Source organism: Xenopus tropicalis, chromosome 4 (genome assembly GCF_000004195.4).
Source record: "Xenopus tropicalis strain Nigerian chromosome 4, UCB_Xtro_10.0, whole genome shotgun sequence".
NCBI classification, from domain to species: Eukaryota; Metazoa; Chordata; class Amphibia; order Anura; family Pipidae; genus Xenopus; species Xenopus tropicalis.
Genome location: NC_030680.2, coordinates 97138050 through 97241409, shown reverse-complemented (window position 1 = coordinate 97241409; position 103360 = coordinate 97138050). Strand labels below are relative to the sequence as shown.

Genomic DNA, 103360 nt, shown 5'->3' with positions numbered 1-103360 from the left:
GCTATTCGGATATCTACTGGGAGCTGCTATCTTGATCCCTTCCCATTGTTCTGCTGATTGGCTGCTGGGAGGGGGTGATATCACTCCAACTTGCAGCTCAGCAGTAAAGTATGACTGAAGTTTATCAGAGCACAGGTCACATGGCTGTGGCACCCTGGGAAATGAAGAATATGACTAGCCCTATGTAAAATTTCAAAATTAAATATAAAAAAAATGTTTTTGCACTTTAAAAAATGGATTTCATTGCAGGATTCTGCTGAAGAAGCTCTATTAACTGATGCGTTAAAAAAAAAACAAAAACGTTTTCCCATGACAGTATTCCTTTAATATTATTTCTGTACAGTGGCATAACGATACACCACCAGGTCTTCGCACATCTGCTAGCGCCAGGCACATGATCTTTTGGTGGCTAAAGAGGAAGCAGACCCCGCAGTCTGGGTCCCCCATGACAGGGGTCTGCTTCCTGTAAAGTTACGCAACAGTTTCAGTATAGTTTGACCCCTAAAAATATCCTCTTTTGACATGACAAAAAACAGGCATTTTCTTAACTCACTAATACTCTTGTGCATAAAATTTTTTGCCATTAATACGGGACCGTATTACTGTTTCCTCATTAAAGGAGACATATTGTGTAAAAAACAAGAATGCACCAGTGCATTATAGAAGGAATGTGCTTAAAAAAAGCTGCGTTTCTGTGTTTTTTTTGCAGAAAAATGTGTGAATCTGAGGGAGAATTCTCAAAACTAATGTAAAATCATTGAACACATTAAAGTCAATGGACAATTTTTCTCACCAACTTTTTACACAGCACTGTCCACTGTGGAAAGATAAGATTCATGTTAACTGCCAAGTTTTTTTTACCCACAATGCATTGTTTAGCATTAAAGGAGCTAAAGCTTCTAAAACTAAAGCTTAACTAAAGAAGTAGGCTAGAAATGTTGTACATTATGTTTTTGGTTCTGTACCAGCCCAAGGCAACCACAGCCTCCAAAGATGCCCCAGTAGCTCCCTATCTTGTTTCCTGCTGATTCACTGCACATGCTTCGTGCTGCTGTCAGTTATTGAGTTTAGGGGCCGCCGCACAATATACTGTATATATAGAATATAAATGTGATTAGTAATTAATACAGATAATTACTACATTGCAGCTCTGAAATAGAGCAATTACCATCAGAAATTAATAATTAGCTCTGAAGCATCAGCTTATATGACAGGCCAGTCTAATTTTTTGCTTTATAATTTGAACAACCCCTAAACTTAGCTTCTCAACAGCACCTCAGTGCACACTGAGCATGTGAGTGTCGCAGTCACTTTCCATGATGGTGACCCTCTATGACAAGTTTGAAATCCTGGATCATTGCTGCTATTGAAATGCAGAAACTATAGTCTGGTATAGTCAGTATATAAAATATTGTATCTTATATCATATTCCTTTTTAGGATTTAGTTCTCCTTTAACTCCCAAAAGAAGGCTTACGTGCAATTGTGCCATATGGACACAATACTATCTGACTGAACATCCTGACCTAAATTCTCTCCTTGTACAACCCAGTAAATGTCATATTTAAAAATATCCAGCTTGAACAGTGGTGAGTCTGATGTCTAAGCAGTATGTCACTATAAAAATAGCACAAGCTAAGCAGTTCTAGCTGATCTAAATCAAATTTGTAAAATGATGTGAATAATCTATAATCTTTGTACAATGCTGCAAGGCTATATAATGTAATAAATAATAATACAAATAATACGCGACACAAAACTTAAGAAATTAGAATATGGCCTGTGACCATGAGATTTGGGCCATGTTGTCTGCCGCCATGGAGAAAGATATTGAATGAATATACTGCTTCTCTCACTAACACACACAGCTATGAAGCCATAACTTTTTATACCAACACTCAGAATATTTGCAAAGTTTTCATCTCCTCTCGAACATCTTGAAAGATGTTAAAACATTCATCCATTTTGATCTGACTAAATCTGCCTTTAATTATGGAGTCTATAAAATGTTGAAGCGATTTCAAACCAAAATGCTTTGGGCCAAACAATAAATCTTATTGTTAACCCAGCAATAGCATTCAAATGAGAATAATTGAGTCAATAATTAAAAGTAACGTTAAAATGAAATAAAAGCATGCTAGTTATACAGATGGATCTCATTATAGAGAGACTAAGTAAAGCTTCTTTTTCACATGCAAAGAGTTGGTACGTGCAATATATTTAGAGCTTTCATAGAATGTTTTTCATCTACAAATTATCATCTTATCTATGGTCTTTGGTTTTAATCCAAAATATATTGTCAAAAGCTATAATTATAGCTGGGTTCACAATCATTTACCTTTTAGTGAAGGCCATTTTACAAGAAAACTACAGGCCAAATAAAGTTGTTCTTTATCTTATCATCTCTGCAGGCTGAGAAAAGCAGGTCTGCTCTCTTCTGCAGCTCTGTTTATCTGTACTGAAACTTATAGCTCCCGCCTGATTGCGGGTACACAGAGCAGAGGTTGGCCTGAAAAAGCATTTTCAGGCAGAAAAAACAGGCTGAAAGAAGTGGAGCAAACTCTGTGTGCCCATGGCCTTAGGGTGCTATGGGCTGATAAGCTAGTTAGGAAAATAAGAGCTGGCAATGGAAATGATGATTACTCTAACTGTATTGAGCAGATACAGACATGTCAACTCACAAAGTTTATGTGAGTCACCATACTTTGCCCACCCCTCACATGCAGTAACAGCCCACTGTCCCATTCCCGATAATTTGCATACAATAACTTCTAAAAAACATACGCTGAATCATATTGCAGTTTGCTTAGCATTTCAGCTTCACAATAACAGTAGTGTTTCATCCTAGGAGGCTAGAAACTACTGCAAGCAAAGTGTGTTTTCCCTAAAAATATATACAGGTATGGGATCCTCAACTTGTACAACAGAAGTAACTAACAGTGGGCTGCTGGGAAGCAAGTTGTTTTACTACATTAAATAATACCATGAAACTTTTTACAGTTATACTGATGCGTTGCTATAAAAGTGCGGATAGTCAGTACCACTTCACTTAGCTAATCCAGTGCAGGACCTTTCGCTAACTAGGCATCAGCTGTTACATGTAAAGTTTATGTATTTCTCTCAATTACATTTAGATAATGCAAATCATGTTTTGAAGTCTAAATTATAGCCATAATTAATTATCATAAATTTAACCTATATTTTAAATACAAGGAAACACTTAAGAAGAAACGCTTCTGCTTGTAATTCCTTTCAGCATCATTTAAACTGTCATAATATAAAGTTAGGCCTTAATTGCTTTGGTAATCCCCTGCATAACTGCCAGACTATAACAAACCTACCGGTACATATCCCAGCAACAAGGAAGGTGAGATTCTTTGGGCCTCCATTTCTTACACCACACAATGTACAGAGGCCGAACACTGGAGCAATTCATCATTGTTTACCCACAATCCTTTCTTTTTTCCCAGAATTCCAGGATCTTTGCAACGGCTAATTAGCATCACTAATTAGAATGGCATTTTAATAGCACGAAATAGCACCTGTTTTGATCAACTAGTCATTAAAAGGGTGTGTGATAAATTAGGCTTTTTATATCAGTCTACCCTATGCTACACAAGTCTGATTTGCCAGAATCTCAGTAGTATTATTTCAAGATACATTTTTTAAGATATCCTATACTGGAGCAATGAATTAAATGTATTTTCTTAATGTCACATGGTGTGTGACATCTGCTTATTGGGCTGTGTTGATATCATACTGAACATAAATTACCTGAGACAGCATGTATGTTTTTTTTGTGTATTATGCATGCATTCTAAGCAGTTTTAAATGGGGAAGCAGTACTCCCACTGTGTTATGCCTCTTGCCTCTTTTTTAGTTGTTGTGCCTCTTTTAGTTGCCTGCTTAGGTAGCCATGATCTGCAACCCAAGCATACTCACTGTAAGCTGACCGCTTGAGCTACATGGGCATTGAGCCAGGAGTATGCACAAGATCCCCAGAATGAAGGGAAACCACCTCAGGCAGTCAAAAGTAACCCACAGGCAGGGGCTGAAAACAATGTTTATGCACTATTACCCATGATAAAAAGGAGGAGTAATTAAAGTTTTTCTCAGTAATGCGGTTCTGGGATCCAATGTAATAAGGTTAAATGAAGAGAAACAAACGGGGCATTTTCTTTAACTATACCATGTAACTAATTTCTTCAAACTATTGCAATTTTCTATTTAGATTTACCCGTTGGCACATACTACTACAAAATTATATTTTTATAAACATGGTTTATTTAGATGAAGCAGGGTTTTACATATGAGCTGTTTTATGCAATATATTTTTATAGAGACCTACATTGTTCGAGGGTATCGTTTCCTATTAAAAAGTTATTTAAACAGTATATTCAATATAACTACTATGCCTATTACATTGCAACCTATATACTGTAAATTATTCTCTTTATAAACCTTTCAGTCTATAAATTATTTACTTTTGATTCATTGAAAGTATCCCTACGAGAGATTGCCTAATAATTACTTTTATTGCCTTTTTCAAGTTATCGTTGCTAAATTAAACAGCAGTGGGCAACATTTGGCTATAAAGAGAGAATTAAAGAAATCTACTACATAGTGGGCACCACATTCAAAATACCAAATGTTTTGGGGCAAAATGATATTCAAATGATGTAATACAAACAGTTTATAAAGCCATTTAGTTAGTCTTGAGACCCATAAAAATCCTTCTGGGTCCCATATTTGTTGTAGTTTCTATAAAATAATGTTTATTTAGCTTTATGGTGCAGATTAGTTGCAATTAGAAGGTCACATGATTTACTGTAATGTAACTAAATTACTGAATTACACAGATACTTGTATATGCAAAGTATTGGTAAACAGATATCCCAAAGAATAAAATACCCCTCGCCAGTTGAGATTACACTGGAAGGACAACAATTCCTAAACTGCCAATCTTTTCAGTTACAGCAAAACATAAAGCAAACAATTTCTCCAAAAAAAAACAAAAAGATTTTCCAGAAAACTGGAAACGGCTGTTTCAGCACTTTAATTAGAGAGCGAATGCATGGTTCCTTGATTAAAGTACAGTAAACATGGCTTATGTCATCAGATATGTGTAGATGGTGACATTTTAGGTTTTATGGCTATGTTGATAATTGTAAGAAAAACATGAGACTGCATGTAACTGTTAAAAAACAAATGATATTATATATCAAGAAGAACCCATACCAGGCCTTTTTTCCAATAGTTCCTTATTTTCCAAAATAATTATTGTCACAATGCAATATTTGCTAATCTGTTTTTTTTTGTAATTAAGGATGTAAATCTTACCATTCATACACTGGAACAGTTTTTCTTCCTTTCCTCTTATCTACTTTAATTGATACAAGAGAACTGGAAGTCCATTACATCATGCAGACTCCATAAAAGATACAGGAAACAAACGTGTGTAATCATTCTGTTACATATGGAAGCCATTCCTTTTAACAATCAATACAACAGTTTATCTAGAAACCCTTTTAAAATATATTTCCAGGATTTGCCTAAATGCGGCTTTGTGCAAAAACAAGGTGTACATTTTTTAGAACTTTTTTTAGAACTTTTTTACCTGTTAGCTAACGCTTGTTTTTTTAAGTCCTGCCTTTTTTACATTAAAGGGACAGTAACACCAAAAAATGAAAGTGTATAAAAGTAATTACTATATAATGTAATGCTGCCCTGTACTGGTACAACTGGTGTGTTTTCCTTAGAAAGATAACTATAGTTTATATAATAAAGCTGCTGTGTAGCCACAGGGGCAGCCATTTACAGGAGAAAAGGCACAGGTTACTTAGCAGATAACAGATAAAACCCCATTAAATTCTACAAAGCTTATCTGTTATCTGCTATGTGCCTGTGCCTTTTCTCCTTTTTCCCAGCTTCAATGGCTGCCCCCGTGTTGACATAGCAGCTCATTTATATAAACTATAGTAGCGTTTCTGTTGCAAACTTACCAGTTTTACCAGCACAGGGCAACTGTACATTATATTTTAATTACTTTAAAACACTTTCATTTTTTGGTGTTACTGTTCCTTTAAAACTGAATTTGTCGAGATAAAAAGCAAAATTTTGTCCCGATTTATTATGCAACAAAACTGCAGCAAATCTGAATGTCAAATATGCCAAAACCTGTTGAGATCATGTAGAAGTCAATGGCAGATGTCCCTTTAACAACTGGAAGATTGTTAGAGGTTTTCAGGTTTTTGACACTGGATTTTGTGAAACAATACACATAAGTCACAGTTTTATGCGACAAAATGAAAAAGTTTTGGTTTTTGTGTTGTTTCTGCGTCTTTTTATAAAACCATTAAACACATGGTAAGGCCAGGTCTAGATCAGTCATTTTCATGTGGCTGCTCATAAACAATATTTACATATCTTAAAGTGCCCTGAAGTATTCCCATATGGCTCAAGACTTTCTGTGTCTCACCAGTCAAAAGCCATAACTATACACTGCCTAGCTGGTCACCAGGCAAATACCTGAGCTCATTTACTAACATTTAGCATATCTGCATCTGAGTGGAAAACCATATCAACCAATAAGTAATTAGTTTTATTCAGACAGCTGCAGGAAGAATATTAAAAGCAAAGATTTGATTGGTTGTCATGGATTACTGCAATAGGGCAAATTGACCCAGAATTAGTAAATGAGCCCTTCAGTGTCTTCATGTACTGTACAGTTCCAGGCTATTGTCAGCACCTTACATCAGTCACACTGAAAGTTATCAGATTTGAGTAGGTCAATGCAATTGGCTTTTCACTGTGATACTATGATGTACACTCAACTGGACATGATCCTTCCTGGAGTAAAAACCATTCTGTGCAAAATACTTTGTGCTTTGTATCAAGATTTCCTCCATTGATTTATTTTAAACAATGTCTGGATTTTCATTTATTTTTAGCTACACTCACAGATTTACTGATACACTTCAATTTTTTTTAGCAACTTTTATTGTTGGCAAAACAGATAAAAAGAAATGTTATCCAAAAGAACAGCAAAATACATTACTTTCTGAACCAGAATCTGATATATGTGTGAAGAAGGAATCAAATAAAATTGGTGTGAGAACACATCCATTCAAAACAGCACAATCTTATTTAAAAATAAAACATATTAATCTAAAAGTTGATTAACATTTCAGTACTTTCTAATTTAACAGATGAAAAGTACTATTTCAACTTTTGATGCTTTTCCCCATTATGTATGCAAGACTTGCTGTCTGTGCACTAGTGCTCCCTACAGATCATCTTGGTGTAATACAGTTACCACAGGGAGTAGGAATTCATTAAGTTTCTTTTTACATTCAATAAATATTGCATTTCTGTATTAGATAAAACACACAGCTCATCTAAGTTTTAAATAATAAAATATGTTGGTATAGATAGTAAACAGTTAATACACAAGAGGAAAATACGTTTACTTAGAGATTATTCTGTGCAATATTTCTCAAAATAAAACTTAACAACTCAATTAACTTCTACACAACATTAAAACCCTCCCTTGTTAAATTTATTGTGAATTATCTGGTAAATATGCCCCACAAAGTATGGTCAGCTAAAAAGAAATCTAGTAAGTTAGAACTCTGAATAAAATTCATGCCTGTTCAACTAATTGGCACTGCATACAACAATATCACAGTCTGAAAACACTTATATTATGTTAAAATACACTTTTATAGACATTCTAAGACCCAAGCAAGGTTCAACTCTCTAAGTGCCAGGGTCCTCTGATTTTGCTGCCGCATGTTGCCAGTAAACAAGTTTAAAAGCTACAGCACCAGAACAATGGCCCTTTTATATAGGAATATAGATATAGATTTTATATTTGCTGTCACTAAAAAGGTTAAGCCTGCACTTTTAGTTTCAGCTTAGACATACAACATCCTAGATGCTTGGCTCTTTGTTCTCTCCCTGACTTTTCTCTGGAATCATCATGAAGCTCTGGCTGTTAACAGTGCTCATGCCTAGAAAAAATATATTCAGAAATCATATTTTCAATGGTTTAGCAAATAAAGAAAGAATAGAAGACAGTCAATGTATTTTATATAGTACTCTCCCAGAAAATATCCCCTCTGCTGACATGTGCAACAACAATATATACTATATGTGTGGAACATATTTTTTATAAGGTGTGGGTGCTAAATAATTTGTTGTGGGTTCCTAAAACTTTTGGTTATGACACATTATACACTTGTGTATTTATGCCCCTCTACATTCACAGTTATAATTTGTGTGACACCTGGCAAATTGACCCAAACTAATCCCAAAACAGTGAGCATGAGGGTTCATTATACGCAGTTAAACATGTTGTACAAGGCAGTGACATATATAGCTCACCTTTAAGCAACCAAACATTATTATTCTTCCTAAATAGGGGCAAAAACTCTTTATTCATAGTTATATGAATGCTTTTTATTATTGCAAAAGCTTGTGTAATGTATGCTGTTAATTTGCCAGGAAGCACATATTTTCATAAAAAGTCAAAACTGCTCTGCTGAAAAACCACATTATGACATCATGTGATTCAAGAATTAAAAATCTCCACCTACCTGACACTTCTCTGCTAAACTCTGCCATTCCAACAGCACTCATAGGCACAGGATGGTACTGAGTTCCATGAAGGAAGCCAGGTGGCATAAACTGAGGTACAGAAGGGAAATACCCATGTTGGAAATCTCTTCTTGCATCTGGAATCTGCAAACAATATATTTGAGAGTTTTCATAGAAACAAAGTTTGTTTTTTCTAGTGGCTATTAGAACACTAATCTAACTTGACCACCTGCTCGTTAGGTTGTAGCTAACTTTTAAAACTGGTAGTAGTTCCCCTTTAACTTTTAGAATGCCATAAAATACCATAGGCTATATAATGCCCTATTCTTGACAGCTTTTCAATCTATCTGTATTTTTTATTGGTTATAGTTTTAGAATTATTTGGTCTCCTCTTCTGCCTCAGCTTTCAAATTGGGGGGACTGAGTCCAGCAAATTTTTCTGTGTGGCTATCATTTTATTGCTATTTTATATTCCTTATCTTTCTCTATAGGCCCTTTCCTATTCATATTGAAGGCTTTCATCCAAACCACTACCTGACCATTAGGGTAAATTAGACCCTAGCAACCAGATAGCAACTGAGATTCTAGAGAGCTGCTGAACAAAATGCTAAATGATCTCAGAATGTCTACTTTAAGTTCACTACCCCTATAATGTCTTCTTTTTATGTTCTTACACTAAATACAGCTATTGTGGACTGTTGCCACAGTAATAAATTTTGTTTTACAAAGATCATATTCATGGAAACGGACTAAAACATTTTGCAGCCAACTTAACTCCTAAAATCAAAATTTTTATTAATAATTTAGGGTTTTCCAGTTATTAACTGTAATTATTAATTTAACCCCATTTCCAGAACACAAGAGAGAAGTACATTTGTTCTGTGCATTGGGAAAAACTCACTGGGTGGCACTGTCGAATGCCTGGGAATGGAATGCCCATTGGTGGAATGGCTCCCCCATACCCAGGTGGAGCAACCTTTAACCCCATAGAAAATGGTGGATAGGTACACATTGGTGGATATGCTGGATAAATCCTGCTGGTCTCCCTTTCAAAGTACTCCATGTTAGGCATGCACTCAAGGTGATGTGGTGGGGGACCTGCACAGAAAAATGTGGAACTTGTATTAGTAAAGAGTTATATGTTTTTGAGAACACTGTTCTTTTAAATCACATGTATACATATAAATGTGATATAAAAGTGCATTTATGTTGGTAAGGCTATGGCACCTTGGACTGTAAGCAGCTTTCTAAACGCTGCTAAAAAAACATTTGCAGAGTTACAGGTTTCCTGTTTCTGTTTCATATGAAGTTTCTAAAAAAGAAATACAGGTATTAACAATAGATAAGCTGCAGCTGCTGCGGTACTGTAAAAAACTGTTAGGGCTCTGGTACACGGGGAGATTAGTCGCCCGCGGCAAAACTCCCTGCTCGCGGGCGACTAATGTCCCCGAGTTGCCTTCCCTCTGCCATCCCACCGGCGAACATGTAAGTCGCCGGCGGGATGGCAGACGCGGCGGCGCGATTTTGCGAAATCGCCGAAAAAGACTCGCGAGTCTTTTTCGGCGATTTGCGCAAAATCGCGCCGCCGCGTCTGCCATCCCGCCGGCGACTTACATGTTCGCCGGTGGGATGGCAGAGGGAAGGCAACTCGGGGAGATTAGTCGCCCGCGAGCAGGGAGTTTTGCCGCGGGCGACTAATCTCCCCGTGTACCAGAGCCCTTAGGGTGAAGACACATGGGGCTACTAGTAGCAGCTACTTGTCGTGGCTACTAAAATAGACAATGCTGATCATTTACTGATAATTGGCTCTACATGTGTTTTAGCAGAGGCAAGTCTCAGTATTGTCTATGGCAAAGTATTTTCTGGAGTTTGGGCACCATTCCTTATGGCTATTAAAAAACATAATTGCCATCAATACAAACTACTGTTTTATAATGTAATATAATGTAATGAAAAAATAAAACTTGTTTGATACAATAGAATGCTATGGAATGTAGCATTCATGTATTGTGGAGCTTTCTAGATAATGTGTTTCCAGATAATAGATCCCATTCTAATTCTTCATAAGTTAAAGGTTGACAAAGTCTCATGTGAATAAAAAATTTGGCCTCACTAAAAATGAAACCCTTAGTTTAAGGGTAGTGGCACACAAAGCCCACTACTGTCATCTGCACACTTCTTTATGGTTGTGATCAGTGGCAATTAGTCTTTCCTGCCTTTGGTTCTAAGGTTCCCTCAGCGCCCTGCATCAATAGAGGCAGCACACTAGTGGCTAAAGAATCCGGTGCAGATTTAATTTGCACACAGAACAATGGAACTGATTTGAGTAAACACTGGAACTGATGCCAGGCAGATTCCAAACATATTCAGCACAACTGTGTCTGCTTTACAGCAAAACACACGCACAGTTGTGTCCATTTCACAAATCAGACGCAAATGAGTCATGTTATGTTCAATAGCAAATACTAGTGGTAACATGCAAAGGGGGGGTATTTATCTGCCGTTTTCCACGAGATGGCAACAGTGGACAAAATGCCTAGTGTCTCACTGTCATACAGGGATACTACCAGGGCCACCATGGGGGGAGGGGGATGGCGGGACACTTGTCCCAGGTCTGGTGTGTTTTGGGTCTTAACGGGGGCCTGGTTATCAGGGCCACCAACGGGGGGAGGGGCAGGTGGGACACTTGTCCCAAGCCCGATGTGTTTTGGGTCTTAATGGGGGGCCTGGTCATGCTGTTCTCACTCTGGGGCCAAAAAATAATTATTAAGAAGAGGTTCATGTTTAACATAAATAAAATGCATATGGGCTACTTAGCATAGTGAGAACTTTTTTGATTTGTTATGGCAGCTCTGCTTACTATCATTTAATTGTTACCCCAAGAGAATGTAATTTTGAGCACTGCTGTTTTCAGATGGCAGCAGTCAAAATGACCTCATGACATTTGCCTACAAAACAGGGCAGTATATACTACTGAACCATTTATTTTGATCTGGATTTGTTTTGTGGTGCAGTAGCCACTATATTACCCACTGCTACTATATACTACTACTACTACACTGCAACTATATCTAAAATCCATAAAAGAGGCAGGGGTTTTGTTGGCTGTTGCTTGTCAAAAATTACATTAATATTTAGAAAATTGTAAAGACTTTGCTTTTAACAGTAACCCTTTAAACATGGAAATGTTGCCAGATTCTCACTAAAATTAAGAAAGTAGGTTTAACTTTCTATTGCTATACCAAGCTTTTATTGGGCACAAGTGGTGAACAATTCCCATTTTGTCAGGTGTGTCTACAATCTTTATTTTGTTGGAAATAACTAGTTTGGGGTGTGACTGAAGGCAAGGTGCTGGGACTACCATTTATTGTGCTAGTTTCTCATCTACTTATGGCAATTTGTACTACTGGTAACAAACCATAGGAATCTAGCTGAACATGTCTCTGGAACAGCACTATGTAACTACAGTTAATACATGACAGATGCAGTTGAAGGCATTAGTACCCTGGTAGGCCTGGCCCATTAGGGCACCTGAAATCCCCCCCAGATGTCCAGTTCATTCAATTGCCTTTAGAATAGCAAAGGGGAGAAAGTAGAGGTATTAGTTAAGAGAAATACAAAACGGGGCCGTAATAATGGGTAAAAGGAAAGGAAGAAAATGAAAAACAAAGCAAGAAAGAGCGAATGTTACACTTACAAAGTTAAGCAAAAGATAGGTGCTCAAGATACACAATGACGTTAGCAGACTGTTCACTACGTACCAATATCAGAATATTTCACGACCGCCTGGCCTATCTCTTTATGGCTTCCTGCCCCTGTAGCTGCCTTACTGTTGCCCCCTTCACCTCCCTCTGGGGCGGCTGATTCTGCCTGCGGAGCCGATTTGCGCAGTTGTTTGTGAGCTGCCAGGATCTTGGCCCTTTCACTGATCAATGAGCATTTTGGGCAAGTGCAAAACTTCCGAGCGCAGCGCCCAGAGTGACCCCGAACCGGTACCAATAGGCCGTGATTTCGGCACCTAGAACATTTGGGGGTTCTGGCTACCTTGGGTGGTACCAAAGAGGCTGGCTCGGCTGAAGCATCTGCCATGATGGCCAATATACCCGAGCAAACGGAACGCAGTCACAAACAATAGCAAGTTCAAGATCAAGTGGATATCAGGAGTTTAGTGGACGCTAACGGATTGGGTGTGTCCAGCAAGTGGCGGGGTGTCCCACATCGTGCCACATTAATAACCTGCCGCCTAGAGCTGGGAGTCATCTGTCCCTTCGCTCACCTTCAGCCAAAGGCTACAGAAGCCAATTGCTGTAGAAAAATGCTGTGAGTAATAACTGCACATTGGGGTGCAACTGGATTGATTTGTTGCTCCCCCCCTGAAACCAACATTTGTTCTTTCCAAGATATTGTGATCTTTTCAGCTGCCAAAGTGGCAACGTTTAATTGAAATCGTATTTAGTCAGTTTCCTTCTGGCATAGCAATAAAATTAGTTTTTATTCCATCGGTTTGTTTTATGAAAGTAAATAATTGGTGTTCGATTAAACTATTTATTTCTGCAAGCAAATATACCTGTTTTACGATATGATTAAATAGATCTTTATATTTATTATATTATTGTTGAAAGAGATTCTACTGGTGTCTCCTGTGACTATATTTGTTGATAGCATTACAGTCAGAAATTTTGGTATAATATCACTTTTTATTTTTATTTTACCTGCTTCTCTGCAGCAAATGCAGTTTGTCTGCTATCTTCAATGAAGACTGTCTACCCAAAATATGTGCTTTTTTTGCACAAGAGTGAAGCTGAGAGTTCATTTTTCTCCCACTTCGGAATACATAAATAATTCCCACAAAGTTACATTTCCCCAACTCTTATAATTGGTAAGTAAGTAAAAATAGATTTGTAAAAATATTCATGCCTGAAGGGAGATATTTTTGCTGTACCAGATTTGAAATGAGGTATAACTTACTGCATGAGTTGGTGAGTAAAGGCAGCAGTCAGATATAGGCATCTGTTTACATACACCTGTCTGTGCTATGAATGGATTGTTAATCATATTTTTTGGTCATGATGCAATTTTTTTATTGTGAAAAAGCCAAACATAATATATTGGCTTTATGTTAAAAGGTTATATAATTTCTACTGCAGAAATGCATTCTATTTTTTGGTTCCTTTTCTCAGGCAACTAAATATCTCCTCAGCAGTGAAATCCCCCATAACTATGTTTGACAAGTTTCATAGAAGCCCCCAACTTTTGCAAAAGCTACATGGTTACATGGTGACTCAAACAACTTTTAAACCCACACAAATCCTGCCCCTAATAACATTTACTCTTGCTGCAACCTCTATTAAAATCCATTACAACTACAAGAAAACTGCAGCAGGTAAATTAACATATCTCATTAAGTGGTGGGCCAAAAATTGCAGAAAAACACATATATATATATATATATATATATATATATATATATATATATATATATATATAGCATGAAATAATCCATGGCCGGCACACCCTTAAAATTCAAAAAAAATTTTTTTTATTGAAAACTCATTGTTTAAAAACCAACGTTTCGGTCCTCATTAGGACCTTTATCAAGGATCCTTCATAAAGGTCCTAATGAGGACCGAAACGTTGGTTTTTAAACAATGAGTTTTCAATAAAATTTTTTTTTTTGAATTTTAAGGGTGTGCCGGCCATGGATTATTTCATGCTAAATACTCAGATTTTGGCTGTGCACCCCACAGAATACTAAAGCCTTGGAGTGCAGACACCATCAGGACTGATATATATATATATATACAAAATGCAGGATGAAGAGCACACAAAGTTTAAATGCAATACCTGGGTGCCAGAGCAGCAGGCACAGAATAGAAGTAAAAATTGTCAGCACTCACAGGATTTCCACAATGAAGTTCATAAAGAATGAGTCAATGAGGGAACCCTGACGAAGGTTCCAGTAGGGAACTGAAACGTTGGATCAATAAACCACACGTAATTGCATCGTATATTTGACTCATTCTTTATGAACTTCATTGTGGAAATCCTGTGAGTGCTGACAATTTTTACTTCTATATATATATATATATATATATATATATATATATATAAATGCAAAAAATGGACAGCACACACATTAAACTGCAAAATATGTATTAAAACGTCAAGTTCATACTGTACACAACAAGCAACGTTTCGAGCCCCTAAGTTGCTCCAAAGAGCACAATTATTGCACAATGAATAAAAAAATGTCACCAGGGGCTAGAAAATAAATATGTTTGCCTGACGTGCTATGCAATAAGTTGTCCAGCGTTTGTTTTTTTAATACCACTACTCTTTTCCTTTAAAATACCATATGGAACAATATGCAGTAATCACACGTAGCTGTCACAGCAGCTCAAGGTTGAGCTGCCCCTGTGTAATGGTGTGACATGTGTAATTAGTATTGCAAAAGGAGTGCACACCTCATCAAAACAACAATAATAGTAGAGGTGCAGAACACTGGAGGAAACCCATTTAGCAACTCCAAAAATAATCACAGAAGCAAAAAAGTATCTGCACATTCAAAAGAAATACAAAATATTTTTTTTTATTGAATGCATCTGTTTTATTACTTTTCTAGTTTGCACACATTGTTCTGTGTCTCTATCCATATAGCACTTAAACTATGTATATTTATACTTATATACTATATATTAAGTTTGTCCCTGTGAGTACTTTTTAACATTGTAAAATGATGCTGTGCTGCGTGTTCCAGTATAGCTATAGAAATATAGTTATACATACATTTTTACAATGCAATCTATTATTTTTAAAATCACCATGAGGAGGGAGTACTATGGCAACAGAACAGCAGGTGGCAGTAAGGGCCAGGATTTCAGCTTTGCATACATGCACAGTTTTTGCAGCATGCTTTTAATAAAGTTGTTTGCTCTAGTAAAATGTAAATGAAGTACAAAAAATATATAAGCTTGTGGAGGAATCAGGGTAGTAGGGAGCAATATACAGAGTTACGTTTCATTCAGTTAATCCTTGGGCAACTAGTACAGCAGTTTTGAGATACCATAGAGCTGCTGAGCCGTAGGTCCCATTTAGCAGTATAAAAAACAACTAAAATCTTTAGACCCTACGAAAAACTCAATCTCACCTGACATACCTCTTTGGCACAATACCCTCCTTAACAACTTTGCAACCTTTGAAAATGGCACTATATGGACAAAATCAGGGGTCAAACAACTTCATCACTTACTACATGCAGGGTCCCTAAAAACCTGCAAGCAACTCCAGCAACTTCCTGCCCTGGCAGACCTGTCGGTGTTCAGCTAAATGCAAATACAACATCTCTTCCATGTACAGTTTTAGAGCGATATCCATCTCATACAGTACACGGCAGTAGATAGCATAATCTCTGTCCCAGATAAGTTTAAAACCCTCTCCAAAACATATTCAGCAATCACAACTCACAAATATGACCCCAGACCCAAAGTCAAACTCAAGTGGGAAACAAGTGATCGCCACCTGGACCTGGACGACTGGGAAGAGGTGGAAGATAATCTCTACTCCCAATTAATAAGTACAAGAGACAAACTAATTCAATTCAAAATTATACACCAAACCTATTTAACGCCTAAGAAATTACACCAGATGGGTCGCTTGGAACACTCCAGATGCCTTCGCTGCAATGAACCTGATGCTGATTTCATTCACCTACTTTGGATCTGCCCAGACATCCAGAGATTTTGGCAACAAGTCATGCGCTTCCTAGCAGACGAACTCGCCTTACCTCAATTTCTAAACCCAATCACATGAATGTTGGGCCTGGTGAACTCCCTACTACCTAAGACAGCCTCCAGATCACTTATGAGGGACCTTTTGTTTTATGTAAAAAAAAAACTGTGGTCTACTTTGGATGGGTCCCCTACCTCCTACTTTAAATAAATGGATAAAGTTGATAAACTCCCAACTGGAACTCTACAGGTTAACATATTTAGCCAGAGTATGCCCACTAAAGTTTGAGAAGATTTGGAACCCATAGCTGGAGTCTCCAGCAACTGCTGTCTAAAACACCACGATACACTCTCCATTCCCTATTCCCCCCTCCTTTTCTTCCCTTTCCCACCTTCTATCATACCCCTTGTTTATAATAAAATCAATAAAAGTTGACTATTAAAAAAAGAATCTTTAGACCCTTAAAAACTGAGAATTAAAAAATACAAAAGTGCTCAGAAGAGCACCCTGAGCAAGTTTAATTTGAATCCTATTTTAGACTATAGATTAGAGTTTGATGCATATGTGAAATGAGTGAATTGCCATACATTTTGCTGCAAATTTGTACTTGTGTTGGTAAATTAGCCCATATGTGTTTAAACATGTAATCATTTAAAGGAGACATATCAAATAAAGAATATAACATATTAGTGCTGTGTGTGTCAGGCTAGGAAACAATATTAGTGCTGTGTATGTGATTGTAAGCTCTTTTGGGCAGGGCTCTCTTCACCTCTTGTATCGGTTATTGATTGCTTTATATGTTACTCTGTATGTCCAATGTATGAAACCCACTTATTGTACAGCGCTACAGAATATGTTGGTGCTTTATAAATAAATGTTAATAATAATAATAATATTATGGACTAGGAAACCATATTAGTGCTGTGTGTATGCCATCAAGCCCTTATAATTCTGTGTGTGTTTGTCTGACTAGGGAGACATATCAGACTACTGTGTAAGGAATTTTAAGTGGAGCTTCTAGGAGGTACTCATAAATCTCTTTCAAAAGGAGGTGGTTTGTGTCATAAGTTAAAAGCAGGGGGAGTAGGTGTATGACTAATATGAGAGGCAGTTTGTGCTCATGTTGCAGCATCACATTAACATAGCTGATAGAGGGACACAACTATTGCTGTACATATAGCAGCACATTTTTTGGCCACACCCAATTTGTGGCTATGGTTCCCCCCCCCCAAATACCATGCCAATATTAGAAAAACACACTTTTTTCAATTCCATTCAAGTTAAAGCAGCACTGGCTAGGGGCCACAGTCACTGCTTAATTAACAGTCACTAACCATAACCCTTTAGCTCAGTGCTGTCCAATTTATTCCATGTAGTTGGCCAATTATTTATCATATAGCATATTCAAGGGCTATATTAAATTGAAATGATGATGTCATACAGTGAACTGTATTGAGCCTTTGGAGGGCCACATCTGGTCCGTGAGCCTCCAGTTCAGAGGCCTGCATAGCCCTAGAGGCACTGCACCCTTTTCTTTTCTTGGGATTCCTGAAGCTGTTTGATGAGGCATTGCCCTTCTAGTGGTAATAAATCAGCAGTAAAAGAAAAATTATAAATTAGGAAATCAAGACAGGACTGAATAAATGACATGGTGATCAGCTAGTCACCGATTGCAGTCTCGTAGCCCCACCACTGACCCACCCCAAAACATCACCACCCACACCATAACATTACAGGCCTGCCCTCTAAAATTTCCTACTGTTGGCTGATCACACTCAGTTGGAAGCTGCACAGCCAGAGGAATCTACAGAGCACATTCATTTGTAAGCTGCACAGCCAGAGAAACCCCCTGATCACACTCATCTGGGGGCTGCAGATCTGTCAAATTACATGACAGGCAAACTGGGGATGTCAAGGTGCCAGCGAGCCTCCACAAATTTTGAAAAAACAGAATTGACGTCACTGGTAGTAATGTCACTGCACATGTGCACAAATGCTTCTGAAGCCGCTGGACACCCATTGTGCGTGCACACATTGCTCCCAACCCGTTTCTGCACATGCACACACTGAATTTTTTTGCCAGAAAACCAAGAAATTTTATTTGATATTTACATGATTTTTGCCCATATATTGGTCAGGCAGGTCCCTAGATGGGCCCTATAGACTGACTAGTAAGGTTTTATTGGCCCGTGTATAACCACCTTTACATGCCATTTGATCTGCTGCAAAGATGTGCTATAATAAAAAAAAGGGTTTGCAACCCTTTATTTTTCTAAACAAACGCCTTCCTTCCAATTTGGTCAGTTGGTTAAATTATGCTATGTGTAGTAGCTTAGCCACAGGTTCCCAAACTGAGGGGAGCCAAATAGGAGAATCAAGGCCCAGACTGAACAAGATAAAATTACAGTAAGTGTGAATGCTATTTTCTTTCCTAGAAATTCTTATTATGGGAGAAGGAGGGCTTCTTGGATGGTGGCCTGAAATAGAGGAGGGTAGGATGAATTCAAAAAGTCTGAATTTGATAGATTTGATAAATGACTGATGACTTTGCCTACAGGCAATGTTGATGTTACACATTTCTGAACAAGCAGAAGCATATTTGGGTGCATATGTATTAAAGAATGAAACTAGAGTTCAACATAATTCGCCAGAAGGAAATTTTCCAACTCTCTATTCATATGTATAAGGTTAAAGGGTAAAAATAGATTGCACTCTATTTTCACCTTCCGATAAATATTCATCTAAAATCTTATACAAATGAATATAAATGATGGAAATTTCCCCACTTTCTATTTATATGTGTAAATATGCCCATTAGTGAGAAAAAAACATACATAGTTCTGTTGGCAAAATAATAATAAGTCACGGTTATCCTTTGTATGTACATATGAATTAGTGAAGTGACTAAGATGTGCACTTAGAATGTAGGCATAAGAAGACAGTTTAACTGGAGTTGTGTTTCCACCAATTTGTCTCAGGATGCAGTCAAATGCATAGGCCCTGTCTGTCGCTTCCTCCCAATCTTCACTGTCCAGCTGCGGTATGTCTTGGTGCCAACCTTTTTGAGCTGTGAGAAAGGGAGATTGGAGGGTGTCACAATGACTGGGTGATTGGTTTGGATAACTGATAATTTACAAAATGGGATATAATTCAGTGACTCCATTGAGCTAGCTAGGGTTGCCTGTAAAGGAATATTGGGGTTGGTAAGATCAGGAGAGAACCACCATTGGACCTCTCCAGGCGAGCGGATCTTTACGTGTATGGCCACCTTTACTGTACAATAATGCTCTCACATACACACACACAATCTCACAAACATACAATCAGATTCCCCCCCCCCTGAAACTGAGGCCTCACACACACAGCATCATGTAACCACTGAGGAGGGGATGCGATAAGCGCCCCCTTTTGCTGTAGATGGCTATGGCCAAAACGATTGCTTACTGATGACGCTGACCTTGGTGTGTGAACATAAAAAGGGAAGTTAGACTGTAAGTTTAATTGGGAAAGGGACTAAATAATGGGCAATATTTGTAAAAGCACACATGTTGGCGTTTGCTAAAGAGTTAATTTCACTCATAGGAGTAGCACATAATAAACGTGCAGAAGATTAGTCAGAGAGGTTGCAAAAATACCAGTCTAAAGTAAAGATGAATAGAAAATCACAGTACACTGACTACTGCTATTGTATGAGATTTTAATGCTGGTTTCAAGTCATTTTGTCATACAGAGATTTAAGCAGGAATTAAGGGAAATTATTTAAATCCTCAAATAATACGAAATCCGGTTTCCACAAACTAAAGAACAGTAAAACACAGGCTCATTGTGTACTCTGCATTAATTGTTAACATTAAACAGTTTAAAATCTTAGTGACAGACTTACTGTTTGTTTCATTTCATACCCTTATAGAAAAGATGGTTCACCTTTTTCAGCTTTGTTCAGCTTTCAGATAGCAATGTAACTATGCTAAATTAATTTATTATTATAGTATTATATGCATTATGTGCTTTAAATGCACAAATAAATTAATTGCAGCTTGTCTGATAGGACCCATAAATATGAGAATTGAAATGCAGCGTTTAATGAACAAAGTCTGCTTTTGCTTATGCTACTTCAAAACCAATTAATACAGATAGTGACACCTTTACAGGACCAAAGCCCTGTAAGAGTGTTATAAATACATTTAAAATGGGTTTGGTTTTGCTTTAAGTAGCAAAAAGGCATAATGCACCCACTTCTAGAAAAAAAGAGCTCACTTTCACATCATGGATAAACAGGCCTGGATTTGTGGAGAGGCCACAAAGGCCCGGGCCTAGGGTGGCAGAAATTTAGGGGCCCACATACCGAGCAATGGGGAGAGTAGCGCGTCCTCTACCCAATGCTCCGTATAAAGTTAAGTGGTGCGCATGCGCGCGCAGGGGGGGGAGGTGGGGTGTTGGGGGTGCGCGCATACGTGTTTGAAGTGGGCGGCCATAGGGGGCGGCCTCGGGGCGCCCCAATCAGAAATCTGGCCCTGTGGCTAAATCATCCTAATGTTCATCAATATTTTACTAAAAAGGTGCCCTTTAACTACTGACCCATGGTAAGCACTGTCTGTTTAAATGGTTATGATGTACATTCTGGGCAAGTATTCAGTGGCAACCAACTAGCTAAACTATTTTTCTTCTGGGTTGGTTCCTCATGAATATAATCATGAATTCGCAAGGAAGAGAATTTGGCAGTGGCTAATCTCTTGGTCACAGAACCTTACTGTGCAGATTCTCAGTTTTCTTTAATGACCATGATCAAGAGTTTAAATGGTGTTAAAACTGGCTGTCATGCTGGTTGTGCTAGTAGGTGTTTCTACAATGAAAAGTAATACTTAGGGGCACATTTACTAACCCACGAACGGGCCGAATGTGTCCGATTGCGTTTTTTTCGTAATGATCGGTAATTTTGCGATTTTTTCGTATTTTTTGCGATTTTTTCGGCGTCTTTACGATTTTTGCGTAAAAATGCGAGTTTTTCGTAGCCATTACGAAAGTTGCGCAAAGTCGCGATTTTTTCGAAAGTTGCGCAAAGTCGCGATTTTTTCGTAGCGTTAACACTTGCACGAAACGTCGCGCCTTTTAAGTTTTAACGCTACGAAAAAGGCGCGACTTTGCGCGCAAGTGTTAACGCTACGAAAAAATCGAGACTTTGCGCAACTTTCGTAATGGCTACGAAAAACTCGCGTTTTTACGCAAAAATCGCAAAGACGCCGAAAAAAATCGCAAAAAATACGAAAAAGTCGCAAAATGTTCGTTTCCAATCGGAATTTTTCCAATTCGGATTCGAAATCGTGTCTTAGTAAATCAGCCCCTTAGAATTCCTTTGATCACTACCACCACATTTGTGATCTGGTAGCAGAATAAATGATGTTTTAAAAGAGACATAACAGGACAAACCCTTGATAGAAATGCAAATACTTCTGCTTGCCAGAGCTTTGTGAATCTATATGTTTTATACACAGTAGAACTCCCATTTTATGTTTTTCAGAGGGCCAGAAAAAAATCCGGGAAAATGTAAAATCAGTGAATTATGCATTATATATTGGTGGGACTAAAAGTAAACAGTGTAAAATGAGGAAAAACTTAAAATCAGGGAATGTAAAATTGAGGTTTCACTTTAGTTCCCCAAAGGAAGAAATATGGTAACAATAATAATTAAACATGTTATTCACTTTGTATGTCCACATAGTTACTTCCCTCCCTTTCACTTCTTAACCCAGTGTTTGTTCAAAATCATACTTTTTTCTTTTTCCTTAAGCGTCACTAACTTATCACAAATAAACACATGGTAATAAAAGAGGCTTTGTAGACCCTTTGCCGTATCTGCACCTTATTATCATTGTACCTGCTAATGCAAATTTTGCGTGACATTGTTGAATATTTGGAATGATGTGTATTGTTGTGGTGGTGGTGGAGCAGTAATGAATTGGTTATAATTCATCCACTAGCCCTTTTGAATAAACAAAAAGTAGAATATTAAGTATAAATACTGATTCCACCAGACGTCAAAACAAGGAACCTATGGGTGTTAATGCAGGTCAAAAGTAGTCTGGTTGTCATGGTTAGCTTCATATGGTTAGATTCATATTTTTCTTTAAAGGAGACATATTGGATAAATGGAAAAACCCTAATTTTGTAAGCAATTATAAATAATATATGGTGCTGGTTTCACTTTGGGCTAAACATAAATCCTATCTGTAAAAATGGCCCCTTTATTGGAGCTCCCTATAGATCCTATCAGTTCTCTGTCTGTGTTTCAAATAAAGGGTGAGTGTGTCCTAACAGTCCCTGCCAGAAGCACAGTATGAGGGAGAAAGCCAATCACAGCCTTGCACTCGCACGAGCAAAGACAGGCTTCAATTCCCTATCAGGTTAGCCTAGCTGCTGATTGGTTCCTATCCTACATTGCAGTGTACTAAGCGGCTCCCCTGCACATCCAGAGAATTCAGCCAGCAGAAAGTGGAACAACAGTTCGAAACACAACTTTTTTAAGCACAATCCTTCTATATTTAGAGGAGTATAATTCTCTGGTACATTCTTAATTGTTATATGATATGTCTCCTTTAATGTAATTTTTTTTTTTTAAGTTTGGTTATTTGAAGTATGTTTTTAACAGAAAATTTGAATTAGCTCTTACATTCCTGAAAGCTTCCTTTATGAGCCCACCCAAAATATTATTCATAGTTGCCTGGTGGTGTAAGGGTTAACTTAGTCCTTTGTTAGCCCAGAATGTGTATAACTTACTTAACTAGTACTTGTAAAGGTCACAATATCTTTTGCAGGATGTTTGCTTTTATTATATGATGTGTAACTGAACCATCTGTGCTCTGCATGACTTCCCTCAGATTTCTACATACGCATAAAACTCGCAGAAGTAGCCTGAAAAAAGTAGTTGATAAAACTGTTGCTCTATGAAGCTAGAAAATTATTGTTGTTGTTACATATTATTACCTATTTGTCTGTTTAGGCCCTCTCCTAGTCATCTTCCAGTCCCTTATTCAAACCACTGCCTGGTGTCTAGGGTAATTGTACCTTAGTAACCAGATAGCCAGATAACTGCTAAAATTCCAAACTGGAGAGCTGCTTAACAAAACGAAAAAAAGAAAACTTATTTTAGAATTATTTTAGAATATTACATCATACAACTAAAAGGTGAATTACTCTTTAATACAGAGAAAGGTGGAAAAAACATCTTGCTGTTGCCATTGCTTGCTAAGTTTAGTATTTCTTGACCCTTACAAAGTTTTTGTCTGCCTTAAGGTGGCCATACACGAGCAGATCCGCTCGCTTGGCGATGTCGCCAAGCGAGCGGATCTTCCCCCGATATCCCCACCTACGGGTGGGCGATATCGGGGACCATTTAGGTAAAAAAAATAATAATCCGATCGTTTGGCCCTGGGGCCAGACGATCGGATTATGTGGGCGGCAATGGGGCAGTATTTATGCCAATAGTTACTGTTGCTGAGCTTTTTTTCTCTCACCATATTGACGATATTAGCAGGATTTATCCAGTTATCACAGTTTCTTTTGGACTATCTGGGTGACATTTTCTTCTTATCATTAATATTTTAAACTGTTTCCTAATGAAACCTGAATTTCATAGAACAATGCTGTTCAACTTATTACATGTAGTGGGCCAATTACATCTCATATAGCATGCTGGAGAGCTAGAATAAATTAAAAAGATTTGGGACCTCTTAGCAGGCTGGAGGCCATTAAAATCCTTTGGAAGGCCACATCCAGCCCCTGGGCCCAGATAGACAGCCCTGTAATATGTAATGCTTTACTAATAATAATATTTGATATTAATGCACAGTAAGCTTTATCCACAAGCTAAAGTATATGAACAGTATTTTAATATTGTCTAGTCTATATTCCAGTTTGCAAATGGATATTACTGACACAAAGAGCAGCACATGGAAAGCAAACATTTGGGCAAAGTCTGCAATAAGCTTTGTTTAGACCACTGCAGGGAGAAATACCAATTAATTATTTGATTTGTGGCCATGGGTAAACAAACTGAATATGTGCCCAGTGTTAATGCCAGTATGTGGCATTTTCTTAAAATTAAGGTGAATTATGTGAACGCCAATTCCACATTGTGTTTTTTTAGAACAAATCCACGTCAGACCTTCATAGTAATTTATTAACGCTAATCTTTTAGAAAGACATCGTCCTATGGGACAGCTGAGCTAAGATATATGGTAAAGACGCTAATAGGCATTCAGCTATAATAAAGTCACAGCAGTATCTGAAGCACTGGCCCCGCCCACTCTAGTGGCATTCTACTACTAACAGAAATGGATAGCCTTGGCCAATGAATGCCCGTGTTGTTATTCCTTCACTGTAGCGGCGCTCTACCTTCCAGCCCCTCATGACAGTCTGCCTCTCTCCCCGATGAAAGCAAGTAATCGTTCCTACTACTGCTGGTTTGAGATTCGACTCCGCCCGCACTAGGTGCGACTGAAAGGGGCGGGACACGAAGGATGACAGCAGCTCCACCTCTTGGGAGTGTAACTTCCTTATCAATCTTTACGTGTACAAGCCAGGGACTGCACGCAAGTACCGCCCACTCGTAAGCCGCACCCACTGGGAAGAGCCTTCTCGGTTTAGTGCATGGGATGCCGGCTCCATGAGCTCCGGTACCCAGCGGCGGAGGCACCATGAGGATAGGTTGCTGCTGCGGGGCAATGCCCGGCCTCCTCTTATTGCTAGTGTTGGGGACGCGAGGTGGCAGAGGTGAGTGTGGGGCGCAGTAACGTGCTTTTAAGGCCGCGAACGCGTGTATCAATGAAAGGGCTCTGTAACGTAAGGGTACTTCAACCTGCATTTATACGGCGAGATGCTGCCTGTATCACCTGATTTGCGCAGGCAGGCCTACCGTAGTATTTATAGGGCTCGCATTTAGTTGGTCGTCCGTGGTCCGTCGGCGCTTGCGTTGCAGGAATCCAGCCCATTCCAGTCACCCCTTCTGGTATGAATGCAGCTGTCAGAGGGGAACCGGGTGTTTATCGCTATAGGAGAACAATCTTCCTTGTGCCCTGAAATGCAATTTGTTGTGTCACTATGGGGCTTCACATTTCAAATGTATTATGTGCTAGAGGGCTATGTGGTGTTTTTTAGCCACATTCACTTCCAGGCAGAAGTGCAGATTGTAGAGGGGGTTATAATCTTTGTCCTTCGTTTTATATTTTTTTGTACATGTATAAAGTATATTTATATTTGAATAACTCAGCGCGTGATAGGGAATGCTGGGAATTGTAGTTTGACAACAGTCCGTAAATGTCTCATTCATTGGCATCTCTGTCAACTTTCTGCACAATTTGTGCCAAATGATACTGGTTGCCCTTTCTAGTGCTGTATATTATTACTTCTTTGTAGTACTATCCCTTAAAGTGCAGCTCACAAGTGATATGCAGTAACAATAGCTTCTATTAAGTATAAACTGAGGGAATAAGGTTACCTTCTTACTGCCTTTTCTTTGTCCCCTGTACCCAGTTTGACATTACTGGTGGGGTGCCAGTTTGGCTCAGATTTCCCATTTCTACTTAGTTCTTGTTCTTTTTTTATAATACCCAGTTTTTACATTTTTTTTCTCATCTCAAAGGGCCAACAACCTCAGACTGTGAGGAGGGCCAGTTTCAGTGCAGGAACCAGCGATGTATACCCAGCGTGTGGAGATGTGATGAAGATGATGACTGTGCTGATAACAGCGATGAAGATGACTGCCGTGAGTGTTCTGCTTATATGTTGAAGTGTTGAGAGAGTCTACAGTGTTTAGAAGCGCCCTATTATGGAATCTGTATTAACTATATATGTCCAGATTGTAGCTGTCAAACCACAGCCTTTCTATAACAAAAGGGTACTGCAATTTGTAGTTGAAAAGTGGCAGGAAGTGCACCATTCATTAAATATGTTTTTTAAAGGGTGGCACATGGGTCCAAAAGCTTGGCAGTAGCAATAATAATGTGCACCAGTATAAATTCTAGTATTTCAGTTGTAGCTTAAAGTAGGGTGACCAGATTACTTGAAAATTCAGGCTTATGTCTAAAAAAATCCAGCTAGGAGGGCTGAACAGATTGCAGTTTATTTTAAATGCAATCAGTGCTGCCCTGCAACAGGTATTTATTAGACATGTCCCTGAATTTTCAAGTGATCCAGTCACCCTAACTTCAAGGGCACCTATCACTAAAAATAGTTTTCCCCACCAGAGGTGTAGGCTAATAGAGCCCACACTGAAGTACTGAGAAACAATATGTTTTTTCACTAAGGGGCAGATTTATTAAAATGTGAGTTTAGAGGTTAATACATAAAAACTCACCCATGTCCTATTCGTTCCTATGGGATTTTTACAACCATATTTATCAATGGATGAAAGTTAGAACTCACCATTTGATAAATGGTTGTAAAAATCCCATAGGAATGAATAGAACGTGGGTGAGTTTTTATGTATTAAGCTCTAAACTGGCATTTTGATAAATCTGCCCATAAGTGTGCCCCTCACCAGCACTAAGCTGCCTGCACTGTGAGGGAGCGCTTGGTGTGGGAGGCCATGTTGAGGCACATGCATGCGCAGAATGAGTGAGTGGCACAATTTATGTACAGGCATTTGATGTTTTCTTAGGCGGAACATCAACCACTTTTACGTCAGTTCATGTGCATAATAAGCAACCTGGGAGACTCACTCATTATACGCATGCACCTCAGCTCCTTTCCGGTGCAGGCGAGCTGGGTGGGGGGGGCTTATTTAGTGATAAAAACTATTGTTTCCCCCAGCCGGAGTTTCGGGCTCTATTTGCCTGCACTACTGGTGGGGGAAAAAAAATTTCAGTGATAGGTGCCCTTTAACAACAGCTGGAGGGCTGCAATATGGATATCTCTTTAGTAGCCAAATATGCATTTAAAATTCATTTACTGTTTTTTAAAATAGCACCATTTCATTTCACTGTTGGAAGGAAGTGGGGCACCTTCATTTATACTTGCCCATATACCTATTTTTACATTGCTCTGTGAATTGTTTGCTACCCTTCTCCCTGGCGTATTGCAATGCTTGTTTTGTACCTCTCTCCCAGAGGTGGTGGTGTCTTTTTACAATGACAGCGATAATTATACGGTGCAATTTATAGAAGGAAGTCTGCTGTATCTGTAAAATGCTTCTTGTTTTTCTTCAGAAATCTTGTTTAGCACTAGCACGCTACAGATTTCTCTTGGGATAAAGGTGCTATTAGGAGAATGATACTTTTAAGAGACAGTCAGTAATATGTATACGGTTTTGTGTACTGTGAGACAATACATAGTCTTGTTTTGTGTCTCCAGGTAATTACTTTCTTACCATATCAGAAAAAATGTTATGATCTGTGCTATAGCTTTTTCATTGCTAGCCTGGTTCTTATGTTGCTTGCAAATCTCATCTACCTTCACTCCGTCTTTCCATTGTCAGTTCCCCAGTTTTAGCTACACTTTATGAATGAAATGTACAAAGCTTCCATTTGAGGTGGTGGAGCATAAAATGTGATCACATGATACAGAAGTGACCAGTAGCAGCTTAGTTTACTTACACACCCCCAACCTTCTGCTGAAGGGTGGAACCAAAATGAACATTGTCAGTGCTGCAGTCACAGACATAACCATGATATGTACTGTACAAGACTGCTGTTGTGTCTGTCACAATATATACACTGTTAATATCTGCCTGTAATATTGAGTTCAGGCTTTTTTTGTGAATAGGCTACGGATGCCTATGTGGATGTTAATACTAAATTTGTTTATGCAAAATTAATTCATTGGAACTCTTCTGTTTATGGTTACATGGGAATTTCATGACTTGCTTTGTCATGCTGTTGTAAGCATTGTAGCTGCCACTCCCCCTCTTATGACATTATGGTTACTCCCTATATTAAGAGTTGTTCATATTTTAAACAGTGTATGCTGTGGATACAACTTGTTGCTTAATAGGGGTTTTATACACATGAGAATATTTAAACTGCAGTATAAATTTATCCTGTTCTGAGCAATGTGTTATTGCATGTGCAGTTTTCCAACCTTTAGTGTGAGATTCTGTAAGTGAGCAGCATACTATTAGTATGTCAGGGTTTGGTGGTATAAGACTTAGTAATTAACAAATCGTAGCGACGCGTATGCCATGCGCTATGTTTTGGCGAAGTCGCCCGAAGTTTTGTCTCAAGGCCACTTCGGCAAATCGTAGCGATGCATATGCCATCCCACCAGTGATTTACATTCTTGCCGGTGGGATGGCATTGTGGGGAGTCGCCCGCAACAACAAAAAATCTCCCAGTCTGCCACTGCCCTTAGCTATTAGCTTAGCTATTAGCTCTATATAAGGGTGAAGACACACTGAGCTATTTAGTAGCAGCTACTTGCCATGGCTTCTAAACACCAGAAAATACCCTGCTATAGGCAATACTGAGAATTGCCTCTGCTAAAACACATGTAGAGACAATTATCCGTAAGGGCTCTGGTACACGGGGAGATTAGTCGCCCGCGGCAAAACTCCCTGCTCGCGGGCGACTAATCTCCCCGAGTTGCCTTCCCTCTGCCATCCCACCGGCGAACATGTAAGTCGCCGGCGGGATGGCAGACGCGGCGGCGCGATTTCGCGCAAATCGCCGAAAAAGCCTCGCGAGTCTTTTTCGGCGATTTGCCGAAATCGCGCCGCCGCGTCTGCCATCCCGCCGGCGACTTACATGTTCGCCGGTGGGATGGCAGAGGGAAGGCAACTCGGGGAGATTAGTCGCCCGCGAGCAGGGAGTTTTGCCGCGGGCGACTAATCTCCCCGTGTACCAGAGCCCTAAATGATTAACATTGTCTATTTCTGTAGCCACGACAAGTAGCTGCTACTAGTTGCTCTATGTGTCTTCACCCTTAGGGCTGTGGTACACGAAGATTTGTCACGAGCAACTAATCTCCCTGCAGAGCCATCCCACCAGCTATAATGTAAATCGCCGGTGGTATGGCATACGCGTCGCTGCGATGTCCTGCAGTCGCCCCAAGTAGCTGCTACTAATAGCTCTGTGTGTCTAAGGGCAGTGGCACACGGGGAGATTAGTCACCCGCGATAAATCTTCACTATTGCAGGCGACTAATCTCCTCTACATGCCATCCCACCACCAAGAATGTAAATCGCCGGTAAGATGGTATACGCATGGCTTTGGTCACCCAAAGTTGCCTAGCAAAGATCTCTATTAGCCTACAGATCTGCTGGGGGAACAATTGTTTTTTAGTGATAGATGCCCTTTAAGGGGGGCCCTGCAGTTCTGTACTTACTTGGATTGCCGGGCCTCCCTGCTGTCAGTGAGCTGCAGACTTGGGAAGGGAGGGCAGGAGCTGCAGAGCTTGCATGTTTTTCCCTACACAGCCTTCTGTACTGCAGGTTTGTCACAGAATTTTAAGTTCCGGTAGAGCCACACTCGTATTGGATGGCTAAAGTTTGAACATTCCCTCCAGCCCCATCCAATCCCCATGTAGATTAACTGGGTCCAGGGTTTTGAGGTAGTCTGTAAGTGCCTTAGCAAGTGCCAAGGATCTAGTGAAATACAGAAAGTAAATAAAAGCAGTTTGTGTGCATGTTTGGGCTGAAATCTGCTCATTGTGCACAATGACAGGTGCACAGGACAGAGTTTTTTTTTGTTATTGGAGAGATTCTTATCAGATAACAAATGGAAAAGTGAAATATCAAACTGGTGGCACTCTGTGTGGGCGCTCTAAATTGTATGTTTACTATGTTGTAACATTACTATTATTTGGTTAAAAATAATTATCTACCAATTTGCCATGTTTTTTGAGCTTGCATCTACCTTGCAAGGCAGATGAATTGCTGCAGGACTCCAAAACAGGAGAGACCTGTGTTCTTCCATTGAATACATCTCTGACTATGTTTGGCAGTGCTGAATTCATGGGGGGGGGGGCATTACTATTACTGTCTCCTAACGTGCCCAGGGGGCGCCTGGTGCTGAATTCTTTCATCCAGGCACTGGACAGAAGTGCTGTTGTGTCCAGTCTTCTTTTGGGAACATGCATACAATATTTTCACTTTCAAATTAAGTTTGCCACATGCTTTATGTCATTTAGACTCAGTATACAAAGTGGTAGCCACTTGAGGTTGATGGGTTATTTTGTGCAATTCTCCTTGTGGGTGGTAGTCAAAGGGTTAAAACCGGAGTTGTTATTCATTAGTCTGCCCCTGATGGTTAGCAGTATGTTGTGTATACCCGTATGTATACAAAATTGAAAACATATGCACCTTCTTGATTTTGTGTTCTAACTGAAATACATCTGAGGGAACAATTGATTTAATTACATCCCAGAGTGACTATTTAAGGTACATACATACACACAAGCGAGCATTTTAAGTAGAAATCTTAAATGATGAATACGTATGGTTTAGTCGCAGAAAGGAGGTCTAGATTTCTAAGGGGTAAGTATTTGAAGAGAACTAGTCAGCAGGGATGGGTGAGAGATCCACTGAGAGGTAATAACAGCTCTCACATATATCATCCGAAGAACCGGGAACCACCTATTGTGTTAAATAGGAAATACAGAAAATTGGCTCAGCAGGTATAAAAGCATATTACAAACAGCAGAGGAGAATGTGTTGTACGTTGACATGCTTTGTTGTTTGTCTGTCATTGGCTAGATTGAGATGTATGAATGCTGTGCCTACTCCTTTAATGACAGCAGCACACAGAGTATTTTGATTTTCACTAATTGTAGCAGTGTTCAGATTTTTCACTGCTAATAGCTTATTGACATATTTTTTGCTTTTTGCCAATTTTTAATACTTGTATCTTTTTGTACAAATTCAAAATTATCACTGCTTATTGATAGATCCTATGAAGTGTACTCTGTGCAGAAAGGGTGTGCAGCTTTCAGTTCAAAGTACGTTTGGTAACACGTCCTTTAATTTATATTGCTAGTATCGCAATTTGCATATCCAAATTCAATTTTTGTTTTTAACATATTCATTTCTGATGGAACTGTTTATCTCTGAAGATGCTTGCTGCTATGGCTGTAATTTGTGGCTTTGTCTCTGACCAGCTGGTGCAGTGGAAGTATGGAGCAGTCTCCCAGCATCTTAATTACCAATAAGAATAATGATTGACACCTGTGAAACAGCTGTGATTTTTTATTTTTCTATCTGGATTTATCTACTCTGGCTGCTTAGGCTGATGCCACACCAGGCGTAGGGCTGATTTTTTCGGCAAGCGGAAAAACGCTTGCCGAAAATTCAGCCCTACGCCTGCTACTTGTGCCTGCACCCGAATGAATGGAATACGCTCGGGTGCAGGCACATGTAGCCGATATACGCATGAAAACGCGAGAGAATGCAAAGTCTCGCGTTTTCTTGCGTATATCGGCTACATGTGCCTGCACTCGAGCGTATCCCATTCATTCGGGTGCAGGCACAAGTAGCAGGCGTAGGGCTGAATTTTCGCCAAGCGTTTTTCCGCTTGCCGAAAAAATCAGCCCTACGCCTGGTGTGGCATCAGCCTTAGGCTAAGGCTGATGCCACACCAGGGGTATGGCACATATTTTGCTGAAAAACGCTTGCCGAAAATATGCGCCATATGCACAATATGTCCCCTACCTGTACCAGAATGAATTAGATATGCTCGGGTGCAGGCACATGTAGCCGATATTTGCATAAAAACACAAGAGAATGCAAAGTCTTTTTATGTGTATTTCGGCTACATGTGCCTGCACCTGAGCATATCTCATTCATTTGGGTGCAGGCACAGGTAATGTATGGCGATATTTTCGGCAAGGGAATATATGCCATATGATATGTGTGGCATCAGCCTAATGCCAGACGTAGCGTTTGGCGTATATTTTCGGCAAGCCATACGCTCCATGCGCCTCCTACCTGTGCCCGCACCCGAATGAATGAAATTTGCTCGGATGCAGGCACATGTAGCCGATATCTGCCAAAAAACGTGAGATTTCACATCTTTGGCGGATATCGGCTACATGTGCCTGCACCCGAGCGTATTCCATTCATTCAGGTGCAGGCACAGGTAGGAGCGTAAGGCGGTATTTTTGGCAAACGATTTTCAGGTTGCCGAAAATATACGCCATACGCTGTGTGTGGCATCAGCTTTAGGGTTTGTACACAAACATGTTTTTTTTTATGAGTTTACAAATGTATGCTGAGCGCAAAAAAATACATCATATGCGTTTATATGCATATTTTTTTTAAAAATGCAGCTAAATGCATTTTTGTCAGTTCCAAATGCATCCCTCTATTCTACTGAATTATTCAGGAACGTCAAGTGCATGAAAATGCAGCATGTTGCATATAAAAAAACCACGATGAAACATGTATGCAGTGAAACGCAACTCTGAACGCTCATGAGTATTCAATTGGCCAGAATATAGTGGAATCAATTTGCGAATGCGTTTAGGTGAAACTGTGTTTCAAACACATGTGAGTACTACAGGGCCGGGCCAAACATGATGCGCACCTGAGGCACATCCCCTGCCCTGGATCACCCCCCTGCAGTGAGGTGAGGAGTGGAAAGAAGGGGGGCTGAAGAGTGGCAGGGGGGATGCGATGCACGATTGTTACAAGTGGGGAGCGCATCGCATTGCTGGCCGGAGCTAGGGGTAGGCAGAGAGCTGAGGAGGAGGAGAGCTGGCGCCCCTTACTCTGTTGCGCCCTAGGCAGGTGCCTACTCTGCCTACCCCTAGTTCCGGCCCTCGAGTACTAACCCTAAAGCTGTTTTATCTGTTACCTGAGAAGTACCTTTAATTGCACCCACAAATACCACATAGACCTTCTGTGTAGAATTGATTGGCCTATTCTTAGCAACTTTTCAGTTGGTCTTTTTTTTTTTATTTGTTATAGGTATTAAATTATTAGCCTTCCTTTTCTGACTCTGACCCCAACAGCCAAAAAATCTATTGCTCTGTGAGGCCACATTGTTAATGTTACTTTTTCTTATTTATCTTTCTATTTAGGCTCTCCTTTAGTACTGATACTGGATTGCACTGTATGCCTTAAAAATTTTTTTAGGGCTAGTCAGACAGACCAATAGCCCTAATATAGCAGAGATTTTGAATACCAGTTTATAGCTTTAAGGTGGCCATACATGGGCTGATTTTAGCTGCTTATCTGCCCGTGTATTGGCATGAACAACGAGCCTCCCCAAATGGGCCAGATCTAGATTGGGCAGGTTTGGAAGAAGATTGCCCTTTTGATCCAGCCTATATCCATTTGTAAAATCCACATAAGGCTCTTGCACACAGGCGTTTCTTTTTGCATCCCCTCTATGTCGGAACGCATGAAGAATCAACTGCAGGGGAACGCAAGAGGTAGCGGCTATGCGTAAGAGCACATGTGATACAATGTAAAAAGGTGTAACGTTTGGTACAAATCTACTCAGCAGCCAATCAGATGATAAAATTTACAGGTCAGCTGTATAACAGCTATTGCTATGGGTTAGTGTACCTGGGCAAAATGTGTGTGGCCTAACCACGTTCCCATACATCCCTGGGATCTAGAGGACCACCTGCAAAAAAAAAAAAAAACAAGCCAATAGCAGACACAAGACAAAGAAAGACAACTTTAAAACAATTTACAGTTTGATGATAGCATGTCACAGATGCTTAGAGTTACATAATAATTCTGTCACTTGGTTATCCTCCAGCTAATTTGATTATCCCTCCCTAAATACTACAGTGCTCCTTCATTGTCTTTTGCCAGACATTGCATTACTGCTTTATTATTCTGCAGCAGACTATGCTCTTTGATTTTCTTTTAGCAGGCTTTGCACTTCCTCTTGATTATGCTGCATCAGAAACTACACATCTGCTTTATTATCCTGCACCAGACACTGCACCGCTGCCTCATTATGCTTCGCCAGCAATTGCATGGCTGCCTTATTGTCTTGTGCTGGGCATTGCACTGCTGCTTGATTGCCCTGTACCATTCCCTGCAACAGAGCTTAATACTTTTTTTTCCCAAAACACTGTTCTTCATGCCCATTGTTGTGCTGATTATATCTTATCTCACTTCCAATTAATTTAGTAATGCCTCTTGTTAACCCATTTCCAGCAAACTATCTCTACTCTACACTCCAGTATAGAATCAATGGTCTGTTATTTCTAAATTTGCATTTTGTGTAATACTGTAGTGTGAATACTTAAACCAGCACAAAATCATGGCAGCTCTCCACAGAATACCATCTGTGTGTCCCCATCCCCAATATTAAACTGCTGTTCCGGGTTATCTTCCCCCACCATAGCTGTGCTGCCTTATTACCATTCCTAGCACAGCATCACTTTGATTTATTTTCTTCAGCTTTTCTCTTTCACTTTGTTTCATTTAGAGCTTTCCCTTTGTGAATGTATGTTACTTGGTTGTTGTATAGTGTAAGTATTGTAATAGTATCGTAGTGTAAGTATTGCTGGGCATATCTACCAGTGAGCTGTTATAGCTTTCATTACTGAATATTTGGCAGAGCAAAAAGATCTTTGTGTTTTTTTTCTACCCTAGGAGAATATATACATTTTTGCCGAAGAGTGTTTGTTGTCCTTCTTGTGTATACTGTCTTGCCCTAAGGTATTTGATCTGGAGACTGCTTATGGGCTTGGATGAGGGTTTCATGCTCTCATATAACTTGTATTTGAGATGCCAGGCAGGGCAAGGGGAGGACAAAGCATGGAAAGGTTTAAGCAGCTTCTGAACGCGATCGGACTGCAGAGTATAAGCTAAAAACAGTAGGCATTGTGCTCAAGGGGCATCTTGTCAAATACCCTCCCTAGGAGAAATGGGGAAAGAAAGCAGGGGCTGGGGGATATTGCAATGGGGACATTATTGTAGGGTTTGATAAAGGAAAGAGAGAACAGGGATATGTTAAGAGGTAGGAGCTATCACTTTGCAGGAAAAGATGATATACAATGATAGTCTGTTTAAAAGAAGGTCTTTCTTCTCTCGAATAGACAGCATTTAAGTTTTCAGATTATCGTGTGCATTGGACATTTCCTTTGTGTATTTGCATTTATGTATATGAGTGAGAGCTGCCATATTCCTTGCTTTGGTATTCTGACAGTGATGGAAGAGAATGAGGTGTGGGAGGAGATGAGGAGACTGAGATGAACAGCCAAGGAATTCAAAGAAAAGAAGGAATTGTGAGCATGAAAGGAACCCTACAAAAGATAGAAGTAAATAGGGAAATTTGAAAAGAAAGAACACATTCACAGGGATGAGCTATTTAGTGAGATGATTAACGGAGAGTTAGTGACTGCTGATTAGTAACCACGTTTCTTTTTCCGATAATGGACAAAAATTAGTGTGACGAGCGTATCTCATTGCTTATCACACGAAAACCCTATTGAAGTCTATAAAAAAACTGTATTTGGTATATAGTGTTTTCTCACTGAATTGAAAATGGCTCAGTATGTTCTAATTTGTCACAGGCCATTACAGTGTTTTATTTTTAAAATAATTTGCAACTGATGATAAGGCAAATGGCACATAAGATGGTTTGATCACACTTATTTGTACGGATCACAACTAACGTGACAGGCAATGGTTGCTCACCATTGACACAAAGAAAAGCAGGGAGAGAGTGATGCTCCAGACTCACAATTATCTTTTGAAAACATGCTGTAGTAATGAGATTTTTGGCAGTAATCCCTGGTCTTCATCTATTTACATTGCTTCCAATTGCCTTGAATGGGAAATTGATCAACTCTTTGTATACTGTTATATTGTCAATAGGTATTTTTGCTTAGGACCGGGAATTTTCGACATAAGGGCCCTTAAATTTGCTAAAAATCATTTAAACATTATGTTAACACAGTAAACCCAAAACCCATATTGTACCAATATGAATTTATGCAGCTTAGTTAGGAGCATGTGCACTGCACCTATTGATATAGACATCTGTGGGAATAGCATCACACTTAACTTTTTTTTTTTATAACTTCTGACAACTTTATTTGTGCTTACAAATGATTAGCAGTCATAAAGCATTTTATTCAGTTAATGTCAAACCAATGGGTGCACATGTAGAAAATGATACCACATTCCACCCACCAGATCATTTTTGGCAATATTTTGTAATAATTTCATGGTGCAGATGTATAAAAAGATGGTGTAAAACATTCCAATATTTTGGATCTAGAACATTTCTTGCTTTAGTATAAAACTTTGGAAAATAACTGTTTTCTGCAAATGTGATAATGGGCAAAAACATATTTTTATGGCAGGAAATACTGATAAGTATTACAGTTGCAATTTTACATGGTGGCTTTTTTGTGCTTTCACCACATGAGAATACAGGGGTTAACTGACCCCATTTTTCTCTGTGGGGACTGTACTGGTGATATAGCACTGAAAAGCTGAACCCAGATGAAATGCTTCTTGTTTGGTTTCATCTGTCTTTGGTGTTTTAATGTGCTTACAATTTTTCTCTTCTCTTTCACATTTTTTTTATTTGTCCTATTATTCTTGTTTGTCTTCCTTCTATTCAGCTAATCTTCTTTCCCAAGTTATGTAAGCTGTTGGTATATTTGCCCTGTTACCTTTTATTTTCTGCTCCCTTTTTGTCCCCCTTAACAGTTTTGTTCAGTGTTATGTTGTTTTGCTTTCTTTTGTTCTCCCTTTTGGCTGCTTTCTATTTTGATCCTTTCCTCTTCCATCCTATTTCTTTCTTTGGTTCACATCATTCACAAACGTCTTCTATTCTTCCATCAGAGACATTGTCACAAATAAGCTACCATAGTTATTTTTTTGGCATGTTTGTGTGACAGTGTGGATGGAGAGGCATGTCCTGTGTTGTGGCATTAGTGGGAAAGAAGTGTAATGAGTGTCCATGGCCAGAACAGACTATAGGACTGAACTTTTACATTTGCAGTAATTTTTCCATTTTTAACTTATCAGTTCTGGGCACATTTCCTACATGAAATTAAATATGTTGTTGCACAGCTGTTCTCATTAGTAAACAGACACATACAGAATAATTTATACAGGTTTGGGATCCCTTATCTGGAAACCCGTTATCCAGAAAGTTCCGAATTACAGATAGGCCATCTCCCATTAAAACCAAATAATTCACATTTTTAAAAATGATTTCCTTTTTCCCTGTAATTAGAAAACAGTACCTTGTACTTGATCCTAACTAAGATATAATTCATCCTTACTGAAGCAAAACAAGCCTATTGGGTTTATTCAGTATTTAAATGATTTTTGCAAGTTATGGAGATCCAAATTACAGAAAGATCCCTTATCCAGAAAACCCCAGGTCCCAAGCATTCCGGATAACAGGTCCCATACCTGTAAAAATGTAGTTTAGTGAGACTTAATAGAAAAATATAGTAGACATATACCCTACTAATAATTACAGGTATACTGTCTACTATCCGGGATTTTTTACATAAGGGCTCCTTGTGTAATTTGGATACCTTCAAATTTGCTAAAAAATAATTTAAACATTTTATTAACCCAGTAACCCCAAAACCCATATTGCACCAATATGGTTTTATGCAGCTTAGTTAGGATACTACAGGTGCTATAGGTACAGGTGCACTACTAAGGTGCTAGCAATATAATTGTAAAATTTCAAGTAATACAAAATATTGGCACAATCTTCATATCGTAACCTCTTGCTAGCAGGGCCCACCAATATCAAATTTTTATTCTGTAACCCTTGTTTGTTAAAATGCCTGTAAATCAATTACAGGCATGGAATCTGTTATTTGAAAACCTGTTATCCAGACATTTTCAAATTATGGGAAGGCCATCTCCCATTATAAGCAAAAAAAAAAAGTGATTTTTTTTTTCTCTGTTATAATAAAACAGTACCTTGTACTTAAACCTAGCTGAGATATAATAAACACTAGAGGCAAATCAATTCTGTTGCGTTTAATTAATGTCTCAATTATGTTTTAGTAGGCTTAAGGTATGGAGATCCAAATTATGGAAAGATCCTTTTATCCGGAAAACCCCAGGTCCTGAGCATTGTGAATAACAGATGTCATACCTGTACTGTAAATCGCTGGATAACTTGCTGGTGCTATATACATGAATATAGATAATTATAATGTTTTTTACCAAGTGTGGACTTAAAACCCTTTTAAGTGCATGTGATTTTAATGGCATAAAATCTAGCATTTCTGTGTTGTTGTTCAAGGCAGCTATTAGATTTAGCACTGAGAGCTCTGAGCGTTGCACCTTATGTAAACACCTAGCATTGTGCCAGTAAATAGTAAATGAGCCCTTCTGTCTTTTGTTGTTAAGGCTTCTCATTACTATTAAATAATTTATATGATATCAGATTTTCAGTGATGTAAAAGGATCACAGAACAACGGTTTCTGTATCCAGTTTGGATGCACACACACACATGTTTAGAAGGGTAGATCATAAAGTAAGCAGCTGCCACAGTCACCCAGTGATGGTCAACGGCTTATTTTGCATTCTAAATAAAAAGATTTTTTGATTGTGTAGAAATATTATGTAACCCCTTTTTGGCTATAATTAGGCAAACCATGACTATATATAGAGCATGGGGTACATTGGGACTCTCTTTCTTAGGAATGGGCCTTCGCTATGTGGAAGGAAATAACTGGATGATGTTGTTGTAATATAACTCCCACTGCCACTGTGTAGTGTGTTAACTCAGATTAAGTAAGATGGATGCCAGGAGCTCTTGCAATCAAACTGTTAACTCTTTATTGTCCAAGACAGATGTTATAAGTACAGGGATGAATCAATACTCACAGAGACATGCAGATATAGCAGAACCCACTGAGGATAACAACGGAGGATGCCACCGGTTTGTCCCACCTCTTTTGGAGTATGGGCAGGGTAAAGCACCTGTCAGCTGAGCACCCCTTTGGAAGTTGTCTGGTTGTTGTTTCAATCCCCAGGTTGATAACCTTTAACTCTTGTGGGTCCTACGGCTGGGCAAAGATCAGGGTTTATACTAACCTTTATCCTGTCACTAATCCATGGCCCTGAGCTAAGGCAACATTGCCTAGTGGAAGAAATACAGCTGTCTTCTAGTTGGGGCCTTAGCTGCCCTTGCTATCTTGATCTTAATACACTAACTCTTCCTAGAGCAGTGGTCCCCAACCAGTGGCTCGTGAGCAACATGTTGCTCACCAACACCTTGGATGGTGCTCTCAGTGGCCTCAAAGTAGGTGCATATTTTTTCATTCTTGACTTGTAGGCATGTTTTGGTTGTATAAAAACCAGATATACTGCCAAACAGAACATCCTGTGGGCTTCCAGTTCATATAGGGACTGCCAAATAGGCAGTAACAGTCCTTATTTGGCACTCCAGGAACTTGTTTCATGCTTGTGATGCTCTGCAACTCGTTTTACATTTGAATGTGGCTCACGGGTAAAAAAGGTTGGAGACCCCTGTCCTAGAGGGTGCTATAACAAGAACTGCTATTCTGTCTAAGCCTCGTTCACGGGGCCCTGTCCCCGACTTCTCCAGACAAGATAGTAATATCTGGTGTGATATTTGCTGTACTGGGGCCTGTTGCTGCACCCAGGCTCAGTGGAGCTGTTCTCAGGTAGCAGACAGGCAGCCAAAGAGGAAGCCACACCTCCTTGCTAGACACTTGTTATATGAGGCTGCAAGGGGTGTGGACAACCATATGGGCCAATAAAGGATGAGGTAAAACTATAAAGTGTTACAGAGGCTTCTGCCCAGTAACAAGGAATATGTGAAGAGGTAGGGATATAACACAATAGGGCAGTTTAACCCTATGGGTCCCTACAATTATTTTTTGTTCCACACAATGTAATTACAGTAGTTAAACCAAGCTAGCTGACTAGATCTGAGCATGTTCAGTTACCACATAATTATTCTCATTATCTAGCCTGGAAGGTTACAGGCTTAGTGCACATTGCTGTCGTGACTTTCTTGAGTGACATTGTAGCTTCTAAATGCCTGCAGTGACCTCCAATCAAAAGGCATATTGTTGCCCAAACAGGCAGTTGCTTCAACAAATCTGCATGTTTGCATGAAGCCACAAAATACTAGATTGTAATCTTCTTATAATATGTTAAAATATTACTTTCCCTAAATACCTAAATAACATTACCTAAATAATAATTATCAAATAATTACCCACATATGCATAGGATATGGCACCACATTCAAAATTTGTGTCATATCCAAGTGAAACAAGATGTGTGACAAATTATTTTTTGTGATAGTGTGGGACATTTGCCAGGTACAATATGTTGCGCAAGTTATTGTAGGGACCCATAGGGTTCAGCTCCCCTATGGCTAAACCCTACCGCTTCCTGATTGTACTGTTACTGGGCAAAGACCCATGTATCTAGTTTACAGTTATTGCACTATACCTTATTGGTTTATTTGGTTGACCACACCCCTTGCCCACTCATATAGTGTCTAGCAAGGAGGTGTGGCTTCCTCTTTGGCTGCCTCTGAGTCTCAAGGAACAGCTCCACTGAGCCTGGGATCAGAAATAGGCCCCAGTAAAGCCAAGCCATTTCCCCAGAGTTAACATCCACTCTGGTGAAGTCAGGGACAGGGCCCCGTGAATGAGGACTAACTAGAATAGCAGAATACTGTAATAGCACTCTCTAGGAGATTGAGGTAGTTAGATCTACATAGTAAGAGCAGTTCAGGCTCCATCCAGAAGTTCAGCTGGAAGTACCCTTCCATACAGGCAATGTTACCTCAGTTTAGGGCCATGGTTTTAGACACAGGATACAGGTAAGTGTAAATCCCTGGTCCATAGTTGACTGTAGGACCCATACAAGCTAGAGGTTATCAACCTGAGGATTGGAGTAACTATCCAGACTGTTCTTCCTAGTGGTGTCGTGCTGACAGGTGCTTTACCCTGTCCAGTCTCCTGAAGAGGTGGGATAAACCAGTGTCATCCTCTCTTACTATCACCAAGGTGTCGGCTATATCTGGGCATTTGTGAGTATTTACTTATCCCTGCATATTACATCTTGTCTTGGACAATAAAGTGTTAAAGTTTGATTGCAAGAGCTCCTGGCAGCCATCTTTTGATCTAAGCAATTACACTACACAGCGGCAGTGGGAGGTGTAGTTCAAAAACACCATTCAGCAGTTCCTTCCACATAGTGAAGGCCCATTCCAGAGAGAGAGAGAGAGAGTCGCAATGTACCCCATGCTCTACCAATAGCTGGTGTTTAATTGGTTTACAGCCAAATAGGGGTTACATTATTAATGTAATTAAAAAAGGATTAATAGTAAAGGAGCTGAACACCCCAGTATAATCCTGCCTCTGTTCTATTATTTCTTGGTGATCGGCTACTCACACCTCAGTATGAATGCTTTAGTGAATTAAATTTATTGGCAGTGTAAAGACCCTGTTGCGAAGCTTGTATGAAGGAGTGAAAAAGAGGATTTCCGAAACATGTTCTCATAGAATGGCAAGGAATGTTATTATCGTGTAATGAATAATGTAGTAAGGGGTGTGTCACAAGTGGTGTTTTTACACCACCAATGTAGATTTTTATTCAGGTCAAAGACCAGGCAACTTTTAGGGCCTTCTCTTGCTCTTGAGAGATTTAACACATTGTCACACTGGACCTTTTGGTTGCCACCCTAGACTGAGAAAAATTGACTGTGCAAGTAGGCCAGTGTCGCTTCTCACTGACTAATCTAAGCACTATACATAACATTGGCTGCTCCCAAGAAATTATATATGAAAAAGAGTTTGTATATATATATAAGATATTGAAAAGAAAACAAAACCCCCACTTTGAGTTTGTAATTGATCATATCTGCCTCCATCTGAACTTCACTGTTGCGTACCCTGAATAGCCCCTTAGCTGCCACACTGGCACTGTAACTGCACTGTAACAGCAACACCATCTTCGTACACAAAGTAAGTTTAATAAGTCCTCAGGGTCCCTCAGGGTCCCTTATCCGGTTCATGTGAAGCAGCAAAAAAGTTTAAAAGATGGACCAGCGCTTTGAATAGCTCTGCAGTAAAACAGTGCAAAAATAATATTAAAAATTAATATTTTTATTTCTTATAATACACCCCTTGGACAGTGATTCTTATGTAAAGCCTTCACATTAGTTCAGAATTTTGGTTGCTATGTTACTAGGTTTACATCTTACACAGCGGTGCATATACAAGTAGTGCTTTATAAATACAAAAATATATTAACATATTTTTCACAAGTTTAGTTACTCAATCAAAATTTTTCTAATGAAAATGAAAATCTTCAGATTTTTACACATAAATAATATTCTGTCATTTTAGCTTCTACAAAAAACCCATGCAATCCTCTTATTCTGCCTGATTAGACCCTGACTTTTACCATCCATCTGATGTTTGGCATTTTCTACTTTTACTTTGAGATTTAAGGTTTTTAGAAACAAAGGGTTTCCCATTTTGCAGTCAAATTCCTGCCTTTTTGCCCTGGATCTCCAAGGGTTTCTTTTGAATATTAAACAAACAGCTCTTAATGTCCTGTCTAGACTCTTACAAGAGTGTCATGAGAGGGGCTTGTTTTGGGGTTTGTCAGAACCAGGACTCGGGCGGAAGCAGGACATCCGTCTTGAGGGAACAAAAGTCCAGCTTTATCTGCTACAGATTGCTGGGCAGGATCAACTCATTATAACTATAAGAAGCACAGAAACACTTGAGAACAGTGTGAGAAAGGGAGAGAGGAGATTATATACATTGAATTCTAGACAAATTTCAAGTGTTAAATTGTTTTGATTGATAAGTGATTATGTTTAGAAAGTAAGGCACCTGTTTTAAATGAATGTATAGCTTGCATACTTGGGGTATAGTTATCAAATGGCTAACCACAGTTCTCCAGACAGAAATGTCATAGCTTTTTATTCAGCTGAATAGGATTTGTAGAGAGATAGGTGAAAATGGAACAAATGTCACCCTAATGAATATGCCCCTAAAATCCTATACAACTGAAAAGGGGCTGTGTGGTTCCCTCTGCTCAACTGTGGTGAACTTCTACCCTTTGACAGATATGCCTTTCAGTGTTGTACACACTTGCTGGAGATAAATAGAATGATAAACGAATAATTGTATTGCTAAGGGCAGATTTCTTAACATTTTTATTGCTGAATCTTGTTTGTGAGAACTTTCATAGAAGGTTTTTTGTCTTTTTCCTTCTTGGGTATCTAAGATTTGGTGCTGGATTTTACTAAAGTTTGAAAATACCTTATTTCATAAAGTGAACTTGTATATGTTGGTATCCTGATTTGTTTGAATGGATCATAGTGGGTGTAAAAAACAGAAACCGATAAATATCTAAAAATTCAATTTTTTAAGAGAAAAAGCATTTTTTCCAATTGAGATTTAGTTGAAATTTTGGAATATTTCTCAACCTTAGATAAATTTGCTCCTAAGTATTAAAATACTGAAATCTGGGTGGATTCAGGCATATTTGTCTGCTAAAGTTTGAATAAAACAGCTATTATGATTAAAGTTCTTCCTGTGTACAAGTGTATGCTTAGGGGCTGATTTACTTACCCACGAACGGGTCGAATGGAGTCCGATTGCGTTTTTTTCGTAATGATCGGAAAAAGTTGCGCATTTTTCGTAGCGTTAAGTTTTAACGCTACGAAAAATGCGCAACTTTTCGCGTAAGTTTTAACGCTACGCAAAATGCGCAACTTTTTATGCAACTTTCGTAATGGATACGAAAAACTCGCGTTTTTACGCAAAAATCGTATTGGTAACGAAAAATTCGTACAGAATCCGAAAAAATCGCAAAACATACAAAAAAGTCACAAAATGTTCGTTTTCAAGTCGGAACTTTTCCAATTCGGGTCGGATTCGTGGGTTAGTAAATCAGCCCCTATATATCAGTTCTATGTAGTAAATGTGAACTACCTCCTTAACACACTGTGGGAATTTAAGAGAACTGTTGGAACATAGAGATGGTGGACTTGATTCTCTATCAGGGAATGGGATATGATTAACGAACATAAGTGGTAAATTGCATAAGTTCAGTTCAAAATAGAAACACATTAGCAGTTTGTTTTGAAATGTCTAATTCAAGTTGTAGAATGAAAGCAAAGTTCAAATTGGTTGCTACTGGCAACTGCACTGTACATTTGACCACCTATGTTTGTATTAGTAATTTAGCCTGTGTTGTAGAAGCCATGAGGGCAGTGGTAAGCTGACCATGCACACATCGATGTTTATGTTTTTACATGGTTAATTTCCAACTAAACATTAGATAATATGATGCCCCCAAAATACAGTGCTGCAAGGTTCACAAGATAAAGGTCTGGATTTTTATAAATGTTTCACTGACCGACACTGACAGGTGTGTGTTAACCCTTGTAGCGCCTTTGACTTATAATTTAATAGTCTTTAGTCTTGCACACTCTGGTACTATAAAGTAGAATCTGAAGAGATTATAATATTACAGTGGAATTCAAATGAATTATCCATATAATCTTAAAAATTACCCAGAGAATCATGCCAAGTATTAAGAAAAGGATAATGTTTCTAAATGAAATGCTTTGTCCTCAGGGTATGGGGAAAAATGTGGATGGTATTAGTGACTAGAGTAGGAGAGCATCCTCACTTTTACCTTAAGGACAAGGAAAGTCAAAATCTATTAAGCACACTATTAAATAGTACTACTATTGCTATGTAAAAATGCTATATTTCTGGCTTGCCTAATGAAAGATTTACAGAGATACACCTGCTACATTCTACATACTTCAATGAACGGCGCCGCCATCTTTAACAAGGGATGCCCACTCCCTTTCCCTCACTGTCTCTACTGCGCATGCGCCCCCAAAATCCACCCCGCGCCCCCCCGCATCCTTCTGTGTCTCCCCCCCAGCAGCTGCGTCCTTATGTGTATCCACTTATGTGTATCCAACTCGTCAGCACCAACCCCCCCCCGCTGCGTCCTCGTGTCACACACCACCCGTTCAGGTCCGCTCTGCTCACTTCCTTTTGTCACCACCCCCTGCTCCGCTCGCACCTCTAGTCTGCACCCCCCCGCACTGCGTCCTCTTATCAGCATCCCCCACTCCCCGCTTGCCTCTTCCCCCACCAGCACCTGCCTGCCTGCTGTCTCATCTTGTTCTGTCTCAAGCTGCCACTGCATACACTGTTTATAAGGGCGGCGGTCGCCATGGCAACCGGACGCTAGGGGGAGCGCTCCTGCCTACAGTTATGGTGGCATGGTCTGTGCAGGAGTGAGGCATTATGGGAATCTTCTCTACCCAGCTCAGCATTTTTTCTTCCTGTTTGGCTTCAGATCTTCTGAATGGGAGAAATATGGGGAGACTTAAGGGCACTATTGAGAAAACTGAAGGTATGCCTGCATTTTGAGATTAACTCTTTACTAGCCTTTCCTTCTCCTTTAAGGTGTGTGTGTGTGTGTGTGTGTGTGTGTGTGTGTGTGTGTGTGTGTGTGTGTGTGTGTAAACCAGGTGTACTGGTCTGACAGTGTTTTCCTTGTTAGTGCAACAAAAACATATCACTTTAGTTAAAGTACAGTTGCAGTGCCTAGTACTGTTATACATTCACAAAATAACCAAGCAAGTCTTGTTTTAAATCTGCTATTTAAACATGAAAAAAATCCTAGTTGTAATTTGGGTGGTCAGAAATTGTTAGAAATTATAAGATCCTTACTTAGCTTTACTGAGCTATTTCTCAGACATGGGTACATTTGTCTTTTACTCTCATTAATGCATGGATGTTTTAAAATCCAAAAATGCTCTGTATAATATTCCATTAATGTTATTTACTAGGAATGCACTAAATCAAGGATTCACCTCGGGATTCTTAGGGGCAGACTTCTTGGTGTGAGATTTATCAATGGGTCATATTGTTTTTTTCTGTTATTAGTTTTTTTATTTTGTGCTAATAATCCTGATGTTTTTATTAAAAAAAACAAAACAAAACAATGCAAATTTATTGCTCTATGTGTCAAAACCACATAGGACACAAATGTAAAAGTACACCATCTGAAAGCTTGAGAGGTCATGTAGAAGTCAGTGGGAGCTGCCCTAGGAATTTTTTTAGGCATTACTTCAAGGTATTCAATTTTTTCAATTTGGCGGAGGAGTGGAGGTTGTTAATTAAGCTCATGATTTGAGGTGTTCCTGTTTTTTTTTTTAGATTTTTAAATAAATAAGGAGACATTCATGCTTTTTAAAAATGTGCGTTTAGTAGAGGTTGAAAAAATCTCTAAAATTACATACATTTTAATAAATCTGCCGCATAGTGGAACCCTAAAAGTAATTTGGCTTTAAAGAACTGAACAGTTATAAGTGACTTTTTGTTTTTGGTATGATAACATGTTTGGAGAATTTTGAATATGTAACAGATTTGGTTTCACTTTCAGCCAAATCTTTTGTGGAAGATTCGGTACAGGTATAGGACCCATTATCCAGAATGCTCGGGACCAAGGGTATTCCGGATAAGGGATCTTTCCATAATTTGGATCTCCATACCTGAAGCCTACTAAAAAATCAACAAAACATTAATTAAACCCCATAGGATTGTTTTGCATCCAATAAGGATTATTTATATCTTAGTTGGGATCAATTACAAGTTACTGTTTTATTACTACAGAGAAAAAGGAAATCAGTTTTAAAATTCTATATTATTTGATTAAAATGGAGTCTATGGGAAACGGGCTTTCCGTAATTCGGAGCTTTCTGGATAATGGGTTTCCGGATAAGGGATCCGATACCTGTATATGGCCAAATCCAAAAATGATGTATCTGGTGCATCCCTACTCATTACATTCTATGGCTTCAGAATACTCTGTATTCTTCCAGCAGTACAATTATTGTGTAAAAAATATACTCTTTTAAATGTTGATGGCACTTGGGGCAAATGACTGGTGAAAACCAAGTGCCAAACTTTATTTCAGTGCTAATGGGTCTGTATTTAATATTATGCCTTTATTTATTTATTTTCAAATTTTAAAACTTAGTAGGGTTGATTCACTAAAGTGGGTTAATTTTTATCGCATGCTTTTTTTGCGTTAAAATAGACGCATGCGGTAAATTTTGCGCTACCGCATGCGTTAATTTTAACGGATGCGTTAATTTGCGCGCAGAAATGAATACTAACGCATGATTCACAAACACTTAGACGCGCTAAATATCGCATTAGTCTGTGCGAAAATTAACACCTACTTGGGGCAGGCGGTAATTACAGAAAAGTACAGTTAATGAGCTTTTGGCAACACAATATGGACTTTGCAGTGGGATTTATTCAAGTATGTGTTGGCCCTAGTGTGATGCAGCCGCCAGTTTGCAGGGAAATGGTCATTTTCAGTACAGTCATTTTCCGTAAATATTGGCATGTATGTCTAACATGGCGTGTGTTTTTTCACACACGGCAATTTATACGCGGTGCGTTGATTAGCACTCGTTCCGTCAAATACCGCATGAAAATAGTCTTCGCGACTAAAATAACACAAGCAGTATCGCGTAAATTAACGTAGTATGCTTTTAGTGAATCGTGCGTTAAGATGCGAAAAATTAGATGCGATAAAAATTTTAACGCATGCTATAAATAACGCACGTTTTAACGCACTTTAGTAAATCAGCCCTATTGAGATTTGTCAGACCAAAAACTTGGGTCAGTATGATCAGGAGCCATTTAACCTGGTTGTTTTTTATAATGTGAGGAACTAAGCACCAGACATGCAAGGAACATACAAATTACTTGCAGATAATAATGCCAAAGACATGAAAATTAGGGATGCACCGAATCCAGGATTCATTTTGGGATTTTGCCAAGATTCTGCCTTTTAATATGACTTTTGGTCACTTGAACACGGAAGAAAAAAACATTTTTTACTTTTTAATCAACCCTTCCGTAGCCGAATTTGCATATGCAATTCAGTTCTGTGTTCGCCCAAATCTTTTACAAAGGATTCAGGGTTCGGTCAAACCCAAAAACAGTGGATTCAGTGCAAATATAAACATGAAATCTGAAAAGAGAGAAGGCCAAACTCCTTTTAAAGTGCATCACTGATAATAGCCTACATTTCTGGGTTAAGCTGTGCTACAAAGATTATCATGGAAACTGTTTATGGGGGGGGTAAGTACCAAACTATGTAGAATACCCTCCAGGGTGTAGGTATGTTTAAATATCAGTGAGGTGAATGTGACTTCATGGGATGACTCCTCTAGTCTTGATGATCAGAAGGATGCAAATGGCTCACAATTTGGTAGGAATCCATACTTTTCCTGCAAGATGAAATCAAAGGGAATGCATAACAAGGAGGAGACTTGATGTCTGTCACATAGATAATACACACTCTTGGGTTTTGCATTGTCACATTCACTTCTCCCAGATGAAAAAAAGAAACAACTCAAAGCAGTAACACCTTAAATCTGAATCTTATGAATAATCAGCGCCATGGGCCATTTCTCAAACCCTCTTCATTTTTTATTTTTTTTTAAGTTAAGTCTAGTTTTTTTTTAAGTTAAATCTCTTTTAGTGTCTTGTGAGAAACAAGCAGTACTGCCACAATTTTGCATCATGAAAAAAATAATGTAGGTGGTTTTTGCTTCATTTTATTCTCAAAGTAATTTGGTCAATCATGTGAGTATGTATGCAGAAACAAATGTTTGATTGTTGTGTGCTAATCCCAGATCATCTTCTGTTAGTCAAATATCCAGCAGATAAGTACATTGTCCCTCCCTCTGGGTTCTGGCTCCTTAAACAGATGGTGGCAAGTTTCAATAGCCTACCAGCTCCTGTCAGGCTGTTCTGATTTTGCTATGCCTAGGTCTATACTGGCACAGAAGAAACACTACAAATGTCTCTTGTCAGTTATGGGTTTCAGAAGTATCTATTTACATATTCATAAATATTTTTAATAACATGTTGTCATTTATACATTTTATGACTTTGTGGTATATTAATTCATATTTGTGCAATGAACATATTTTGTCATATGTTTTTACCAAATGGCCAGGTAGCAGCCTAGATTGTATATGTATATTAGGATTAAAATAACCATTGTTTTAAGATTAATTTATTCTTTTACAATGCCCAATATAATACCAGTAAAGCACCATAGGTAATTCTTAAGAAAAATATGTTTCATGTATAAAACTTGTAGGTAATGCAAATATACTGTAAGGGAAATGTGGAGTTTTGGTCTTATGGCATAACAAGCAATGTATTTTCCTTTGTAACTTGTTTTTTAAAATTTACCCGATAAATAGGTGTTACATTCAAACTAAATTTGGAGCTTTACTAGTAGCAGCTACTTTTTCATGGCTACTAAACTCCAGAAAATACCTTGCCATAGACATTCCTGAGAATTGCCTCTGCTAAGACACACGTAGAGACCAATATCAGTAAATAATCAGCATTGTCTATTTTAATAGCCACGACAAGTAGCTGCTACTGGTTGTTCCATGTGTCTTCTCCCTAAGGGTGAAGAAACACTGAGCTAATAGTAGCAGCTACTTTTTCATGGCTACTAAACTCCAAAAAATACCCTGCCATAGACAATACTAAGAATTGCCTCTTCTAAAACAGACGTGGGGACAGTTATCAGTAAATAAACAGCATTGTCTATTTTAGTAGCCATGACAAGTAGCTACTACTAGTAGCTCTGTGTGTCTTCACCCTAAGAGTTGACTCATTAAGGTCACACAAATGCTGGAGTAGTAACATGTATTGTAAATTGCATAACTTGTATTAATGATGTATTTTGATGCAGTTTAAAGTGTACTGTCCTTCCTATCTATGTTATCTTATTAGGTATCATTTTTAGCAACTGGAACAATAAAATGCTATCATCCTGGCAACCATAGTCGCAAGTAAAAATAGCAGAGGCTAGGTACTTAACACCACTGAAATTAAATTAAATCTACAACTCGGACCCCACTTGTTATAGAGGATGCAGAGAAGTAGGTGATGAACTACATACTTGGTGGATGAGCCCCCAAATATAGGGACTTTGGAAGGGCATCTTCAGACTTATCATAAGCCAACTAATAGAAAAGGATATTCAACCAGACCCTCAGCTTGCACTACTATTCTATAAACCAGAATGCTTAACTAAAACAGAATTCAAACTCTGCGCCCAAATCTGCTTAGCAACCAGATGTGGAATAGCCAAAAAATGGAAGGCGGCTCCACCACAAACTTCTGAAATAATAGCCAAAATCTGGTGGATATCTACAATGGAAAAACTGACTGCACTCATTCGCCACAAAATGGAGACATATGAAAAGACATGGTCCCCATGAACCACAGGAAACAAAGAAAATGTATATTTGCAATAACAAACAGGCGAAAGTCCAACCACACCCTTTTCCCCCCCCTCCCCTCTCCTCTCTGTGATACCTTCTGACAACTCTATTTTTCTCTCTCTCTACTTTCCCCCCTATATGATTTGTATGTAAATGATTCTGTTACAGAACAATTAACAACCTCAACGTTTAAAAAAAAAAAAGAGCAGAGGTTTTTTGCAACTAATGGCTTGGCCTTCACAAGTAGCCATGCCAGGAAGTTGTCTAGAACTTTTTCATCTTGCTGAGAGTAATAGGAAGCATATTATCAGCAATAACGAGTGTTACCAGTTTTGTTGCCTTCAGTTTGTTCATGTTCTAGGTCTAGGCTCTAAGCAGTAACTGGTGTTTCACAGCTGTGGATCAGGGTATGGATTGTGACCTCACCCATTTATTGTCCTTTAAGTGGAAGGTTTTCAACTGGGATTAGTAAATTCCAATTTGATGCATTATGACTTATTACAAAATAATAACAGCATCATGCATTTTGACAGGAATTACAATTCCAGAAATTATAGTGACACTTTAGGTGAGCCATTCATTATGCACATTAGGGAGCAAGTTATGTACAGTGTATCCTGAATACCAATTTTTGCTTCTTAGTGTCTTTGTCATGCATAATAATGGGAGGTATTCCATGCAGCTTGGTAGGGTCCCTGTGGTGCAATTATGAATTAACTGTAATGTGTTTCAGTATGAATTTCATGATATTCTATATGTAGGTCATGTTCTTCTGACAATTGTTAAATAAATCTTAGATCTGGTATATAACTTATAGGTTGAACAGATTTGGTAAATAGAGTATGTCCCATTTTAGACTGAATTTATTTTATAGTAAAACGATATGAAGACTGGGAAGATCCATTGCTTTAGACTTCTGTATTAATATGCAATTATCATTTTTTGGCAGAGTATTGTTGAGGTGCATATTGTTTGAATATTGCATTCATTTTGTATGCTAAACCTGACTATTTATGAGGAGAACTGAATTAATGGCCTTGTGGTATAAGTATAATAATTGCAAAGTTGCAAAGAAGTCACCAAATATTTAGATCACATTTAAGAGTGATCTAAATGATGTAATAGAAATGTAGATGATATAATGTGTGACATTATAATGTATCCCGATACATTTTTAAACTGGAGCCATATGCGTATATTTGCAGATGAATTATACACAGTTGTTGGTTGAGCCCTGGGTTGAATGCCTGAGTATGACCATGGTCAGTCTGGGACATTGGACACTAGAGAAAAACCTGGTGGGCCCCTAGCCTACATGGTCGACCCATGCCCTTACCTAGGGTGCTGCAGACAATATCCTAGTCCAGGGATGCACCCTCTTGTCCAATAGCTGCAAGTTAAGGAGAAAGAATGTGGTAAGCGGTAAACTACATATGTGAATGGAGGTGGACACTGGGAGGATGTGGCCTTAAGGTGGCAAAAAAGGCTCTTGGGGTCACAGCACCTTGGACACTCCAGTCTGACTTTGAGTATGACTACATTTTAAACACTACATTTTAGACCCACTAACTGTTCAGGTCTCTCATCAAGAAAAAAAAAACACTGCTAATGCACAGACTGGCTCCCGCTGCCTCCAGGCATGCGCAGAAGGCTCTCCACCTCGACTACAGGTAGTCGATGTAATGAGAGACCTGAACAGGAAGTGGGGGCAGGCCTTCACTCTGAACAAGAAAGAAGAGCAATCGAGCAGCTTGTAACTCAGGAACCAGGTCAGAAAGAAGAGAGGGACAAAGGTAGGCAATTCTGGGAAGCTGTTTAGAGTAATTTTATTAATAGAAAAAAAAAAAAAGGTTTACTTATTCTTTAAATGGGAAAAGTTAAGGCAAGATCTGGTCTACCCAAATAGTTTTGATTCCTGCAGATCCACCATAACATACATAATGGTTATAAAATAATACATTTATAGTTTTGTGTGAGCTATTTCCTGAGGGAAAAGAGGTTTTATAATTTTCTATGCACAGGGAAGGCTGTCTAAAGGGAAGAAGGGACCTTTGTCAGTATATGAATGTCAACCACTAAATTAATAATCTACAGGTATAGGACCCATTATCCAGAAAGCTTCGAATTATGGAAAAGCCATCTCCCATTGACCCCATTATATGCAAATAATTCACATTTTTTAAAATGATTTCCTTTTTCTCTGTAGTAATTAAACAGTACTTTGTACTTGATCCCAGGTAAGTTATAATTAATCCTTATTGGAGGAAAAACAATCCTATTGGGTTTATTTAATGCCTTAGTTATTTGTTAGTAGACTCAAGGTGCGGAGATCCAAATTACGGAAAGACCCCTTATTCAGAAAACCCCAGGTCCCAAGCATTCTGGATAACAGGTCCCATACCTGTACTAAGACTAGGGCCAAAAGAAACCCTTTTACTGGCAAGGTGCTAGTTTCACATAGACATTTACAGTTAAACATTTCTGCAGTGTTTTACGTAATGTGGATGGGGTTTCCCAAGCATAAGGCATCTTTTGTAAAGCAGCCTTTTTTTTTTGTCATATTGTGACTTTACACTGACCTTGCATATTCAAGCCAAGGAATAGCTCAAGGTTATTTCCCACGTACATAGCCTGGTTACATAAACAAAGTTGTTTTTTTTTGTTGATTCCCTGTTTTCATATTTATATGTCATGAAATATTCCAGTCCACAAACATGTAGGGCACATAAGGTTGCACTTTTGTTCATATGGAATAACTGTGCAGTAAGTCTCAAAAGGCCTTACAACCTGCACGGGTAAATTTCTGCTTGAAATTACATTTTCAGATGCATAGAACATACTGGTGTAATGCCTGAATGACACAGGAGGGTTGCGTCTGATGTAGTGGGGTGGAAGTAGTGTTCATTTGTCTGTAAGGCAGATAATCTTATGCCTTGGCAAAAAGTGAGACATCTCTAGCCAGTTGGACAGTAGTTACTGATCTAGCATTAGCTAAATAAGTATTGCAGAATATTGCAGATGGGTTGAACCAGGAGAACTTTAACTTAGGAAGAAAAGCACTCAGTGGGTCATTAGTCCTATGCATCACAGAGCCAAAGGTATCTGGGCAATTGCCAAGGTCCCTCTAAGCCATGGCCTGTGTGCAAGCACACATACATTTTGAGATCAGTGCACCCAACAAAATGCACACACATGTGTGTGTGTGTGTGTACATAGCCAAGAAGGAATTAGAGGGAACATTGGAACTGCTACATAAAAGCAGGATGTCTTTACTGGGTAGATACTATCCCCCATATGTAATTAAAGGCACTAAATTTCCCCCGAAGCAGTAACCCATATCAACCAATAAGATGATTGCTTTTAAACAGGTGACCAGTAAATTCTACCTGCTGATTGGTTGCTATGGGTTACTTCTCCTGGGCAAACTTAGTGCCTTTTATTACATATCCCTATTTGTGTGCATTTGAGCAGTACACTGTACTAGGATCAGCAGATTGATAATGTGCTTTGCGCACACACACATCATATGGGTTGTTCACAAAGAATTTAAAAAGTTTTTTCTTAAGATGTGTATTGCCTACAGATATAGACAAAATAAATTACTCTGTAATTGGTGTCTGTGTACTCAGGGGATCCGGTTGCTTAGCTCAGTAATTACTTTTTGTAAATATTGAGTGTATTACATTAAAAGTGTATTCAGTTTGACTTTGTTACATTTTTCTTTTCAATTTTATAATGATATTTAACTTTACCTGACACTAGCTGCACAAAGTTTTTATAATTGAAATGAAAAACAGGTGATGTTTTGTTTTTACATTTTCTGTAAAACAGGGTGGTATTTAGTGTTATCTTACATCACTTTTCTCTGTCGGTTTCGCACGCTCCATCTGAGGCACAGAAGCTTGATCAGTAAAGCCCTGTCACCAGATGGTGGGAATTCAGTTACTGTTGAGCAGGGAAACATGGTGACCTCATTCCTGGCATGGAGGCCGAAAACAGAGGAAAATGTGAAGTTTATCTGCATCAAACAAAATTGCATTCCTGCATAATATGTGCAAATATTTTTCAAAACTCTTATGTTAATATTTATGTAAATTTGTTAATAGACCTATAAAGCAAAATATGTATAGAGTGAGACCTACAAGTATGTTTGTCAAATGATACGGTCACTGAGCAATAGCACAGCTATTATTATTCTAATACACATAAGCCATGAATATATTGCACATTATATCCTTATAAATTGTGCTTAGTGATGTCATTAGTTTGTGTTTTATTACTCACTGTGTGTATTATTACAAATGATGTACCCTCTATTGTAAAATATGAAAATAGACGTCACCTACCTCATTCTGCCAACTTCCCTTGACTTCAATTTTTCACCTTTTCCTTCTTAAAGGAACAGTAACACCAAAAAATGAAAGTGTTTTAAAGTAATTGAAATATAACGTACTGTTGCCCTGCAATGGTAAAACTTGTGTGTTTGCTTCAGGAACACTACTATAATATATATATATAAATACGCTGCTTTGTAGCCATGGGGGCAGCCATTCAAGCTGGAAAAAAGGAGAAAAGGCACAGGTTACATATCAGATAACAGATAAGATAAGACACCATTGTATTTCACAGGGTTTATCTGTTAGCTGCTATATAACCTGTGCCTTTTCTTCTTTTGAATGGCTGCCCCCATGGCTACACACCAGGGTTTATATAAACTCTAGTAATGTTTCTGAAGCAAACACAATTTTTACTAGTGCAGGGCAGCAGTACATTATAGTTGAATTTTTTTAAAATATATACATATTTTGGTGTTACTGTTCCTTTAAAGAAAGACACCTATTTATCAGATTACTTGTAATTGTTCTTGTTTTGCAAGTGTTTACTGTAAATTACAGGGCCTTTTGCTCCTTTACATTGATTATATCTATTGCCAGGCACTCTTGTATCTTTCATTATGCTATGTTGTGGTAATAATTTTCATTTATCAGTCTGTCTCTGCCCACCTATATGTGAGGATGATAGTAATGTGCAGGCTCTGTTGTTGTATGGAGCTCTATTGAAGCTACTAACTAATTCTGTGATAAAAATTGTTGATATTATTTACCCACGCCTGCCTTTTCCCAAAACTCAAACATTGTAGGTGGAAACTACATGGAATTCTCAAAACGCACTATAATTTAACTTTTAGAAGCACTTCGACTAATAGCAGATGGGTTGTTTTCAGCAAAGATGCCCATGTTTGCACTTGACTGTGAATGACTGATGCCACTTGTGCTGTTATGTACTTTAGCCTGGTCATGTAACCTACTGCCAAGTAACATTGCTCCTTTTCACTTTCTGGCAGTCAATCACGTGTGGACTCTCATATGTAATATATGTTTTATGTTTGTAGGCCAGTTGGATAGATATTGTGGAGGCACCGCCACTTTGTGTAGCTATTTAAACCCTTTTGCACCTCAGATCCTGCTTTTTGAAAGTGTTAGCGCTGTGTGCTTTGGAAGGGCCTTGGGGCTCTGCAGTCCATTAAGAATATTGATTTTATCAGACAGTTTTTAAAAGGAGCAATACCAGTGCAAATCTAATTACAGCATGAAGCTCACAAGGCCTTGCTTATCCTACGCTAACACTCAGTTATTTATTGAAAGCTGCATTCAGTTCTTACCAATATGGAGATTTTATTCCGATAATATAAATATAGCCAGTTTCCTATTAAATATTTTTTCAGGCAAATCCTTGTCTGCAATATATGATACTTTGTAATGATATTCCACAGATCTGCTGATGTTACCTTATCACATTGACACCTATTTCATGAGAAGTCAAAATTGTTAGCTTTATATTTCTGCCAAATGTAATGCTGATCAGATAACTCTGGTAGCATCTTTAGGTTGTTGATTGAAATTATATTAATTTATATTAAATTATGGTTATTTTAACCTTGCTTCTACCCTTACATGTGTACCTGTAAAAGACCCTGAGGTTTTTATCTATGTTTTGTATTCATATATAGCAGATGTCTCCTGAGCTTAGTTATTGTTCAGATGAATTGCTAAGCCACGTATTTTGGTTGGGTTCAAATTGTAGTTTCTTTGAATGTCACTGAAATAAATATCTCTTGTGTAGTTTTAGATTTGCTCTGTAGGTCTGCGAGTCAGTATGAATACCTTATTGTGGGAAGCACAGTCAGATCAAATCATAGTGCTAGCAGTGTATAATAAAAAGCACAATGGAAACCAGAGAGAGCGAGAGAAATCTCCAACTTGGTCAGTGTATCATATATATATATATAATATAAAATCAGTCTCTATAGTGTCTTTACTCCAAAGCTTTTAATCTTGCGGGGTGCACAGCCAAATGTAATTATTGAGCAGTAAATATTCCATGACCGGCACACCCTTTAAAATTGTCATAAGTTTATTGCGAACATATTGTACTAAGACTTCTGCCTTGATATAGGTGTATGTTGGAAAAAAATTGCTATCACACTCCTATAATTCACTTAAAGTACCAACTGCAACTGGCAAACTCAAGTGTAAAGCACTAATATGGAAGCAAAATTTTGCACATTTGGTTGCTATTCATAAAGGTGCTTTCCCTTCCATTCAAGCAGTACTGGGTGTAATGGATATGAGTGCTCTGGATGAATATTCCTAAAAACATTGATAAACAAAAAAAAGGGTCATATGGTTTGTCATATAAAGTCTCTATTGAAAAAGAAATATGGAACTACAGACAGAGTTTTTAATCTCCCTCTGCCGAATACATATAAATAAAAATTTTAAGTTGATTTTTTAATTTAAAGTTACTCTTTACTGCTGCAATGTCCAGCTTGGGACTTCTCCAGTTACATGGGAGTAAAAGAAACAATAGGTAACCTAAAAGCAGTTCTAATGTGTAGCGCTTGCTCCTTCTGAAAGCTCAGGATCAGGCACAGTGCACTGAGATGGCTGCCTACACACCAATATTACAACTAAAAAAATACATTTGTTGGTTAAAGAATAACATTTTAAATGGTAGGGTGAATTATTTGCTATGTAAACAGTGTCATTTAGAAATAAAAAGTACACCATAAAAATCATGACAGAACCCCTTTAAACTTAAAGGCACATTACAGCCATGGAAAAATAAAAAACATTTTGCTGTGGTTTTCAGTAATTATTTATTAAAAAATATGAATTAAAAACCACGATTGAATTACACCATAAAAAAACTTGAAAACCACTAATTTGTAATTGAGTCAATTTTAATGGGTCCCAAAGTTTGAAAAACCTTGAATTGTCTAAATAGTTAATAATTTTTTCCTTGCGAACTCCCATTGACTTCTACATTACCTTGCATGTTTTTAAATGCTTAAGTATTATATTCATGGTTTTTATGGCTTTTTTTTTTGCTTAATAAATTTTAAAAAACAGCATTTTTTTACCATTATTCAAATTCATGGTTTTTAACTAAAAAACCTTGAATCGTGGGGAAAATTACAAAAATGAATAAATAACCAACTTAATTTTGAATTGTATTGTACTTTTGTATATATATTTACATTTTATTATTGTGTTCTCATACATAATGTGTTTCAGTGTACTGTGCTGCATATCCAAACAATGCTTTATAAAAAAAATGTATGTGTATATATTTACATAGACGTGGGAAGTTTTGTTAGCTATTGAAATCTGGATGAATTGTTATTGAATGTTAGGGTAAGGCAATCAATTACACAGGATACAAATGTGTTGCAACCTATTGGCATCAGTTTTTTCTGCTTTAAGTTTACTTTTTTGTCACTGTATCATTTGTAGTATGACAGACAAATAAAAAGCAAAGACAAATAATATACATATAATTTTATATGTATAAAAATAGATATTTTTTTTTGTTGTTCACATGTGTTATAACGCTGTACAGAAAAGACCATAAGGGCAAAGGGAAAGAAGAAACAGGAGAAGGTTCTTGTGAAAACAGCATAAAAAATAAGCATTTTAATTCATGGCTGAATAAAGGCTAAGAGCCAGATCACTATGACGACTAAACATAATGGGCTGGTAAGAAGGTTTAAGGGGCTGGAGCGGAAGCGTGTCAATAGCTATGAAAGCCCAGACAATGTTGCTTTACATCTTAAGGATATATTTATTAAGGCATTAATGAGGGGAGGAACATTGGTTCCATTTATTTGCTATTATGCTCGGTCACTATTAGGGAAAATTGGATCTCTAACACAGTAAATAAATGTGTCTAATAAAAAGTGTGTGGCCAGGCATAATAGTCAAGGGCAATCAACCACCAGCAAACTGATCAAAAAGACTTTTTTTTTGTAATCCTCACCCACTTTTCCTTGTAGTGGAAGATTTTAGGTAACTTTTTAAGGTTCCTTTTTTTGGTATAGAAAAGAGTTTTATATTAAACCTTAAAAATTAATTTAAAGATATTTTCAGGACATTTTCTCTGTTTCATCTTTCCACTTCTGTTTGTATATTTCATTGATATGAAGGCTGTTGACATCTTTGTTCATCACTGAAGGTTGTTCTTGATGCATTCTTCTCCAAGAATGCATCATTGTAAGTTCTGGAGAATTCCTGCATAATATAAAACAGAAAGACAAGTTAAGAAAACACCATAAAAAGTATACATAGAGAAGCATAATGCTAGCAGGATACCTAACATCTCTATTATTATGACACGGACTGCTGTTGCCTGCTTGTATTGTTTGCTTGTATCCTATCCTTTCCAATAGAAGTAACTGTAGGTGTAAAAGGTACCAACAGTTGACCAGGTACCCGCTCTGGACAAACAGACAAAGGAGCACACATGACATGGCCAGCTTCTGAGCACACAAACGACAAGAACAGCAGAAACTGTCCGATTGGTAGCTGCCCAACACCCTGCTACCAATATCTGCACTCCACCTTTACTGGTTTCCCCTTCTGCCACTCTCCACAGGATCCACTATAGGGGCAGATTTATTATGGGGTGTAAAAAACAGCAACAAAATTCGCCACACATCAGCAGGCTTTGGTACATAAAAATGGCGTAATTTTTTACGTGTCTTTTCCAGCAATTTCTGCTGGAAATAATAGTGTGAAATCTGGCAATCGGACAGTGTAAAAAAAAAAAAACACCTTGATTAACCTGCCATTTATTTTACACAGCTTTTTACACCATTTTTTGGCAAATTCTATTTTACACCGCATAATAAATAGGACCCCCTAGTGTCCTCCCAACTGTTCTTTTTCTGCCATTTCTGATTAAAGAACAAGGAAAGACTGATAAACTGGGAGGGTCCAAAATGTTAAATACCCCATTGACAATTTCAATGTTTTTTTTCCCCTTTTCTGAAAAAAAGTGCTCTGGCCCAGAAAACGTTCTAAAGATGCACTGCGTTGCAGTCTTACCTGTCGCTTCCAAGCACCCCTCTCTGACTTAAATTTGTACATTCACAATAGATTAAAATTATTTTACAATACTTTGCATTTGCAAGTTATCTTGCATTTGCAAGTTATCTGGGCTGGTACAGTTTTCTCCAAAAAGGAGCACTAACCCCATATTCCTTGTCCTTTAACATCAGTGATCCCAGTGGATTCATTTGAATCTCAACATTTTGCAAGATTTGAACAATTATTCAACTAAATGAAATCCGAACCCTTAAAGCCATGTGACTTTACATAGTAAGTTGGGTTGAAAAAAAGACATACGTCCATCCATAATGCCTATCTACCTGCCTAACTTCTAGTTGATCCAGAGGAAGGCAAAAAACCCCATCTAAATCCTCTCTAATTTGCCGCAGAGGGGAAACAATTCCTTCCTGACTCCAAAATGGCAATCAGACCAGTCCCTGGATCAACTTGTACTAAGAGCTATCTCCCATAACCCTGTATTCCCTCACTTGCTAAGAATCCATCCAGCCCCTCCTTAAAGCTATATAATGTATCAGCCAGTACGACTGATTTGGGGAGGAACTTCACAGCTCTCATAGTAAAAAATCCTTTCCGAATATTTAAATGGAACCTCCCTTCTTCTAAACCTACTGGTAAATAAAACATTAGAGAGGTTATTATATGATCCCCTTATATATTTATGCATAGTTATCATGTCACCTCTTAAGCGCCTCTTCTCCAGTGTAAACAAACCCAAGTTGGACAGTCTTTCTTCATAGCTGAGACTTTCCATACCCTTAGTTGCCATTCTCTGGACCCTCTCTAACTCAATAATGTCCCGTTTCAGCACTGGAGACCCAAACTGAACAGTATATTGTAGATGGGGCCTTACCAGGGCTGTGTAAAGGGGAAGAATAAGCGATTTTTAAATTAAGGATTTTATAGGTTTGAGATTCTTTATCCAGAAAGCCCTGAATCATGGGAAGACCATCTCCTATAAAGCAAACAATTTAAAAATGATTTACTTTTTCTCTGTAATAATGAAGTTGATCCTAACTGAGCTGTATGAATCTACATTGCAGAACAATGATATTGGGTTTAATAAATAAGCAGTCCAAATAATAGATGCTATACTTGTAATTACTTGCATCTCAGCCCATCTTAACTTACATTATGGGACTCATTTAGTAACCATGGATTTTTTTTATTTTAACCATGATTCAGATTTTTTTTTAAAGGTTGCAGAGAAAAAACAAGGCAACTTTTCCAAGATTTACAATGCGTATAAACGGCTACAAAATCCGAATTTGACAATTCACCAGATTCAATTTGCAGACTTCTTGTAGAAGTCAGTGGCAAAGGCCCCTTTCCTTGGAAGTTCTTTCTTTTGTCTTGAAACTTTTGAGATTTTGCAAGGTTTTTGTTGCAGTGACAATTCAATAAAGTCGGGATTTTTGCATCGACAATTCGAAAAATTCGAGTTTTTTAACGACTTTTCTCAGAGCGATTGTTCCTTGTGACTTTTTTTTAGTAAATATCAGACATTCGGGAAAACAAATTTAGTCGAATTTGAAAATAAAAAAAAAGAGAAATTTTGGAACTTTAGTAAATCTGCCCCTATGTAAACCACTTTATGGCAAAGGGCTTTTTAACCTATAATTTTCCAATCAATTGATCTTGACACAACCAAATGTAATCAATTTAACCAAAACAAATTTTGAAGAAAAAAATGAAAAAGCTCACTGTGTGCTTACAGGAACATTTTTAGTGTACTACTTGTTTCTAATAGCATCATCTTCCCATTAGGGATGCCTCAAATCTATAATTTCTGAATTTGTATGCATATTGAATCTTCTACAAACTGAATTGTCTAAACAGAATTCAGCAAAATATCCTAGGAATAGACCTGATCCCTAACTTAATCTTCAATTTAGTGCTTTTCCAGTTATGATATTTGAAATTTTGTGTTTAGGATTTCCTAGGCACTGCACTGAGCACAAAAAGGCATAGAATGCAAAATTCTGATTCTGTGCCTGTAGTTATTTTGTATAATTTTATTGGTCACATTTATATTTCTCTCTTGTATTTATTAAGGGGTAATTGGTTGCGTATTGAGTTAACAGAGTCAGGAGAATTTTTTTTATAGCTGTGTTTCTGTATGTTTTAGATGCATGCACAAAAAAAGACAATGCTGCTTATGGTTGTTGTCTACTTCACTATGAAAAATGTGACTTGGGTTGGGCAGTACACCTCCCTATCCATTTGGAAAGAATAGAAATACTATATGTAGTGCTAGGATACACGCTCTTCTGTGAATTATGCCTAAAAAGCAGCATTCTTTGTAGCATGTATGGGGTTACACTGGTGATGTGGTGACTTTTCCTGACATTGTGATTGTTGATAGATGATAAAGTGAGGAGCGGCAATTCTATTAGCAAAATTGTGAGGAGGCCTTTAGACAACAGCTGACGGTTTGTTGAACTTATATTAGGGGGTATTGGTGGACATACAATATCTGCTGTTTGTGGTATCATTGTCTGCACTGACACCACTGACTCTCTGTTTACTTAGTTTTCTCTCACATTTGCATTCAGACTCAGTGTTTGCTGCAGAAGAAGTGATTTGTATTCCAATGGCAGCCGTTGTCTTGGTAACTTGAAGGGAAGCAAGAAACTTCTGTAAAAGGGAACTCTCAAGCAAACATGTGGTCCCCCAGATATATGGGAGTTACCATTTTTGCAGTGTTGCACTTTTACTACTGTTTAGTAATACATCTGTTAATAGTAAATCGGTATTAAGGACTGATTCCAGGGGGAATGTAAATGGCAGGCCCAGTGTTATTAGATTTCTATAAGCAAAAAGTACAAAAATACTAAGATAAGAGATGCCCTTCTAACAAAGAGTTCATTATTGCAGTATTTTTGTTGTGTTTAGTAATTGACTGTACACTAATTTTAAGGGACAAATCAAGAAGTACGTTTATGCATATATACTTATGTATGTGTGTCATTGCATTTTTTGTGACACTCTTGCTCCTGTTACTGCGTATGTTTTCCTACTTGAGTGGGTAATTACATTGTAGCATTCTTTTTCTTGTCCCTGAAGCAGCTAGCTCTCTCCTGTAGGCATTTCTCCTACCTTTTTCTTTTGGTTCTCTCCCACTGCTTTCTAATCACATTTATTTGTGTAGTTTTCTACATTATTAAAATGTAATCCCTATTTTATGTAACATGCTGCTTTCAGAAGGTAACTATGGTTTCCTTTTCATAACACTATGGCAGTGGATCCATGTAACAACTCAGGTTGCTTTGCCGTCACTATTGTCACAGTTCCTGGTCATTAGCGCATAGTGATTTTCTATAGCCACACGAAATGTAGTGCTCAGTGAGCTCTATAGGAAATGGTGGGACCCTAGTTGCCTGTGTGCTCTTAGCCTTAAAGTTGAACTGTTGCTATTATAAAAATACACTAAACTGTTGTATGTTTAATGAACACAAAATGTTTATATTTCTTTTGTATTGTTCACTGAATTATTTGTGAATTCCTCAACCTAACCTATTTTTCCCCTGGATGTACAAAAACAATAATAGGACACTGACTGATTTAAACAATGTTTGGGTGTTTTTGTAGTAAGGGTACATGTTGGGTTTGGAAAGCTCCTTAACAAACCATTAATGTCTCAAAATATTGAGAAAAAAACCCCAACCTGTTTGTGAAGATTCTCATTTATCCAGGTCATGGTATATCTGTAGTATCGTTTCGCCAGTCATCCAACTGGCCTTCTCAATTCAGAATGAACACAAAATGTTCTAAATTTAGAAAGGCAGTTGGATGACTGATGAAACATCTTCAAGACCAAAACAGAAAGTCTAGTTGATTTGACTTATTAATACAGATATGTTTGTGAAGTAATTATAAGGAAAAACAGGTTGTTTTTTTTCTCAATTTTTTGAGACATTAATGGTTTGTTAAGGAGCTTCCCAAACCCAACATTTTCTTTTAATGTAGAAATACCCAGAAAATATTGCCCTTTTGTGTCTTTTCTCTGCTAACTCGGAGATCACCTAATAGGAAATAATGCAGCTCTAACTGTAACAGAAGGAAGTGTGGGAGAATGTAGATGAAGTTGGGTTTTAGAGCTGTTTTATGTTGTATACTTTTATAGAGACCTACATTGTTCAGGGGTATAGTTTTCCTTTAAGCATCTATTACAATTTAGTGTTTTCACTATCCCAACTCTGTTAGCTATAAGCACAACTGGCATAAACTGTGTCTTGGTGATAGAAGTGCCCAACACAATGGACAAGAATCTTTTGCAACCCAATTTACTATGTAACTACATGTGGTTGACTTCGCAAGCAGTCTAGTTATGAAAATCACCTTGTGATTTACTTGGTGACAGCTCACAGTACAATATTATTAATTTTTTCCAGTACCATGAATATAACTGGGTCTAATTGTTAATAACATATACTTGTTCTAAAGTAGATGTGATCATGCCATTTCTTTGTTTTAGCTAAAACAACTTGTGGGGAAGATGAGTTCACATGTAACAGTGGTCACTGTATATCTGCACGTTGGAAGTGTGATGGGGAAGAGGAGTGCCCTGACAAAAGTGATGAGTCTGAGGCCACTTGCAGTAGTGGTAAGTGCTCAGAGGTCTACAGACTATTAAATGTTTAGATCACCTCCATTCACTGTTAAAATGCAATGCCTAATGTATATTTCAGCTTCTTGTTTTGCTTAAGACCAAGGATAGCTGCTATACTATAAGACATAGTATAGCAAACAGTATCTAAGTAAGTAAGTAAGTAAGTAGAGTTTTATTGTCATCCCGACAATATACTTACAGTACACAGTACAAAATATCGTCCTCCTGAATCGAAATCGAAAAAAGGTGCAATACATAACTATAATTACTATAATAATAGAAAATTAAATTAAATTAAAAAAAAAAAAAATCACAGAACTATGCAACACAAAATCAGTGCAGTGGTAAGGTAAAATGACTAAATGAATAAGCAGTACAGTACTGAATAGTGCAATATTATAATTATTGGAGAGGGGTAAGCAGCATTATAAACATTGTGTTTTTTCTTCTTCCTTTCAATTTTGCAATCCAATAAATGTGCAATGTGCAAGTTTATGCAAAAATTTGATAATATTCAAATAATTATGAATGATTATGATTAATAATTAATTCAGGGGTCCCCAACCTTTCTTACTCGTGAGCCACAGTCAAATGTAAAAAGACTTGGAGAGCAACACAAGCATCATAAAAGTTCATTGAGGTGCCAAATAAAGGCTAAGATTGGCTATTAGGCAGCCTCTATGCACACTATCAGCTTACAGGGGGCTTTATTTGGTAGTAAATCTTGTTTTTATTCAACCAAAACTTGCCACCAAGCCAGGAATTCAAAAATAACTACCTGGTTTGGGGGCACTGAGAGCAACATCCAAGGGGTTGGGGAGCAACACGTTGCTCACGAGCCACTGGTTGAAGATCACTGGCCTAATTGGTTATTGATGTTATTGGTGATATACCATGGGATGTAGCACAAAGCAAGTACAAATGCATGCAAATGGAAAATAAAAATTGTGTGTGTTAACACAAAAAACAAACAAAAGCAAAAAGCATGACTGTAACACAATTAATGGACACTACTGGGTTGTTTATCAGAGTTCACGCCCGCTCCTCATTTGAAACATGGACAGGGACCTTAGAGGATCTATAAGGATCGCCAATAAAGGAGCCATTTTTATAAACAGTATTAATTTTTAGACCAAAGTGAAACCAGCACCATCTATTATTCATTTATTCACCATCTTTTTACATTTATCCTATATGTCTCCTTTAAGAGAGACAAGTTTCATGGACAAACAAGCCCACAAATTTAGGAGAAGTTAGAGTACTCATTTAAGAAGCAATTATTACAGTGGTTGGTTCTTAAATAACTAGGCTATTTAAAGGGTATGTCAACCCCAAAAATATTTTTTTGCATAATGAAAGAAAACATAATTCTAAGCAACTTTCCAATATGAAATAATTAAAAATTTGTAGTGCTTTAAACGTTATTTGTAAATGTAATTGCTATTGAAAGCTGCATTTGCTGAACTCCTGGTTGTTGCATTTTAAACAATGTTGCAAAGGTCTTGCCTCTCCAGCAATACAGGTCTGTCAGTCTGCTGCCTTGTGTTACAATGTTTCAACAGTCTGAGCCACCAGGGCAGAGAATAGAAAAGGACAGGCAAACACTACTTCTAATAGCAACTATATATACAAATAACTCAAAAACCATTACAAACTTGTAATAAATGTATATTGCAAAGCTGCTTAGAATTTTGGTTTCTTTAATTAGGCAAAAAATTATATTTTGAGTTGCCTTGTCCTTTAATAACCAAGTAACTTGCATACAGGTGAATGTAGATTCCATCTCATTATACTACTCTTTGTAAAGGAAGGTCAGAGGTTTTAGTGACAGATATTGTGAGATCCCTAGTTATCAGTTTTTTATGCCTTAGCAAGCATTTGGGTGCTTAGTGAGTAAAGTAAAGTCTTATCCTGTGTGATGCAGTTTTCTTCCAATGCAAGCACCATCTGAAGATGGCAGGAATTCTAGGGTTAATAAGTGTCCAGTAAAATGCAGGTTTCTTTGTGCACTAATCCAATTATTATTAATTGTGGCCTCCTGGAGAATGTTGGCTGCAGAACTGTAAATGTAATAACTAAAGCAAGTATCCCAAAGCAAGTCAAGGACTTACAGTACAGTGATTTATATTTAGTCCTCCTTTTTACTAGTCTGTAAATGCAATAAATACTTTTATGCCCAACATTTCAGGCCTCATTAGGAGGAACATATATTTACAAGCAAGATACTTCTATCATCATTATTATTAATTATTGGATGTATCATATATGCCTCTCTTGTTTTTTTTTTTTTTTTATGGACTTGGACAAGGAGAACTGCTACTCACGCAGAATTTTTTTCCCACATTTATTTTTTAATTCCTCAGTCAAACTTTTTTTTAATTAGCTGCAGACAACACACTCATACTGTGAGTTAACCTTGGCTGAGTCCAACATGAGCCAGCATGGTTGAGTTGTTTTCTGTAGCAAAAAAAAAATTAGGTTGACAAAGCACCCTAATAAATAATATCTCAAAACTTGAGGATGCACACAAATAAACCATTTCATATCTCAGTCAAGTGTTTTGAAAATAATGACAGTTGCCCTTTTCCATAAATATTGGAGGGAAAATGCTGGGAACTGTATAGAGATGCATGATCAGTTTTTGCTCAGTTTGTGTTTACGTTTGCTCTCTGTAGAGAATTATTCAAGTAGCTTTGAGCAGAGATGTGAAACTGTGACAGAGAGCATGCCAGAGAACTTAGCACATGGCTATTGGAGAATATATGCCCTTGTGTATAAACTTAAAAAACTGTATGATTACATTGACATTGTTTGCCTTAGGAGTTCAAACTGAGAGGAACTCCTCTAATCCATACAAGAAAAGAAGAGAGAACATAATGTTTTTCCCTTTGTAGCTGATTTGGTTTCTTTATGTTCTTTAAAATCCTTTGGATTGTTCTTTTCTCTTTCTTATGTTTCTATCTCCCTCACAAAAATGTTTTGCTTTTTCTTTTGTGCCAGTAGTTTCTCAGCTGTCTGTTTAGTCCATTTGGATATTTTCTATTAACTGACTTATGTTTGCCTTTTCCATTTTTTATTATTTAACCCATTCTTTTTTTTATGGTCCTTTCTCTATTTGTGCATAATCAAACAAGTGTTTATTTGATTTTACTTTGCAGCAAAGCAGGTATGTGCTGCACAGAAGTTCAGCTGTGGAGGACCAAGCAATAAATGTATCCCAGTATCCTGGAGGTGTGATGGAGAACGAGACTGTGAGAATGGACTAGATGAGAAGGACTGTCCCACTAGTAAGCTTTGACTAATTATTTTCCCACACCCCTAAAGCATGGGCATCCTTTTACTAAAGAATATTGAGGTGGCCCTACACCTGACGGCCAATTTTATCCCATTATCCAGAAACCCATTATTCAGAAAGCTTAGAATTAAAGGAAGCCCATTACCCATTGACTTCATTATAATCAAATAATTTATATTTAAAAAAATTATTTCACACCTTGTACTTGATCCCAACTAAGATGTAGTCAATCCTTATTGGAGGCAAAACAATCCTGTTGGGTTCATTTAATGTTTAAATGCTTAAATTACGGAAAGACCCTGGAAAACCCCATATCTCAAGCATTCTGTACTGATCATGAATAGAAATAGACGGCCAGATGCTATATTATTCATTCATTATGCTATATTATTGTTTGTTCATTCTGGTAGCTTAAATGATCAGAAGTGCAAAATTAGTATAAAATATTTTTGGTTTGGACAGATGAACTGTAATGAACAGCACTGCATGTTGGTTTCTTAAAACAAGCCCTTGATCTGGCATAAATGTAAAAAAAAGGTTGGGCAGTATTTTCAAAATTGGCCAAATTGCCTGACCAAATCTTGGCATTAATGGCTAGCATTGTTGGTAAATGAAATTGTATTTTTTAATCTAAACGCCTTACAGAGAGTATATCTCTGGAAGAATGCAAACATACATATTATGACACTATATAACTTACCACATTCTACATTTCCACAAAAAAAGGGAAGTTTGTATTACTAAATCCATAACATGGAAACAGTGTAAGCAGTGATCTTGTGCAAGTGCACACACATTTTGAGGCCAGTATTCCTAAAACATTGTGGTTTCTACTTCTACAGTACACACCGCATTATGCATACACATAAAGATAATTTTTGCACACAGGTGGATGTGCAAAAGATATTTTGTAAGATATTTTTGTGCAATATGCAATTCTCTGGAGGGCCACCAGTTACGCTACTTCTGTTGAGCCAAGATGGCATCCCCATAGATATGCTTATACTTTGTGATTCCCAGGTGCAACAGATGCCACCAGCAAAGTGTCAGCAAATGATAGACAGTGGGATACTTATCTGCAAGTACAGAAGTATGTATCTCAGTTGTACAAATCCATCCGTTCATATCACTACTAGGGTCGCCACCTTTTCTCAGAAAAAAATAAAGGCCTTCCTATATTTTTATATTTTTTTCCCTATTAATAACATTGGGATCAAGCATAATTTTTCCCGGCCAGGACACTAAAGTACCGGTCAGGTGGCAACCCTAATTACTACCTGCACTTGTTGTGTAAGGCTGGGGTCTGAAAGCTCTGCCTACTGTCTGCCAATGTTTAAATTTATTTTCATATTGTAACTTGCTGGTGAAACAGTCAGTGTTTTGACATCCTCCTTCTGCTGTTTTTTTAGTAATCCTTAAAAATGAACACAGGCTTTAGGAACAGATTATTTCCTTTCTAACTTTCACACCTGTATGTCTCAGACTGTATGGCCTAGAATGATATGTACCTTGTAATTCAGATCTGGGGCAGTGAGAATGCACATTGTGGAGTCAATATGAACCATTCAGAGCATGTTTATGACTCATTTTATGTCTGCTCTTTTACTACTGAGGGCAGATTTGATTTTACACAGTATGGGTTGGTAGCCCCATAGGCCAAATTTCAAGTTGACCTAATACTTTCTTATAATTAGATGTTTGTTTTTCTGGTCACCAGTTACAGAAAACTGGGAAAGCAGGAACGGGCATGGTTGAATTCATGAGCTCCATGTAAGGCATGCTGCACACTATTTCTCAGCTTTTTCTGTTTCAAGGATCATATTTGTCCAATAAAAGGTACCCCCCAGATATTGCTACGCCCTTCTCTCTTAATGTATTTGTATATGTGTATTTTCACAGATTTTATAAGCTGTATAATTTTAATTATTAATTCTAATCAAAGATGTCAGTTTTGGGGGATCATGTTTTTGTCTGTAGTGTGTGCATTCTGTGGTTCAGGACTAAATATTTATTTACTCCCTCACTGACTCAGCACAATCATGGGCTTAAAATAAGAACAATTTATTCATCATGTACATGATGTTATAAAAAATATAGCCAGGGCACATTTTTGTCACAGGCCCTAACTAATGCTAATGTAATCTTTTGGTGACCTTGAATAAGTTCACTTAATTTCTTGGTGTCCTAGCATGTGTTACAAAATAGTCTTTTTTCATGAAGTTCTGTTCCAGAGTTTGCCAGTGTAATACTTATAATTTCACTTTAAAGTAAAAAATATTTGCTCCCCTATACTTATGTATAGTATCTAAAAGCTTAATATTATTGTGCAAATAAATATTGACTCCCTTCTCTTTCATCTTCAAGGAGTCAACATTTATTTCAGATATAAATGGCTCATTCACTATAGCTAAAAGCTCAAGTGCTGACACACAAAGTAATGCAAAATTGCTCCTCTTAAATCAAATACACAAAACACTTGAGCCTTACTGTTTAAGCTGCATTTTTGTGCCTTATTTGGGGTTGATTGTACAATTGGTTAATCCCCACATGTGATTTGCATTGTGTATTAATGATTCAGATGGGTACTAGTGCTCAGTGCTGATTCTGAGCTGCTGTGAGCATTAACACACATTAAAATGTTCAAAGCATTGAAGATATAAAGACAAAATAATCCACCTGTTTTGATAAATGTATCAATTCAGAATTCTCCTGACAGATAAGAAAGTGTTATTAAATGTGGGAAAAGATCATATTGTTTGAAATTCCCTCTGGATTTCACAGTACGATTTTTGTTATTTCTCAGTATTTTTTAAATGCATATGAAAGTGCTAAAAGGCTAATTTAAAGTTGTGGTTTGAACAACTCTATATACGCCCCATTCTGGCAGTGGTGGTATTAATGAAAGTTAAAAACAGTGTGGCAGATGTGAAATAGGATGAATAGTCTGCAGGTCTTTGGCAATTTGCCTCTCTTAGATCACTTGTAATGCAGCAGTCCCTGTATTATACATCACAAGCGCAGCTCATATATGTTTCATAAACTAATGCCAGATAGAGCTTTTTATATTGACTGAATGCTGATTGCAAGGGACAGGCTCACACAGTGCAGAGTTTCCATTTAATCTTACACATTCATCCCCCAGCAGTTTTTTAAGATGCACGTGTCTATCAAATATAGATCACTGAGGCTCAACACAGAAGGTCTCTCTGATGTAGGCTTGCAGCCAACCTGGTTTCTTACTGACCTGGCTGGCAAACCAATCTTATTAATAGGGAGGAAATATAGACAAGAAAGGAAGGACAGATAAAATGACACAGACCTTTACAACTTAAGGCCACTGTGCTGAATTAGTGCTTGGGCTCCTTCTTCATTGTTAAAAAAATATAACTTGCTTACTAGCCCTCCCCACCTTTTATGGGGAAAAAAGCACACCAGCGCATACTGGCAAATACCTTTAAATCATATATCACATTAGAAATGTGGCACAAGCTGTTAGGTAACACCCTCTTCCTTAAGGGGTATACCCCAAAACCTTGTGCCACGTTTCTATGAATAAATCATGTAAAGGGGTGCTGGTATGCTTCTTTCTTTTTAATAGTGGTGAATATTTTAGCCTGGAAACGGATATGAATTCAGTAAGTAATGTGCTGAATAACAATCAGTATTGGACTTCCTAGCTGGCCAGCCCACAGGGCCCTGTGCGACTGCACATAAATGTATGCCCCCATGAAGCTGTATTATGCTGGGCATACAATGACAGTTGGGAAAGTATTCATAACGGTGTTAAAATTCAAACTTTTGGAATTACTGCAGGAATTTGGTTTTTAAATCTGCCTAGTGTTACCTTACAAACATTCTACCTTTTAAGCAGCAATTTGATTTTAATGTAAAGAAATAAATGAATAACTTTATTAATATCTATAATAACGTCATATATTTTAAGACACCGACCTGGGGCACCAAATGCAAAATAGCTATTTTCTCTTTTCTTTTGTTTTTAAAAGCAAATAAAATCACATGAATGGTAAAACACCTGTATTACTTACTTTGTACTAGTAATACTCTTGGTATTAGCTCTTGGTTGCATAGCTAATATATTGTAGTATTAAAAGAAACTTTCATTGTTAAAGTCTGAGTTAATCCCCCCACCTTTCTTTTCTCTCCAACTTTTTTTTTGGGTGGATTCACTCAGGGCCGCTGCTGGCCAAATGGGTGCCCTAAGCAGAAATTTACTTTTGTGCCCCCTCCCCGAAATTTTACAGAAGTAAAAATAAAATAATAAAAAAACACCTACTATAGGGGCCCCACACACAGAGCCCCCAATATCCCCCATAGACAACTATCTGGGACAGCGGGATGCGCTATAAAAACCGGCGGGACAGTGTTGGGGGGATGTTATAATATATAAAAATGATTTTTTTGAGCAGCTGGGATGGTGCCCCCCTGGGAGTTGGTGCCCTATGCAGACTGCATACTCCGCTTATAGGGAGCTGTGGCCCTGGATTTACTAACATTTGAACTAGGGAATCTAGAAAAATTCCTAACAGTTTTACTTTTAGCATAGTTCCTAAATATTTTACTGACTGCCAGGAAACTTTTTCAAACACCATTCTGTTCTTTGGGGGATCAGCAGCAGTGCAGTACTCAAACACCCCTTTGAATAGTTACTTCACGACAGACATTGTAAGTGTGGATTAGTGATTCAGACAAATCTTTCCATACTCCAATGAATCAGAATTGTTAAATCGGAAACATTAAAGTAGAACTAAAGCCTAACTAAACATGCAGAGCAGAAATGTTGTACATTATGTTTTGGGCTTCTGTACCAGCCCAAGCAGCCACAGCCCTTCAGCAGGCCCCCAGGCATTTTTAGTGTGAAATTAGAACTAAACACAGAAGAATTCACCCGATTTCTATTGATTTCTATAGGATTTTTAGATGTATATTTATCAATCGGTGAACTTTCACTCATTGATAAATATGCTTCATCAAAATCCCATAGGAGTGAATAGAAAATGGGTGAAAATCTCACACTTATATTCCCCTAATTATTTTTTTTGGGGTAACCATCAGAACCTCTTTGTTAAAATACAGAAAATCAATCATTTGGGCTTTTAGGTGATGTGGTTTTAACCCCTAAGGCCCATAAACACTGGCCCCTACAGGTTCTTTATTTTCAGTTAAATAGAGGTTTAAATAGACATTAACTCATTACGAATTGTCCTTTACTAGTAAAACAACATGGGATGTTTGGCAGCGATCTGCAAACTGCCACTCCCATCTGTAGAGCCATTTATTGAAACTCCCTGATGTGTATAATTTGTGCAGGCCACAAAAAATCTCACCAGTATGTACCTCTAGCATGTTTTTTGAATTTACTTAATGTTTTGTTTTTGAAACATTGACACATCTTTCTTGAGAACCTCCTGCATAAGCAATATTTTGCAGACATTTTGAAGAAAGACGTGTCAATATTTGCGAAACAAAATATCAACTAATACCAAAAGAACTTCTTGTATAGCACGCTAGAGGCACTTATTGGTGAGACACTATGCTCATACTGATTTGTTCATGGAGTATGTATAAAATATATTGTTTGTCACTGCAATATGGATAAATCATATAATACTGTTGCTTTGTATTGTTGTAATAAATATGTTATATAATGTATTACTGAAATATGTATCATTTATAACATTAATATGCAAATTATGTTTATTGGCTTTACCAGAGCACTTTTATCTGTTTCACATGGAGAGGGCATTTAAGTTGTGGGATGTTACATGTGTATTATCCTTGAGAAAGGTCTACATGAGGACTGAACAGTTGGGCGGCACACACTTGTGATGTATTAAACTCACAATAATTTTGATTTTTTTTCTTAATCAAAATTTTGATGCAAAGATTATATGCAAAATTTCAAATCTCACTCTAAATCTGCCAATGTATTGTATTTAGGTAAGTAATATAGCTTGTTGAGGATGGTGGCACCATTGCAGATGATCATCAGAAAGAGACAGGGATGTGCTTTATTTGTTGTTAATATGAACTGTCAACACATTCTCAGATGCGAGTAACTGCTGGGTTTCTGTTCATTTAAGCATGACCTTTGGATTAAAATGATCAGGAGCGTGCCCAAACACTGCTGGGCATCTGGCTGGTACAGGGTAATGCTTGCCGGGATCACGCTTGAGAAATGCTGGTGTGCTGGAAATGGGCTTTTGTTTAGGGGTTTTTAAACGGGATTAGGGATTTAAACATCCATCCTGTGCTGTTCATCTCCATGGCTTCCACATCCTGGTTTCTATGGCAACGGCCATTGATAGGGGACAGACCCCACATGTGAGCCTCTCTTCTCTTTGTAAGATTATTAAATGATCGAGTGGACACAGTCACGTGATGTGTCCCAGTGGTCAGTGTCACTGTTGTTTATTAACCCCTTATCCTCCGAAATATCTCTTATATTCTCCTCTGTGGTTATACCTGTGCAGTCTGTGCAGCCCTGTGGCTAATTGCGTTGCTTTATTAAAGTCACAGACAAATTATAGCTAGAAAATAGTTATTTAATTGCATTTATCACGTTAGCAAGTGTGAGAAAAAAGCCACCACTTTTGTTTCTGATTGTGAAAAATGCAGAATGTGATTACAAAGCCTGTAAATGTTATGCTATTTAAGTATGTGCACGTATTCTTGCAAGGAAGCAGCATATGTATGAAAGTGCATACAAAATAGGGTGTAATAAGGGTCAAATCAGAAAAGTTACTTTAGGTTCTGGTTATGAAAAGTGTTCATCCCAATGGAACATACAGGAACAGTGTTTTCTTTTTAGAGGTTGTCCCTTAAATTTTTGCCTCATAATGGATTCATGGAATGCCCAGTTTGTAATTCTGTGTTAGAGGTCCCTCTAGTGAAAACTTCTGGAATTACAGATAACCTTCCTTTTCCTGTTCATTTGGAGAAGTTATTCATGTACCCAATGCAGTTCTGTGGCAAAGTGCTTGCTCTACAGGGTATATATACTACAAAAACATGAACTAAAATTAATTTTAGTGCTAATCATATATAAGTGTGCCTCAGGTTGGATCCATTCTTGTGTATGGCCTGTTGTCTACACAAAAACATTATGCATCTGAACTTTTGTGCATTCTAATAATGTTTAATGTATAAAATGTTGTTTCTTAACTAATTTTTCAGGGAGCCTTTTTTAGTCATAGAACTAGCATTGCAACCCCCAAATTTTTCTATATACCTTGATTAAAGGCCTATCGATGAATGTATTTTCTGGTGTAGGAGAAGATATTACTGTATTTAGGGGGGTAATGGTAATCTACCCTAAACAATACAAGCACCAATTTTTGGTTTTCACCTTATAGATAAAAAATACTTTTTTGTACGGTTTTCTGCCCAATGTCTGCTTCCAGCTGGCTGCTAATCCTCAGCATAACTTAATATCAGCATCTTTTATAGTGAGCTTAGTGCACTATCCTACATTTGCACTAGATGTCAGTAGATGTTCTTTTTTTTTATTTTTTTTATCCTATTTATCTTAAAAAAACAAACTCTTAAGGGCTGATTTACTAAGACACGAATTCGAATCCGAATTGGAAAAATTCCGATTGGAAAACGAACATTTTGCGACTTTTTCGTATTTTTTGCGATTTTTTCGGCGCCTTTACGACTTTTCGGAAATTGTCGTGACTTTTTCGTTACCAATACGATTTGCGCAAAAAAAGCGAGTTTTTCGTAGCCATTACGATTCGCTCGTATCTTGTCGCGACTTTTTCGTATTGAGCGCTCGTAAGCGGCGGGCGAAACTTTCAGACTTAGCATGATTTTGGAAGCCTCCCATAGGACTCAATGGCACCCTGCAGCTCCAACCTGGCCCAAGAAAAGTCACCATACTGAAGCTTGAATGAATCCGAACGCTACGAAAAAATCGCAACATTCTGCGCAACTTTCGGAATGGCTACGAAAAAGGTGCAACTTTTCGCGCAAGTTTTAACGCTACGAAAAAATCGCCAGATTTTGCACAACATTCGGAATGGCAACGAAAAAGTTGCGATAATTTTCCGAAAAATCGCCAAATACCGATCATTACGAAAAAAACGCAATCGGACGCATTCGGCCCGTTCGTGGGTTATTAAATGTGCCCCTATGACTGTTCAACATGAGTATTACAGTTGTGATGATTTATAAGTATGTTCTCTGAATAATTAGGCTTGAGGCTCCCATATATGCTGCAGGTATTTGCCACAGAGCAATTATACTATACCAGTTACATTTAGTGGCACTGGGAATATAAACCAAACAATAAGCCTATATGCATAAGAAATGTTTTTAATACAAAGCAATTAATGAATAATATTTAGAGCTTAGTTAAAGTCATTATGCCCTGTTTAATACTCAGTGGTACTTTCTGGGCAGAAATCAAGCAGAGAAACATTTGTTATAATTGACATAATATCCTTAGCTGCAAACCATAATGCTGTGTGTATTTATGCTAAATGTGTTGCTTTGTCATGAAGCGTAGTGGTGCACCCATGTTACTCAAGGATCACTTATAGTTGAGCAGTTGGTGGTTGAACTATAATCTTATGGTTTGAACTGAATAGAAATGCAAGGTCAGTGTTTTTGTTCACACAAAGGCTCTCTGGATTTGTTTGGTACTGGGCTACTAAGGGGCTTGTAACTCTCCATTTAATTTCTCTGTCCTTTAATAGGCTCTTATAATTTTTCCAAACTCTGCTCATAGCTGTCAGTTCTTGAATTCCAATATTTTGCTCATATTTGTTGGAGTCGCATATCCCTGAGTCAAACTGGTATGGCTTCATCTTGCTGTTTAGGATTTCTGCTTCCCATTCTTCACCATGCACCGACATTTGCACAGTGCATTTCTCCCCATCATGGAGCCCATTAACCAGCATTCTGTTATCAAGGATTTTCTGTTGCAATGTTCTTAGAGCAGTCTGTTCTTTGGCGCCCCAAATCCATTGGTTGCCTTTTCTAAGTAACACATTGAGATCTTTACACATTATACTGAAGCGTGGAGTATGTTTTGCTGCATCAGTCAGTAAGCCAAGTAACTGCTTTAATTGCAATAGACTTTGAGGAGATTTTACATTCCGCACTTTCTGCAAATAAGTTCTGCCAAGTTTGATTCCTTCTGGATGTATTTCTTTTCCCAAAAACTCCAAAACTGGAGTACAGGCTATGAGGCTTTCTCTATGAATTTCAAAACCGTGATCTTCCAGGTGGCACTTGAGTTCAGCTGTGAATTTGTGACAATCTGCTTCAGTGTCTCCACTTATGAGTATGACATCCACATAATATGTTACCCTGCTTCTGATTTCAGCAGGCAGTTTATCTAATATATGCCCCAGACTTTTGTGGAGTATGATACTTGTGTTCTTAAATCCTTGCGGTAGCCGGTTCCAGACATACTGTGTTCTTCTGAATGTAAATGCTGTCTTGTACTTTGTGGCTTTATCCAGAGGAATATGCCATTGCCCTTCATGCAGTTTTATAAAAGAATAGTATTTTCCCAGGGCGATATTAGCTATTGAGTTATTTCTGTTCATTTCCTTTGCTGGTATAGCTTCTGAGCATTCATTTAACTTGTGAAAATTGAATAGAATTGTGAATTTACCATTGTGACATTTGTCTAGATAGATAGGGGAGTTACATGGGCTTCTATCTCTTTCTATGATTCCCTGCATCTCCCACCTTTTAAGCACAGAGCTTGCCCTGTTCATCAGTGCTTTGTTTAAGTAAGGTTGTCTTAATTTTTTTGGGTTATTGCCTGTAATCATTACTGGAGTAACATTAACACACTTTTTCTTCATAGTGATACTGATCATATCTAGATTAAATATTTGTATCAGTCCAATTATATTTTCTGGATAGTGAGGTATAAAAACAATTTGCCCTTCAGTTAACTTGTTGTTGATGGTTATTTGTCCTTGAATCAGGTTTCCTACCCCCGATTCATTTTCATTCTCTGGATGAATATCAATCCTGTCACCCAGCTGTGCTCCTTGGGGTATCTTGTTTAATATTGTGTAGACTGAGCAAGGGTCAAGCTTGGCTCTAACTTGCATTCCCTCAACATTCAAGAACTGATACATATTGGAAACTGGCGTCTGAGATCACCTGGACTTTGTCTTGACTGAAACCTCAGCAAATCTTCTTTTCCTTTTTTTTTCAAATCTAGATTTGCCTTTGTGTGGTTTCTACTCTATCTTTGTTGCTGAGAAGTATTGCCTCTCCTTTTGTTTTAGTTCTTGGGTTTCTTCTTCCGGACCTCCTGTTGTTACCAATGGCCAGTCATCACAGCACTATTCTTTTCATCTGACAATTGTAGATGTTTCTGTATCTCTGGTAGGCCAGATATCTGTAACAAAGTGGAAACCTTTTGTAAGTATTGACCTGAAAAGAAACATCTCATAGTTTAGTGGTTAACACAATTAATATGAACATAAATTGCCCTCAACAACATACCTTGCATGTTTATAAAGGTATTGGAAGTATTTCTAGGTGTCCAAAATCATTGGAATAAATATAGTTTAAGCGCAGGCTATAGCAAGTTCAAAGTAGTACAGGAAAAAACCATGGTGACCAGATACATTCAAATTTGTTCTGGGTACCCCTACCCTCTGAGGTAAGCTTTATAAGTGGTGCCAGGGCCTATCACAGTTTAGACCTGTGCTAGTACTTGGATGCCTTTCTTTTAGCAATTGCAATAATAAAAGTTTACTGAGATAAATACTCTTAGTATAAAATTGTGGAAGCAACTGGGGGGCTTGAAATAGATGTTAGGCAGAATTTTCTTGGGCTAGAGGCTGTATTTATACTTGTGTCATCATCTGCTATCTAACTATAAATTGTGTTATCTGTTACAAGCCTGATTTTTATTTTAGGAGCAAATTTCACTTACATGGTGGCAATCTGGTCCATCACGGTGACCCATTTTTAGGAACCAGCCTTTAGGTTACATATTGCTGCTTTAAAACAATGTTTCATATTGGAATAACTGTTCTGAGTTAATGTGGCAGACTGCAGTGCCTTGGATTATTGTTGTACAGGGATGGGACCTGTTATCCAGAATGCTTGGGATTTGGGTTTTTCCGGATAAGGGGTCTTTCTTTAGTTTGAATCTCCATATCTTAAGTCTACTAAAAAATAATTTAAACATTAAATAAACCCAATAGGATTATTTTGCCTCCAATAAGGATTAATTATATCTTAGTTGGGATTAAGTATAAGGTACTGTTTTAAAAAAAAAAAAAAAAATAATAATAATAATTTTTAAAAATTATTTTAAGAACTATTTGCTTATAAAGGAGTCTGTTGGAGATGGCCTTTCCGTAATTTGGAACTTTCTGGATAATGGGTTTCCGAATAATGGATCCCATACCTGTACTCAATGTAAAAATTTTATTCCTTGTTTTCCGTGCCTTTTATACTTAAGGCACACATAATTTCTTGATTGCAATGAAATTTACCTCAAGTAGACTTTTATTATGTTATCCTAGCACTGGTCATTGATTTTTTTTTTTAATGTTAAAATGTTGCCTTTAAGCATGGTGCTCCAAATTATGGAAAGACCCCTCATGGCACACAACATTTCCCAAGCATTACAGACAATAGATCCCATAACATTGCTAACATTTACAGTGGCTTCGAACCCAAATTACCAGCATTTAATTAATTAAAGACTGGAAGTCCCCACTTGAAGGGACTTTCTTGTTTTTTTATGTTACTGGGCAGATTAGTCCATCGGAAACTAAGATATCTACATGTGCATGGAAAAAGCTTAAGTTTAACTTATGAGACACAAAGACCAAAAGAATTTAAATGATTAAATAGGATGAAACTGTTTGCAATACAAATATAATATTGTAAGTGACATAATATCTCTGGATAATGCACAGTGCCCCAAAAATCAGCATATTGGAAACCTCTAAAATTAAGTGCTAAAAGTTCAGATTTTGATCTTAAGTTTAGATTTTTAATTATCTAAATAACATAAGATGCTATCTTATTTATAAAATGGAAGTTATATTTCAAAGCTATAAGTAACTGGAAATTGGAGTGTGCTTGAAAGAAAACCCAGCTAAACACCTGTAGCAGTAGTTTAGTTTGCTTACATCCACGTTGTGGCATAAAGTTGATAACACAAGTGGCTTTTTATGGCCACATTGACTGTGGAAAAACTACCTGCCCACAAAACCCCGATATATGCTTATTGCATTATACAAGTATTGGAACCTGTTATTCACAATACTCAGGACCTGGGTTTTTTGGACAAGGGGTCTTTGATAAACATACTTTATGTCTACTAAAAATCATTTCAATATTAAATAAACCCAATAATACAGTTTTGACTCTAATAAGAATTAATCATATCTTAGTTGGGATCAAGTACAGGTATGGGACCTGGGGTTTTCTGGAAAAGGGATCTTTCCGTAATTTGGATCTCCATAACTTAAGTCTGCTAAAAATCATTTAAATATTGAATGAACTCAATAGGATTATATTGCCTTCAATAAGGATTAATTATATCTTAGTTGGGATCAAGTACAAGGTACTGTTTTCAGTGTATAAGTCTGGTATAAATATATCCCACTTTACTGTTACCACTTAATAACTCTTCAGACGAGAGGGTATGTTCTTACCTGATTGCCATCCGATGAACTTGCAGGAACTTAAGAGGTTCAGAAATAACTGTGCTTTGTGCAGGACCAGCAGTTTATCTTCACAGGAAGGATATGTGGGCTGTGCTCATAAACCACAGCCAAACCAGTTTGCTCCAGACACATGAAAAAATTCAAACTGCCTCTCTGTTCATTTCAAAAGAAAAACTCACCCGAAATTGTTAGCAGCACTAACAATGACTGCATTATATATAATTATATTTTGGAGAGCTTGAAAATGCATTCTTACACATATTGCTAAAGAAAAAAATGAAATGTTTGTTTAGCACAGTGGTTCTCAACCTGTGGGTTGGGACCCCTTTGGGAGTAGAACTACCCCTTCACAGGGGTCGTCTAAGACCATCGGAAAACACATATTTCCAATGGTCTTAGGAATAATTTTTTGGTTGGGGGTCACTACAACATGAGAAACTGTATTAAAGGGTCGCGGCATTGGGAAGGTTGAGAACCACTGGTTAAGCATATTCTGACCTCAGCTAGTCTCTCATGTTCGGGGTGCTGTGTGTAAGATCCATCCGTCACCTTTTCTATACCTTTGAAATTCTTTTCAAGGTATTAAGATATGTATTAATTGTAATGTTCTTTTCTGTCTGTTATTTGTACTGTATTTGGTAGCCATAATGTTCTTTTTCTCCAGTTTCATCAAATGACTCTAGTGCCTGCTCTCTTTTTAGGCTGCACCCCCGGTGAATTTCAGTGTAACAACAAAACCTGCCTTGCTAGTGTATTTGTGTGTGATGGTGTCAATAACTGTGGTGATGGCAGTGATGAGAGGGGATGTCTGCCCATCACCTGCAAACCAGGAGAGTTTCGCTGTGGGAACAATGAATGTATCCTTGAGAAATGGCTGTGTGACGGGCAGCCAGACTGTGATGATCAGTCGGATGAGTCTGAGGCTCACTGCGGTCTGAAAAACCAACCTCAGGCTATCACGCAATGTGGGGAACATGAATTCCGCTGCAACAATGGCAACTGCATCCTCTTAAACTGGAGGTGTGATGGAGATGAGGACTGCAAGGACAAATCTGATGAGATGGATTGCCGTAAGTTAAATGTCATTGCTATAGAGAATATACCTAACAGCTAGGAGCTGCTTCTTACTATTTAATAATGCTCATCTGTCATGCTCATGACTGCAGTCATTGCATGACAGACTGGGCTTATGCAAATGCATAATATAAAGGCCTCTCAATCACTTTAGGGCAGGACCACTGTGCACAGTTAGCCTAGACCCATCATTTGCTCAGCCATGACCAATGAGTTTAAACTAAGAATCATATAAACTTTGCTTTGCCTGTGCCCTAATTTATGTCACACCTTTGTCTTTCTTCTAAGTCAGTGCTGTCCAACTGGCGGCCCGCGGGCCGCATGCGGCCCTCAACCCCCCTCTTTGTGGCCCCCCACCTGTCTGGCTGCTTTGATGTTTTACCCTTGTGTAAGCTTTAAATGGTATCAGTACTGAGATTAACTGCCCCCCCTGCATGGTTCTCACCTCAGATTCAGGCTGTAATCCCCCTGTATTGTTTTAACATGTAATCCCCTGTACTGTTCACACCTTTTAATCTATGCATTGTTCACCCCCTGCAGTGTTCACACCTCAGGCTTGGGCTGTAATCACCCACATTGTTCGTCTGTTCACACCTCAGACATTGTATGTACTGCCTGGTCTATGCTGCCTGTGTGTAGACAGCATAAGGTAGGCAGAGTATGGCACATAGGCAGCATAGGGCAGGGAGGGTATGGCACACACAGGCAGCATATGGCAGACACAGGCATCATAGGGCAGGCAGAGTATGGCACACACAGGTAGCGTAGGCCAGGCAGAGTGCTGCCTGTGTGTGCCATACTCTTTCTACCCTATGCTACCTGTGGGAGGTGAACCTGGCAGGGGTTTGTTCTGGGAGTTTGTTAGCAGTTGGAAATAGCCATTAAATGGTCCCTAAGGTGTGTAATTATGTACTGGGGGTTGCTGTGCTATCCACAGGGGAGGAGAAGTCATATGGATTTTAGGGTGTGTCTTAATATGACATAATATAATTATTTCACATATGAATGATGGTTGATATCCCTGCAGTGAGGACCAAGCATTTGGGTTTTTTCTGCACTAACACCATTGTGATAAAATGGGTGTGGTTTGAAGTGGGTGTGGTTTAAAAGGGGGAGTGGTCAAAACTGGCTTCCATTAGCGGCCCTCCACCATGTATGCGCGAGAAATTCCGGCCCTCGGCACCGCAGAAGTTGGACAGCACTGTTCTAAGTGTTTTACTTTTACCATAGTTGGAGTTCTAGGCATAGCTGGAGCTCAGTGTACTAACCTAGTGCTTATATGTAGCTGCTTTGGAAAGTCACATTTTGTGTTACTTTTCCCTGTAAACCACAAGCAATTTGTTTAGACTTTTTCTAAATATTGGAATTTATAGAATATGTGCAACTCGCTCTTTCTATAATGCCAGTTGCTGTCACAGCAGAAGTGGCAGTATTGAACGGGTAACCTTACATAAGCTTCAAGCTCTATTATGAATATTTGCATAACTCCTTTTTTTTGCCCTCTTTTCCTCAGACCTCGCAACATGCCGTCCTGATGAGTTCCAGTGTGGAGATGGATCATGTGTCCATGGTATGAAGCAATGCAATGGAGTCCGTGATTGTCTGGACAGCAGTGATGAGGCAGGCTGTCAGAGCGGTGAGTAATTCAGCAATGAGTTAAATCATGGAACAGTACTGAAAAAATGCAATTGAATTGTTTATGGGAGTAATAACTGTATGGTCTGTGAAGCTTCACTAGCCCTCCAAATGTTAAAGTGTATATTGTATAATTCTTTAATATTAACTATTTCTTATGTTCTTCGGGTGCAGCTCACTCTCCTTGTGAAGGGGATGGAAGGTTCCAATGTAAAAGTGGGGAATGTATCGATAGCACCAAAGTCTGTGACGGTAACAGAGACTGCCGTGATTGGTCTGATGAGTCCCTGACTGCATGTGGTAGGACTTTTCTTGTGTTGTCTTAAACTTTTAAAGGGGAATAGCCTTCACAGTCCCTCTGCCTGTGCCCACACCACAAAGGAAGCGCTCAAAGGGTATCCCCTCTTTTTTTTTAATATAAAATAGTTACATATTACACAAACACAGAGGACTTATTGTACAAAAAGTACTGGTGTGCACAGCTATTTAATGTTAAAAAGAGTGTAGAAACCAATCCGTTATGATAATGCACCAGTCAATTCCAGGTAAACATTAACATACTGTTCATCTGTTTCTTACAGATATCAATGAATGTATGGTTAATAATGGGGGCTGCTCTCACATCTGCCGGGACCTAAAAGTGGGCTATGAATGTGACTGCCCTGTGGGCTATAAACTGATGGACAAGAAAACCTGTGGAGGTAACAAGTGTTTCCTCCCATCTACTATTTATTATTCAAGTGAATTCCCCCCATGCAGCTTCCTTGGATATATAACTGATGAATCGCTCAGAGTAAAAGTGTAGAATGAATATATTCTGATTCATAATACATTTCAGTAAGAGAGGAAGTGGTGTGCATGTGATCTAACCAGAGTGTGTAGTTTGGCTGTCCCCATGTGTCCTGGTCCATGGATTCTGTTCAGAAAACAATAACCACCTTTTCCATTTTCCAGTCAGTACTTTTCTCTGCAAAAACCTCCTTGTTTCTATAAAAACAAATTAACTTTAATGGTGTGGTGCTAAAGAACAGAGGGGACCATAAAGGTGGGTTTTTAACCCTTCCAATGTCAGGCTTGGGTGAGCACTGGCTATAGGTTCATTCTAAACTCAAGACAAGGCCTCCTGTTTTGAGGCAGAAAAGGCTATGAAAGACATACAGTATACAGGTGCCTGCAAATCAGGTTTTTTCTGTGCTAAAATGGCCATAAGGCAAAGCCCTAAATCCATGGGGGCCCCAGGGACTTTAAATAATAGATTCTATACTTATACTGCACAGCCAGGGTTCTTATAAAAACCCCATCAGAATAAATACTGATACCAGACTGGGACAACCAGGACAGCATATACATAAGTATTGTATAACAAAATGGCTAAGGATTTAGAAAAGTTAAGGAACAGATTGTTTCAGTATATTGTTCTGTGTGTGTGTGGTGTGTGGTGTGTGGCAGGACAATCCTAATTTTTTTGTTATGATAGATTTACAATACCGGCAGCTATAGTATGTGTTACAGCTTACAATGATGCAGTGACTACTTTCTTTTCTTTTTTTTATTTTTTTTTTATCAATTTTCCCCCAAAAGCAATTTTCTTTCCTTCCCCCGGGAGTGCATTTGCTATTCATGTCAGGATCTCTGCTTTGTGCCTTGCTGCAGTCAGCTTTCAGTCAGTGACAATTTTACACAGTCAGCAACTTGCTCCTGGAACTTCATCTGAGCTCAGCATATTGAGGCCTCTTGAGATGTAGCTACCTTATTGAGCCAACCATGTGAATGTTTATTCCTTCTCCCTCTTGGAGTTTAGATCAGGAACATGTAAAGGAATATTTATTAATGTTACTTGTAGCACATGGGGATCATATGCCTCACCCTAGCAGGTATAAATTAGCACAGAAAGAAATCGCCAGCGCTCGGTCTAACCCACGCTGTAGTGTTGACCAGCTGCTAGAAACACACTATTGTGCCAGCGCTCGGTCTAACCCACAATCTGGAGTTGACCAGCTGCTATAAACGATAAAAAGCCATTAATTATACACAAAGAGAAAGAAAGTTTGCCAGCACTTAGTTTGCCTTTAAAAATAATTTTTACAAAAATTGAGGTGTTAGTACCACACTTTGGCCAAAATATGTAAGCTCACGTGCCACGTCAAGGCCCCTCATTGTACATGAGTCCTACACTGTCTAATGACTTTGAGTCTGTGATGCAATTAAAATAAAGTCCCCCAGCAAACAATGTGACTGAGTAGTAAGACCTATTGCACCTACCTTTAGCTCAAAAGGCTGTAGTGGAAAAGCAGGGAGCTTTTAAGCTCCAGCTCATTAGCACACACATAAAAGTGATTGATTGGTTTAAAGGGTACATAGCAGCTAGAAGCAAAATTTGGCTACAATTTGTAGACAAAACACAGAAAGAAATTGCCAGTGCTCGGTCTAACCCACGCTGTAGTGTTGACCAGCTGCTAGAAACACACTATTGTGCCAGCGCTCGGTCTAACCCACAATCTGGAGTTGACCAGCTGCTATAAACGATAAAAAGCCATTAATTATACACAAAGAGAAAGAAAGTTTGCCAGCCCTTAGTTTGCCTTTAAAAATAATTTTTACAAAAATTGAGGTGTTAGTACCACACTTTGGCCAAAATATGTAAGCTCATGTGCCACGTCAAGGCCCCTCATTGTACATGAGTCCTACACTGTTTAATGACTTTGAGTCTGTGATACAATTAAAATAAAGTCCCCCAGCAAACAATGTGGGGGACTTTTTGAGCTAAAGGTAGGTGCAATAGGTCTTAATACTCAGTCACATTGTTTGCTGGGGGACTTTATTTTAATTGCATCACAGACTCAAAGTCATTAAACAGTGTAGGACTCACATACAATGAGGGGCCTTGACGTGGCACGTGAGCTTACATATATTGGCCAAAGTGTGGTACTAACACCTCAATTTAGGTATAAATTAGCAGCCATTTGTTGGAATAAGTCCTATGAGATCTGCATGGATGTACTGGGAATTTCACAATATGTATATTTTACTCCAAGATAAGAACACACTGGCCTTCCAGAAGCAAATGTGCCTGCCAACTCCTCCACAACTTTTAACATCCCCTCCAGAGTTTCACTGAGAAAGAGTATTGGATTGTTTTGAATACACCAGGTGCCTAATCATGTGTGAAGGGTACAGTGTAATACTTAGTTGCAATGGATAAGAAAGCATGCAAAAACTGAGGCTAAACCAAACATTAACTAAAATACAAGCATAATTGCAGTAGATAAGAACAAAAATCATGCAAAAACTAAGGCTAAACCAAACTTTACTGAACTGTAACTAAAGGTGGCGATTTCCAATGGTCGCACGAAAGATCGTATAATCGGCCAACCCCATCAATAACAATTATTTTTCAGTGCTTACATGCATAACTTTTTCTTGTCTCTGTGGGAAAAGGGAGAAGCAAATTGCCTATGTTTTTCTTTGTTTTGTTACCACACCCCTGTGCCTATTTAGCAGTTAATTTAGGTGCATGCTGCAGACTGCAGGGAGAGTGTATCTTAATTCCCATACATTTTGTGGTTCAGTGTGTGGTAAAGTGAACAATCGATTAGATCATTTCAACAGAAAAAGAAGTTGTCGAGGGCTCGTGTACAGAGGGCTAGCTATGCCCTCCTAGCTATAAGTCTCCAGACACTGAGAAAGTTGAAAAAAAGAGCTCTACTGCTACAGTGACCCATAAAAAATGCATTTTTACAGAACAAGAGTAAATGCTGTGCTTTCAGTAGACTTGTTTTGAATAATTTGCAGAGGGCTGAAATACTAACGCTATGTTTGTTTCATTTTTAGACATTGATGAATGTGAAAATCCTGATGCCTGTAGCCAGATTTGTGTCAATTACAAGGGCGATTTTAAGTGTGAATGTTATGAAGGATATGAAATGGATAGTGTATCTAAAACCTGCAAAGCTGTGGGTAAGTTGGACTTACTGGTAGATGACCACTGGGACACCCATTTATCACATAAGTGGTTTTAGACTTTTTGAAACCACAAAAAAACAAATTTCCACTAAAATCACAAATGTCTAGTCATTTGTTAAAAGATCTGAATATAAAAGCACACATGAATTAAAATGTAAAATGAAAAGAACATGAAAACCTAAAATAAGAATTTTCATGCAATTATAAATGAAAAAACCCAGAAAACCTCTAAAACCACAAAATAAATAAAGATTGTTACAATTGGCCAAGGACAACTCCCACTGACTTCTACATGACCTCAACAGCTTTAAGATCGCATGGACCTCGACAGATTTAAGATTTGCCATTTTGATGCATAAGAAATGGTGAAAATCACAGAAAAAAAAATTACGCCATTGGTTAATCTGCCCCTAAGAGACAGAGAGCGAAAGGAGATGTATTTATTGAACTGAGGCATGAGAGGGGAAAAGGGATAAAATAGCTTCGTAACTATATGAATCAATCAATACAAAACCAGCATTCACAAACAAATTCAGAAGTGTTTTTTCCTTTTATTGCAGGTCAGAATCCGTATCTTATCTTCACAAATCGCCATGAGCTCCGGCAGATTGACATTGTGCACCGAGATTATTCTCGCCTTGCAGCACAGCTGAAAAATGTGGTTTCTTTAGATGTGGAGGTTACAAGCAGAATGATCTACTGGTGTGATCTTTACTACCGCAGGATCTACAGGTGATTCATAAATGCATGAGTTTACACACAAGCTAACCAAGACATAGTTATTTGGACTGTAATGTGTATTGAGGCATTAAATGAAACACTTGTTTTATGGGTTGTATTTAGTATGCATGTTTATGCAAAAGAGAAATTGGTTCACTTTCTTGTAAAAAACTATACTTTTCTTGGGAAAATTACATACGAACATGAAAAAAACAGCACCATTTAAATCCACCATCAGACATGTTTTCTGTTTGTGAATACAGATGTGGAATTCGCCATCTCCCATACATTCAATTTTAATCAAATAATTCATATTTTTTTAAAATGATAATTTCTTTTTATCTGAAGTGATAAAACAGTACATTTTACTTGATCTAAACTAACATATAAGTAACCCTTAAGGAAGGCCAGATTCACTAAGGTACGAATCCAAATCACGAAATCCGATGATCGCAAATGTCACGAAAATTCTTTCAGTTTGAATACGAAAATTTTGTACTTACGATCTGAAATTTTCGTATTGAAACGATCATTTGCGATAGTCACAAAATGTTCGTATCCGAACGACTGTAAACGGTGCGAAAACCTTTCTGGCTTTGAACCTTCAGTGCATGATTTTGGAAGCCTTCCATAGGACTCAGTGGCCCTCTGCAGCTCCAACCTGGCCCAAGGAAAGTCACGATACCGAAGCTTGAATGAATCCGAAACTTTCGTACTCGTTACGAAAAAAATCACAAAAAAAGCTCTAAAAGTTCTAAAACTTACAAAAAATACATTTTTTTTGTATTCAGACTCAATTGTACTTTGATGAATGTGCCCCCTAAAGACGAAGAAACCATTTTTTTCCAATCTTTAAAATTACTCTAAACAACCCTCAGAATAACCTACCTTAGCCTTGCATTTAGTCTGATCTGGTTTCTGATTTATACAGTAAGTTGAAATCTTCAGCTCCTTTCCTCTTTTTGCTGGTACAGCATGAAGCCCAGCCCCCTCTTCCTGTTTAGCTCTGCTCATCTCTTCAACTACATTATAGTCGAAGAGGAGAGCCTTCTGTGCATGCCTGACAGAGAAGAAGCTTTCTGGGAATACTTTCTGGGAATGCTCTTTGATTACAGCTTCACACACCACAAATCAGCTGCTCATGTTATAATCTGGCAGACAAAGGAGCTGACCGCACTATTCTGCCAACTCTATGCTCATATCATCTTGTGTTTGCAGTGCTCCCTTAGACAGAGCTGCCGACCCATCAGAACACGTGGTAATAATTAACACTACTCTGCACTCCCCTGAGGGCTTAGCCATTGACTGGATTCATAAAAACATTTACTGGACCGATTCTGGCAACAAAACTATTTCTGTGGCAACAGCTGATGGCTGCAAGCGAAAAACACTTTTCAGGAATGGCCTTGGAGAACCGAGAGCTATTGCAGTGGATCCAGTACAGGGGTGAGCATTCCAAAGAAATAAATACTTGTGTGTCATGTACAGTATGTGTAATCGGAGTCTTTGGTACTATTACCTGCAAACAAAGCACCATAAAAGAGGGGAACAAAGTAGCATCTTATTCAGTGGAAAATTTACAGCCATTCTGTGATTTTAGGCATTGCAGAAAATAATGCTAGAATTCTTTTAATGTCCAACTTTAGGTTCATGTTCTGGTCAGATTGGGGGGACCCAGCAAAGATAGAAAAGGCTGGACTGAATGGAGGGGACCGGCAGGTGCTGGTATCTGATAATATTGAGTGGCCCAATGGAATTACACTCGGTAAGTTTTACATAATATTTATCTGTATAAGTTTTAGATATGGGGCTCTACGGGGCAGGGACCTCTATCCTCTTGTCTCTTTGATTCTTAACTTATTGCAACTGTACCTTGTATCAATTTGTATACTTTGTATACGTATTTGTAATTTTAATAACCCCCTGTTTGTATTAATCTATTCTACTGTACAGTGCTGCGTACATAAGTAGTGCTTTATTAATAAAGATATACATACATACAAGTTTTTGTTACAACTCATTTTTCCCAGGGTGAATGTCAAATTAACAAGTAAATGCGTGCTAATTCTTGCTCATAAGAAAATTTTTGAGCCCCTGAGCTACTGTCATGAAGAAATACATGAAGTTCTTTGAAGTAACACAAGGACGAGATCATCCGATCACTAAATACCTGTCCATAAAAACACCAATAATGTCCAGCTGTGTACGGACACAAAATTTTGGGTGTGCCTAAAAAGTTTGTGTGAAAACATCCATTTTTTTGTGCATAGAGATGTCCTGCCTGAGCAATCTCCTTTTATAAAATTTTAACAACTTTTCCTGATGATAGCTATGCTTTAGGTTTCAGGATAAAACAGGCAATGCTTTTGTATCTTTACTATTCTAAATTGGCTACATTTATTCTGAATTATTCTAAATTGGCTTTATTATCAGTGATTTACTAGGATTCAGACTCTGGGGTCTCTGCTTCTTGTCATTACAGTCACATTTCTCTGCTCTTGTTGCACAGTGTTTACAAGCCACAATCCCATTTGCTCAGTGTTCCCTCCTCTCCCTGTTTCCTATAGATGTGCTTGGCTGCCGGCTGTATTGGGTGGACTCCAAGCTTCATACTTTGTCAAGTGTGGACTTCAATGGCTTCAATAGAAAGCTTCTGATATCCTCAGAGGACAGTCTGAGTCATCCATTTGGTCTTGCAGTATTTGAGGTGAGCTTATGAGAGAATTTCAGCACTGACTTAACTTCTTTACAAGTGCATCAGAAATTGCAAAATTATATATTTTTAAACAATAACAAATGCAGGCATGGAAATGTGCACAAATGCGTTTAGACTGTAAGCTTTTACAATCAGATCCCTTCAACCATTTAACTGCCAGGCAATTTTTGAATATTTTGTTTTCTTTCATTTCCAGGGGGAACTTTTAGTTTATCTAGGAAAAATATAGCTTTCAGAATATGCTGATATTATTATTTAGTTCCACTTCTGTAATAAAATATAGGCTTCCAAATTATTTCAAGGTACAAAATTCTGTGCTAATTTCCATTTTAAATGGATGAAATTTTGGGAAATGATTTGTAACCCCTCTCATATCCATTCCTCTTTTCTGTGCCTATTGCCTGCTGTTTTGCTCCAACTTGTTTCTAATATTTCTAGGTCACTAATGATTTCACTCATCTCATGTTATCTCACTCACTTCTACTCGATGCTTGCTTACTCTCTGCAGCTCACTATTCAGTGGGTGCCCAAACTGTAAACTGGAAAGCTTCTCAGCCCTTGTTTTTTTATGTCTTTATGTATTTTTAGTCATACACTTGTTATTATTATATAATTTCTATTTGGCGCTGCTTTATTTTTTATTTGAATTGTTTCTCTCTTCACTAGGACAAAATTTTTTGGACTGATTTGGAGAATGAAGCAATCTTCAGTGCAAACAGACTAACTGGTCATGAGATTTCGATCCTTGCAGACAACCTGAATAACCCACATGATATTGTAGTAGTTCATCAGCTCAAACAACCCAAAGGTCAGTAGTCTGCCTTACTGTTCATTCATTGCTTATGTATACAGTAAGTAGGCCTGTGAGCATCCAGCACAAACTTAAAGGAGATGTCAACCCTAATTTTAATTTCACTTCTAATGGATAGGGTGCCTTACCCCCACCTCAACCGCATAAGTGCTGCTCCCTCAATCTCCTCCTACAGCCTGCACCGCCGCATTCTTTTCTGCTCCATTTTGTGTGTCACCCGGCGAACATTTTGCTGGGTGACGCCATCAAGAGTGTGCATGTATGTTACAAATGAGCATGCCCCTCCTGCCTGACCTCTTCAAGGATTTTTTTTTTCAAGCTTCTTTTTTAAACAAAGCTGTACAGACAGCTTTTTCCTTAAAATTAAACTGTTTTAAACAATAATAAAATTAAACAGGAATGAAGTGTACATTGCTTAAGTATTTCAGCAAACACTGTTTAAGCTTGCAACACTCACTTATAAAGTGCCTGCAGATCAGATTCAGCAGTGAAAAGGTTAAACTTTCCTGCCTGCAGTCAGAAGAACGTGTTCCAAGAGAGGTAGCAGAGAGCTCTTGTTTACAAAGGCAGAGTTAGTATAGCAACTGCCTATGCGATCAGCTCATTGGAGGATTGACTGTGGGTGTGGTTAAAGAGGTCAGTCATCTGCTGTGTAGAGAAGAGATCCATCTCAACTGCGCATTCTCATTAAAACGGTTTGGAACTGTGCATGTGCACCACGCCAGGCAGACAAGGAGATTCTGAAGGGAGGGGGGAGAGGGAGTTACCCAGCTCTGTAGTGAGAGAAACTCCAAGGCTTTTCTCTGCTAAAATTTTTGGTTGGGGGGTTGAAATGTCCTTTAACATGCAGTGCTGGAATCAGTGTTTTGAGAAGTTGGATAAAACTCACTGACAACATGTAAAAATGTAAATTTTTTAGGCAAATAACCTACTGTTTTATGAAGGTTATATGAATATTTAGCAGTCTTTTTTAGGTTTTGTTGTAAGTTGTTTTATTTTTAAGTAAATTTTTGTGACACTTGTTATACTAAGTTGAAAAAAACCCATTCACAATAGAAATAGCCTTCCATGTCATTTTGCTTTCATTTCTGTTATAAGTATGTATTTTATGACTTTGGCAATAATGTCCTAATAGAATGAGACTAGAAATTCACTGTTCCAATGGCAGAAGCAAGGTAGACTTTAGCATACTGGCAGACAGATAATACTAAGTATAATCTTAATCTTATATAAATATAATAATAATTTACTATCTCTTTTGTGCAGCCGTAAATGCTTGCAACCAGGGTTCTCTCCCAAATGGCGGCTGTGAGTATCTGTGCCTTCCGGCTCCCCAAATCTCTGCTCACTCACCAAAATACACATGTGCCTGTCCAGATGGCATTGCACTGGGGCCAGACATGAGAAGTTGTGAAAAAGGTAAGTGAGAAAAAAAAAAAAAAGCATTTTTGGCACTGTGCAGTGAGTGATAGAAACCTGTCCAATAAATTCATTGAGCAAACAGGCCCAGTCAGTGTGGAGAGGAATAGAATTCTTTATGGGGTGGGAATATGAGGGAGGAGCACAATAAGGAAAGAGCTGGCCATATGGAAAAACATAGAACAAAAGCTTAAGGAATACAAGGTGTACAGAAGCTCAGTTAAGAATTAGAGGGTGAAGGGTAATTACCCTGCTACTGGATAAGGTAAAGAGAGAGGTGCTGAAAACTGGCGCAGATGGAGGTATGGGACAATCGATCCACCTGCACCAACACAAAGTTTTCTGTACAATTATATATTTTCACTGTCCAAAAAATTATACTAAATAATAGTGTATTGATCATATTTTTGGCAAGAATGTGGTAGATTGAAAACGTGCTGAAACATTAAAATATACTTACATATTTTTTCTTTCCTTTATAGTCACTGTTGCAACTTCAAAACCTTTAGCTGATGTAACAAATGCCATCCACCACCCAGAAGCCAGTACAACAGCTGAGATGACCACTTCTGCTCTTCCCACCTCATCTTACACTACTACTACTACTGCTGCTACTACTGAGATATCTCTAAATTATTCCAGTCTGACCAACACTCACCAAAATTCCTCTTTGTCCAGGGACAGAGATGCTAGAAACAAGAACACAGGAAACAGCAGCTTGTCTCTGACCTGTAAGAGAATGAGTGTGATATCAGGCAGAGAAGTCTTAGAGATTGACATTTTTATGTTTGATGTGCTCCCTTATTACTGGACTGTCACTCTCAGCAGACTCAGACTGCATTTTTAATAGAGGAGACATTCACATAAATCGGGACATAGAATGACAATGTGGTTTGGGTTATAATCTAATATTTATCAGCATTTATTATACAAGGAGAAGAGCAAATATTTTTATGAGTACAAAAATACTGCTCCCTCAGTATGTGAAAATGTGTGACAGTGCCCAATAAAAGACACTTTTACACCTCTTTTTACACGTCTTGGGCTTCTTTACCAGCCCAAAACCACCACAGCCATTTAGCAGTTAAGATCATACAAGTAGTTTCTGATGTTTTTGCTGATCACATATATCGGTTACCTGAGCTTAGGGGCAAACTCACTATATACGGTATATTTAGTGCACACAATATGACTGAATCCAATAAAAGAGAACGAAAATTATTTTTAAAGTATATGGTCCCTGCAAAGATCCCTTCTCCTAATCCTACAGGTTAACCCTACTGCACAGGTTTGCCTCTGATCAAGTACCTTAGAGTAGGGTTGTCTTTTGTAATCTGGATGGTGCTGTTGGAGATCTAGTTCCCCTTTATTGTATCATTGTGCCCTAAATGCTTTGTTATGGATGGTGGTAGATTGAAGTTATTTTTTGATTTTTCTAGACAGATAATCTGATGTGTTTTTACATTAATAATTTAAATATCTTTATCTTTTGTTTATTTGTACCACAATACACCTTTTCTTTTCTTTTTTTTTTTTTTTAGATGGAAACTCAGATTCTGACCTCAGTTCCACATTGACTGCAGCAGTGATTGGAGTTGCTGTTCCTCTTGGTGAGATATTTAAATACAGACCTCACCCCATAATACATGCTATTTTATGTTACTATGCTATTGTATAAGTAATATCCTCTTTCTTACTTGATTAACGGAGAAAGAAAGGTAAAAACTAATTAAGCTTTATCAGAAAGGTCTATGTAAATTCAGCCATAAGCACTCACAGAAACGCTGCACTGACTTCTCTGAAAAAAGATTTCCTGTGTCTGTAATTCCTGTGCCACAGGCACGCAGCTTTCTGTTCTCTGCTCTCTCCTGCTCCCCCCTCCCTCAAGAATGCTAAGAACTCACACACCCCCCCCTTAGGAATGTGGATCTGAGCCAATCAGCAGGAAACTGACTCATAGTCTTACTAACTGAGCATGTTCACTTGGTCTGGGTGTCTGTGCAGGAGTGAGACATTATGGGAACTTTCTTTACAGAGCTCAGTGTTTTTTCTTCCTATTTGGCTTCTAATCTTCTGAACAGGTGAAATATGGGAAGACTTAAGGGCACTATTGAGACAACTGAAGGTATGCCTGCAGCTTGAGATTAACTCTTTACTAGCCTTTCCTTCTCCTTTAAATGGGCAGTTGTATTAGACCAGGGCTGTCGAACTGGAGGAGTAGGGGCTAAATGTCGCCCTCCAAAGGATTTTTATGGCCCCCAGTTTGCTCTAGGGCTCCATGGACTTCATTGTTTGACATCATCATTTTAAAATAATCTGGCCCTCAAACATGATGTATGAGAAGTTATTGGCCCATCAGATGTAATAAGTTGGACAGCACTGTATTTGATCATTTTCCCCTACTTTGACATCCTTTAAATGTACCTCCATGAGGGGTCTTGTCTATTCTGTGACTCAACACATCCCCCTTCATACTGAAAATGTGCCTCCCCCTCCCCACTTCTATGTTTTAGTCATAATGTACAATCCTGTCATTTACAGCTATTCTACCCTTTGGTCACTTGAGCAATCAATACACAAGGAGACTTATTTAGCAATGTTTTGATTTGTGAATTAATTTTTTATTCATATATATAAAAAAACTCAAATTAAACCATGAAAAAACTCAAATGCACCAAATTTAAATTCTAATTTAAAACATTAGGTCTACAAAATGTAAAAATTTGAATTGAAAAAGTCACTTAACTTTTGCAACAACTTCCATTGACTTTTACATGAACTCACTAGCTTTTAGATGCTGAAGTTCTACATTAGAGTTTTTAACAATTTTTGCACATTTACACTTGTCACATTGTTTACATTCACCTTTTTTTCTTTCGTCACTTTGAATTCTTTCCCTTGCCAGATCTTCATACTAAACAGAATGTGGTTTTTCTGTCTGGGTAAAAAATGCAGTTTGGAAATGTCTTACATGTGTGTGTGTGTGTGGTAGGAGGTCATTGATTTTGAGTTTGCCTTGGTGCCTCTTTAAGCCAGAATCGCTAGTTTCCTTTGTCTTTCAGTATTCCCTCACAAACTACCATCATTTTTTCAGCTGTACTTGCCCTTCTGTGTCTTTTGGGATATCTTATTTGGAGAAACTGGAAACGAAAAAACACAAAGAGTATGAACTTTGATAACCCTGTTTACCGTAAAACCACAGAAGACGAGGAGGAGGAGGAAGACGAGATCCACATTGGAAGAACAGCACAAATTGGGCATGTTTATCCAGCAGTGAGTACACAGGCAGTCCCCGGCCATGAACCTTTTGACAGCATTAAAACTTGATGGCAGCCTATAAAATAACAAGAAAAACTACCCTGCAGTGTTACCTCGAATGTAAAGGGCTTCTTAGCGCAAGTAACAAGACTCTAACATTTAAACATAAATTAGTAAGATCAAATATACACCACTTATTATTTCTTAAAGGAGGCATATTGTGTGAAAATCAAGACTGTACCAGTGCATTATACTCCTCTAAATATAGGAGAAATATGCTGAGAAAAGAAGTGTTTTGGCTTGATTTATTGAAATTTTCAGCCAAAACCCTACTCGCCGTGATGGAACCAATCAGCAGCTGGGTGGACCTGATAGGTAACTGAAGCCTGTCTTTTCTTGTGTGACTACAGCGCTGTGATTGGCTATCCCCCTTTTACTGTGCTTCTGGCAGGGACCATTAGGACATGCCCACCCCTCATTTGAAACAGGGACCAAGGAGGATCTTTAGGGAGTTCCAGTAAAGTGGTCTTTTTTAAAGATGTTTGGTGCTAATTAAAACCAGCTGATATATCTAATTAGTTACATAGTTTACATAGTTTAGTTGGGTTGAAAAAAGACTAAAGTCCATCAAGTGCAACCCTTCCAAGTGAACCCAGCACACACATATAAACCTATTTTGACTTATCTATGCACTCACAAACTATATAATAACAAAATCAATACTAATTGTAGATTTTAGTATCACAACAGCCTTGGATAATTATGCTTGTTCAAGAAATCATCCAAGCCCCAAGGGTAAAGACACATGGAGCTACTAGTAGTAGCTACTTTTCACATCTACTAAATGCCAGAAAATACCCTGCCTTGAAAATACCTCACTGCCCTCACTGGACAAAAACACAAAGCGCTAACTAGCAGAAGCTATTGTCATGGCTACTAAATGCCAGAAAATACCCTGCCATAGACAGTACTTAGAACTGCCTTGGCTAAAATACACGTAGAGAAAATTATCAGTAAATGATAAGCATTGTCTGTTTTGTAGCCATGGGAAGTAGCTGCTACTAGTAGCTCTGTGTGTCTTTATAAACCACCTACCCTGCTTCAAATGAAAGTTCCGATCCTCTAATTTAAAGGTGTGGCCTCTGGTGAACTAGTCCCTTTTATGGGAAAAACAGCATCCCTTGTCTGTCTATAATCCTCTCTAATGTACTTGAACAGAGTAATCATGTCTCCTCACAAGCCCCTTTTCCAGAGAAAACAAACCCAACCTTGACAATCTAACCTCATAGCTTAAATCTTCCATCTCCTTTACTAGTTTAATCTCTGCACTCCCTCCAGCTCATTAATATCTTTAAGGACTGGAGCCCAAAACTGCACTGCATACTCAAAGTGCGACCTTACCAGAGACCTATAAAGAGGCAAAATTATGTTTTCATCCCTTGAGTCAATGGCCTTTTTTAGACAAGACAGGGATGGGATAAATACCATCCGGTCTTGCACCTTTATTTACTTTAAGCCTCTTTTGAATTTCCTCCTGACCCATGCATCAGTAGATAATTTTATTATAAATTATTTGTTACTGCCTACAAGACAGGAGGGGTTATTAATTATGCTATAATTCCTCTTTTAAATGCCATCCAGTAAAAGGGCCTTCTACTGGGAAGCTTCTTACCAAAGAATAGTGACGTGCAGACTGGTCCAAAACCAGGCAGGCTCAGGCCAACACTCACACAACATATTTGGGTCAGGTGCAGGTCAACTATTTGTCAACCCACACATCACTAATTAAGAGGTTAAAATATCAGCCCTATCAGCAAAAAGCTGCTACAAGTTTAATGCAGCAACTGTTTTTTCTTGGTAACCACACATTGAAATGCAAATATTTTCATGTCACAGATATTGGTCATACATGCATATATTTACTAGAATACTTACGTGTATTTCATTTCTTCGGCAGAGAGTTGCATTAAGCCTGGAAGATGATGGTTTACCTTGAAGATTGAGGATGCCCCACTCCTACTCCTTTTTCAAATTCTGCACTTAAGCAGCTGTTTCTGATGCTATGTAACTAAAAACACTGTAACACTATGGTGCAAGCAGGTTGAAAGAGGTATCACAGGTAGTTTGCTACATAGAGCTCTTTTGGACTTTCCCAGATCATGTAATATACTCTGTGAGGAATGTCTGTGGATCCTGGTTACACGTAGTGCCGTGAGGCTGGTGACACGTTATGTGCACTGCTGAAACTAATCCTTTCTGCCTTCTAAGAACATGACAGATCTTTTCTTATTTATTCTGATGATGGAAAACCACAAATATATAATTTTTCAGACATCCAAAGGATGCGAGGGTTTCTATGTATAATCTTTTATACAGATTTTTACTTGATTCAGGCGGAGGTAGTCCTTGATCTCGGTGTATATAAAAGCCTCCCAGGGCAACGTACCATTTTAAGATATATTTATAGATAATTTTGTACATACCTTAACGAAACTTTGTGGTTCTCCATCAGCTAAATATTTGAATCAATAATGAAACATAAACTTTTGTAGTATATTTATTAACCTAGAGCTGGATGGCTTTGTGTAAGGGTGGGTGAAGGCTTATGTTCTGTAAATATGGATCAGAGTATTTATTTTTTCTGTATGTTTTGAATTTCTATGTTTGGCTTACGACCACAGAACAGAAAATTTGGATTTGCTAGCCTGGCCCCTGTCAGATGGAAATGTCTTATTTGTTCTAACTACCTATTCTATAAGTTCCTCTCCTCATTATTATGACATCATCCTTCACATAGAAATATATTTTAGGAATCAAGTATAGAAAAACAGAAAACAATTTCAGAAATGCACAGATCGGTACTAGATGTGAAGTGTTTTTATTTTGCTAGAAAGTTTATCTGGCATAAACTAGATTATGATTTACACTAGGTTGCAATTCAGTTTGGCCAGACCAAATTCAGTCAGTGGGTCACGTTACACGGATGCAAAGACTTCTATTGATTTCTACTAGAACATGATGAGTCTATTTACCCTATGCAATTCACAGTCTAATTTCAGTTCACTTGCATAGTCATAGTATAAAAATGTTTACTTTCAACTAAATGGAACAAAAGAACTAAACTCCTACACGTTAGTGTCTAGTATAACTGAGGCCTACAGAGAAAATGTACCATCTATGATCTCAACAAACTATTGAAAATGATACAAAGGCATAGCTTACTGTGTGCATGGAACATTGCTTTTTCTACATTAGAGTGGGTACAGCTTTATTGACTTATTCCACTAAAGTGAGTTTTTCTCTGTAGCAATAAAACAGTACCTTGTACTGGATCCCAACTAAGATATAATAAATATAATTCATTATTATAGTAATTATAACTTTTCTATAATTAATCCTTATAGAAAAACACTCCTATTGGGTTTAATAAATGTTTAAATGATTTTTTAGTACACTTATGGTATGGAGATTCAAATTACTGAAAGATCCCTTATCCGCAAATCCCTAGGTCCTAAACATTCAGGATAACAGGTCTTACACCTGTACTTATAGCAAATGCCCCATATTATTGTTGTCTGTGGGGGGATCCACAGACATCTGTGAAGATGCCAAAAAGGAATGCTTCATGCACCTGTAACAGATCTTGTATAGGAAATATGATTTAAAAAAAATCCATAGTTTATTTCTATATTGTGTTGAGGGAAAAACCCTTAAAAACTGCCTCTGATAATTGCTCCAAAATATTGATGTATTTGTTTTGTGCCTCATTAGCAGAGAGATTGTAATTGTACAAAACCACAATCCCTATTTATTCGACCTAATACAGCTATATGTTACCAATTTAAAGACCACCATAACCATAATTTTTCTGCTAAACTCTGCATTGTACATGAGGTATATCTGTACCGGTATAGTTGTATGCTACCTCGCTGTTCATGCTATAAGACAAAACAAAGAAAGATATGCTATGGAGTTTTCCATTTACTGCTCTGTTCGGTTGTCCCTGCCCACCTGTGATATAAGACTCCCGCTCATGTCCATCTCCTTGTATAAGGATTATATCACTGTGGAACAACTTATGGCATGTAATAAAGCCTGAGACAGTACAAGCTCTGACAAGCCAAAACTGCAAACTGAGCCAGTAAAGCTTTTATAGACATTAGGGTGTAAAAGCGAATGAAAAATAATTAGGTATTCACTTCTTACTGGTTTTATTTCCCAAATACAAAGGGAAGACATGCTTTCAGTATTTCACCAGGATGTCACGTGATTCTTTATAGGGAATTTTCATGCCTATACCGGTAACCTGGTGCAGTCTAGTTAGCACCCAAACAAATGCAACAAATAGCATCACGTGTGATGGAAACAGTATCTTTTTAACAAATAGTAATTCTTTTGGTGAACACTGTATGTTCGTTATAATTTAAAATATTAGAAACTGGAGAATGAGAACTGTAATGTAACAGGGAGGCATATAGTACCGTTGGATTTTAAAATGAAAATTGCTTTATTCTCCTTATATATTTGCCCATTCTGACCTGGTGCCGACTTATTTCATTCGCAAAAAAACCACCTCTTCCAGGTGGTGGTTTGAAAGTTTTTCCAATCATATTTTGTAAAACCCCAAGCCCCTACTGACTGGTGATAGATGAAGGAGGCTGTAGATCTATAATACCATTGAACTGTTGCGTTACTGTTGAGTAATAAATACTCCCTTATCAGGATAATAATTTAAAGCCATAAAGCAGCAGACACGTCACTCTCTAGACTGAAGGGTTTGTTGCTACTGTCTGGAAGGATATTTTTCTGGTATAAAGTAAGCAGAATGAAAGAGGTTGCCGTTACAGTTTACCCCTTTCAGTATTTATAATTTTATGTGTTACTTGTTTGCTTGTGTTTTCGTTTCCTTAATATTTTCAGAGACCTGTTGGTTGGTGAACAAGACGCTTCATTCAATCAAACATCAGAAAACAACCCTTCCACGCTAGAGGGCTTCCAGTGCAAAGCTACTCAGACTTTATAGGGGTTTTGGTACAAACAGCACAAGATTTTTACCGTACACTGGTGTGTGTATATCTTAGTAGGCTTAGTTAGAATATGTGAATGGTGTACACATACATCAATTATGTGTTTAACATTCTTGTACATGTGCATACATATATACTCTTACTAAATACATGTATATAGGTGAGTGAATGTTGTGCAGGCTGGCCTGGCATTGTACGAGGGCACTTTATACTCTTCTAACCAACATAGGTACACTCAACCAAAGGTGTTCATATTTTTTAAACAATGGTTGAAATATTGGGTTCTGGCATTTTTTACAATATCTGATTCCTTCCTACCGTTTATGGATGTCTCTCTACAAGTAGATTAGGGGCACTGAAAGATCATTCTCTTTTAGAATCTCACTTGTTACAGAAAATACATTTAAAGGACACCAATTTACCTTGAAGTGTCCACGCTAGAGCTATTGGCTGAAATATTAGTTAAGTGTTCTAGACCTAAGTCTCTGCTCTGGCTAAAAATCCATATGTTTATACCCATTTTGGGTATACCAGCTGGCAAATTAGCCTCCTTGTGTCCCTTCTTTTGCCTGGTAGAGTTTTGCATCATCAGAATGCAGGTCATGTCAGCCCACATCTCTGGCGTGGATGCTTTTCAGGGTTAATAGGTGGTCTCCTTATTTAGCAACCCTCAGTTTGTTAATATAACATTTACACTGAGCTGTGGCCTGAGGTAGGGGGTGAATGATACCTTTTTTTGTAAATACATACAATGTCTTAACCCTCATTTTTTACTTGTAAAACAATGATCCATTTCTACTTAGACAAGAAAATAAATTTTTTTTATTCTGCAGAGTGTATTGTGTTTCTGTTCAAAACATCTCCCGTTGTGCTGTATGAAAAGATTGGTGTGTTTGCATTACATTCAGCACAAAACATAAGAGACAGACTTCGTCTTGGTTTATTTCCAGGGCCCTACCCTAAGGCTGATGGCACATGGGATGTTTTCTCCACCAGCATACTTACATAGTAACATAGTAAGTTTGGTTGAAAAAAGACATACGTCCATCACGTTCAACCATAATGTCTATATATAACCTGCCTAACTTCTAGTTGATCCAGAGGAAGGCAAAAAACCCCATCTGAAGCCTCTTTAATTTGCCGCAGAGAGGGAAAAAATTCCTTCCTGGCTCCAAGATGGCAATCGGACCAGTCCCTGGATCAACTTGTACTAAGAGCTATCTGCCATAATCCTGCATTCCCTCACTTGCTAAGAATCCATCCAACCCCTTCTTAAAGCTATATAATATATCAGCCAGCACGACTGATTACTGCCATGCTGATTACTGCTCATAATGGCATTCTCCAGTACATAATTTTGTATGTGATCCCTTAACAAGCCTTCAAATAACTTGCCCACCACGGATGTTAAACTTACAGGCCTATAACTGCCAGGCTGAGATCTTACTCCCGTTTTAAATATAGGAATGACATTCGCCTTCTTCCAATCCCTAGGTACCATACCTGATGAAAGCGAGTCTGAGAATATCAGAAACAAGGGCCACTGTAAATCTGTCCCTAGCTCTCTCAGTACCCGGGGGTGTATTCCATCTGGCCGGGGCGCCTTGTTTACATTTATCTTGTGTAACAATTTTAGCACCATATTCTGTGCCAACCACTGTGTAGTTGGAGCTGAGGCAACAGTGCAGCTATTGGGTGGGACTTGGCCCACTGGCTCCTCTACTGTATACACAGAAGAAAAGAACTGGTTAAGCACATCTGCCTTTTCTGTATCCGCTGTAACCATATTGTTACTATAACTCAATGGGGCCACACCCTCAACCTGCATCTTTTTACTATTAATATACTTAAAAAACTTTTTGGGGTTAGTCTTGGCCTCTGCCGCGATGCGCTCCTCATTTTCTATCTTTGCCTTCCAGATTGCCGTTTTACAACACTTGTTATAGTGTTTATACTCATTAAATGCAGCTACTGTCCCCTCTGACTTATATTTCTTAAAAGCTTTCCTTTTTTTCCCTATTAACTTCTTTACCTCAGAGTTAAGCCACATAGGGTGATTCTTAACACTTCTAATTTTTCTTATTAATGGAATAAATTGAGAACAGTAAAGATTTAATATTTTAAATGACTACCATTTCTGCTCTGTGTTTTTATCAGAAAA

General features: G+C 38.1%; 3 protein-coding genes across 3 annotated transcripts; 1 reads left to right on the top strand and 2 right to left on the bottom strand.

The window, feature by feature from the left end:
• Nucleotides 1-6980: 6980 nt before the first annotated feature.
• On the bottom strand, nucleotides 6981-12913 carry dmrtb1 (DMRT like family B with proline rich C-terminal 1). Its single transcript, XM_002931427.5, has 4 exons — nucleotides 12359-12913; nucleotides 9499-9695; nucleotides 8597-8741; nucleotides 6981-8011 (listed from the first exon to the last, which is right to left on the bottom strand). The coding sequence occupies exons 1-4, from the start codon at nucleotides 12684-12686 to the stop codon at nucleotides 7932-7934; spliced, it is 750 nt and encodes a 249-aa protein (XP_002931473.2). The 5' UTR covers nucleotides 12687-12913; the 3' UTR covers nucleotides 6981-7931.
• An 11959-nt stretch (nucleotides 12914-24872) lies between these two features.
• lrp8 (LDL receptor related protein 8) lies at nucleotides 24873-102031 on the top strand. The gene is made up of 19 exons (XM_004914015.4): nucleotides 24873-25094; nucleotides 25963-26085; nucleotides 64461-64589; nucleotides 67754-67882; nucleotides 81278-81646; nucleotides 83164-83286; nucleotides 83460-83585; nucleotides 83867-83986; nucleotides 87117-87242; nucleotides 87809-87980; nucleotides 89187-89414; nucleotides 89615-89733; nucleotides 90536-90675; nucleotides 91351-91492; nucleotides 92762-92914; nucleotides 93397-93645; nucleotides 94456-94524; nucleotides 96009-96187; nucleotides 98130-102031. The coding sequence occupies exons 1-19, from the start codon at nucleotides 25019-25021 to the stop codon at nucleotides 98166-98168; spliced, it is 2811 nt and encodes a 936-aa protein (XP_004914072.1). The 5' UTR covers nucleotides 24873-25018; the 3' UTR covers nucleotides 98169-102031.
• On the bottom strand, nucleotides 76212-80667 carry LOC105947003. The gene is made up of 2 exons (XM_012961612.2): nucleotides 80565-80667; nucleotides 76212-78280 (listed from the first exon to the last, which is right to left on the bottom strand). The coding sequence occupies exon 2, from the start codon at nucleotides 78012-78014 to the stop codon at nucleotides 76449-76451; it is 1566 nt and encodes a 521-aa protein (XP_012817066.1). The 5' UTR covers nucleotides 78015-78280; nucleotides 80565-80667; the 3' UTR covers nucleotides 76212-76448.
• Nucleotides 102032-103360: the final 1329 nt, after the last annotated feature.

What these genes read in the sequence shown, in the direction of transcription:
- dmrtb1 (XM_002931427.5), bottom strand. Translation starts at nt 12,686, where the DNA reads ATGGCAGATGCTTCAGCCGAGCCAGCCTCTTTGGTACCACCCAAGGTA. An exon ending in CGTGAAATATTCTGATATTG is followed by an intron (nt 9,696 to 12,358) that starts GTACGTAGTGAA and finishes TTTTCTGTGCAG; the next exon opens with GTCCCCCACCACATCACCTT. An exon ending in GTTTAGCAGAGAAGTGTCAG is followed by an intron (nt 8,012 to 8,596) that starts GTAGGTGGAGAT and finishes TATTTTTTCTAG; the next exon opens with GCATGAGCACTGTTAACAGC.
- lrp8 (XM_004914015.4), top strand. Translation starts at nt 25,019, where the DNA reads ATGAGGATAGGTTGCTGCTGCGGGGCAATGCCCGGCCTCCTCTTATTG. An exon ending in CAGCGATGAAGATGACTGCC is followed by an intron (nt 26,086 to 64,460) that starts GTGAGTGTTCTG and finishes TCTTTGTTTTAG; the next exon opens with CTAAAACAACTTGTGGGGAA. An exon ending in TGAGAAGGACTGTCCCACTA is followed by an intron (nt 67,883 to 81,277) that starts GTAAGCTTTGAC and finishes CTCTCTTTTTAG; the next exon opens with GCTGCACCCCCGGTGAATTT.
- LOC105947003 (XM_012961612.2), bottom strand. Translation starts at nt 78,014, where the DNA reads ATGTATCAGTTCTTGAATGTTGAGGGAATGCAAGTTAGAGCCAAGCTT.